General features: G+C 44.5%; 1 protein-coding gene across 1 annotated transcript; it reads left to right on the plus strand.

Moving 5' to 3' along the window:
* The first annotated feature begins 41,282 nt into the window (after nucleotides 1-41,282).
* Nucleotides 41,283-102,910, plus strand: LOC122926436 (START domain-containing protein 10-like). The gene is made up of 6 exons (XM_044277813.1): nucleotides 41,283-41,429; nucleotides 95,642-95,789; nucleotides 95,981-96,084; nucleotides 99,888-100,005; nucleotides 101,245-101,297; nucleotides 102,176-102,910. The coding sequence occupies exons 1-6, from the start codon at nucleotides 41,283-41,285 to the stop codon at nucleotides 102,404-102,406; spliced, it is 801 nt and encodes a 266-aa protein (XP_044133748.1). The 3' UTR covers nucleotides 102,407-102,910.
* Nucleotides 102,911-144,179: the final 41,269 nt, after the last annotated feature.

Genomic DNA, 144,179 nt, shown 5'->3' on the forward strand with positions numbered 1-144,179 from the left:
CACATATCCCTATCACTAACGATCCGTCTAACCCTCTGGTATTGCCGCCCTGCTTCTTACTAGAATTGTTCCAGTGGTGGGTGACGGGAAGCCAGATTCTCTGCTATGGAACCTCTCTCCAATTGATTTTGGTTAATTTTTATTTATTTAATTTTTATTTTAATTCATTTCCCTATCCACATTTGTTTGCAGGGGATTTACCTACATGTTGCTGCCTTTTGCAGCCCTCTAGCTCTTTCCTGGGCTGTTTTACAGCCTTTTTAGTGCCGAAAAGTTCGGGTCCCCATTGACTTCAATGGGGTTCGGGTTCGGGACGAAGTTCGGATCGGGTTCGGATCCCGAACCCGAACATTTCCGGGATGTTCGGCCGAACTTCTCGAACCCGAACATCCAGGTGTTCGCTCAACTCTACTCACCAGCAGGCCCTCGCCCATAATGTTTTAGAGGGTCAGCTCAGCAGCAGGCCCTCGCATATAATGTTTTACAGGGTCAACTCAACTGCAGGCCCTCGCATATAATGTTTTACAGGGTCAGCTCACCTGCAGACCCTCGCATATAATGTTTTAGAGCGTCAACTCACCAGCAGGCCCTTGCCCCTAATGTTTTAGATGGTCAGCTCAACTGCAGGCCCTCGCATATAATGTTTTACAGGGTCAGTTCACCTGCAGGCCCTCACCTAAAATCTTTTACAGGGTCAGCTCACCTTGTGATGACGACAGCGAAGTCTTGCCTGTTGGTACTCTGGCACACATGGCTGACTTGATGTTAGGCTGCCTTTTCCGCGACCCGCGCGTTATATGCATTTTAGACAACACAGATTACTGGTTGTTCACCCTTCTCAACCCCCGCAACAAAGAGAACTTCTCTCTCTAATTCCTCTGGTGGAGAGGACAAGCAAAACGGTGCTATACCAGAAGGTCCTTGTTAAAAATTGCTCCAAAGTTCATCCGAATGGATCGTCGCCGTCACAGGGAGGTGCGATTGCCAAGAAGTTATCTAGAGTCAACAAAGCGGCAGCAGGCCCTCACCTACAAGTCCAGTCTCAGTAGCCAACAGTCTGTCAACACAATCCTCACCATGATGGCACACTGGGTGAACGTTGTGGCGGTCGGGAGCAAGTTGGCTTCTGGCACCAGACTTGCTCTTCAATAGATCCTCATTAACTGGAAGTGTACTTATTCCAAAAACAGAACAGCTTAGGAGTGCTGTATTGTTATTTATCGTCACTACCTTCCCGAGTCGGAAGTGAGTAATTGCCACGCGCCTGCTGCCTTCCTTGGAATCTTGTGCTTTAATAACTTGACCCATCCTCTCTGGGTGGTTCACAATTAGGAAAAAAAAGTGGCCAGGCAACAACAGCCAATCAGATTTCAGCCATTGACCTCCCTTGGATGTGGTTTCCCTTTCTCAAGCCCCCTCTCCAACATGGAACCCTGATTCCCCGTTACCCATGATCACCATGGTAGGCGCAGAAAAGAACGTCGAAAGTTGATAGGGTAGACATCCAAATAGATCGTCGCCGTCATGGGGACGTGCAATCGCCCAGAGGTTATCTAGAGTCACCAATGCGGCCTCGTCCTTAAGGTTTTAGATGGTCAGATCAGCAGGCCCTTGCTCCAAATGTTTATGAAGGTCACCAGCATTCCATCAATCATAATTTTTCAAGGGTGTGTATGATGCCCTCCTTTATGTGTAACAAAGGGTGTTTTGGCGTGCCGGTTCCTTGTAATTTTTGGCAGCCCTTTAATTGTGGCAGTGCATAGGCTTTATGAGTGTAGGAGTTCCACTACCTGAACAATTGTACCACAATGTAAATGAGGCCCTCCTTTATGTGATATACAGGCTGTTTCAGAGTGCCTCTTGCTTGTAATTTTTTACAGCACTTGCACTTTAGATACAATTGAATATACAGGAAAGAATGTTTCCTAACAATTTTTCATGTAAAATAGATTTTTGGGGGGGCTTTGTGCGTATTTTTGTCAGTCTGTAAAAGTGACAGCAACCTGGGAGTCCAAGATGCATCCAGACATCGTCCATTTCAGTGGTGTTTCTGTCACTTTCTGACCTTTTCCAATGGACCAGCACCCTTCCCTCTTCAGAGCAGGGGGTGTCTGGTTGTCTCCCATTGACTTCCATTATACTCAGGTGCTCTGCCGAGCACACGACTATAGCAATGTCCCCGGCTGTTAACATACGATATGACCACAGTGGTGACCTACCTCACTTGTGTCACATCAGTTGATCACATGATGCAAGGGGGGCAGGTCACTGCTGAAGCTTTGTCAAATCAAATGTTGACAGTGGGGAACCTGAGCACTGTAGGGGCACGGAAGTGAAGGAGCAAGGGCAGTTAAGTATGCTCCCCTCCGCAGGTCCAGCCACGAGGACAGAGGTTTGCCAAAAGACCTCCAGAAGATGAAAAACCGCTTTAAGGAGATCAGCTATATAAACAAAGAGGGGAAAAAAATCATCCACTTTTTAAGGCCTCATGCACACAACTGTATTTTTGGTCCACGTCCAATCCAAATTTTTTGCAGATCGCACGCAAACCCATTTGTTTCTATGGGGCCGCAAAAATGTGGACAGCACATAAATGTCACCCTTGTGCCATCCGCAACCGTGCAGCCATTCCATAAATTATAGAACACATCCTACTCTTGTCTGTTTTGCAGGCAAGAATAGCCATTTCTATGATAGGGACAGAGGAAAGTACGGGATGCACACAGCTGGTATCCATATTTTTCCAATCTACGTTTGCGGACCGAAAATATATACAGTTGTGTTATGCGCGTAGCCTAATAGGAGGCACTAATGAGACAGGTCTCTTTCTCTGGGAGATACTTATTTGCATATTTTCACAATTTAAACACACTCTGGAGTCCGTGTATTTGCAGTAAAATCCAATGACCCTTGGATATCTGCCATGCTGCAGATCCAAGGGCTAATCTGTGTGTGACTACACAGCTACAGCTTCTGCTCGGATTTCATGTTAGGAAGTGACATTAACTTTTTTCCTATGATGCGGAATTCAAGTCCGAGGCAGAAAAAGTTTCCACTGATTTAAATTGCCATTGAAATCAAAGGGACACTGAATACACACAGATTTTATGACAGGAAAATCTGCTTTATGAGCAGTCCTAGGCAATGTTCACATGGAGTCTTTAGAGGGTGAACATGACAGATTAGTGACTCAGCTACTGTCCCCTCACACTGCAGTCTTAATGTTTTCCTATGTGATTTGCCTCAGCCTGTCTGCCATCTCTGCCTTGTCATCTCTCACCTCTGTCAGCTCTTACATTCAAGAGGCAGGGAGACCAGTGTGAAGCTACATCCCATATAACTATACTGGAGAGTCAGCACACACAGATAGTACAGGCAGACAGTGTGAGTTAGAAGGTTTATATAAATATATCTAAACTCTGTATATATTTATCTACTATATATCTGCACTCCTGGTCCTTTAGATAAGGCCGAATGCACACGGCCGTGTTCCGTGGCCGAGAGCGGTCCGTGGTATGCCGGGATAGATTCCTGTTCAGAGCAGGAGCGCACGGCGTCATTTGTTATTGGTAATACACTCGTATAGTGTATTACTGTAGTGCAGCGGCGACATGAAGCGCACGGCGTCATAGCAACCAATGAAGCCGTGCACTCCTGCTCTGAACAGGAATCCAGCCTGGCATACCACGGACCGCTCTCGGCCGCGGAACACGGCCGTGTGCATTCGGCCTAAAGGAAACGTTATATCTTCAACAGAATAAAGGGATATATAGAGGAGTGGGGGGGAAGGGACCGAGACCTGCCAGGGAAGAGTTGATTGGTGATGATGTCATAGAAAAACGCATGCAATGCAAAAACAATCCAGATGGAAAAAACACACACACTGAATGCAATTGCAAACTGACTGAACGTGCATGCAAAACCATCAGGTTTTTTTCTGAACAGATCCTGACACAATTAGTTTTGTTCATGTGAATGAGACCTTAAACTTGTAACATGCATGTAACCACCTCAGTGTGGTGGATGGAGAAATAAGAAAAAGAACAAACAGCAGGTGGTGCTATAAAGATTCACTTTATTGAATAACTCACTGCCTATACTACTTTTTTATTTGCATACAATTACAAATTTATTCAAATTCAGGTGCTGGATTGAAAAATTTACAATATTTTTCATGGCACACCCCTTTAACCACTGCACATCTGGGCCATTTGCCCCCTTCCTGACCAGGTCTAATTTCGCAAAAGTGATACCTCATAAAATATTTATTATTTAACATTTCCCATATGTCTACTTTATGTTGGAATCATTTTGGAAATGTCATTTTTTTTTTTAGGACGTTAGAAGACTTAGAAGTTTAGAAGCAATTCTTAAAATTAAGAAAATTGCCAAAACCCACTTTTAAAGGACCAGTTCAGGTCTAAAGTCACTTTGTGGGGCCTACATAGTGGAGACCCCCATAAATGACCCCATTGTAGAAACTACACCCCTCAAGTTGCTTAAAACCGATTTAAAAACTTTGTTAACCCTTTAGGCATTCCACAAGAATTAAAGGAAAATGGAGATCAAATTTTTAAATTTAACTTTTTTTTTTAACACATCGATGGTTAACAGCCAAACAAAACTAAATATTTATTACCCAGATTCTGCGGTTTACAGAAACACCCCACATGTGGTCATGAACTGCTATATAGCCACACGGCAGGGCGCAGAAGAAAAGGGGCGCCACATGGTTTTTAGATGCCATGTCCCATTTGAAGCCTCCGTGATGCACCCTTACAGTAGAAACTCCCAAGAACTGACCCCATTTTTGAAACTAGGGGATAAGGTGACAGTTTTATTGGTATTATTTTTGGATACATATGATTTTTTGATCATTCATTATAACACTTTTGTCACGGCTGGCGGTGGGGGAAACCCCCAGCCGTGCGGTGCCAGGAGATGGTAGGGTTACCCCTTGGCCGGGACCACAGAGTTAGGGAGCAGGTCACCTCCTATTGCGTCCCTAACGCTGACCCTGTCTCCTATCTGTATAAGCCGACCTTGGTGGTAGGAGGACTCATACGCCGGAACCTTAAAGTCCCTACGAGCCCTCAAGTCGGCCCTGTACTAGGGGACAGAGTGAGACGACCTGCTCCTCCTAGGCACGGGGGACCAGGAGTCTCAACGGCCAAGCAACACAGGGGAATACAATAACAGACTTATGGCAGTGACAGGCAAATGGGACCAACACATCACTCACCTGCCACAGAAAACAAACCCTGGATCCCATGTGCAGGTGCTGCGGTTCAGACACCAACGAACACAGCACACACCAGACATCCCACAGGAACCCAGGACCACTAACATAAAACCCCACACACACCAAAATAACACCGTGAAACATAGAAATTCCCGACAGAGGTTTTATGACCAGAAGGATGGTCCCCACTGGTAGATGGTGGAAACAGGCGGCTGCTCCAGCCAGCATGGCTGAGAGCAACCTACTGAACCAAGCCAGGAACTGAGGCTTTATAGGCCAAGTGGCCCCACCCACCGGTCAGACACACCCAGTGACTCACAGACACACTAGGAAGGGAATTAACCCTTCCAACACCACAGAAGGGAAGGGAAGACAGCAACTTAAAGGAACAGTGTCCACACACAACAAACACACTGTGCCCACCAATAAAAGGCACACCTAAAGGAGAGGTTGCCAGGTGCAACCGCATGCCTACCGCAGCAAGCTGCCTAACACCACTCAGGCAGCACTGCTGCCACATATCCAATGTTGCCAGCGGCAACCACACCTAGACCGCAGGCAACTGCATGCGGCCACAAGAAGTCACGACCATGACCAAGGGTCGTGACTAGAGTTGAGCGAACACCTGGATGTTCGGGTTCGAGAAGTTCGGCCGAACATCCCGGAAATGTTCGGGTTCGGGATCCGAACCCGATCCGAACTTCGTCCCGAACCCGAACCCCATTGAAGTCAATGGGGACCCGAACTTTTCGGCACTAAAAAGGCTGTAAAACAGCCCAGGAAAGAGCTAGAGGGCTGCAAAAGGCAGCAACATGTAGGTAAATCCCCTGCAAACAAATGTGGATAGGGAAATGAATTAAAATAAAAATTAAATAAATAAAAATTAACCAAAATCAATTGGAGAGAGGTTCCATAGCAGAGAATCTGGCTTCCCGTCACCCACCACTGGAACAGTCCATTCTCAGATATTTAGGCCCCGGCACCCAGGCAGAGGAGAGAGGTCCCGTAACAGAGAATCTGTCTTCATGTCAGCAGAGAATTAGTCTGCATGTCATAGCAGAGAATGAGGCTTCACGTCAGCCACCACTGCAACAGTCCATTGGCATATATTTAGGCCCAGCACCCAGGCAGAGGAGGGAGGTCCCGTAACAGAGAATCTGTCTTCATGTCAGCAGAGAATTAGTCTGCATGTCATAGCAGAGAATGAGGCTTCACGTCAGCCACCACTGCAACAGTCCATTGGCATATATTTAGGCCCAGCACACACACAGGCAGAGGAGAGAGGTCCCGTAACAGAGAATCTGGCTTCATGTCAGCAGAGAATCAGTCTGCATGTCATAGCAGAGAATGAGGCTTCACGTCAGCCACCACTGCAACAGTCCATTGGCATATATTTAGGCCCAGCACACACACAGGCAGAGGAGAGAGGTCCCGTAACAGAGAATCTGGCTTCATGTCAGCAGAGAATCAGTCTGCATGTCATAGCAGAGAATCAGGCTTCACGTCAGCCACCACTGCAACAGTCCATTGGCATATATTTAGGCCCAGCACCCAGGCAGAGGAGGGAGGTCCCGTAACAGAGAATCTGTCTTCATGTCAGCAGAGAATTAGTCTGCATGTCATAGCAGAGAATGAGGCTTCACGTCAGCCACCACTGCAACAGTCCATTGGCATATATTTAGGCCCAGCACACACACAGGCAGAGGAGAGAGGTCCCGTAACAGAGAATCTGGCTTCATGTCAGCAGAGAATCAGTCTGCATGTCATAGCAGAGAATGAGGCTTCACGTCACCCACCACTGCAACAGTCCATTGGCATATATTTAGGCCTAGCACACAGGCAGAGCAGAGAGGTCCCGTAACAGACAATCTGGCTTCATGTCAGCAGAGAATCAGTCTGCATGTCATAGCAGAGAATCAGGCTTCACGTCACCCACCACTGCAACAGTCCATTGGCATATATTTAGGCCTAGCACACAGGCAGAGCAGAGAGGTCCCGTAACAGACAATCTGGCTTCATGACAGCAGAGAATTAGTCTGCATGTCATAGCAGAGAATGAGGCTTCACGTCAGCCACCACTGCAACAGTCCATTGGCATATATTTAGGCCCAGCACCCAGGCAGAGGAGAGAGGTCCCGTAACAGACAATCTGGCTTCATGTCAGCAGAGAATTAGTCTGCATGTCATAGCAGAGAATGAGGCTTCACGTCAGCCACCACTGCAACAGTCCATTGGCATATATTTAGGCCCAGCACACACACAGGCAGAGGAGAGAGGTCCCGTAACAGAGAATCTGGCTTCATGTCAGCAGAGAATCAGTCTGCATGTCATAGCAGAGAATGAGGCTTCACGTCACCCACCACTGCAACAGTCCATTGGCATATATTTAGGCCTAGCACACAGGCAGAGCAGAGAGGTCCCGTAACAGACAATCTGGCTTCATGTCAGCAGAGAATCAGTCTGCATGTCATAGCAGAGAATCAGGCTTCACGTCACCCACCACTGCAACAGTCCATTGGCATATATTTAGGCCTAGCACACAGGCAGAGCAGAGAGGTCCCGTAACAGACAATCTGGCTTCATGACAGCAGAGAATTAGTCTGCATGTCATAGCAGAGAATGAGGCTTCACGTCAGCCACCACTGCAACAGTCCATTGGCATATATTTAGGCCCAGCACCCAGGCAGAGGAGAGAGGTCCCGTAACAGACAATCTGGCTTCATGTCAGCAGAGAATTAGTCTGCATGTCATAGCAGAGAATCAGGCTTCACGTCAGCCACCACTGCAACAGTCCATTGTCATAAATTTAGGCCCAGCACCCAGGCAGAGGAGAGAGGTCCCGTAACAGACAATCTGGCTTCATGTCAGCAGAGAATTAGTCTGCATGTCATAGCAGAGAATGAGGCTTCACGTCAGCCACCACTGCAACAGTCCATTGGCATATATTTAGGCCTAGCACACAGGCAGAGCAGAGAGGTCCCGTAACAGACAATCTGGCTTCATGACAGCAGAGAATCAGTCTGCATGTCATAGCAGAGAATCAGGCTTCACGTCAGCCACCACTGCAACAGTCCATTGTCATAAATTTAGGCCCAGCACCCAGGCAGAGGAGAGAGGTCCCGTAACAGAGAATCTGGCTTCATGTCAGCAGAGAATCAGTCTTCATATCATAGCAGAGAATCAGGCTTCACGTCACCCACCACTGTAAGAGTCAATTTTCATAAATTTAGGCCCAGAACCCAGGCAGAGGAGAAAGGTCCCGTAACAGACAATCTGGCTTCATGTCAGCAGAGAATCAGTCTTCATATCATAGCCTAGAATCAGGCTTCACGTCACCCACCACTGTAAGAGTCAATTTTCATAAATTTAGGCCCAGAACCCAGGCAGAGGAGAAAGGTCCCGTAACAGACAATCTGGCTTCATGTCAGCAGAGAATCAGTCTTCATATCATAGCAGAGAATCAGGCTTCACGTCACCCACCACTGCAACAGTCAATTGTCATAAATTTAGGCCCAGCACCCAGGCAGAGGAGAGAGCTCCCGTAACAGAGGATCTGGCTTCATGTCAGCAGAGAATCAGTCTGCATGTCATAGCAGAGAATGAGGCTTCACGTCACCCACCACTGCAACAGTCCATTGGCATATATTTAGGCCTAGCACACAGGCAGAGCAGAGAGGTCCCGTAACAGACAATCTGGCTTCATGTCAGCAGAGAATCAGTCTGCATGTCATAGCAGAGAATGAGGCTTCACGTCACCCACCACTGCAACAGTCCATTGGCATATATTTAGGCCTAGCACACAGGCAGAGCAGAGAGGTCCCGTAACAGACAATCTGGCTTCATGACAGCAGAGAATCAGTCTGCATGTCATAGCAGAGAATGAGGCTTCACGTCACCCACCACTGCAACAGTCCATTGGCATATATTTAGGCCTAGCACACAGGCAGAGCAGAGAGGTCCCGTAACAGACAATCTGGCTTCATGACAGCAGAGAATCAGTCTGCATGTCATAGCAGAGAATGAGGCTTCACGTCACCCACCACTGCAACAGTCCATTGGCATATATTTAGGCCTAGCACACAGGCAGAGCAGAGAGGTCCCGTAACAGACAATCTGGCTTCATGTCAGCAGAGAATCAGTCTGCATGTCATAGCAGAGAATGAGGCTTCACGTCACCCACCACTGCAACAGTCCATTGGCATATATTTAGGCCTAGCACACAGGCAGAGCAGAGAGGTCCCGTAACAGACAATCTGGCTTCATGACAGCAGAGAATCAGTCTGCATGTCATAGCAGAGAATGAGGCTTCACGTCACCCACCACTGCAACAGTCCATTGGCATATATTTAGGCCTAGCACACAGGCAGAGCAGAGAGGTCCCGTAACAGACAATCTGGCTTCATGACAGCAGAGAATCAGTCTGCATGTCATAGCAGAGAATGAGGCTTCACGTCACCCACCACTGCAACAGTCCATTGGCATATATTTAGGCCTAGCACACAGGCAGAGCAGAGAGGTCCCGTAACAGACAATCTGGCTTCATGTCAGCAGAGAATCAGTCTGCATGTCATAGCAGAGAATGAGGCTTCACGTCACCCACCACTGCAACAGTCCATTGGCATATATTTAGGCCTAGCACACAGGCAGAGCAGAGAGGTCCCGTAACAGACGATCTGGCTTCATGTCAGCAGAGAATCAGTCTGCATGTCATAGCAGAGAATCAGGCTTCACGTCAGCCACCACTGCAACAGTCCATGGTCATAAATTTAGGCCCAGCACCCAGGCAGAGGAGAGAGGTCCCGTAACAGACAATCTGGCTTCATGTCAGCAGAGAATTAGTCTGCATGTCATAGCAGAGAATCAGGCTTCATGTCAGCCACCACTGCAACAGTCCATTGGCATATATTTAGGCCTAGCACACAGGCAGAGGAGAGGTTCATTCAACTTTGGGTAGCATCGCAATATAATGGTAAAATGAAAATAAAAATAGGATTGAATGAGGAAGTGCCCTGGAGTCCAATAATATATGGTTATGGGGAGGTAGTTAATGTCTAATCTGGACAAGGGACGGACAGGTCCTGTGGGATCCATGCCTGGTTCATTTTTATGAACGTCAGCTTGTCCACATTGGCTGTAGACAGGCGGCTGCGTTTGTCTGTAATGACGCCCCCTGCCGTGCTGAATACACGTTCAGACAAAACGCTGGCTGCCGGGCAGGCCAGCACCTCCAAGGCATAAAAGGCTAGCTCTGGCCACGTGGACAATTTAGAGACCCAGAAGTTGAATGGGGCCGAACCATCAGTCAGTACGTGGAGGGGTGTGCACACGTACTGTTCCACCATGTTAGTGAAATGTTGCCTCCTGCTAACACGTTGCGTATCAGGTGGTGGTGCAGTTAGCTGTGGCGTGTTGACAAAAGTTTTCCACATCTCTGCCATGCTAACCCTGCCCTCAGAGGAGCTGGCCGTGACACAGCTGCCTTGGCGACCTCTTGCTCCTCCTCTGCCTTGGCCTTGGGCTTCCACTTGTTCCCCTGTGACATTTGGGAATGCTCTCAGTAGCGCGTCTACCAACGTGCGCTTGTACTCGCGCATCTTCCTATCACGCTCCAGTGCAGGAAGTAAGGTGGGCACATTGTCTTTGTAGCGTGGATCCAGCAGGGTGGCAACCCAGTAGTCCGCACAGGTTAAAATGTGGGCAACTCTGCTGTCGTTGCGCAGGCACTGCAGCATGTAGTCGCTCATGTGTGCCAGGCTGCCCAGGGGTAAGGACAAGCTGTCCTCTGTGGGAGGCGTATCGTCATCGTCCTGCCTTTCCCCCCAGCCACGCACCAGTGATGGACCCGAGCTGCGTTGGGTGCCACCCCGCTGTGACCATGCTTCATCCTCATCCTCCTCCACCTCCTCCTCATCCTCGTCCTCCTCGTCCTCCAGTAGTGGGCCCTGGCTGGCCACATTTGTACCTGGCCTCTGCTGTTGCAAAAAACCTCCCTCTGAGTCACTTCGAAGAGACTGGCCTGAAAGTGCTAAAAATGACCCCTCTTCCTCATCCTCCTCCTCCTCCTCCTGGGCCACCTCCTGTTCCATCATCGCCCTAAGTGTTTTCTCAAGGAGACATAGAAGTGGTATTGTAACGCTGATAACGGTGTCATCGCCACTGGCCATGTTGGTGGAGTACTCGAAACAGCGCAACAGGGCACACAGGTCTCGCATGGAGGCCCAGTCATTGGTGGTGAAGTGGTGCTGTTCTGTAGTGCGACTGACCCGTGCGTGCTGCAGCTGAAACTCCACTATGGCCTGCTGCTGCTCGCACAGTCTGTCCAGCATGTGCAAGGTGGAGTTCCACCTGGTGGGCACGTCGCATATGAGGCGGTGAGCGGGAAGGCCGAAGTTACGCTGTAGCGCAGACAGGCGAGCAGCGGCAGGATGTGAACGCCGGAAGCGCGAACAGACGGCCCGCACTTTATGCAGCAGCTCTGACATGTCGGGGTAGTTGTGAATGAACTTCTGCACCACCAAATTCAGCACATGCGCCAAGCAAGGGATGTGCGTCAAATTGGCTAGTCCCAGAGCTGCAACGAGATTTCGCCCATTATCACACACCACCAGGCCGGGCTTGAGGCTCACCGGCAGCAACCACTCGTCGGTCTGTTGTTCAATACCCCGCCACAACTCCTGTGCGGTGTGGGGCCTGTCCCCCAAACATATGAGTTTCAGAATGGCCTGCTGACGTTTACCCCGGGCTGTGCTGAAGTTGGTGGTGAAGGTGTGTGGCTGACTGGATGAGCAGGTGGAAGAAGAGGAGGAGGAAGCCGAGAAGGAGGAGGTGGCAACAGGAGGCAAAGAATGTTGCCCTGCGATCCTTGGCGGCGGCAGGACGTGCGCCAAACAGCTCTCCGCCTGGGGCCCAGCTGCCACTACATTTACCCAGTGTGCAGTTAGGGAGATATAGCGTCCCTGGCCGTGCTTACTGGTCCACGTATCTGTGGTTAGGTGGACCTTGCTACAGATGGCGTTGCGCAGTGCACACTTGATTTTATCGGATACTTGGTTGTGCAGGGAAGGCACGGCTCTCTTGGAGAAGTAGTGCCGGCTGGGAACAACATACTGTGGGACAGCAAGCGACATGAGCTGTTTGAAGCTGTCTGTGTCCACCAGCCTAAATGACAGCATTTCATAGGCCAGTAGTTTAGAAATGCTGGCATTCAGGGCCAGGGATCGAGGGTGGCTAGGTGGGAATTTACGCTTTCTATCAAATGTTTGTGAGATGGAGAGCTGAACGCTGGCGTGTGACATGGTTGAGACGCTTGGTGACGGAGGTGGTGGTGGTGGTGTTGGTGGTACATCCCCTGTTTGCTGGGCGGCAGGTGCCAACGTTCCTCCAGAGGCGGAGGAAGAGGCCGAGGCGGCAGCAGCAGAATAGGCCGAGGCGGCAGCAGCAGAAGAGGTAGCAGGGGGAGCCTGAGTGACTTCCTTGGTTTTAAGGTGTTTACTCCACTGCAGTTCATGCTTTGCATGCAGGTGCCTGGTCATGCAGGTTGTGCTCAGGTTCAGAACGTTAATGCCTCGCTTCAGGCTCTGATGGCACAGCGTGCAAACCACTCGGGTCTTGTCGTCAGCACATTGTTTGAAGAAGTGCCATGCCAGGGAACTCCTTGAAGCTGCCTTTGGGGTGCTCGGTCCCAGATGGCGGCGGTCAGTAGCAGGCGGAGTCTCTTGGCGGCGGGTGTTCTGCTTTTGCCCACTGCTCCCTCTTTTGCTACGCTGTTGGCTCGGTCTCACCACTGCCTCTTCCTCCGAACTGTGAAAGTCAGTGGCACGACCTTCATTCCATGTGGGGTCTAGGACCTCATCGTCCCCTGCATCGTCTTCCACCCAGTCTTGATCCCTGACCTCCTGTTCAGTCTGCACACTGCAGAAAGACGCAGCAGTTGGCACCTGTGTTTCGTCATCATCAGAGACATGCTGAGGTGGTATTCCCATGTCCTCATCATCAGGAAACATAAGTGGTTGTGCGTCAGTGCATTCTATGTCTTTCACCGCTGGGGAAGGGCTAGGTGGATGCCCTTGGGAAACCCTGCCAGCGGAGTCTTCAAACAGCATAAGAGACTGCTGCATAACTTGAGGCTGAGACAGTTTCCCTGGTATGCATGGGGGTGATGTGACAGACTGATGGGGTTGGTTTTCAGGCGCCATCTGTGCGCTTTCTGCAGAAGACTGGGTGGGAGATAATGTGAACGTGCTGGATCCACTGTCGGCCACCCAATTGACTAATGCCTGTACCTGCTCAGGCCTTACCATCCTTAGAACGGCATTGGGCCCCACCATATATCGCTGTAAATTCTGGCGGCTACTGGGACCTGAGGTAGTTGGTACACTAGGACGTGTGGATGTGGCAGAACGGCCACGTCCTCTCCCAGCACCAGAGGGTCCACTAACACCACCACGACCATGTCCACGTCCGCGTCCCTTACTAGATGTTTTTCTCATTGTTATGGTTCACCACAACAACAAATATATTATTTGGCCCAATGTATTGTATTCAAATTCAGCGGGATATAAATTTGAGGCCTAGTATTTAGGCGCTGGGTGACCGGTATGGATTTAGTGACAGAATTAGACTTGGAAATGCACAGAAGCGTGTGTGTGAAGTTATTCTGAATGACCCTATGTGCACCTTCAATATTATATACCCTTTTAGGGATAGATTTCAAATAGCTCTGATATAGCAGAAACCACTAAATTATGAAATTGCTAAATTGGGAATTGTACTTCAACCCAGAACAAAAAATGTGCTTTGACGGACACTAAATATCTTGCCCAGCAACAACAGTACACCGGTGGGTAACGAGAGATTTAGAGGGAATTAAATTTGAGGCCTAGTATTTAGGCGCTGGGTCACCGGTATGGATTTAGTGACAGAATTAGACTTGGAAATACACAGTAGCGGGTGTGTGTGAAGTTATTCTGAATGACCCTATGTGCACCTTCAATATTATATACCCTTTTAGGGATAGATTTCAAATAGCTCTGATATAGCAGAAACCACTAAATTATGAAATTGCTAAATTGGGAATTGTACTTCAACCCAGAACAAAAAATGTGCTTTGACGGACACTAAATATCTTGCCCAGCAACAACAGTACAGCGGTGGGTAACGAGAGATTTAGAGGGAATTAAATTTGAGGCCTAGTATTTAGGCGCTGGGTCACCGGTATGGATTTAGTGACAGAATTAGACTTGGAAATGCACAGAAGCGTGTGTGTGAAGTTATTCTGAATGACCCTATGTGCACCTTCAATATTATATACCCTTTTAGGGATAGATTTCAAATAGCTCTGATATAGCAGAAACCACTAAATTATGAAATTGCTAAATTGGGAATTGTACTTCAACCCAGAACAAAAAATGTGCTTTGACGGACACTAAATATCTTGCCCAGCAACAACAGTACAGCGGTGGGTAACGAGAGATTTAGAGGGATTTAAATTTGAGGCCTAGTATTTAGGCGCTGGGTCACCGGTATGGATTTAGTGACAGAATTAGACTTGGAAATGCACAGAAGCGTGTGTGTGAAGTTATTCTGAATGACCCTATGTGCACCTTCAATATTATATACCCTTTTAGGGATAGATTTCAAATAGCTCTGATATAGCAGAAACCACTAAATTATGAAATTGCTAAATTGGGAATTGTACTTCAACCCAGAACAAAAAATGTGCTTTGACGGACACTAAATATCTTGCCCAGCAACAACAGTACAGCGGTGGGTAACGAGAGATTTAGAGGGATTTAAATTTGAGGCCTAGTATTTAGGCGCTGGGTCACCGGTATGGATTTAGTGACAGAATTAGACTTGGAAATGCACAGAAGCGTGTGTGTGAAGTTATTCTGAATGACCCTATGTGCACCTTCAATATTATATACCCTTTTAGGGATAGATTTCAAATAGCTCTGATATAGCAGAAACCACTAAATTATGAAATTGCTAAATTGGGAATTGTACTTCAACCCAGAACAAAAAATGTGCTTTGACGGACACTAAATATCTTGCCCAGCAACAACAGTACAGTGGTGGGTAACGAGAGATTTAGAGGGATTTAAATTTGAGGCCTAGTATTTAGGCGCTGGGTCACCGGTATGGATTTAGTGACAGAATTAGACTTGGAAATGCACAGAAGCGTGTGTGTGAAGTTATTCTGAATGACCCTATGTGCACCTTCAATATTATATACCCTTTTAGGGATAGATTTCAAATAGCTCTGATATAGCAGAAACCACTAAATTATGAAATTGCTAAATTGGGAATTGTACTTCAACCCAGAACAAAAAATGTGCTTTGACGGACACTAAATATCTTGCCCAGCAACAACAGTACACCGGTGGGTAACGAGAGATTTAGAGGGAATTAAATTTGAGGCCTAGTATTTAGGCGCTGGGTCACCGGTATGGATTTAGTGACAGAATTAGACTTGGAAATACACAGTAGCGGGTGTGTGTGAAGTTATTCTGAATGACCCTATGTGCACCTTCAATATTATATACCCTTTTAGGGATAGATTTCAAATAGCTCTGATATAGCAGAAACCACTAAATTATGAAATTGCTAAATTGGGAATTGTACTTCAACCCAGAACAAAAAATGTGCTTTGACGGACACTAAATATCTTGCCCAGCAACAACAGTACAGCGGTGGGTAACGAGAGATTTAGAGGGATTTAAATTTGAGGCCTAGTATTTAGGCGCTGGGTCACCGGTATGGATTTAGTGACAGAATTAGACTTGGAAATGCACAGAAGCGTGTGTGTGAAGTTATTCTGAATGACCCTATGTGCACCTTCAATATTATATACCCTTTTAGGGATAGATTTCAAATAGCTCTGATATAGCAGAAACCACTAAATTATGAAATTGCTAAATTGGGAATTGTACTTCAACCCAGAACAAAAAATGTGCTTTGACGGACACTAAATATCTTGCCCAGCAACAACAGTACAGTGGTGGGTAACGAGAGATTTAGAGGGATTTAAATTTGAGGCCTAGTATTTAGGCGCTGGGTCACCGGTATGGATTTAGTGACAGAATTAGACTTGGAAATACACAGTAGCGGGTGTGTGTGAAGTTATTCTGAATGACCCTATGTGCACCTTCAATATTATATACCCTTTTTGGGATAGATTTCAAATAGCTCTGATATAGCAGGAACCACTAAATTATGAAATTGCTAAATTGGGAATTGTACTTCAACCCAGAACAAAAAATGTGCTTTGACGGACACTAAATATCTTGCCCAGCAACAACAGTACAGCGGTGGGTAACGAGAGATTTAGAGGGATTTAAATTTGAGGCCTAGTATTTAGGCGCTGGGTCACCGGTATGGATTTAGTGACAGAATTAGACTTGGAAATGCACAGAAGCGTGTGTGTGAAGTTATTCTGAATGACCCTATGTGCACCTTCAATATTATATACCCTTTTAGGGATAGATTTCAAATAGCTCTGATATAGCAGAAACCACTAAATTATGAAATTGCTAAATTGGGAATTGTACTTCAACCCAGAACAAAAAATGTGCTTTGACGGACACTAAATATCTTGCCCAGCAACAACAGTACAGTGGTGGGTAACGAGAGATTTAGAGGGATTTAAATTTGAGGCCTAGTATTTAGGCGCTGGGTCACCGGTATGGATTTAGTGACAGAATTAGACTTGGAAATGCACAGAAGCGTGTGTGTGAAGTTATTCTGAATGACCCTATGTGCACCTTCAATATTATATACCCTTTTAGGGATAGATTTCAAATAGCTCTGATATAGCAGAAACCACTAAATTATGAAATTGCTAAATTGGGAATTGTACTTCAACCCAGAACAAAAAATGTGCTTTGACGGACACTAAATATCTTGCCCAGCAACAACAGTACACCGGTGGGTAACGAGAGATTTAGAGGGAATTAAATTTGAGGCCTAGTATTTAGGCGCTGGGTCACCGGTATGGATTTAGTGACAGAATTAGACTTGGAAATACACAGTAGCGGGTGTGTGTGAAGTTATTCTGAATGACCCTATGTGCACCTTCAATATTATATACCCTTTTAGGGATAGATTTCAAATAGCTCTGATATAGCAGAAACCACTAAATTATGAAATTGCTAAATTGGGAATTGTACTTCAACCCAGAACAAAAAATGTGCTTTGACGGACACTAAATATCTTGCCCAGCAACAACAGTACAGCGGTGGGTAACGAGAGATTTAGAGGGAATTAAATTTGAGGCCTAGTATTTAGGCGCTGGGTCACCGGTATGGATTTAGTGACAGAATTAGACTTGGAAATACACAGTAGCGGGTGTGTGTGAAGTTATTCTGAATGACCCTATGTGCACCTTCAATATTATATACCCTTTTTGGGATAGATTTCAAATAGCTCTGATATAGCAGGAACCACTAAATTATGAAATTGCTAAATTGGGAATTGTACTTCAACCCAGAACAAAAAATGTGCTTTGACGGGCACTAAATAACTTTCCCAGCTACAACAGGACAACGGTAACGAGAGATTTAGAGGGATTTAAATTTGAGGCCTAGTATTTAGGCGCTGGGTGACAGGTATGGGTTTAGTGACAGAATTAGACTTGGAAATACACAGTAGCGGGTGTGTGTGAAGTTATTCTGAATGACCCTATGTGCACCTTCAATATTATATACCCTTTTTGGGATAGATTTCAAATAGCTCTGATATAGCAGAAACCACTAAATTATGAAATTGCTAAATTGGGAATTGTACTTCAACCCAGAACAAAAAATGTGCTTTGACGGACACTAAATATCTTGCCCAGCAACAACAGTACAGCGGTGGGTAACGAGAGATTTAGAGGGAATTAAATTTGAGGCCTAGTATTTAGGCGCTGGGTCACCGGTATGGATTTAGTGACAGAATTAGACTTGGAAATACACAGTAGCGGGTGTGTGTGAAGTTACTCTGAATGACCCTATGTGCACCTTCAATATTATATACCCTTTTTGGGATAGATTTCAAAGAGCTCTGATATAGCAGGAACCACTAAATTATGAAATTGCTAAATTGAGAATTGTATTTCAACCCAGAACAAGAAATGTGCTTGAACGGACACTAAATAACTCGCCCAGCTACAGCACTAGGGACAGATTTAGCTGGATATAAATTTGAGGCCTAGTATTTAGGCGCTGGGTGACCGGTATGGATTTAGTGACAGAATTAGACTGGGATATGGCCAAAAAATGAACAGACTATTGCTGGTTAAATGCACTTGGTGTGACAGCTTCACCCTGATGTAGGCTTTAGCCAAAAAACAACCACACCATTGAGGGTTAAATGCACTTGGTGACAGGCGCAGCTTGCCCCTGATTTTGTATATGGCCAAAAAATGAACAGACTATTGCTGGTTAAATGCACTTGGTGTGACAGCTTCACCCTGATGTAGGCTTTAGCCAAAAAACAACCACACCATTGAGGGTTAAATGCACTTGGTGACAGGCGCAGCTTGCCCCTGATTTTGTATATGGCCAAAAAATGAACAGACTATTGCTGGTTAAATGCACTTGGTGTGACAGCTTCACCCTGATGTAGGCTTTAGCCAAAAAACAACCACACCATTGAGGGTTAAATGCACTTGGTGACAGGCGCAGCTTGCCCCTGATTTTGTATATGGCCAAAAAATGAACAGACTATTGCTGGTTAAATGCACTTGGTGTCACAGCTTCACCCTGATGTAGGCTTTAGCCAAAAAACAACCACACCATTGAGGGTTAAATGCACTTGGTCGCAGCTTGTGCTGGCGCACCACAAGACACAAAATGGCCGCCGATCACCCCAGAAAAATGAGACTGACAAACGGTCTGTGCAGCCTAAAAACAGTGAGCAATTGAGGATCAGCAGCTCAATGATCCACAGCTGCAGATCGATCAGTTAATCAAGTCCTTTGGAGGAGTTAATCTGCCTAATCTCGCCCTACTGTCGCAGCCGCAACCTCTCCCTACGCTAATCAGAGCAGAGTGACGGGCGGCGCTATGTGACTCCAGCTTAAATAGAGGCTGGGTCACATGGTGCTCTGGCCAATCACAGCCATGCCAATAGTAGGCATGGCTGTGATGGCCTCTTGGGGCAAGTAGTATGACGCTTGTTGATTGGCTGCTTTGCAGCCTTTCAAAAAGCGCCAAGAAAGCGTCACAAAAGCGCCAAGAAAGCGACGAACACCGAACCCGAACCCGGACTTTTACGAAAATGTCCGGGTTCGGGTCCGTGTCACGGACACCCCAAAATTCGGTACGAACCCGAACTATACAGTTCGAGTTCGCTCATCCCTAGTCGTGACAACTTTATTGGGCAAGGTGACAAAAATTTTTTTGTTTTAGCACAGTTTTTATTTATTTATTTTTACAGCGTTCACCTGAGGGGTTTGCTCAAGTGACAGTTTTATAGAGCATATAGTTACGGATGTGGCAATACCTAATATGTATACTTTTTCTTATTTATTAAAGTTTTACACAATAATAGCCTTTTTGAAACAAAAAAATTATGTTTTAATTTGTCCATGTTCTGAGAGCTATATTTTTATTTTTTTTAGATTTTCTTATGATGGGGCTCATTTTTTGCGGGATGTGGTGATGGTTTTATTGGTACAATTTTGTGGGACATACGCCTTTTTGATCACTTGGTGTTGCACTTTTTGTGATGTAAGGTGACAAAAATGGCTTTTTTTTACACATTTTTTTTTTTTTTTTACGGTGTTCACCCGAGGGGTTAGGTCATGTGATATTTTTATAGAGCTGGTTGTTACGGACGTGGCGATAGCTAATATGTATACTTTTTTTTATTTATTTCACTTTAACACAATAATAGCATTTTTAAAACCAAAAAAATTATGTTTTAGTATCTCCATGTTCTGAGAGCTATATATTTTTTTTTATTTTGTAGAGATTTTTTTATATAGGGGCTCATTTTTTGCAGGATGAGGTGACGGTTTTTATTAGTACGATTTTGTTGGACATACGCCTTTTTGATCACTTGGTGTTGCACTTTTTGTGATATAAGGTGACAAAAATGGCTTTTTTGACACTGTTTTTTTTATGGTGTTTATCGGACTGGGTCGATCATGTGATATATTTATAGAGCCGAACGTCACGGACACGGCAATACCAAATATTCTATTTAAAAAAAATAATAATCATTCCTTGCTTGGGGAATTTATTTTTTACATGTGAAACCTTTTTTTTTAATTAATTTTTTTAACACTTTATTTTTTATTTAATTTTTTATTTATTTTTTACACTTTTCATCACCCATATGGTCATACAAGACCTCTGAGGGACATTTAACGTCACTTTTTTTTTAACTGTTGATTTCTCCTGTAATTGGGGCTGACATAGTAGTCCCAGTTACAGGAGAAATGCACCCACCAGAGAGGCGCTGTACAGCCTCAGTGCAGGGCTGATCGAGGTCTCTGAAAGACCTCACAGCTCCTGCAATGTATATGCAGCGATCTAAAAGGCAGGGACACCTGGCCACTGTCGCTGCCTTCTCTAAGGCCCCTTTTACACGGGCGAGTATTCCGCGCAGATGCAATGCGTGAGTTGAACGCATTGCACCCGCACTGAATCCCGACCCATTCATTTCTATGGGGCTGTTCACATGAGCGGTGATTTTCACGCATCACTTGTGCGTTGCGTGAAAATCGCAGCATGCTCTATATTCTGAGTTTTTCACGTAACGCAGGCCCCATAGAAGTGAATAGGATTTTCACGCACGGTTGCTAGGAGACGATCGGGATGGAGACCTGATCATTATTATTTTCCCTTATAACATGGTTATAAGGGAAAATAATAGCATTCTGAATACAGAATGCATAGTACAATAGCGCTGGAGGGGTTAAAAAAATTTTTAAAAAGAATTTAACTCACCTTAATCCACTTGCTCGTGCAGCCCGGCATCTCCTTCTGTCTTGATCTTTGCTCTGTGTAGCAACAAGGACCTTTGGTGACATAACAGTCATCACATGATCTTTTACCATGGTGACGTCACCACAGGTCCTGTTGCTACACAAAGCTAAGATGAAGACAGAAGGAGATGCCAGCTACGCGAGCAAGTGGACTAAGGTGAGTTAAATTATTTTTTATTTATTTTTAACCCCTCTAGCACTATCTACAGAACACCGATCCCAAGCCCGTACTTCTGTGAAGAAGTTCGGGTTTGGGCACCAAACATGCGTGATTTTTCTCACGCGCGTGCAAAACGCATTACAATGTTTTGCACTCGCGCAGAAAAATTGTGAGTGTTCCCGCAATGCACTCGCACATTTTCCCGCAACGCCCGTCTGAAAGAGGCCTAAGGCCCCTTTCACACGAGCGAATATTCCACGCGGGTGCGATGCGTGAGTTGAACGCATTGCACCCGCACTGAATCCTGACCCATTCATTTCAATGGGGATGTTCACATGAGCGGTGATTTTCACGCATCACTTATGCGTTGCGTGAAAATCGCAGCATGCTCTATTTTGTGCGTTTTTCACGCAACGCAGGCCCCATAGAAGTGAATGGGGCTGCGTGAAAATCGCAAGCATCTGCAAGCAAGTGCGGATGCGGTGCGATTTTCACGCATGGGTTCTAGGTGACAGTCTATTCACTGTATTATTTTCCCTTGAAGAAGTTCGGGTTTGGGTACCAAACATGCACGATTTTTCTCACGCTAGTGCAAAACGCATGACAATGTTTTGCACTCGCGCAGAAAAATTGGCATTTTCCCACAACGCACCCGCCTCTTATCCGGGCAAAAAACACGACACCCGTGTGAAAGAGGCCTAAGGGTTGACCTGCTGTCACTGACAGCGGGCAACCCGATCTGCAGCTGCACAATTAGCGTGCTGCTGCAGTTTCTGAATGGACGTTCAGGAATGTCCATTCAGAAATAGAGAACCACCTCCTAGACGTTTATAGTCTATGGGTGGACGGGAGGTGGTTAAGAAACATTTTGGAATTAAAAAATAATGTGAAAAACAGTTATATGATAAAAAGGATTAAAAATAATAATAATCTCTCTGCCAAATGCATTTCTCCTCACTAAGGCATGCTATATGTCAAAATATACGACACACAATAGCAGACACAAATATAATTTTTCAATATATACATTTTAGGGTCTATTTATGTGGTTAAATAAAAATTGGCTTGAAATATTTAAAAAAAATCTCTTTTTTATTTCAGATTTCTTATCATAGAGGATATTCATTGTGAATATTACACATCTACCACTAGAGGGAGCAATGTTCCCAAAATATAACTACTGTATATCAGCGTCAGTTGTCTACTTTCCTAAAAAGGTTGTTATTATACAACTTTATTTTTTTAAGTTACTGTCAAACATGCTTAGCGCAGTTTCGAATTTTGGCTGTGAAGTAAAAAAAAAAAAACTAAAGACCCAAAGACACAATGATTAAGGCATGTTGTTGTGTTAGAAAAAACTATTCATTGATGTGAAATTAACTATTAAAGTTTCTGCTTGTGCCATCAAAAATTTAATGCCATGTAAAGCCACACAGATAGTGTGCATGTGTAATGGCACATAGACACACACTAGACCGTCACTTTCTTAAACACTACTTTTTACTACCACCTGACCCCTCACGTGACCTCAACTCTGCCCATACACTCCAGTCTTTACTGCAGACTCACAGAGAAACATGGAGAAGAGAGGTGAACTGCAGTTGTGGAAAAGGAGGCCCACTATTGCAGGCTGCCTTGATTATATGCTCATGTAGCATTGCTTCTGATTGACTCTGTTCTGTTCATTCTCAACATTATATTTCTCAGTGTATTTACACCAGACAACTGGCATAGATGCATTGTTAAATCTCCTGCTTCTCTTCTATTACAAAGCTGGCTGCCTGCAGCCACCACTAGGTGGAGCTCAGATAATAGAAACTTATACAGTTACTATGGAATCTCTTTGCATTGTGCTACCCCTAGTGGCAGCTGCATGAAAATGCAATGTTTTCAAGTCAGACAGAAGAAGCTCAGTGTGGGCCTCATAGCAGTTGCATGGTCTGCCTACAACGAAGGTATACCTCTGTTTTCAAAAAAACCGAGTAGGACCTTTCCCTTTCCAGTCCCAGCACTGACATGGCTAAACCATCAAATGGACAGATTATGGCCACCTTGTTCCCCAGACTTAAAGGGGTTATCCCATCTTAGACAATGGGGGCATATCGCAAGGATATGCCCCCATTGTCTGATAGGTGTGGGTCCCACCGCTGGGACCCGCACCTATAAGGAGAACAGAGAAGAGAAAGTGGAGGAGGGCGCACTGCGCATGCGCAGCCGCCCTCCGTTCATTTCTATGGAGCCGCCGAAAATAGCCGAGCGCTGGCTCGGCTATTTCCGTCGGCCCCATAGAAATGAATGGGAGCTTTGGCCGCGCATGTGCGGTGCGCTCCCATTCACTTCAATGGGAGAGGCGGGGAGCTGCGCCTGGTGGTGGTCGGACCCTGGGAAACCCGGGGTCCTCCAGCCACAACTCTCCCCGGCTCCGTTCTCGTTATAGGTGCGGGTCCGAGAGGTGGGACCCGCACCTATCAGACAATGGGGGCATATCCTTGCGATATGCCCCCATTGTCTAAGATGGGATAACCCCTTTAACCACATGCGATTTTTATCAATGGGGAAATTGAAATACGGTAACCATTCACATACCCCAGATCAACTCAAGGAAAACATCACAAATACTATCCGCAGCGTCACTGTGGAAGAGCTGCAAGCAGTATCAGCCAACATAATGCAACGTGCCCAAATATGCAAAGACCTGAATGGGGACCATTTTCACCATCTTTTGTGACTTGTGGGTAAAAAACAATCCACTTACTCGTTCATCTTGTCATACTATCGCTGGAGGCTTTTTCGTGGGTGAGTGCAGGAGTATGTCAGGTCCCCGGCTGTCAGTTTATTACCGCTTCTGCCTTCTCCAGTGAGTGCTGTGCAGTAAATACAGAAAGCTGGGTGTTTTGAGGGCACAGCGGAGCTGCAGGTTCTTCGCAGATGATACCATGTATTTTTACTGAACTGAAGTGCTAAGTTATGCATATCTGTTTTTTTATGTGTTTGAAGTTGATAATATCTGTTGGTGCAGATATTACAGCCATAAAAAGGGTTAACAGGGTGTTGCAACAGTTAGGCCTCATACACAGGACCGTATGGTCACCATGCCCGTATTCCAGATCAAAACCGTGGGTCCACAAAACACACGCACCGATTGTGTACACTCTGCATCGCTGTGCGGACTCGTTGAGCCAGACACAGGGAAAGATAGGACATCTCCTATCTTTTGCTGGGCAAAAGTACGGACCCGGAAGCCCATGGAAACACACGGAAATCTCTCCATTGGCTTTTGAGTCCATACCTCCGCACCACGACAGATAAAACATGTCCTATCTTTCGCAGCATCTTGTGGATTGCAGACCCATTGAAGTCAGGTTTGCGGTCCTCAACACTGGCATGGCTGCCCCACAGTGGTGTGCATGAGGCCTTAATGTGGAAAGGTTCGGCCCACAAATCTGCATGTGACTTCGGCTTGAGTGTTTTCAAACTAATTACAGATGAAATTTGAAAAATTTGAATATTGTGCAAAGTTAATTTATTTCAGTAATGCAACTTAAAAGGTGAAACTAACATATGAGATAGACTCATTACATGCAAAGCGAGGTATTTCAAGCCTTTATTTGTTATAATTTGGATGATTATGGCTTACAGCTTATGAAACTCCAAAGTCACAATCTCAGGTACCCTTTGCTCAGGGGGGATGGATTAATTAGCTGACTAGAGTGTGACACTTTGAGCCTAGAATATTGATCCTTTTCACAAAAATTTTAAGTTTCATTAATGCAATTCCTTGTAAGTTGCATTACTGAAATAAACGGACTTTTGCACGATATTCTAATTTTTTGAGTTTCACCTGTACAGTATGTATCACTATTCTCTATGCCATGATTAAATATGGCAAGAGACTGTCCTAACGGGTTTTAATTTTTTGTATCTGTTGCTTTTACTATGACCAAATAAAACTTCTAAGGATTTTAGGCTGAGATGCTGGAATTTTTTACATTTAGGGTTTTTAGGCCCAACCGATACTGTCGCCATTATCGTCCTGATTCATGTGAAACTATAAATATTATAGATCAACCCAACCGATACAAAATACAGTAGGTACTCACGTTAGTCATTTATTTTGGTGTCAATTTGCATATTTAAAGACTAAGCAGCAATATTTTACAAAAACTTTTAAGAGCATTATTTTTTTTTCAGTTTTCCCCAATTAAAAGAAAAAAATGAAAGAAAAATGAAAAAAGATATATCAAAAGCCTTATGTGTTACGTAAAAAAAAGTAGCAAAAATTATTCTGGTAGTCAAAATATTTAAAGTGAGAACCGTAAAACGACCATATGCGTCAAATCGCAAAAATGCGTCAGGTCATTAAGGCCTTTTCAGGCCTGGTCATTAAAGGGTTAACCAATGAGCACTTTCTCCGCTAGTAAGGGAAATTGCTTACTAGTTATTGCTGGGCACCGGTCACATAAACATAACCTATAATTGTGGGACAGGAGGCGGTAATAACCTATGACCGCCATCCTCAAAAGTGAAGAAATGCGCTCATGTATGAATAGGAGGCAGGATGCAAGGAGATGTCTCTACTTTAACCCCTATTACACTGCACGATTTTCAGGCCAATGACTGGGAACAAGTGTTTATAGAAACACTCATTCCTAACTAAATGGACCATATAATCGCGATGCCGATCAGCCAATAAGCAAGCAATCATTTGTTTGTTGGTTGATTTGCATCTTTTATGAGGAAAGGATCATCAGTTTACGTCTGTGTGTAATCACGATGTCAATGACAGCAGGGGAGCCGAGGAGAAGACAGAAGCAGTTTATCAGCGCTTCTGCCTTCTCCTCAGATAGATGAGCACTGTGCAGTTTGGACCCGGCTTGGGGGCAGAGGAGCGCAGAGCTGCAGGGTCAGGAGACCCTGATTAGCTCTGCCTTGTACAAAGCCCCCACAGCAGGCTGGTTTCTCCTGTAACGATGGCCTCTTTAGAGGAAATAGTGCAAAAAAAAAAAAAAGTCTCCCAAAGGTCTTTCAGTGACCTCTTGGGGACGAATTATGTGAAAAAATATATAAAAGTTATAAAATGCAAAATAAAAATTGAAAACAAAATAAAATATATAATAAACACAACTAAAAGCAAAAAAAATGATGTATGAAAAAAAAATTAAAATGCAAAGAAAATTTAAAAAAATTTAAAGGAAAAAGTGCAAAAAAAAAAAGAGTGTTCATTGTCCCCCAACAGTCTTTTTATGACCTCTTGGGGCACATATATGGCAAATATATATTTAAAAAAAAAAGTAATAAACCAATATTACCCAGCTTTCTCCGTGTCAGAGATCCTAGTGTAGATCGCGAATATTCTAATCGTGAATTTTCCATTCAAAAGGCTACACTAATAAGCTTGTCATAAGAATCAGTCTAATATTCTTGTCAGAAGACTATGAAACCAATAGAGGGCGCTATTAAGCTATTAATAGTCTTCTGACAAGAATATTTGTCTTGTCATAAGACTGGGAAACCAATAGAGGGCGCTGTTCATAACTCAATAGCGCCTCTATTGGTTTCATAGTCTTCTGACAAGAATATTTGTCTTGTCATAAGACTGAAACCAATAGAGGGCGCTGTTCATAACTCAATAGCGCCTCTATTGGTTTTCATATTCTTATGACAGCTGAAAAACAAGGCAGATTCTGCTCATTTGCATGTCTTTCCTATATGCGCATGTTTATGCAAAGAAGTTTTTACATGACAAAACTGTATAGAAAGGTTAATGAATATTATGTTAGGACAATCGGAAAACTTTTTGTCGCCCTAATGATATTGATCTAGGTGTGCAGGTCCACCCAAGCCATCCAACAGTTGCAAAGTAGCTTAGAGGTTTACTAGTTCTCAGTCAGATGAGAGCTGGTTTGGCGCGTGAGGCTGCCATTGTAAGGTATGCTGGCTGTTATCTGTCTCATGGATAGATGGATGGCTTGTACATACCTGGCTTTTGGCATATAGTCTTTGTGTGGTTGTCTATTGTATGTCATAGATAATAGGAGTCCAAGATGCATCCAGCTATCCTCTTTATGCTGTTGCCAAACCATTTTGATGGGCAGGGGGTGCCTGTTGTCTCCCATTGACTTCCATTGTATTAAATTGTATTCGAGCACCCAAATTATTTGGCCGAACACTCGGATCTGCCAAGCATAGCGATTCTTGAGCAAAACAGGTATTTGGCCCGAGCATGATCGCTCATCACTAGAGGCAGGATGTAAGGAAATTCGCCACTTTTGCGGTAAAAATGATTTTTATCAAGTTCCTGCAGCATGGCCCCTGAAATAGAAGATTCATACTTACCTGATCCCCAGCATTCTGGTCCTCCACACTGCCTCTGCTGCCTCCATCTTAGGGTACCTGCGCTGTTTACACCATTCAGTGCTTTGGCTTGGTCACATATACCACTCCAGTCAATAATTGGCTTCAGCAGTGACATGATGCTTGTGGCCACATCACTGCAGAAGCCAATAATTGGCTGGAGCTGTGCATGTGACTATGCTCATGCACTGCAAGGTGAAAAAAGCGCAACAGTGACTGGAAGACGGAGGCAGCAGGGCAGCAATGGGCAGGTAAGTATAACTCTTTGGTTTCTTTGGCCTTGCTGCAGGAACTTGTTAAAAAAAAATGTTTTACCGGGCAATCCCTCTAAGCCCCTATTACACTGCACGATATCATTCCTGATAACTGGCCGGTATAATTATGGTGCCGATCAGAACAAGGAATCACTTGTTTGTCGGCTACTTCGCATATTTTGTCAGGATGACAGATGTACAATTATCATCAGCACATCGCTCTGTGTAATCAGGAATGTGCTTCCGATAATCAATAGAACTGAATGAGGGAGGAATGACTGATATCGATCATTCCTCCCCAGTCAATTTGCACAGGCTTGTGTAATAGGCCAATGCAAATAAGCGCAGATCAACAATTTTTTTTTTTATTTGCAGTCCCTTGAATTTAAGCGATGTGACAATGTGGTCCTCCGGACCAAAAAAAAAAAGGTTGTGCGTCCCTGCATTAGAGCCATGATTTTAATTTTTATCTCCCCATTCCCTTTGCATCAGCCTGTCTAATATACCGATGCAAATGGGCACCTATTGACAGCATCTGAGCAGGATATGATAGAGAGAGGAAAGCAGAGCTCTGTGAAATATAGGCTTAGGTCTCATGCACACGACCATATGTATTTTCGGTCCACAAAAAACGGATCCGCAAAAAATACGGATGAAGTCTGTGTGCATTCCGTATTTTGCGGAACAGAACAGCTGGCCCCTAATAGAACAGTACTATCCTTGTCTGTAATGTGGAGAATAATAGGACATGTTCTATTTTTGTGAGGAACGGAAATACGGACATACAAAACGGAATGCACACAGAGTAACTTCCGTTTTTTTGGGGGGACCCATTGAAATGAATGGTTCCGTATACGGTCCGCAAAAAATAAGGAACGGACACAGAAAAAAATACGTTCATGTGCATGAGGCAGAGTAAGGCCTCATGCACACAAACATATTTTCTTTCCGTGTCCGTTCCGGGTTTTTTTTGCGGACCGTTCATTTCAATAGGTCCGCAAACAAAAATGGAAGTTACTCCATGTGCCTTTAGTTTCTGTATTTCCGTTCCACAAAAAAATAGAACATGTCCTATTGTCCGCATTACAGACAAGGATTGAACTGTTCTATTAGAGGCCAGCAGTTCAGTTCCGCAAAATACGGAATGTAGGCGGACGTCATCTGTATTTTTAGCAGATCCATTTTTTGCAGACCGCAAAATACATACAGTCATGTGCATGAGGCCTAAAGCCTCATTCACATGTCAGTGTCCATGCTTAAATGCGTGAAAAGGTGGTCAGTGATGCCTCCGCGAAGCAGTCCGTGAAGGATCAGTGTATCCGTTTTTGTACGTTTCACTGACACTGAACAGCTGAAAAATAATTTTCAAAGCATCTATTCCTAATCATCCGTGAAACATGGATGGCATCCGTGTTGTAGCCATGGTTTTCATGGAACCATAGACTATAACGGCATGATGGATCCTTGAACATGTGCAACGGGCGGCTCACCCCAGGGCCCTCTATATCGCGCGTCCCAGGTGTAGGAAATGCTGAGTTGTGTAATGGTGTAGCCCAAATGTCTCTTTATGTATGTCACGGTGCTCCTACCTGGATAACGCTGGAACCCAGGCTTTGGCTCCGAAGCAATAAATAGGGGGAATAATTGCGGGATTATAGAATAACTTGAGTCCAGACCTTGTATGCAGTTAAACAGCAGCTTTAGGCCTCATGCACACAACGTTTTTTTTTAAGGTCCGCAAAAACGCGGTCCGTAGGTCTGTGATCCGTGTCCGTTTTTTTTTTCCGTGGGTCTTCCTTGATTTTTGGAGAATCCACGGACATGAAGAAAAAATCGTTTTGGTGTCCGCCTGGCCGTGCGGACCCAAACGGATCCGTCCTGACTTACAATGCAAGTCAATGGGGACGGATCTGTTTGACGTTGACACAATATGGTGCAATTGCGAACGGATCTGTCCCCCATTGACTTTCAATGTAAAGTCAGGAGTCCCTATCAGAGTTTTCTCCAATCCCATGGTATATTTTAACTTGAAGCGTCCCCATCACCATGGGAACGCCTCTATGTTAGAATATACTGTCGGATATGAGTTAGATTGTGAAACTCAGATCCGACAGTATATTCTAACACAGAGGCGTTCCCATGGTGATGGGGACGCTTCAAGTTAGAATATACTAAGAACTGTGTACATGACTGCCCCCTGCTGCCTGGCAGCACCCGATCTCTTACAGGGGGCTGTGATCAGCACAATTAACCCCTCAGGTGCCGCACCTGAGGGGGGTTAATTGTGTGTATCATAGTCCCCTGTAAGAGATCAGGGGCTGCCAGGCAGTAGGGGGCAGACCCCCCTCCCGCCCCAGTTTTAATTTCATTGGTGGCCAGTGCGGCCCCCCTGGCCCCCCATCCCTCCCTCTATTGTATTCATTTCATTGGTGGCCAGTGTGCGCCCCCCGGCCCCCCCTCACTTCCTCTATTGTATTAGTTTCATTGGTGGCCAGTGTGCGGGCCCCCCTCCCTCCCTCTATTGTATTAGTTTCATTGGTGGCCAGTGTGCGGCCCCCCCCCCCCTCCCTTTATTGTATTAGTTTCATTGGACCACCCAGTCCTCAATAGCCTTTTCATATTCCCACATGGTTATCGCGTGGGCTGTCACCTCTCTTGGGACCATCGGGTTCAGGTCAGCAAATGAACCACTCTTCCAGGGCAGCGGAGTAGACACTCCGGCCACCTCCACCGCACCAGCCGGTGCAGTGAATGCCCCAGATCCCTTCTCCGATCTCCACAGTTTTTGCGATAGGCATATTTCTTACAGGGCAGCCTGCATTTCGAGCTTGTTGTCTCCGTAGACCATCTCATTCCAGTTTGGCTTAGGTCGCGCCATGTTGCTCTTTTGCTGCAATACCAACTGGTGAAGGAGGAGGAGTTGTTTGGGTGGAGTCTTCACGTCCTTCTTCTACATTAGGCTGTTCCCTGTGGGCAGGGCTGTCTTTTCCCCCCTTAGGCTAGGCATTTCCCTGCTTTCCCGCTCTTGAGGTACAAGAAGACCATACGCCATCACTGGGAAAGATGGCGGATTAACCCCTCGGATGCCAGCATGCACTCTCCTGCGCCTGTCATTCCGCAATAAACGTAATAAAGTAATTTTTAGTGGGATGTCTGTCAAATCTGTAGGTCTTGTAGTATAAAGGCACGCAAGTAACTCCTGTTTGTGACTCCAATTGCAACGGGCGCCTCACCCTAGGGCGCTCTATATCGCGCGTCCCAGGTGTAGGAAATGCCGAGTGGTGTAATGGTGTGGCCCAAATGTCTCTTAATGTGTGTCACGGTGCTCCTACCTGGATACCACTGGAACCCAGGCTTTGGCTCCAAAGCAATAAATAGGGGGAATAATTGAGGGATTATAGAATAACTTGAGTCCAGACCTTGTATGTAGTTGAACAGCAGCTTTACTTGAATAAATGTTTCTCCATACAGTTTCAGTTTATGTCTTGGCTCCATCAGGCTTTAGCATTAAACTGGCAGGCTTCTTCAATAACTCTGCTTGCTTTCTCTCTCTCTCTCTCTCTGCAGTACTGATAAGCTGAATAGGTAACTTGGTTTCCACTGTAAGCTGCACTTTCTCTCTGTAGTCCAGGGTTTCTCAACTCCGGTCCTCGGGACCCACCTACCAGTCTGGATTTGAGACTATCCCACAGAATGAATACCTGTGGTAAGTCCTGATGCATTGACACTAATTATATCACCTGCTCAATACTAAGGAAATCCTGAAAACATGACTGGTAGGTGGGTCCCGAGGACCGGAGTTGAGAAACCCTGCTGTAGTCTGACTCTAAGTTATGCCAGGCAACTTTCCTCCTGGCTCCTGAGGCTTTAAGCTTTGGCTTCATGGCAGAGCTTAAGGTGCTCTGGCTGGTGTGGTCATGTCCAGTAGAGCCGTGCCCCGGCACACCTGTCCCCTAGCAGCGTGGTAAGGTTGACAAACTAGAACTGGTCCCTACCCTTCCTGCAGGAAGTAGGACTCGCCCACTTCTCTCCAGAGGGGCTTAGAATAGAACTTTCCATTCCATTCTATCTAACTGCAGCTCTGCCATGTTTGCTGCTACCTGCTGGTGAACCAGGCACATTACATGTAATAAACAGTTGCAAACATTAGAAATGCACAGTGTGGTGAATCTGGAACAGAATGCATAGATGACATTAATGTTAGCAGACACAGATAAAAGCCGAGTGCAGGAGTGGTAACACCACTCTGGGGTGTTACACATGGACAAAACAGAGCATTCGTGCTAAGAAAAACGTACCTACGGACCGTGCTAAAACACTGATGTGCGAATACACACATTGAAGTGAATGGGGACATGTGCTGTCCGTGAAGAAAACATACAGCACACGTCCGTGGAACAGTACGTGTGAATGAGGCTTAAATCCTGACAGAACTCCTAGGAGAGTCAGTGGGTGAGATTTATCAAAACCGATGTAAAGGAAAACTGGTTCAGTCACCCATAGCAACCAATCAGATCCCACCTTTCATTTTCCAAAGGAGCTCTGAAAAATGAAAGGTGGAATTTGATTGGTTGCTATGGGCAACTAAGCCAGTTCTGCTTTACACCAGTTTGATAAATCTCCCCGTGTGTCTTGGTAACCCCAACCACACAGGATGATTGACAGCTCTTTCTCTATAAGGCCTCATAGAAACGAACGTATTTTCTTTCTGTATCCATTCTTTTTTTTTGTGGACCTTATACGGAACCATTCTTTTCAATGGGTCTGCAAAAAAAACTGAAGTTACTCCATGTGCATTCCGTTTCCGTATGTCAGTATTACAGACAAGGATAGTGCTGTTCTATTAGGGGCTCACGTGGGTGAGTCCCCACAAGGTAGGTCCCTCAGTCAGAGCTGACCACCAGTTAAACACAAAATTGGGGTCTTTGGTGGGTGCCGTAGACCTAAAATGATGCCATAAGGCAAAATGAAGGGTAGATCTTACCGGGAGTGCCAGTCAGGACAGATGTACTCCAGTGCACAGGAGGTGGAGGAGCTGCTTGTGTTGTGAGACACGTCCTCTTGTCCGTGATACCAGGGTTCCAAGGGGCTACAGGGGAGAGTCTATCCCTGTTAGTGCCCTACTTGGCCTATGAGTCCCTATGGTATCCTCCTAACACGGGGTCCTGTCCCCGCAAGGGGTGGCCACGTCCGGAACCTAACCCTATTAAGTCGCCCTAGGTAGCCCTAAGGGGACAACAAATAGGTCCTGATGATAATAAGGGCTGCCAGAGTGAGATGGGGGAAATGGGTATGATATATGTATATAGGGTCCCGTCCCCCCCCTACGCGTTTCGTTATTACGGGAATATATCAAAGTATAGAGGGTGCCTCCACTTTACTACAAATAGACCCCTTAACTCTTCAGGGGACAGGGGTCAAAGAGTGGAGGATGGTATCCCAACTCCTACCACCCTATGATGTTATAACTAGATCTATAGGGCCTATTGGTTAAGAAACCTGACTCGACCGGTGTGGTCCAAATCAGCCCAGACACAGTTCTGTTCATAAGGCATAAGGCATAAGAGACAGCGCTCTCGGCCCAAGGTAGTGAATATCTAGGTTGGAAGGAGGTGTAAACAGGGGTAGCCCTGTGGGTTGCGCAGACCTAATTGGACTGGTATAGTCCAAAGCAGTCCAGATACAGTTTTCAACATGGAGCGCGTATGGCGAATGCCATGTGGAGCGGTAGTGCAGGTGGACTGACCGCTTCTGTATCGGCGTCTGTCCCCTGTTTACACCTCCTTCCAACCTAGATATTCACTACCTTGGGCCGAGAGCGCTGTCTCTTATGCCTTATGCCTTATGAACAGAACTGTGTCTGGGCTGATTTGGACCACACCGGTCGAGTCAGGTTTCTTAACCAATAGGCCCTATAGATCTAGTTATAGCATCATAGGGTGGTAGGAGTTGGGATACCATCCTCCACTCTTTGACCCCTGTCCCCTGAAGAGTTAAGGGGTCTATTTGTAGTAAAGTGGAGGCACCCTCTATACTTTGATATATTCCCGTAATAACGAAATGCGTAGGGGGGGGACGGGACCCTATATACATATATCATACCCATTTCCCCCATCTCACTCTGGCAGCCCTTATTATCATCAGGACCTATTTGTTGTCCCCTTAGGGCTACCTAGGGCGACTTAATAGGGTTAGGTTCCGGACGTGGCCACCCCTTGCGGGGACAGGACCCCGTGTTAGGAGGATACCATAGGGACTCATAGGCCAAGTAGGGCACTAACAGGGATAGACTCTCCCCTGTAGCCCCTTGGAACCCTGGTATCACGGACAAGAGGACGTGTCTCACAACACAAGCAGCTCCTCCACCTCCTGTGCACTGGAGTACATCTGTCCTGACTGGCACTCCCGGTAAGATCTACCCTTCATTTTGCCTTATGGCATCATTTTAGGTCTACGGCACCCGCCAAAGACCCCAATTTTGTGTTTAACTGGTGGTTAGCTCTGACTGAGGGACCTACCTTGTGGGGACTCACCCACGTGAGCCCCACACTGTTGTCTGTGTTGTTTCGTCTAGTAGGGGCTTGTTTTCCCAAGTCTGGGATCTTAATTAATCCTAATAAACCTTAGTTTTTTAATACGTTACTGCCCCTCATCTCTATTCACTTTCTCTGTTACAGAGCAGTACATCCCGGGAGAGTGTCTCCTCACTATCTCCCCTTAGGGACCACCCTCCATTTTTCTTGTTCTATTAGGGGCCAGCTGTTCTGTTCCGCAAAATACGCAATGCACACGGACGTCATCTGTATTTTTTGCTGGTACGTTTTTTGCGGACCGCAAAATGCATACGGTTGTGTGCATGAGGCCTTATGGAAAGTGATGCAAAAAAAATGAAAACACACCAAGATCTCCATCCTGAAGCGTTTTTGAAGAGAACTTATTTTTAATATAGTGTAGGGACAGGGATGTTACAAATTTTTGCATTGTACTTTATTAGGGAAAGAGGTTTCTTTCTAGCAGAAAACAGGGTATAAAGAGTCTTCTTGGCAATCCCTTAACAGCGCTGCTAAGGGGAGTCTATCTGACTGTCTAAGTCTGCAGAAGACATCTGTGTGTGACATATAGAAGCTTTCAACTGCCTTTTGTCATTACCCCAGTCCCTGACTATGAACATGTGGCCTATCACTGCCCATGACCCTGCTTATCGGACTCAGGGGCGGACATACCGCATGTGCAGCTGGTTCGGTTGCACAGGGGCCCAGAACAGGAGGGGGCCCCTTCTTACCGGCTGCAGGGGGAGATAAGCTACTCCCAGGGCCGTCTTTAAAGCAGGGCAAAGGCAGCTGCCCCGGGCCCAGTTGCTCCTGGGGGGCCCAAGCAGGGGTGTACGGGCCTGGCGGGGAGAGGGGGACCGCAGCACTCCCATGTAATGGGAGCGCTCTGACCGGGCCCATCATGATGTACAGTGAAAATGTCGGGCCCAGTCAGAGCGCTCTTCAAACAGGTGGCGCAGAGGCAAGAAGAAAGGAGGGGGGGAGCACTCACCCGGCCCGGCAGTTCTCGTCACTGCCGGGCTGTTCGTTTCTATAGTGAAGCAGTGAGACCAGCTTCACTCAACTCTAGTGGCCATCACCTCCCTCAGTGTTTTGCCTTTGCTGGCCCTGTCAATCAAAGCAGCTAGTGAGGGGCTGGCCACAGAAATGAGTGGCGCTTGGGTGAAACGAGTGCAATGGTGATGTCCTCAGTGCACCAAAGACCTATGGGGTCATTTATCAAACTGGTGTAAAGTAGAATTGGCTTAGTTGCCCATAGCAACCAATCAGATTCTACCTTTCATTTTTGACAGCTGCTTTGATAGGTGGAATTGCAGCGTGCCGGACCGCAGGGGAAAACACGTGAGGCTCACAGTGGGACGGCGGTCGCAATAGTTTATGTACTCACGGTTAGCAGATGCCTCCCTGGGCCAGCAGTGCAGTGAAGAGGAGAACAGCACTAGATTCTCCGGGGCACACTCTATTACAGGGGTCACCGGCCAGGTGGTGATTGAGGTGCCCTTGATGGTGATTGGATTTTAGCGTGCTTGTGCAGCTGGGCCCCTGAATTAGGTAAAATTGTGACGCCAGCACCTTGGTGGTGCAAAATGATGAGAGTGGTTGTAGTATGGCGATGGAAAAATAAGACAGCGTTCGAATCCAACTAAGAACTTTACTGTAAACAGGGTCTTGCCAGAAATTTACATCCAGATATAAACAGTCTCTCGTGTATATAGAGCTTGAACACTGTAACTCCCTTATAACAGGCTTTGTATGTGATCCTGTATCAGGCTGGAGTATGCAAGGTATCTTCTCACTGGAACTTAGCTCTTTGCCTTGTTCTAATCTCAGTAATGGTGGTTTAGGTCCTTATCTTCTACACACAAGTACTACAACAGATGGTCTGTCTTTCTTTGAAGTAACGGTGAGGCTGCTGGAAGCTAATAAACCTTCACCCTGGTACAAAGGCGCCTAAAGCCTAGTATAATGGCTATTGTCCTTTCTTTGTCTTTTACATAGAAATGATAAAGTCCACTTGGCACTCCAGAAGAGTAGACAGTAGAAGAAGAAGGTCTTACCTCTGCCTGTTTCTTGGCTTGACAACTGAGACAACCGAATTGGCTCCTCTGGGCCATGGAGCCCAAGAGAGTGCTGAGAAGAGGGGGTCCTCTCCTTCCCCCTGCTCCTTCCACTCAACAATCCCCACTAACTAGGCCTGAACGGTGGTATATATAGACTTTGGTGCTATCCCCATCTAGTGGTGGAATAAGTGTAATGCACCTGACAGCCTGTAAACAGGGATTTTACATAAGGTTTCAATACAGCATGATATAACATATAATATGACAAAATTTGCAGTGCCCACATATACGAGTGGGACGCTGCATAATCTGATAAGTTGCTATGGACAACTAAGCCAATTCTACTTTACACCAGTTTGATAAATGACCCCACTAATCTTAAGAAAAGATATCATGACTTGGAAACTGAGCCTTGGATCAACAAAAAAAACCTGCATTTTAATCAGGTGAACCACAGCTTTGTGTCTATGCAAACAGTTTATTAGGGAGGTCGCTGGTGACAGATTTCATTTAAAGTTATAGCACTCCAGAAGGTCCAATGAAAAACTCATGTTCAGTCATATTACTCATACTTTGCTCTCAGAAATCAGGTTCACCTTAAGGGCTCATGCACATGAACGTGTGCCGGCCGGGCCCGTGCCGCGGACTGCCACATGCGGATCGCGGTCCTATTCACTTGAATGGTCCTATTCACTTGAATGGAGAGCACGCACTACTTTTTTGCACGGCAGAGGCACGAAGAGAAAACCCACGGAAGCACTCCGTAGTGCTTCCGATCCGTGCCTCTGTTTTGCATCTGAATGGGTGATGCTGGGTGTACACGGCCAGAGCCCATGTTTTGCGGACCTGCTGTTTGCGGGCCGAAATACGTCCACAGCCGGGCAACAGCCGTGTGCATGAGCCCTTAGAGTGTATTCACATGCAGCTGATTTGTTGCAGATACTTTAGGGCAGTTTGCAGTGTTTGCCAGCGAACACATGCGGGCTGCCATCTTGACTCACAAGTCCGGCGATGCACAGGTAAGCCCTTACCTGTACCTGTGCCTCGAGCCGGTCTGAAACAAATGCGGTCACCGGGGGCAGGCAGTTCCGAGAACAGCCCGATGAAGGCCCCCGGCAGCTGTTCTCGGAACTGCCTGCCCCCGGTGACCGCATTTGTTTCAGACCGGCTCGAGGCACAGGCACAGATAAGGGCTTAGGCTACTTTCACACTTGCGTTAGGAGCGGATCCGTCTGGTGTCTGCACAGACGGATCCGCTCCTATAATGCAAACGCTTGCATCCGTTCAGAACGGATCCGTTTGCATAACTGTTTATTTCAGATCTGATTTTTCACTTCGGAAAACTCAGATCCGACAGTATATTCTAAACACAGAAGCGTTCCCATGGTGATGGGGACGCTTCATGTTAGAATATACTGAGAACTGTGTACACGACTGTGTACAGATGCTGCCAGGCAGCAGGGGGCAGACCCCCCCCCCCCCCCTCCTGTATTTAACTTATTGGTGGCCAGTGTGGCCCCCCCTCCCTCCCCAGTATTAAATATGACCAGTGCGGCCTCCCCCTCCCTCCCTCCCCAGTATTAAATATGACCAGTGCGGCCCCCTCCCTCTATATTTATTGGTGGCCGGGCCAGTGCGGATTCCAAGTATTGTGAGCAGTGCGGCCTCCCCTCTCCCCCCCTAATTAAAATCACCCCCCCCCCCCATCATTGGTGGCAGCGGAGAGTACCGATCGGAGTCCCAGTTTAAATCGCTGGGGCTCCGATCGGTTACCATGGCAACCAAGACGCTATTGCAGTCTTGGCTGCCATGGTTACTTGGCAATAAATACAAACATTATACTTACCTGAAGAGCTGCGATGTCTGACCGGCCGGGAGCTCCTCCTACTGGTAAGTGAAAGGTCTGTGCGGCGCATTGCCTATAGCACAGACCTGTCACTTACCAGTAGGAGGAGCGCCCGGCCGGTCAGACATCGCAGCTCTTCAGATAAGTATAATGCTTGTATTTATTGCTAAGTAACCATGGCAGCCAAGACTGCAATAGCGTCTTGGTTGCCATGGTAACCGATCGGAGCCCCAGCGATTTAAACTGGGACTCCGATCGGTACTCTCCGCTGCCACCAATGATGGGGGGGGGGGTGATTTTAATTAGGGGGAGAGAGGGGAGGCCGCACTGCTCACAATACTTGGAATCCGCACTGGCCCGGCCACCAATAAATATAGAGGGAGGGGGCCGCACTGTACTGGGGAGGGAGGGAGGGGGAGGCCGCACTGGTCATATTTAATACTGGGGAGGGAGGGAGGGAGGGAGGGGGAGGCCGCCGCACTGGTCATATTTAATACTGGGGAGGGAGGGAGGGAGGGAGGGGGAGGCCGCCGCACTGGTAATATTTAATACTGGGGAGGGAGGGGGAGGCCGCACTGGTCATATTTAATACTGGGGAGGGAGGGAGGGGGAGGCCGCCGCACTGGTAATATTTAATACTGGGGAGGGAGGGGGGCCCGCACTGGCCACCAATAAGTTAATTACAGGAGGAGGGGGGGGGTCTGCCCCCTGCTGCCTGGCAGCATCTGCCAGGCAGCAGGGGGCAGTCATGTACACAGTTCTCAGTATATTCTAACATGAAGCATCCCCATCACCATGGGAACGCCTCTGTGTTAGAATATACTGTCGGATCTGAGGTTTACGATGTAACTCAAATCCGATGGTATATTCTAACATAGAGGCGTTCCCATGGTGATGGGGACGCTTCAAGTTAAAATATACCATCGGATCGGAGAAAACTCCGATCTGATGGGGACTCCTGACTTTGCATTGAAAGTCAATGGGGGACGGATCCGTTTGAAATTGCACCATATTGTGTCATCGTCAAACGGATCCGTCCCCATTGACTTGCATTGTAAGTCTGGACGGATCCGTTTGGCTCCGCACGGCCAGGCGGACACGAAAACGCTGCAAGCAGCGTTCAGGTGTCCGCCTGCTGAGCGGATGCCAAACGCTGCCCGACTGATGCATTCTGAGCGGATCCGCATCCACTCAGAATGCATTGGGGCTGTACGGATCCGTTCGGGGCCGCTTGTGAGAGCCTTCAAACGGAACTCACAAGCGGAGCCCCGAACGCTAGTGTGAAAGTAGCCTTACCTGTGCATCGCCGGACAAGATGGCAGCCCGCATGTGTTCGCTGGCCATCACTGATGGCCAACCTGCAGCAATCCAGCTGTTGTAAAACTACAATTCCCACCATGCCCTGCTGTAGGCAGTCTGGGCATGCTGGGAGTTGTAGTTTTGCAACAGCTTTAGGGACTGAAAATAAGCTCCTTTCATATGCCTAAATTCAGGAGACAAAGGCCAAAAGATCTGTCTGGTTTTTGTTTTATTGTAAGTAGGGGTAATTTTGTTGCCATTGGTAATATGATATAAAGTACAGATGAGTATACACATAAAGTATAGAGAGTACACATGTAAAATAAACAGCTGAGCCTGTGAGGGTGACTAAACCTTTGTAAAAAATTAAAAATACACAAAAGGGCAGCAGTGCCACCCTGAGCATGTGAAGTATGGATCTGTTTGCCAAATGCTTGGACAGCTGAGCAGGGGTGATGCAGGCTGAAGGTGCAGAGCGCTCTGAACAATGCTGGTTCCCCTTTGTTTGATTTTTTTTTTAGGTGGTTGTATATTTTTTTTACAAAGGTTTAGTTGTACTTTAACTCTGGCTTATGACTGCATGTAAAGAACCCGAAGAATGAACCGTTTCAACTCTACTTTATCCGTATGTGCATAACATTATGTTCCTCCTGGAATCATCTAGTGCTCTCAGCTATCACAGTGCTGCTGGGATATCACAACACGGCTCTCTGCACCACTTGTATGCTGTGCACTGCAGAACGGATGATATAGTGGCTACATGCCAGGTAGATAATGCACAGCTCCAAGAGGCTAAAACTGCATTATCCTTTTTCATGGATCATGTCTTTTCCGACTCTGCCCATTCCTAAATCTCTATCTCTGGCTTTAACTCTGTTTCAGATCTGTCTCCATCCTCTGCAGTGTTAGTGCAGTAGAAGGCCACTTTGGAGATTGCTGCATTGCTCACATTTCTCATTGACTCAAGCCCTTTGTCATACCTACACCTAGACCTATTTTGCAGGCCTGTTTAATGGACTTGATGATGAAGCTGTCTGGAGATATCAGCTGAAACCGTAACTGCAGTCAAACAGATGGAGATTAGGCTCTCAGAGAGGGGAGGATGCTTGGGAATGAAGAGGAGGGAGCAATGGGCTGGGTGAGGAATCCAAGACACCTGTATGATGTTACCTGCTAAATAATATAGGACCTTAGGAGTATAGGTATAGGAAACCAGAGACAAGTAGCAGAGCTTATTGGACTTGGAGGTGTGCAGTTCAGTTTTGGGATCACTGAGCCTTGGAAAAAACACAGAGATACTGACGTTAACCTAAGAAATCCATTGCAAGACAGATAATAGGAGCAAGCGGTGAATAAATACGCATAAGTGGTACCGGAATATGGAAACACAGAGAATTATCTTCTACAAAGCTTAACACAAGACAAGTCTTCTCCACCCAACTGCAACTTCAAGGGAAGTCAGTAGTTTAATGTGCAGTGAACTGAGAGGTTAACCCCCTGCTTGGAGTACAGCTGCTGGAGAGGTGCTGGGAACAGTGAAAAGATGGTGCATATTCCGGACGATGCAGATTTTAACTCCTTCCGGGAGCAGTGCGAGAGTGCTGAAGGCTGGCAGTGCCAGTACAACAAAGGGGGAGTGACGGTTTGGAGCCAGGAGCAAGACAGCGGCAAGGCAGTAAAGAAACTCAAGGTAAAGTAACTAGGACCCTCTACTACCGTAATTTGCACTTTTGTCATATTATTCCTCCATGGTTTCTATGTGCATGATAAATGGAATCCTGAATACAATGGGTTAAAGTGATTTGTAATAGAGAAAATATAGTCACACGCTTTGTAATACTCTGTTAGGCTAGTTTCACACTAGTGGCAGGGGAGTCCGGCGGGTGAACAGCCTGTCGGATCCGTCCTGCCGCTAGTTCACGTGTGCCCCCGGACTGCCGCACCGTCCCCATTGACTATAATGGGGGCAGCGCACGGCGAGAGGCAGCCGGACTAAAAGTACAACATGCAGTACTTTTAGTCCGGCTGCCTCTCGCCGCACCTCCTCCAGAACTCTGCCCCCATTATAGTCAATGCGGGTGGAGCGGCAGTCCGGGGGCACACGTGAACTAGCGGCAGGATGGATCCGCCGGAACAGCCTGCCAGACTCCCCTGCCGCTAATGTGAAAGTACCCTTAGCGAGTGCTGCTAATTAGAGATGAGCGAACTTCTGTTTTAAGTTCGGCGTCTAAAGTTCGGGTTTGGATTAGCGGAGAATCCCGATCTGGAACCGGATATGGATTCCGACTTCCGTTGTGGTCCGTGGTAGCGGAACCGCTACCACGGACCACAACGGAAGTCGGAATCCATATCCGGTTCCAGATCGGGATTCTCCGCTAATCCAAACCCGAACTTTAGACGCCGAACTTAAAACAGAAGTTCGCTCATCTCTACTGCTAATCTTTGGAGTCAAAAACTGCAGGGGAGGTGACTATTTACTGATGCTTGCACATGCATAAAGATGAGACTAGTTAGTCTGCTTTCATACTCGTGTTTTGGCTTTCCGTTTATGAGATCCGTTCAGGGCTCTCACAAACGGATCAGTTTGCATTCTGAATGAAAAATAATCTGCATCAGTTTGCCTCCGTTCCATCTCCATTCCGCTTTGGAGACAGACACCAAAACGCTGCCTGCAGTGTTTTGGTGTCCGTCTGATGAAACTGAGCCAAACGGATCCGTCCTGGCGCACAATGTAAGTCAATGGGGACGGATCAGTTTTCACTGACAGTCTGGCACAATAGAAAGCGGATCCGTCCTCCATTGACTTTCAGTGGTGTTTAAGACGGATCTGTCTTGGCTATGTTAAAGATAATACAAATGGATCCGTTATGAACGGATGCAGACGGTTGTATTATCTAAACGGATCCGTCCATGACAGATCCGCACAAAACGCGAGTGTGAAAGTATCCAGTTGGAAACTACATAGAGCTGGACTGGTCATTTAATAGCTTTTGTTTGTTCCTTATGATAAGACATTGGGGGAGACTTATCAACATTGGTGTAAAGGAAAACTGGTTTAGTTGCCAATAGCAACCAATCAGATTCCTCCTTTAACTTTTCAGAGCTCCTTTGGAAAATGAAAGGTGGAATCTGGTTGCTATGGGCAACCAAGCCAGTTGTACTTTACACCAATTTTTTCATCGTTTCCCATTGAGTAATGTTAACTCTGTGCATCTGTCATACATGGTGTAAAAACGCCCACGCAACAAAATAGTCACATGGCCTTTTAAAATAGTTGTGAAAATGCAGTTTGCGACTATTTTTAGGCCAGATGATCTTTAATAAATGACCGCTAGTATTTTTGCCTTACTCCTGTGGAAAACTGCAGAGAATCCATTATTACATTAACAAGTTGTGGAGAAAGACAAGCTGAGCTCTGCTACATCTTTACATAGCCTACCCTCATGGATACATATTAACCTATACCCGCCACAACAAGTTGGAGAAAACAACTACCCTACAGCTGCCCTTCTTGGCACCATGAACATATAGTAATACAAGTTATGTTTATGATGTGCTTGGTGCAGGTCTGTTCCCTAATGTAATTCCCATCCCCATTACCTGAATTGCTCCCACTTGCATATATTGGGGAAATTTCTGATATTTCCATGCTAAATAAGCAAAGATGGACCTTCTCCTTAAAGGGGTTGAGAAAGACCTGCAAAGGAAGGATCACCTACGCGTGCTTCCCAGCGATGGCTCCCTGCTTGTTTGCCGTAGCAGAGACTGGATCCCCTTGCATCATGTGCCATTTGTCATGATGTAAAGAGAGCTGGTCTCTACCGTGGTGATGTCAAACTGGAGGTTTACAATGAAGTAGCCCAGCGGACCATCACAGGCATGGGGAAAAGAAGTGGGGAGCCAATGCCGGGAAAGCTTCCCTTTACAGACCCAGTAGAGTGGGGGGGGGGGGGGGGGGGGTGCCAAAAACCTACCGTTCTTGCACAACCCCTTTTAGGCCCCTTTCACACAGCTGAGTTTTCCGCGCGGGTGCAATGCGTGAGGTGAACGCATTGCACCCGCACTGAATACGGACCCGTTCATTTCTATGGGGCTGTTCACATGAGCGGTGATTTTCAGGCATCACTTGTGTGTTGCGTGAAAATCGCAGCATGCTCTATTTTGTGCGTTTTTCACGTAACGCAGGCCCCATAAAAGTGAATGGGACTGCGTGAAAATCGCAAGCATCCGCAAGCAAGTGCGGATGCGGTGTGATTTTCATGCGCGGTTGCTAGGAGACGATCGGGATGGAGACCCAATCATTATTTTCCCTTATAACATGGTTATAAGGGAAAATAATAGAATTCTTAATACAGAATGCATACATAGTACAATAGGGCTGGAGGGGTTAAAATAAATAAATAAATAAATAATTTAACTCTCCTAAATCCACTTGATCGCGCAGCCCGGCTTCTCTTCTGTCTTATTCTTTGCTGTGTGCAGGAAAAGGACCTGTGGTGATGTCACTGCGATCGTGACATGGTCCGTCACTGCGATCGTGACCTGGTCCGTCACATGATCCATCACCATGGTAAAAGATTATGTGATGGACCATGTGATGAGAGCAGTGATATCATCAAAGGTCCTATACCTCAAAGAAGAAGACCAAAGAGCTGCCGGCTGCGCGAACAAGTGGATTAAGGTGAGTTAATTATTTATTTTTATTTTTTTAACCCCTTCAGAATGCTATTATTTTCCCTTATAACCATGTCTCTGTGAAGAAGTTCGGGTCTGGGTACCACATTCAGTTTTTTACCACGCACGTGCAAAACACATTGCACCCGCGCGATAAAAACTGAATAACGGAACGCAATTGCAATCAAAACTGACTGCAATTGGGTACCTACTCGCGCGGGTTTGTCGCAACGCATCCGGACCTTATCTGGACACGCTCGCGTGAAAGAGGCCTTAAAGGGTTTCCAGATATTAAAGGGGTTATCTAGATATTTGATATTGATGTCCTATCCTCAGGATAATATCAGATCGGTGGGGGTGCTGGAATCAGCTATTTGAAGAAGCTGCTGGGCTCACTGGTCTCTTCAGTTTACGAAGTACAGGGCTGTGCACTGTATACTGGATGTGCTTGGCATTGCAGCTCGGCCCTCTAAACTTGAATGGGACTGAACTGTGTCTAGGCCACGTGACCAATGTTGGGTGACGTCTCTGGCCTAAAAGCTCATGGAGTGTCTCAGCCTCTTCAAACTTCCTGGATAACGCCTTTTCTCAGAATAGGTCATCAATATCAGATTGTGGCGGTCAAACAGCCATCACCTGCACCAATCTGCTAATACTTGAGTCCCAGATATATCCTTCTATTTCAGTGATCCATATGGCTTAACAGAAACGATCTTTTGTCTTAGAACTTGTCCACATATAGGTATATGTGTATCTGCATAGGAGAATACTGCAAAGCAGGAGCCACTACATCTTTTGGTCCACAATGGACATCACATACGACTTTTCTGTGGTTTTACAGCCATATCGCTGCTTTAAAATAGTCAAATCATAGTCAAGTTGCGGACAATGATTTGTGGCCTGACGGTGCAGCTGGCCATGTGGTCAAGCCGTGGCAACCAATAGCCACACAATTTTGTAGTAAAATCATGCAGCAGTCAGGTGGGTGTGGCCAGGGGTGTAGCCATTTTGCTGCCTGTGGTGAAAATTGAAACGGTGCAATAGTCCCCCATCTCCATGCCAAATTATCACCCTAACCTCTTCCCTCCTAACATTATATACAGCACTACAAAACATAGAGGGTAACACAGCCCCATATACCTCTTACATCCAGTGAGGTCTCCTCTGATGTAGACATTCTCTTTCCTCATTTTCTCCTTCAGACCAAATTGGACATGCACTACTTTTTTGCGGAACGGAAATACGGAAACGAAATGCACACTGAGTACCTTCCATTGTTTTTGCGGTCCCTTTACATTGAATGGTTCCGCATACGGTCTGCAAAAAAAACAGAATGGAAGCGGAAAGAAAATACGTTTGTGTGCATGAGCCCTAAGAGTTAAGATATTCATGGCCCACATTGATGATACAAGCTCTTGTTTACAAGTTAGCTGAATGTCAGCAGCAAGTCCATGACGTTACTTTCATCTGCAACTCTGATACTTGAAACGCGTGGTTTTCAGGGTATTTCTGGGAGATCAAATACTCTTGTTAAGTGTCGGTGTCAGTTTGCTGGCGGTAAACAGTGCCGAGGAGGCTTAGTGAATACAAGTACTACAACTGTATCAGGAAGGAAATCATGACATTGCTTTTAAACGTACTTCAGGTTTGACAAATCTAGGGCACCCTGTGTCTGGGATATGCATGAGCCAAGTCCCATCATTTCCACACAACAGATAAGACTCTTCAAGATGTGTGATGCATGTACGGTACTCCTCCCGGAATCTAATTGCTTCTCTATTACCATGGAGCACACAGGATCTTCCGGGGCACCGTGTCTACATTGCTGCAGGCAAGCAGTGAAGTGCTGGTTTCTTACCTAGCAAATGACTCGATCTGCACAGAGGTTTGCAAGAATCTTTGGCAGTGAATGGCAGAAATATAAAAAGAGATGTTACAAGATTCTTTATTTAATGTTAGGCCACCAGGGTATCTGGAACTTTTGAAGATTTTCTTTAAAAAAAGACCAGAATATAGCAAATAAAATACCATTTCTTTTTTATCGAAGTAATGCGATCTAAGTTTAGCAATAATATTCATTAAATGTCAATGTGTTATGACGGCCTTACTAGAAAACTTTCCTGAGGGAAAATCTACAGCGAGATGAGAAAATGCCAGACTCAGTTCTCTGGGAATATAAACCTGGTGAAATCTCAGACCATCACTAGGTTAAGAGCTACAGACATCTGTCTTATAGATCAATTTCAATCTATGCATCTTCATCAGCACCAAGAAGAATATTTTTCTCACCTTAAAGATGCACCTAGATTTTAGAGGAGGAACACGAGGAGAAACATTTTTCCGCAGATCAGACTACCAATGTTAATAAGACATCAGATCAGACTACCAATGTTAATAAGAAACTCCACTATGCCTCTCCTATTCTGGATACTGCTGCTCCTGAGATCCAGCACTCTTCCATCGCACAGCGTGAGGTCACAGAGCGCGCCTACGCCCTCATGCTATTCGCAGGTCACAGCAAAGCTTGCAGCACTGGCAGACAAGGACCAGGAAACCATGAGTCAGCACAAGGGAGCGCTGCTTTCACTGCTCCCCGATTCTACTGCACTAACAAATGCTTCCAAAATGGAAACGCTCATTAATATTCGCCCTATAAGACGCAATGACCTTTTTCCCTAACTTTTGGGGGGGAAATAAGGCGTCATATAGGGTGAAAAATATGGTAGTTCTTTGAAATTGTAATTTCTTTTCAAATTATACTGCCAAAGTGTCCATGCATTCAAGGCCATATAATACTACATTATAGTATCTAAAATTACTTGCATAAAGTGGTTCCATAATATGAACATACAGTGCACATTGTAAGCATGAAATAAAGCACCGCTACAGGTTTCACATAGTATTCCATATAGTGCTATAAGCATGTAACTAACCATACACAACCCAAATTTGCCAGTACATGATACTGGGTGTTTTTAAGATTAATATTTGTATTTATTTATTTTATAATCTTCCAGTACTGTAACTTTGAGATGGATAGTGTGTGTGTGTGTGTGTGTGTGTGTATATGTGTGTGTATATGTATATATATATTACACAGTACAGACCAAAAGTTTGGACACACCTTCTCATTCAGAGTTTTCTTTATTTTCATGACTATGAAAATTGTAGATTCACACTGAAGGCATCAAAACTATGAATTAACACATGTGGAATTATATACATAACAAAAAAGTGTGAAACAACTGAAAATATGTCATATTCTAGGTTCTTCAAAGTAGCCACCCTTTTGCTTTGATTACTGCTTTGCACACTCTTGGCATTCTCTTGATGAGCTTCAAGAGGTAGTTACCTGAAATGGTTTTTACTTCACAGGTGTGCCCTGTCGGGTTTAATAAGTGGGATTTCTTGCCTTATAAATGGGGTTGGGACCATCAGTTGTGTTGTGGAGAAGTCAGGTGGATACACAGCTGATAGTCCTACTGAATAGACTGTTAGAATTTGTATTATAGCAAGAAAAAAGCAGCTAAGTAAAGAAAAACGAGTGGCCATCATTACTTTAAGAAATGAAGGTCAGTCAGTCCGAAAAATTGGGAAAACTTTGAAAGTGTCCCCAAGTGCAGTCACAAAAACCATCAAGTGCTACAAAGAAACTGGCTCACATGCGGACCGCCCCAGGAAAGGAAGACCAAGAGTCACCTCTGCTGCGGAGGATAAGTTCATCCCAGTCACCAGCCTCAGAAATCGCAGGTGAACAGCAGCTCAGATTAGGGACCAGGTCAATGCCACACAGAGTTCTAGCAGCAGACACATCTCTAGAACAACTGTTAAGAGGAGACTGTGTGAATCAGGCCTTCATGGTAGAATATCTGCTAGGAAACCACTGCTAAGGACAGGCAACAAGCAGAAGAGACGACTGAGGGGAGATCTAATTACTATGTATAAATATATCAGGGGTCAGTACAGAGATCTATCCCATCATCTGTTTATCCCCAGGACTGTGACGAGGGAACATCCTCTGCGTCTAGAGGGAAAAAAGGTTTGTACACAAACATAGAAGAGGATTCTTTACGGTAAGAGCAGTGAGACTATGGAACTCTCTGCCTGAGGAGGTGGTGATGGTGAGTACAATAAAGGAATTCAAGAGGGGCCTGGATGTATTTCTGGAGTGTAATAATAATATTATAAGATATAGCTACTAGAGAGGGATCGTTGATCCAGGGAGTTATTCTGATTGCCTGATTGGAGTCGGGAAGGAATTTTTTATTCCGCTAAAGTGAGGAAAAATGGCTTCTACCTCACAGTTTTTTTTTGTTTTTTTTTTGCCTTCCTCTGGATCAACTTGCAGTTTGACAAGCCGATCTGGATGGACAAATGTCTTTTTTCGGCCTTATGTACTATGTTACTTGTTTGGGCTAAAGAACACAAGGAATGGACATTAGACCAGTGGAAATCTGTGCTTTGGTCTGATGAGTCCAAATTTGAGATCTTTGGTTCCAACCACCGTGTCTTTGTGCGACGCAGAAAAGGTGAACGGATGGACTCTACATGCCTGGTTTCCACCGTGAAGCATGGAGGTGTGATGGTGTGGGGGTGCTTTGCTGGTGACACTGTTGGGAAATTATTCAAAATTGAAGGCATACTGAACCAGCATGGCTACCACAGCATCTTGCAGCGGCATGCTATTCCATCCGGTTTGCGTTTAGTTGGACAATCATTTATTTTTCAACAGGACAATGACCCCAAACACACCTCCAGGCTGTGTAAGGGCTATTTGACCATGAAGGAGAGTGATGGGGTGCTGCGCCAGATGACCTGGCCTCCACAGTCACCGGACCTGAACCCAATCGAGATGGTTTGGGGTGAGCAGGACCGCAGAGTGAAGGCAAAAGGGCCAACAAGTGCTAAGCATCTCTGGGAACTCCTTCAAGACTGTTGGAAGACCATTTAAGGTAACTACCTCTTGAAGCTCATCAAGAGTGTGCAAAGCGGTAATCAAAGCAAAAGGTGGCTACTTTGAAGAACCTAGAATATGACATATTTTCTGTTTCACACTTTTTTGTTATGAATATAATTCCACATGTGTTAATTCATAGTTTTGATGCCTTCAGTGTGAATCTACAATTTTCATAGTCATGAAAATAAAGAAAACTCTTAGAATGAGAAGGTGTGTCCAAACTTTTGGTCTGTACTGTATCGCACTCACCGTCTCTCCATAAGCTCTATGCTGCACCTTGCTATAGAATTGATGTATGTCAGTGGAGCTCTTTGAGGGTTTCTTTTGCAGGATAAGCTGTGTTTACTGGTAACAGTGGCGTACATAAAGATGTAAGGTCCCCATAGCAAGGATTAATCCAGGCCCCCACACGCAAGACAGAAGGGTTTCCACCTAAAACCCTTTCAATGACCATTGGTCCATTTTTTTCCACTGCCTCGTGCAACCACAGGGAAGAATGCGTGAGGTTCACATTGAGCCGACGGTCGCAACAGTTCATCGGTAATCGCGGTTAGCAGATGCTTCCCTGGGCCAGCACCAAATTCTCCAGGGCACGCTCTATTACAGGGGACACTGGCCAGGTGGTGATCGAGGTGCCCTTGATGGTGGTTGGATTTTGTGGGTGCTTGTGCGACTGGGCCCCTGTATTAGGTAATGTCAGCACCTTGGTGGTGCAAAATGAGTGGTTGTCGTATGGAGATAGAAGAATGAGACAGGGTTTGAATCCAACTAAGAACTTTACTGTAAACAGGGTCTTGACAGCAATTTACATCTAGATATAAACACTCTTATGAATATGAAGGTTGGATGTGGTAAAGGTAACAGGCTGTATATGTGGCTATATCTCAGGCTATAATAGGAGATTGTGTACTCACTGGTAGTCAGCTCTTTGCCTTGTTCTAATCTCAGTAAAGGTGGTTCATGTCCTTATCTTCTACACACAAGTGCTACAACAGATGGCCTGTCTGTCCTTGAAGTAACGGTGAGGCTGCCGGAAGCTAATAAATCCTTCACCTTAATACAAAGGCGCCTAAAGCCTAAAATAATGGCTATTGTCCTTCCTTTGTCTTCCCACATAGAAAATGATAAAAATCCACTTGGCACTCCGGAAGAGTAGACGGTAGAATAAAGGTTTCACCTCTGCATGTTTTCCTAGCTTGAAACTGAGACAAACAAATTGGCTCCTCTGGCCTGTGGAGCCCAAGAGAGCAGAGAGGAGGGGGTCCTCTCTTTCCCCCTTGCTTCTCACTCATCTCCTCCAACTTCCAAACTCTAACTCCCTCTAAGGCTACTTTCACACTTGCGTTCGGGGTTCCGCTTGTGAGTTCCGTTTGAAGGCTCTCACAAGTGGCCCCGAACGCATCCGTACGGCCCCAATGCATTCTGAGTGGATGCGGATCCGCTCAGAATGCCTCAGTCTGGCACCGTTTGGCCTCCGCTCAGCAGGCGGACACCGAACGCTGTTTGCAGTGTTCGGGTGTCCGCCTGGCCGTGCGGAGCCAAACGGATCCGTCCAGACTTACAATGTAAGTCAATGGGGATGGATCCGTTTGAAGTTGACACAATATGGCTCAATTTCCAACGGATCCGTCCCCCATTGACTTTCAATGTAAAGTCTGGACGGATCCCATCGTCTGCATTATAGGAGCAGATCCGTCTGTGCAGACACCAGACTGATCCGCTCTGAATGCAAATGTAAAAGTAGCCTAACTAGGCCTAAACTGAGCTATATATAGACTATGGTGCTATCCCCATCTATTGGTGGAATGCGTGAATTACACTTAAGGGTGCAATACAGCATGATACAACATATAATATAACAAGATTTGCAGTGCCCACGTACATGAGTGGGATGCTGCACTCGTTTGCTAAAAGTTGTTTCTTTAGAGGGAAGAGTCCTGACCAAGTTCTCACTCCCAGTAGAAGAGGAGATGATCCCAACTGGGCCCCCTCTTGCCCTAGGCCCCATAGCAGTTGCATGGTCTGCAGCTATGGTAGTTACGCCCCTTGGTACCAATTTTTGTAACAAACAAAGGACTGGTAATATTGCAGGACTGGAGGTACCATTAAGAGGCACTCTGTATCCCTAAATTGTGTTCTGGGAGAGGGGAAGGAGATCAGGTGACAGAGGGAGCCACTTCCACTATAGAGTTTGCACCATGCAGTCCTCTGGTAGGAGAACTGGTGTAAATGATATAACAGATGTACACCAGCTCATAGCTAGTGTAGATTTGCACTACTGAAGCAGAGACTCCCTATGGAGGTGCCTGAAGTTCTTAATAACTTTGGTGACTCTTACTTCAGCACGTTTCTGATTATGGCCTCTTTCACCCGGTCAATATACAGTATTTTTGCATCAGCATTTGTGAGCCAAAAAACAGAAGAGGCACCAATATTTATATTCTACCTTTTTGTTTCTGTAGGTTCCACTATGGGTTTTACTTTACTGACTGTGTGAAAGAGGCCTAAGAATAGTGTATGAAACGCCAGTTTTATACGCGTCTTTGTTTTTAAACTATTGAAATTCCTGTGTGGTAACATAAACTGAATTGGTATCCTATGTGTAATCGTTTCTTCTGCTTATACAGGACCTTAGCTATTTTCCTACAAACAGTAACTCCTGGTCTCCGTAAAATGACCAGTTACAACAGTGCCGTGTCTGTGTTATAGGTACGGGTTACTTTAATGATACATTGTGTGGAACTGGTTATTATTATGTTTTGCATGTTTATTAAACATTCACTGGCTCATGGCGGATTGTAATGGTACATTTCTGGAGACGGCATGTGACCGTGCAGTGGGCGGCCGAGACACACAAGATACATTTTGGGAAGCATGACAGGATAGGGAGTTGAAACTTTATAGGTTGTCATAACTTGGAACAATTCCTTTTCATTTGGAAAATTGCTAATCTTATAGACGGTGTAAACATGGACAGACTGTCTCGACATGCACCAAACCATCACAGTAGCTGGGTGGTAAAGTTATTTTATAGATCCTCTGATTTGCAATTTACATTAAGGTCTAGGTGCACTCACGTTAGTAAGTGTGGGGCAATGTTTCCTGCAGCTGGGACCAGTTTCAGAAAAGTGTGTTCGTTCTGTTTGACTGCATTTCCTTGACCAAACGTGGCTTGTGTGGCCCATACTCACTATATCATAGTGACACATTATGCTGTGAATTTTCATCGGACTTGTCTCCCTTGCATTCATTGGGCAACATGCCATGTCAGTGCTATAAAAATACTGATTGGTGGCTCAAAAGTGACAGACCATACGTGAGGGCAGCATAGTACTGGTGACAAGTTCCCTGAGGAATTGGAGAAAAATAAATTGCATAACTTTTCATTATCCACTGAATTTGTTAAAACGGTACTTCTCAACATTAAAGGGGCTTCCTTAGAGTTTTTTTATCATAAAAGACCTACTTCACTGATATCTTCACTAAAGTTGAGTGAAGCGAGCTTCAGATGCTTAATCCAAAGTTGCTTCCTTCAAAACTTCGGAATAATACTGTACAGAGATTCGTCTCCGTACATATTAGAATGTATGGGGTCCGATTAGCGACTTCATTGAATATCTTCGGTAATTGATTTTTAAAGTGGAAAACCACTTTAAAACTTGAAACTGAACAGCAGCTGCTGATGAATCAATGCGGACTCCTGAGCGGTTTACAGAGGAGGAGGGCTCCCTCTCTCACCCAATCGGCTTACCTGATGAGACCATGGGGAGCTGATTGCTATGGCAGCTGTAAGCCTTACAAAGTTCTCCGGGTCTGCCAGATACAGAATCCTATTGGGCAGGGTCTGATAGGGGTAGTGTCTGTTAGAGATGGCCTTGCAGTTTGCCCGGTGGTCATTTTGTGGTAAACAATGCTCGTTTGCAATTCGCCGAACATGCGAACATATGGCGATATTTGCACACACCATTTTTTTGCATAGTGCCGAACTTTGACCCATGACACATGCATCAGGTGGGACACAGCCAATTGAGACATTTCAGCACATGGACACCCCCCCCCCCCCCCCCTATAACAGAACCCGATCTGGCAGCCATTTTACATTGTGTTTTGCCAGTGTAGGAAGAGGTTGCATTTTGGAGCAGGGACAGTTAAGGACACCAAACGCTAGCTAATAGGGCTACAAAAGTCGTTTTTAAGGACTGGTATAGGTGTACTATCGATAGGTGTGATATACTTTCTAAGAGAAATTATATTATAGTGTATTTGTATTGTGCAGCAGTAGTGTGCGATACCGCAGGTAGATAGAGGGACAAACTCCTCCCATTTGTCCTCTACTCCACTTTCCACCATGCCATCGTCGTGTTCATCTGGCACAAGGCAGGCTTCCGTGGCCCAAATGTTTGAGCGTAAAAAAATGATGACGCCGGATAATCCTCTTGCCAAACGGCTGACCGCTGGCTTGTCGGAACTGCTAGCACACCAATTACTGCCATATAAATTGGTGGACTTGGAGGCCTTTAGAAAATTTGTGGCCATTGACACACTGCATTGGAAGGTCCCTGGAAGGAAATATTTCTTCCAGAAGGGCATCCCTGAATTATATGGCCATGTTCAGCAGCAAGTTAATATATCTCTGGCACAGTGTTGGTGCCAAGATACCTCGGACCACTTACACATGGACTAGCAAACAAGGACATGGAAGGTACATAACTTTTACTGCCCACTGGGTGAACCTTCTGACGGCCCTCAAGCATGTAACCCATGGCACCTGTGTGGATTTGGTGTTATCGCCACAATTTCTTTTTTTTCTCCTCCTTTTCCACTGCTACCGCCTCTTCCACTGCACCCCCCCCCCCCCCCTTAAGCTCCCCAGAACCTAGTCGACATGCCAGGTGAGACGTTGCCATGCTGTGCTGTGGCTGTTGTGCTGGGAAGCCAAGAGCCACACCGGTCCTGCACTCCTTTCAGCTCTGCGGTCACAGGCGGATCAGTGGCTAACCCTGCTCCATTTGAGAGTTGGTAAAGTGGTGTGCCAATCTGCTAAGCAAGCTGAAAAGGGCAAAAATTACACACGTGCCGTGCATGGCACATGTCCTGAACTTGGTCATGCAGCGATTCGTTGACAAATGACCCGGGGTCCAGGACTTTTTGCGGCAGGCCATTTTGGAGGCCGTCTTGGCTGCCACGGTAACCTATTGGAACTGCTGCTGCCACCAATGATGTGGGGGGGGAAGGCTGCCCCTGCCACCAATGATCAATACTGGGGAGGGGGGCGCACTGCCCACTCCCACCTATGATGGGGGGAGGATGGGGACCCTGTGGCCACTGCCACCAATGATTAATACTGGAGAGGGAGGGGGGGTGGGTTTGAGTTACCAGAGGGGGCACATGAGAGGCTGGCTGCCATGGTCAGCTCCCTGCTGTTGTGTGCACAAAGCACAGGGCAGCAGGGAGAGTGTAAAGTCCTGTTCACCCTAATAGAGCTCTATTAGGGTGAATATGACAAAGGTTCTAGCCCTTAAGGGGGCTAATAGTTATTCAATAAAAAGTTAAAAAAAAAGTTTAAACCCCCCCCCCCCAAATATAGAAAACAATATATTGCGATATATCGCAATATAGATTTTAGGCCATATCTCCCACCCCTAATTTCCATATTTCTTTTCACTAGACAAGCCGCAACGTTTCGACTGAGTCTTTCTCAAGCTTTCTCATTAAGCTTGAGAGACTTGCAGAGTACAAACGTTGCTGCTGCTTGTCTGGTGAAAATTAAATATGGAAATCATTTGAAGACTTGGAGCGCCGCGGTACCTTCTACTGGTTTGCTACTTTAGGGGTCCAACAGGCTACGACCCAACACTGCAGAATGGACATACAGATCAAGCAGTCGGAAGCAGGAGCTTGAAGATGAGGAAGTTGCAATGCAGAATGAATTCCGAACGGGGGCTACTCTATCTGAGCCGAGTCAGAGGAGGATGGTGGTTGGGTGGAGAAGGAGGAGCAAGAAGAGCAGCTTTTAAACTTTTCTGGGATCCCTGGTGTTTTCCATGGCTGGGGGGGAGGAGACAGAGGACGACATTCTCCTGGGCAATGAGCAGGAGCCAGAGCGCTCCACCACTTCCAATTTACTGCATAAAGAGCATAAAGGTCTAGGACCTGTACTGGGTGGCAACGTACTTAGACCCCCGGTACAAACATAAAATGGCGAACATGTTACCAGCATCATAGAGGGCTGTCAGAATGCAGCATTTCCAGGCCTTGCTGTAAGAGATGCTGCACTCTGCTGTTGCAGGCACTGGTAGAGGAATTTCCACCCACAGCGAAACGGGTGCGGGTACCAATCCTACCGTACCTGCAAAAAGAGGGTGGTTTGAAAATGTGTTGATCACTTCGGATATGAGATCATTCTTGCAGCCAACCCATCAGCAGCCGCCCTCCGGATCCAGCCTCTGGGAACGCCTAGACCGACAGGTGTCTGACTACATCGGGTTAACGGCCGATGTGGACGCTCTGAGGAACCCCTTGACTATTGGGTGTGCAGGCTTTACCTGTGGCCAGAGCTGGCACAATTTGCCATGGAACCCTTGGCTTGGCCCTCGTCGAGTGTCCTGTCCAAAAGGACCTTTAGCGCAGCAGGGGGAATCGTGACCGATAAGCACACTCGCTTAGCTTACGACAGTGTGGACTACCTCACATTTTTTTATTTTTTTTTTTTATGAATGAGGCATGGATCTTGGAGGAATTAAACTCCTGTGATGACCACATGTAATTGAATTTCATCATGCCAGCCCACACATCCGCCACCACCCAGAACAATGAATGGTCCTTGCCTTATGTATATAAAGCGGCATAAAGGGCCTTTTATGTCAATTGAATGCCTAATTTTTGGGGACTGGCCGACAGTTACATATTTATCCTGTGACCGCCTAATGCACCTCCAGCCACAGAATCCAAAGTTCTTTTCTATCAGGTGAAATTCCTATTGCCTAATTTTTGGGACCTGTACTGGCCGACTGTTTTTATTATTTTTTTATCTCTTACCATATAATCGCACCCCTGTCTCACTCCTCTAATAATGGTGGTATATGAACCGCATTCACCATAAGGACCTTCTAATGTCACAGGGTCATGTGATTGTGCCCCTCACCCTGTATTGTGCCCCTTATACCCTGCATTGTGCCCTTTTACTACACCCTGTGCTGTGCCCCTAGTCATTCCCTGTACTGTGTCTGTTCACCATACAGTTCCATGGTAGAAAAAAAAAATGTTGTTAACATATGCATTTTTCTAATGGGCTCTGCAGGATAGAAAAACGTGGAGTGCTGCACATTTTGTATACATCAAACCGATGGGAAATAAGACCCCTCTAGGCTCCCGCAGGGCACTTTTTTTAGAGTTTCCCTTTAAGATGCATAAAATGGCCCCTGATTTAAAATACATATTTTTTTTGTGGGAGTTTTTGCCAATGATCCCCCTCTGGTATATCACTGTCCATGTTGTGGGACAATTTGTGCACTCAGTTTGTATTTGGTGGCTGCAAATATGACCTGAAGGTTTTTCAGGTTCGCCTACTATTTAAAGTCAATTGGAGCGATGCAAATATGCGGTTCGCAATCAAATGTTCGCGAACGTGCGTTTGTGAATCGTCCCGGCAGATGTTCGTCCATCACTAATGTCGGTGTGATGCTACCAGTGAGACTTGGATGGCACAAGCTGAGCACAGCATGCCTGGCACTAAAATGCCATATCTGTGTGTAAAACTCATTAATTTCTGCAAAATACCTATTGTCAAGATGCTCACTCTACCCATTATTAAATGCCATGACGGATGTTGTTTCCAAAATGGGTTCACTTGGGTTTCCACTGTATAGGTACCTTGGGATCTATGCAAATGTGTTGTATCAACAAAAACTGTCACTCCTTCCCTTTTTGAACTCTGCTGTGCACCCATACATCAGTTTATGACCACATATTAGGGAGAAAATGGGTAGCAAATTATGAGTGATTTTTCTCCTGTTGGCCCTTGTGAAAATGACCCTAGTATTTCTAAATTCTATTATATGCCTGTGGAGGTCAAAGCGCTCAATCCACCCCTCAATAAACTCTTTGAGGGGTGTTGTTAACAAAATGAGGTTACATATGGAGGTTTCCACTGTAGGAGTATCTATAGAGCTCTTACAAATGAGACGTGGTGCCCCTGAAAACCATTCAAACATAATAAAAGCACTCCACACATTACAAGTCCCATTTGTAAAATTAGGAAGGTGAAAACTGACTGTGTCTGGAAGTGGTTAAATGATATTGATGCTAACCGAAAAACCCCTTTAAACATATACAGTAGATTCTTACAGTGGCAATATTCATCCTAAAATACTATTATATTTTACAGTTCCTTAACTGCCTGATCAGGCATTAAATATTAATCTGTATCCTGTATATTATGATCTCAAGTATTGGTGTGGAGAGCTCATGATCTAGTCAGCTTGGAGTGTTTTACAAGCAGCAGTCATCTGATTATACACAGGAGATGGCTCCTATGTCCAAGTGACGTCTATTTGTAATATTTAACAATGGTGCAGGAGTACCTTGTTGCTGATGAGACATCATGTATCTCATCTGTCCATAGAGCTCCTGGGGAGGCTGATCACGCATGCGCATGGCCGCTCCATTAATTTCTAAGGGAGTTTCCGAGATGGCAGAGTAGAGCACGCCCTGTGTCCTTAAGTACCTGGACATCAGGGTGTACCTGTATGCACTGTGTTCATAAGATGTTAAAGGGTTACCCCACTTTGCATTTTCATACTTACCTGCTGCCTGCGCGCCGTTTACTTCCTGGAATCTGGCTGGGGGGAGCTTCATCTTGATTGAAGTCTTCTCCCGGCCGCGCGCTGGACTGAATGTGCATGCGCGATGGTGACCTATTCCTGGCCAGTATAGTACAGAGCCAGCGTGCGCGTTCGCGGCTCTGTACTATTCTGGCCAGGAATAAGTCCCCATCGCGCATGCGCGGTGGCATGCACGTTCAGTCCAGCGCGCGGCCCGGCCGGAAGAAAAGGAGTCTTCTGCGCAAGCGCGACCACCTGGATTCCGGAGAAGAGCGGTGGCTGTAACCAGGGGAGACCGAATGACAACAATGAGGTAAGTGGGGATGAATTTTCACGTTAACTGTGGGAATTGGTTAATCAAATATATTTACAAAAATGATCACTGTCAAATCATTAACAGATTTAACAGTGATCATTATGATGGGACAACCCCTTTAAGGCCTTATTCACACCGTTTTTGTTAAGTGATTGTTAGACAAAAGCAGGTGCAGCGCTAAACACAGAACAGTAGCAGACCTTTCCGTTATACCTTATGTCTGTGGAGGCTCCACTCCTGGTTCTGGCTCACAATCACTGATGGAAATTACTGACCTAAATAGAGTTTATCAGATGATTAAGGAAATTGGCACTAATAACTGCAAGCTATCTGAAAGTGTTCTCTAAGGCCCCTTGCAGACGAGCGTGTCTGGATGCGTTCAGTGAAAACAGCGTGATTTCACAAGCAAGTCCATTCAGTTTTTATTGCACAAGTGCAATGCGATTTTAATGCGTTTTGCACGTGCACGATTAAAAAACAGAATGTTTACAAACAACATCTCTTTGCAACCATATCTGAAAAATTTTTTTTTTTTTTTTTTTTTTTTTTTTTTTTACGCAGCCCCATTCACTTCTATAGAGCCAGCGTTGCATGAAAATTGCTGAATATAGAACATGCTGCGTTTTTCACACAATGCACAAGTGATGCGTGAAAACCAACGCTCATGTACACGGACCCATTGAAATGAATGGGTCCGGATTCTGTGCGGGGCAATGTGTTCGCATTGCACCTGTGCGGATACTCTCTCATGGTAAAGAGGCCTTATTTGATCAATGTTTGTTTTCAAATATCTCATTGACATTCTTTATACTGTGCTTCAGAATATATTTAACTCATGAAATATGCTTAAAACACTGCATACTCCTATTTGAAATTAGCCAAACGGCAAGTAAAAGAGCAGTTACCTTGAAATTTAGGAAGTTGTATGTTCTCTAATTTAGATCTCCAGTGTGTTGTTTTTCACTGTATAATCCCAAATGGTTGTCTATAGAAACATAGAATGTGTCGGCAGATAAGAACCATTTGGCCCATCTAGTCTGCCCAATATACTGAATACTATGAATAGCCCCTGGCCCTATCTTATATGAAGGATGGCCTTATGCCTATCCCATGCATGCTTAAACTCCTTCACTGCATTTGCAGCTACCACTTCTGCAGGAAGGCTATTCCATGCATCCACTACTCTCTCAGTAAAGTAATACTTCCTGATATTACTTTTAAACCTTTGCCCCGCTAATTTAAAACTATGTTCTCTTGTAGCAGTTTTTCTCCTTTTTAAATATTCTCTCCTCTTTTTTACCTTGTTGATTCCCTTTATGTATTTAAAAGTTTCTATCATATCCCCTCTGTCTCGTCTTTCTTCCAAGCTATACATGTTAAGGTCCTTTTAATCTTTCCTGGTAAGTTTTATCCTGCAATCCATGTACTAGTTTAGTAGCTCTTCTCTGAACTCTCTCCAAAGTATCAATATCCTTCTGGAGATATGGTCTCCAGTACTGAGCACAATACTCCAAATGAGGTCTCACTAGTGTTCTGTAGAGCGGCATGAGCACCTCCCTCTTTCTACTAGTAATGCCTCTTCCTATACACCCAAGCATTCTGCTAGCATTTCCTGCTGCTCTATGACATTGTCTGCCTACCTTTTGAAGTATTCTGAAATAATGATCCCTAAATCCCTTTACTCAGAAACTGAGTTTAGGACTGTATCACTGATTTTATATTCTGCTCTTGGGTTTTTACGCCCCAGGTGCATTATCTTGCACTTATCAACATTAAATTTTAGTTGCCAGATTTTTGACCATTCCTCTAGTTTCCCTAAATCCTTTTCCATTTGGTGTATCCCTCCAGGAACATCAACCCTGTTACAAATCTTTGTGTCATCAGCAAAAAGACACACCTTACCATTGAGGCCTTCTGCAATTTCGCTGATAAAGATATTAAACAATATGGGTCCCAGAACAGATCCCTGAGGTACCCCACTGGTAAGACCTTGGTCTGAATATACTCCATTGACTACAACCCTCTGTTGCCTGTCCCTCGGCCACTGCCTAATCCATTCAACAATATCTGAGTCCAAGCCCAAAGACTGCACTTTGTTGATAAGCCTTCTATGTGGGACAGTATCAAAAGCCTTACCAAAGTCTAGATAAGCAATGTCTACTGCACCTCCTCCATCTATTATTTTAGTCACCCAATCAAAAAAAATCAATAAGATTAGTTTGACATGATCTCCCTGAAGTAAACCCATGCTGTTTTTCATCTTTCAATCCATGGGATTTTAGATGTTCCACAATCCTCTGCTTAAGTATGGTTTCCATTAATTTCCCCACTACTGATGTCAGGCTTACTGGCCTATAGTTGCCCGATTCCTCCCTACTACCACTACCTTTCTTGTGAATGGGCACAACGTTTGCTAATTTCCAATCTTCTGGGACGACTCCTGTTGCCAGTGATTGGTTAAATAAATCTGTTAATGGTTTTGCTAGTTCACCGCTGAGCTCTTTTAATAGCTTTTGGGTGTATCCCATCAGGCCCCTGTGACTTATTTGTATTAATTTTAGACAGTTGACTTAGAACCTCTTCCTCTGTAAAGACACATGCATCAAAAGATTCATTAGTCTTCTTTCCTGAGGTCCTTCTCCTTCATTTTCCTTTGTAAAAACTGAACAGAAGTATTCATTGAGGAAGTCAGCTAGTTCTTTATCTTCTTCCATATACCTTCCTCCTTTTGTTTTTAATTTGGTAATTCCTTGTTTTAGTTTCCTTTTTTTTTTCATTTATGTATCTGAAGAATGTCTTATCACCTTTTTTCCCTGACTGAGCTAATTTCTCTTCTGCCTGTGCTTTAGAAGCTCTTATAACTTGTTTGGCCTCTCTCTGACTAATCTTATAAATCTCTGTCATCCTCCTCTTCTTCTTTTTTTTTTTTTTTTTTTTTTATATAAACTTCTGTAGAAATGTCCTATCCTTGTCTGCAAAATGGACAATAGAGTGCGTATATAATTTTTTCTGGGGCACAATGTGCTGTCCACATCTTTTGCATCTGATCCACAATAAATGCATATTGGATGTGGACAAACTACGGTTGCATGCATGAGCCCTTAGCAGAACCCCCTGAGAGAAGGAGAATGAACATCTGTAGACTGTTTAGAATCCCAAGAGACTGTGCATGATGGCGAAGATAACACTCATTTGTGGCTATGGACTTTGCTACTTGTAGACAGGGGATATTGCCTCTGGTGCTCACCACACTTCTCTAATGGATTAGCTACACATTGAAGATCTGCACCCTCCTGTGGGAACTGCTGTACTGGTGAGAAATATGCGCACCTGTGGTCAATATGGAAGATTGCTAGATCCTATTGAGAGATTCTCGGGGACTATTACGGCCCGTCCTCGGGGATAACCTGGCCACTAGAGCCTCTCGCACTATGGCGCAGGCATACTTCACATTCCCTAACTTTGGGACGTAGCTTTCAACTTCCTCTTTCCAATCAGGGAACCCCACCATGGTCTAGAATTGAAGCGCCTCTTCACTCCCTATGTAATGTGGTGCTGGCTAATCTACTTTCACTCAAGCCAGCGTCCACATATTAGGCACACAAATTGGTAAGTCCCATGTATCCATTTATAAAGGGGGTTATCTCTAAACCATTTTGCTACAGCTATGCTAATATCTTTTTCCTGCCTATTTATTCTTTCCCCACATTGTCACTCTTGTCACTTGTTTTTGTTTATTACCCTTCAGCCTGTTGCACAGTTGCCTAATTACTTCATGGGAGAGAAGTATTCCTTATTACGCTATGACCTATGTTGATGCAAATTGATCTAATTTATGATTACTTGATGAAATGTGCTGACACAGGCAGTATTTACCTTGGGATGTATGAATTCGGGACATATACAGACACTGTAGTCTGTCATGTCATTTTACTTGATCAGGCATCAAATATATGAATCATGTGGCAACTGCTTTACTCTGTATATTTAATGCTTTAGGACAGGCATGGCCAACCTGAGGCTCTCCAGCTGTTGTAAAACTACAACTCCCACCATGCCCTGCTGTAAGCTGATAACTGTAGGTAGCCTGGGCATGCTGGGAGTTGTAGTTTTGTAAAAGCTGGAGAGCCTCAGGTTGGCCATCCCTGCTTTAGGAAATACAATAGTGTCTTATGTATTTATTGAAGACACAATCCTGTTTTGCAGCAAATCCTCAGCTACCGATCACCTTTTAGGGAGTGATTTATTATTTGTTCTTTTCGATCTCACTCTCTATCTCGTCCGGGTGGAAGCTTGGTGACCCATGGTCTGTGGCTCAGCATCCTCATCTTTGCATCTTCTGGTCACTCATGCAGACTGGCAGAGTCTTCCCCTCTAAGCACTGATCCCTAACTGCAGAACACTGACTGCTCTCTTTTATATACCATTTCTAGCTAAACTAGAGCCTTCTAGTGGGAGGGGTGGAGTGGAGAAACTCAGCACAAACGGATACATTGTTACACTTTCCGTCACTCATAGACTTGCATTAGAGCTTCAATGATACTCCATGGCAGTGACACAGCAGTTTTCCCAGATGAAAACAAGTTTTTGGACATGCCAATAGAGCTAAACCAGACGTTCAAATGGTCAGTTTGTCTGGTTTTGCTGGTAAACAAGTCTGGCTTTTTCCCTCCAAAACATGCTCTCTGGTAGCTGTGGAATATTACTAGCATCTCATGAAAGTCTCAGTATTCATTTAAGCCTGTTATGCGCTACTGACTGGCTATGCTCTGGAGGGATGTAACTAAGCAACTGGCTGGTCTCCACTAGAGCCTCTGATGGTGAGGATAGGCTTGAGCCATTGGGGTAGTTGCCAGGTGCCACTCCAGAGCAGTCCCTGAGATACCGGTGCAAGCACCTAGGGGACATATGTGGTCAGGAAGTCTGGGGTCAGGGCAGGCAGCAATCAAGCAAGGTCTGTAAACTAAGTCCAAGGTCAGGGCAGGCGGTAAACGAGCAAAATCTGATAAATCCAAAAGCAGGGTCCGGTCCACAGCAAAGCAGAACTTGAAAAAAACCTTCACACAATGAACTAGACAAGCTAGTGACCATGAGTTGCTCAGGCACCTTTTTAAATACTTCCTGCAATCCAGCCATAGGCTGGGAAGACAGAGGGTGTGTGCGTGCTGCCTCACAAGGGAGGAGAGACACACCGAGGCAAGCCATAACAAACAGTACAGGTTTCCAGCAGAAAGTAAACTCTGGCATGAAGCACAGATGCAACAGTTAAGCTACCTGCTGCCTGCACTTGTCAGCACGGCGCATGGCAGCAGAAGGAGAAATAGGAAGCCTGGCACCCATGCCCGCAGGTAGGGGCAGCAGCACCGACACTGACTGTTGGGCTAACAAAGCCTTTCCACAGAGCCTTGAAAATACAGTGCAAATAAACAGGATATATATCGCAACATACCGTATTTTTCACTTTATAAGAAACACTTTTTTCCCCCAAAAGTGGGAGGTCTTATAAAGCGAATATTAGTGAGCGCTTCGAAGCGCTCACTAGTATGCTTTAGGCGCCGGGAATAGGGAGTGAAGCGCTGCAAGCGCTTGTAATACTCACCCTTCCTTGGTACACACTATGACCTGACGCTGCACGCAGTCAGTTGACAGAGCAGTGAAGGCAGGGAAGACAGTGGATCGCGACTTCTGCCGGCGGTGAGGAGGAGCCGCGGCGCAGGACAGGTAAGAGATGGTTTTTATTTCATTCTGATCTGAGGTCTGATGGGGGTCTCACTATGTGGGCTGATCTGAGGGCTGATGGGGTTCTGATATGAAGGGCTGATGTGATGTCCTGATATTTATGGAGGTATGATCTGAGATCTGATATGAGGTCTCAGGAAAAATATTTTATTTCTTATTTTCCTCCTCTTAAACCTGGGGTGCGTCTCATCAGTGGGTGCGTCTTTTATAAAGCAAAAATGTGGGCATAATAAATGTGGCTACACAGTATTATACAGTGCAAATTAACCCTTTCAAGTGAAATAAAGTAAGATGTTTATAACTTTGCATAGGAATAATAGACTTCAGTCCAGACTTCAAAATACCCCTGCACTTTATTGCACGTAAAGTCTACGGCCATTTTCGTGCATTACCTTTACTGTCTTTCTCCAAGCACTGTCCCTTTATGGTCCCCTTGCAGAAATCAATGCTTCTTTCCCTCATTCTTATTTAGAAAAGTTTGCTTTTCCTAGAGCTTTTCTCACATGAATGGTCTTTCTTTGGTGAAGATTTATTTTCTACTGCTTTTGCTTATCTAGTTTAGGTTACCTGCACACGTTGGGGATTATGTGCATTTATTTTATTTTTTTCCCCCCACATGGATTTTCATGCAGAAAAACTGCAGCTTTACAGCACAAGTAAAGCATAGGAGATTAAACAAATCTTGTTTACACATTCCTTTTTTTTTTTTCATAATTTTCAGTGGGTGAGATCTGCAGCAAAACCACATCAAATACTGCAAGTAGTGTTTTTGGTGCAGAAATGCACAGAAATCCACATGAAAATTATGTGGATCATCTGCATGTTTAATAACACCTCAGGTTGCCTTGTACACCAGCAGCAGCATACATGTCCTCACTCTAGGCTAACTTGCCAGTAGCTCTCTAGCCAGGGGGAAGTGGGGCACTATTCAACATTGATCTACCATGGACACCATACTCTCTTAACCCCTTCAGGACCCTGCCATTTTTCACCTTAAAGGGAACCTGTCACCGGGATTTTGTGTATAGAGCTGAGGACAGGGGTTGCTAGAACGCCGCTAGCACATCCAAAATACCCAGTCCCCATAGCTCTTTGTGCTTTTATTGTGTAAAAAAAAACGATTTGATACATATGCAAATTAACCTGAGATGAGTCCTGTCCCTGACTCATCTTAGGGACAGGACTCATCTCAGGTTAATTTGCATATGTATCAAATCGGTTTTTTTACACAATAAAAGCACACAGAGCTATGGGGACTGGATATTCCGGATCTGCTAGCGGCCATATAGCAACCCCTGTCCTTAGCTCTATACCCAAAATCCCGGTGACAGGTTCCCTTTAAGGACCAGGCATTTTTTTGCAAATCTGACGTTTCACTTTTGTGGTGATGACTTTAAAACGCTTTTAATTATCCAAGCCTTTCCGAGATTGTTTTCTTGTCACATATTGTACTTCATGACTGTGGTAAAATTTGAGTCAAATATTCAGTTCAGGTCTGTAGTCCCTTTGTGGGGCTTACATAATAGAAACTGTGACAGACTGAACCGTCACTGAGGCTGCTGGAGAAGCCTGAGAGCCAGCCTCCTTCCTACAGCCTATGGACCCAGAACTATGGAGACCCCCTCAGACCTCTTGGGGTTACAAGGAACTATTAACCCTGATTTAGGTGTAGAGTTATGCAGCACGCCAGACCTGCAGGGTATTGCGATTGTGGGGTCACGGTTTATGGGCAAGCGAGGGTTACTCACAGTTTTGTGGGAAAACCCTGGGCAGGCGTGTGACAGTGAAGGAGAGGCTGGCACAGGAGTCCTCTGGGGCACACTCTGTATATAGGGACCAGGCCTGATGGTGGATAAGGTGCCCTGGATGTTGCAGGTGTTTAATGTGCCTGGGGCAAGGTCCCTTTAAGAATCGTGACGCCAGTGCCTGTAACGGTGGCACACCGATTTATAGTTGCAGTAATTGAGGAACACGGTTGTATGGTGAACCAAACTTTGCTTTACTAAAGAAACGGTTCAACTTTGTACAATAAGATGGCAATACAGTCCCTTGCATCAAGTTCTTCACAAGCAGGCTTATTTCAATACTGGCAGGTATAATCTTGCAAGATACTCGGAGGGCAATAATATACACTCAGACCAGGCTGTACCTTCTCCTCAGAAATAGTGTACACTGTTCCTAGAACTCCTGTCAGGTTTTCTATCCCAAGGCCCGGATGCCCAAATGCTGGCTTTTATCCTTGGCAAATAATCTTCCTCCCGTATTTATCCTTGCTCTATATTTATAATTCTTCTGCCCTTCAGCTTACTTGAGTTTAGCTGGATACACTGGCTCTGCTTGGCTGGTGGGTACTGCAGGTTTCTCCCAGGAGGCACATCTCTTCTACTGGGGTTTATTCTTCTGAGCTAACTGGACTCGGGATACTTCAGGCAGGCTATGATTCTTCACTAGCCTCCTGGTGGCAACTAGAAGCCTGGACTATCCAGCTGCATGTCAGGAGGAGGCCCTCAGCATATCTCTGGCTGGTGCCTTCTCACTTCTGTCTCCACAGACTCCTGACTACAGACTAACTCCTCCCTGTCTGGGCCTGAACATTTATACTAGGGGCTTTCTATCTCCCTCTAGTGTCTAGGATGCTACACTACACCCCAATAGGCCTGCTATACATGTCACAGGGGAACAATACATATCAAAACACACAGAAAATACATTAAAATGCATAGTTAAATATATTGCCACTGTCCCTTCGGAGTAGGAGTAAAACGTGACCCAATTGACCCTTGTGTAGTGCCCACTCCTAGCTAGTGGGACACTACAGTTATAGGCCACATCTTTTCTATTGCCCATTAAAGGTGCAGGGTGTGAATCCCACAACACAAAAAGGGGTTAACTCTGCACTGAGACTCCCAATGAATGTGTTAGTTTATTTGTCCCTTGGTTCTATTCCGTTACTGATGGGATTAAGATAGCTGACTCTAGGCGTAGCCGACTCCAGTGTGGAGGAGTAGATCACCCTATGATACACTCAGGTGATAATCCCATCACATGTGTCTTCTCTCTCCCTATTCTTTCATTGAGACACTGGGGAGAGGATGTCTGTTTGCATGCTGTTCATGATTGAGTTATGTTATACTTCTTGAACTGTATATATACTGAGTTGGTCTTCAATAAAGTCAGTTCTTGATTTACTCTTCAACATTAGTGTTGCCTGATGGAGGAGTTTAGCGATCTGCCCTCATATATCTGCTCTGTCCAATTATTAGGCCGGTTTGGGCTGAGGACACTGGAATTCTGGTTTCAGTGGAGGGGAAGCTGTTTTCTGACAGAGGTACCCAGTCTGGGTACCAGGCGGTCCATCACAGATACCACCCATAAATGACCCCATTTTAGAAACTAGATCCCTCAAGGTATTCAAAACTGATTTTACAAACCTTAACCCTTTAGGTGTTCCACAAGAATTAAAGGAAAATTTCAGAATGTCATTTATTTTTAATTTTTTAGCAGATTTTCAATTTTAACCCCATATGTGGTCGTAAACTGCTGTACAGGCACACGCCAAGGCGCAGAAGAAAAGGAGCGCCATAAGGTTTTTGAAGGGCAGATTTCACTGGGATAATTTTAAATTGCCATGTCACATTTGAAGCACTACAACCACCCACATGGCCACTGCCACACCACTACTCCCATCCTCACCAACTCCCTCCACCATCAGGCTGCTGCACTACACTGGCTGTTGGTCTCACAAGAAATCAGACATTAACCCCTTTTATATGTTAAAGAGGTTGTTTTCCTACAGTGACTGGTCAAACCTTACATGATCTGGTCTAGTAGCCATCAGAAGATCCACTACTACAGTATATGAAAAGAACTTCTAAACAGGCACAGACAGTAAGTATGGACAAACACATACGATACAAAACAAAAGCGCCACAAATGTTTAAAATTATTCGAGAGCTGACAGATGCACACCTAGGCATAGAAACTCCAAAAAAGTGACCCCATTTCGGGAACTACAGGTGGCAGTTTTGTTAGTACTATTTTAGGGTACATATGAGTTTTGGTTGCTCTATATCACACTTTTTGTGTGGTAAGGTAATAAAAAAAAAAGCTGTTTTAGCACAGTTTTTATTTTTTGTTTTTTACAATGTTCATCTAACAGGTTAGATTATGTGCTATTTTTATAGAGCAGGTTGTTACGGATGCGAAAATGCCAAATATTACAACTTTTTTTTTTGTTTTACATAAAGCATTTTTGAAGAAAAATGCTTTAATTTTTACATTCTCCATATTCTGAAAGCCATTGTGCATGTGTGGTGTGTGGTGTTTTTTTTTTTTTGTTTTTTTTGGGAGGGGGGGCATATGTAGGGGCTTATTTTTTTTCGGTATGAGAACTGTTTAATTGGTACTATTTTTGGGGGCATACACCTCTCAGGATCGCCTCTGGTTGGTGGGCGGGCTGGCGGAAGATTCAAATGTTGCCAGTGCTCCTCTCCTCCTCCTTTTGTGTCCCGGAGCCGGAGAAGACAGCAGCGCTGCCTGCACGTCGTCGTCAATCTGTGCCAGCATCACCTCATCTGTGCCCCTTGCCCACCAGGACCCGATTTGTGCCCCAGCATCCCCCATCTGATTAGCAGGTAATTAGGGAAAGGTTGGGCTAGTCAGGGATAATAAAAGGAAAGTTAGTTTGAAAAAAACTTTTATTGCATCACCCAGCTGTGTGACCCTAGACCCCCCCCCCCCCCCCCCAGGGGTGCTGCCGCTTAGGCCAAATTTGTATAGGCTTATGTACCTGGAAGGGAGGTCGCGGTTGATGAGTCTCTCATTGCATTCAAGGGGAGACTCATTTTCCGCCAGTTGGTTCCCTCAAAGCGGGCGAGGTATGGCGTGAAGCTATACAAACTTTGTGAGAGTACCTCAGGTTACACTTACACTTACAAGTTTCGTGTATACGAGGGGTAAGATTCCCGTATTCAACCCCCAGAATTTCCCCCCACTCCGGGTGTTAGCGGGAAACTTGTGTGGGACCTTATGCACCCACTGCTAGATAAGGGTTACCACCTTTACGTGGATAACTTTTTTATACTAGTATCCCCTTGTTCCAGTCCCTTGCCGCCAGTCCACGTCCGCTTGTAGGACCGTGCGGAAAAATCAATGCAGCCTCCCTACCCTCCCCCTCCAGGTACCTATCCCCAGGGGTGAGACCCGTTCCCTTACCACTGGAAACCTGTTGCTAGTCAGATATAAGGACAAGAGTGATGTCCTTGTACTGTCCTCAAATTATGGTAATGGCATCACTCCTGTCTCTGTGCGAGGTACCGCGGTAACAGTCCTCAAGCCCGATTGTATCGTCGACTACAATCTGTATATGGGAGGAGTTCATCTCTCTGATCAAGTCCTCAAGCCATATAATGCCATGCGCAAAACCCGGGCATGGTACAAAAAAGTTGTGGTCTACTTGGTGCAGGTTGCCATGTACAACTCTTTTGTGCTGTCCCGGAGCGCTGGCAACACAGGGACATTCCTTCAGTTCTATGAGGCAGTCCTCAAGGCCCTGATCTTTTCGGACCGGGAAAGAGCAGGCCAGAGTACCTCGGGAACTGGAGGCGCCAGGATCGTCCCTGGCCAACACTTTCCAGGTGTGGTCCCCCATACTGGAAAGAAGGGACGAACCCCAAAAAGGTGCAGAGTGTGTCACAGGAGGGGGATACAGAAGGACACCACTACTCAATGTGACACGTGCCACGATCATCCGGGCCTCTGCATTATTGGTTGCTTCAGGGAGTACCACACTTCCATGGAGTACTAAATTTATATCCCAATTTAGCCACTGACATCGGATAAAAAAAACTGGTTCTCAGACTTGAGACACCCAAAAAAAATTGTAAAAACTAAAAAAATGTATTAAAGTATACAAAATAGGTATCTCAGCGTCGATAATAATCTCCTCTATAAAAATACCCCATGACCCAACCCCCAAGATTAACACTTGCATAACAAAAAGTTTCATAGCAAGCGATCAAAGTCATATAGCCCCCAAAATAGTGCCAATAAAACCGTCCTCTCATCCCGCAAAAAATGAGCCCCCACATAAGATAATCGGCTAAAAAAAAATGACTCTTAGACTTTAGAGAAATTGTATCAAAAATAAGTCTTAAACCTAAATAATTGTAAAAAAAGTTGACTTATTAGGTATCGCCACACCCGTAAGAATCTCCTCTATAAAAAATACCCCATGACCTAACCCCCCCAGATTAACACCGTAAAAAAAAAAATTAACATTTAAACTGTGCCAAAACATTTTCACTTTTTTCCATTTCAATCAGTTTTTTCCGGTAACAAAGCAAGGGTTAACAACCAAACAAAACATTAATATTTATTACCCTGATACTGCATTTTACAGAAACGCCACATTTGTGGTCATAAACTGCTGTATCGCTAAAAGGCAGGGCGAAAAAGGAAAGGACCGACATGGTTTCTGGAAGGCCGATTTTGATGGCCTTTTTTATTGACACCATGTCCCTTTTTGAAGCCCCCCTGATGCCCCCCTAGAGTGAAAACTCCATAAAAGTGACCCCATCTAAGAAACTACAGCCCTCAAGGTATTCAAAACTGATTTTACAAACTTTATTAACCCTTTAGGTGTTCCTCAACAGTTAATATCAAATGGAGATGAAATTTCAGAATTTCATTTTTTGGTAACCTTGCCTCACAAAAATGTAATATAGAGCAACCAAAAATCATATGTACCCTAAAAATAGTCCCCAACTGGGGTCACTTATAGGGAGCTTCTACTCCAGGGGTGCATCAGGGGGTTGAAACAGGATACGGTGTAAATAAACCGGTCCGTAAAAATCAGCCCTTCAAAAACCACACGGCGCTCCGTTCCCTCTACGCCCCGCCGTGTGGCCGTACGGTAGTGTACGACCACATATGGGGTGTTTCTGTACAGCAGAGTCAGGGCAATAAAGATTCAGTCTTGTTTGGCTGTTAACCCTTGCTTTGTTAGTGGAAAAAATGGGTTAAAATGGAACATTTGGCAAAAAAATTCAATTCTCAAATTTCATCCCCATTTGCCAATAACTCTTGTGCAACACCTAAAGGGTTAACAAAGTTTGTAAAATCAGTTTTGAATACCTTAAGGGGTGTCGTTTCTAGATTGGGGTCATTTTTGGGTGGTTTCTATTATGTAAGCCTCGCAAAGTGACTTCAGACCTGAACTGGTCCCTAAAAATGTTTTTTTTGAAAATTTCAAGATTTTGCTTTTTAACTTCTAAGCCTTGTAACATCCCCAAAAAATAAAATATCATTCCCAAAATGATACAAACATGAAGTAGACATATGGGGAATGTAAAGTAATAACTATTTTTGGAGGTATTACTATGTATTATAGAAGTAGAGAAATTGAAACTTGGAAATTTGCTAATTTTTTAAAAATCTTTGGTAAATTTGCAATTTGCATTTTTTTAAATAAAAATGATTTTTTTTGTCACTTCATTTTACCAGTGTCAGGAAGTACAATATGTGATGAAAAAACTATTTCAGAACGGTCTGGATAAGTCAAAGCGTTTTAAAGTTATCAGCACTTAAAGTGACACTGGTCAGATTTGCAAAAAATGGCCTGGTCCTTTAAGGTGAAATAAGGCTGTGTCCCAAAGGGGTTAAAGTGATAGAAATCATTACATTCAGCTGAGCTAGCTCCTGCATTGTGCCTGGGTAAATACTGAATTTCCTGGTGACAGATTCCTGTCAATGGGCAGAAGTAATCAGCAGATCTTTTATCCATGTTGTTTCCAGATGTCTGCCCCCATCCCTCAGATCTAGAGTCTCAAGCTCCTACATCCCCCAAACCATAACAGCAGTTCTCCAACCGCTATGATTATGCCATTGGTTGTTCAGCAAACAGCAGGGTAGCACCCATGGTATTCTGTGAGTACAGTACACCTGTGGTTAGGTGGAAATTCACAGAATCATGAATCAATATGATGCTGAGAGTTTGGTTAGAGGAGATTATTTGGTCTGGCAAAATGCAGCCATCACACAAAGCATGTTTCCCGGATAGAACACTGGCTTTAAGGTGAATTAAAATTGTAACATTTTCAGTATACATTCCTCAACATTGAAATTGCAACACCAAGAGTTACAAGCTATAAGGATATGTATATTGAGGAAGTAGCTGGCGTCACTAAGATCTGCAGATGATCACATTTTCAAGCACCTAGCTCCAACCTTTGGTATGTGGAAGGGGCATAGAAGCCAGATCGAAAGCAAAAATTTGTTGCCCCATGAAAACTCAAATCGGATCAAGTCATGTGGGACGATCGTGCGATAACTCACTTAGTTCAAGGATTCTGTCAGTTTGCAACGAGAGACCCTGGCCTAACATTTTGCTAATTTGCTACTTGCCTAGGCTGCGATTTCAGCATTGTTCAAAGTTGTGCTTCCCGGTGGTTGTGAGAATGATGAACTGGAATGACAGCAAAGCAAACTCCTGCATGGATGGATTGTCTGATTATTAGAATGGCATGTAGTCATCCATTCTGTACTACAAATGAAATTGGACGTCTCATCCCAAGTCAAGAGATGTAAACAGTGTCTACACAAACCAACAGAAGGCATTTGCACAACATTGTTCCTGGAGCAAGATAACCAGTTACAGGTGTTCCATTGACCTCACACCATTGTTCTCAATGGCTATCCTGGTGCACAGCAAAGCTGGAATAGAGGTCTATCCTTCTCAGCGAGGCGTTCTGCTTTTGTCCCTGATGCAGTGATGGCTGGAGATTGATCTGGAGACCACATGGGCAATGCCATGAAGAGGCCTTCACAAGGGAACATAACACTAGTCATACTCTAGAGATTATGGTGTGAGGTGGCATAAAGTATGGTGCCAGACCCCTCTAGCCTTCATTAAAGGTACACTAACAGCTCAGTGTTAAACGTATCTGTTTGTAGAACCAGTGGTACGATCATATATCCAAAGTGTCACAGAAGCCATTTTTCAACTGGACAAAGCTAGGCCGCATGTTTCTTGTGCCTATGGTAAACGGCCAGTGTGGCCTAAGGGCTCTTTCATGCGAGTGGATGCCGCGCGGGTAATCCGCTGTGTGAAAGAGTGTCAAGCCCCGCTCCGGACAGCAGAGACACTGAGCATTGACATGATTAATAATGCTCTGATCTTTTTACTACAAAGTCACAGTGCCAACTTTATCTCAAGTTTCAAAACCTTTTTATCTGATTGTCAGTCACTTGTGGTCTTGTCCAAAATAATAAGTTGCTCCAGCAAAAAGGATTAGGATAGCAGTTGTTAGTACCGACCCTGTGCCTGCCCAAATTCAGGGTCATGACATTTATATCTTTATACCAACAGTGCTGAACTATATACCTTTTTGATATGAGCGATTCAAACTTGCCAACCTTATAATGCTCTTTCTGAATTTTCCTGGCACAGGAAAGCCTACAATAGAGCCACCTCTATGCACATTGTATCATATATCTCTCATAAGAACTCTACATTGAAAATATGCATTTCTGAATCATTTCTTTTATCTTTCAAAATAAAGATGAATTTTGAACCAGTGAATTGCTAACCGGCTTTAACTTGGCCACAATGTTCAGTTTCTGGTCAATACAATATTCCTTATAGATTACCCTGAAATTCTAGGAGTTCTTCAAGTAGAAATTGGTGATTAGCTGGTGGTGATATGCAGAAAATACATTGTTCTAGAAGATTTTATGAAGGTTATAACAGTATTAATAACTTCTTGGATTATACAGAAGTTCTGAACTGTTTGAGCACCAAACTCCAATATTTATTCTGTACACTTCTGCTGCATGTTTCACATAGCTTCATATTACCATTTAGCATATCATTGAGAACAGAATGTAAATAGTCATTAGAGTCCTGAATTTAAACTATTTTTCTATGGTATTGTCCTGAGAGCAAAGAGGATTAAGCATTAGACCTGGCAGAATCTGTATCCGCAACCTAGAGCAGTTTGAGAACATGTTGACAATGTCTAATACTTTGCTTATGGGTAAGAGCTTAGAAAGCAAGAGAAAAATCCTAATTGGAAATGTTTCCTATGTTTTCATTGCGCTGGTGCTTGTGACTATGAAAAGATTAAGCATTTGTCATAAATCCTAGGATTATACATTTAGTTACTATGAGTACCATGATCTAATGATGCCTGCTGATGTTAGACATGCTAATTTGTATATATTTTCCCCAGAAACCAAAAAGTCATCATGTATATTAATGGGTCTCCTAATAAAAATAGTACCCACCCAGAGGTCACCCCTCCCCAAGCCTCTCAACTAGAAAAGCTGAGTTCTGTTCTCTCACTCACTCGCCCTTCTTCCGCTTTGCATTTTTTTTCCTCTCTCAAACATGTATTTAAATCTGTGTGTCTTTTACATGACTGATACCTGATAAAAGTGCCAGTTCAGGGCCGTTTGGGATACAGTGAAGGACACAATACTTCACCCCTCCATGTACCTGTCTGTGTGTTCCTATCCATTTATTCCAATGGAACATCATTCATATTCTTTTCTGCACAACAGCCAAATGACCATATAAAATCAATTTTACATAATGCAGTAGAGAACGTGAGTTTTTTTTTTTCAATATGATGTCTATCGATTCTGGCACATGCATTTCAGGCAGCCCATTCGGTGACCACCACTTATTAAAATTTGTCTATCTTGGTCAGAGATTCCCAATTGTAGTTGGCCAGGTATGAGGAAAAAATATAATTATGATTTTTACCTAATAAAGTTCCTTTGACAAATGTTGGTAGTGATGATCTTAAGGAGTCTCGGCACTAACCCTTCTTAAAGTCACAGCAAAAGCTAAATGTGATTCTGATGCAGCTGCCATTGTATAATAACATATCGCTATTTATGGTCTTTATGCCAATTTTTCCCATTCTAGCCCATAAGGGTTAAATTGTTAAAAAAAAAAACTATTGTGCTCTATTTATTGAGTGGAATCCAGTGCTCAACTTGGTCAGTTTCAAGTAAGCGACCTAGAGGTTTGCTGAAGGTCTCTATCACCAGCTTATGCTGTTCTCAGATAGTGAGGCATAAAACTGGTCACAGATCATCAAAGATGAGGCAAAGAACAAATTGTTGTCATGAAATATTAAATTTCTTCAGAATTTCTACATGGAAACTGTCTAGGAGCCAACTGCTTTTCCAGCTGCAACGCTTGATCTGGGAGGTTTTAGGAGCTGGACTTAATTTCCAGGTCTAAATGTGAACCATGTTTTTCCCCCTCCAATAATCCTCTATACCAGTGGTGGCGACCCTATAGCACGGGTGCCAGAGGCGGCACTCTGAGTCCTCTCTGTGGGCATCCGCACCCTGGAAAAAGTCTATGGCATACTAATATGCCTTAGACCATGGATGTCAAACTCTTGGCCCTCCAGATGTTGCAAAACTACAACTCCCATCATTCCCTGATAGCTGTAGTATGCCCAGGCATGATGGGAGTTGTAGTTTTGCAACAGCTGGAGGGCCACGAGTTTGACATCCCTGCCTTAGACTATTCCTGCCATTCATCTGCGCACTATGAACGGCACAGGCAGCGCACTGAATGCAGGCAGCCTATTATAGCTAAGTGATAAAGTACATGGAAGATATACTGGACTGTAGTATTCAGGGTAAATTGCCGTGTTGGCACTTTGTGATTAAATAAGTGAGTTTTGGGTTGCAGTTTGGGCAGTCAGTCTGTAAAAGGTTTGCCATCACTGCTCTATAGCTACAATATAGAGTTTCTGAAGCAGTTTTTTATGCCTGTAAGAACATACCCTATAGAGCATGTTGTTATCAACAAATGTCTTTATTTATTTATTTATTTTGCTTTGGGCACTTAGATTATTCCAGAATAGAAGAAAACATTTTCCCTAAAGGCTAATTCTGTATGTGTCGAGGAGAGAGATTCCAAGGTTTGCACTTGCCAGCAAAATAACTGCAGCACTGGCAGAAAATCTTCAAACCTAATTAAAAGAAGGTTTAGTAATTTTTTCTTTCCATTTTTATATAAAAAGTGGCTGCTCAGCTAAGAACATTATTGAAGTGTAAAATGAAAGGAGCAATATTGTAATATTTTTATTTTTTTTTGGGTAATTGGAGACTGCATAGATTCACCTTCAAACACCATTTAAGATGCTGGCATTTGCCTTTTACTGATCCCGAGTTGGTGTGTATTTTAGTGTGGAGATACATTCACTATTCTGCAGGCTTCACAGCTCAGGTATATTAGTTCCCTTGCTGTCTCTACCCTCATAGTTTGTGTTGGTGATTTTGTTTTCTGAGAACCGCAGATCTGACCCCAAGTAATTAAAATCGGGAAAGCAAAAGCTGACTATACGTAGAAGTCGGTTACAGTATGTGAAACAAACATGACTGGTTGGATGATCGGAACGTGTGTGCTTACTGCCCAGACCAGTGTTTCCCCGCCAGCGACTGCCTCACATCCTCAATCTGTAGCAGTGCAGCCATTGGAATGAATGGGTTTGCAGTGTCGGCATCAGGATCCCAGAGTTGCACTGCGCCTCCATTCAGTTCAATGGCTGCACTGCCATCCAGCAATCTTTAGATCACTGTGTAGTCCCAGTCTTAAACATGACAGCTCAAGGACAATCAATCATTTACAATAATTTCCCTCTTGTTCCAATAATGGGAAGCTCCCATCAGACCTCGGCCTCTACAACTTTGTCACAGTGTCTAATTGGTTGTAAAAAATAAAAGCAACTTAAAGGGCCTCTGTCAGCAGCAGATTTGTACCTATGACACTGGCTGACCTGTTACATGTGTGCTTGGATGCTGGAGGCATCTGTGTTGGTCATTGCTGAGAAACATGATGTTGTAATATATGCAAATGAGCCTCAATGAGCTCAGCTCTCTCTGCAATGGCAATGCCCCGTTGCTCTGAGAGGCTAATTTGCGTACATTGTAACTTCATTTTTCTCCGTAATGGGGGCACATATTGACATGGGACCAACACAGGTGGCTTCAGCTGCCAAGAGCACATGTAACAGGTCAGACAGTTTTATAGGCACTAATCTGCTGACAGATGCCCTTTAATTGCATTTTTGGTGCACCTATTCGACCAACCCTTTATCAGATGACCTGACCAGTTGTGGATAGACTAAGAGGTGATATGAGCCCCTCTTCACTTAATATAGACATGATCCACATTTTAATAGATTGTATTTGGTGAACACTTGCATTCTTAGGCCTGCAAAAATGTGCACTAACTGACGAAAAGGCTGTGCCCCTCTCTGGCTATGAGCCTGTGGCCACTGTGATATTACTCAAATCATTTTAGTTTGCCCCTGTTTCAGCACTGGCAAACAGCACCAGGGTAAGCGCGACAGTACCATGGTTGTCAGTTTTTGAGCTATTTGTTTAGCAAATCATGCCAACCATTATTATGTTGTCACATTGTACTTTGTAAGGACTGCCGTGCTTGGCCAGTAAGGGGTTAATGGTTTTCTAGTGAACACCTAGTCGCTGTATCTCTGAACAGCTCCGGTTTGATTTCTCTTGGCTGTGAATAGCCTCTCAAGATGCTGCCAGTGGTTTCAAAGGACTCGTTCGTTTCCTGTTCCTATTAATTATAAATGAAAGATAATGAGATGACAAGACTTGGTTCCCCCATTGATGTAACAACAAAGGGGCTTCTCTCAAGGAGATGGGAAAATTGTAATTAACCTGTTCATTTCCAAAACTTTACTACTATTCTAATGGTTAAAATGTATATTTAGTTTGAGATACTATTAACATTCTCTTTTTTTATGTATTGTACCTATCATGAGGTGCAGATTAAAGCAATACCATAGACTGATGATATCTTATATTCTAGAATTGTGTTCTCTCTTCCATGTTCAGGTCTGTACTCTGATACGGGATGGCAGTTGTGTGCACACAGTCCCTACTCCTATAAGCCATGCAGTGGTAACTTCTAACCATCACAGATATAGCGGACAGTCCTGGGATTTGGGCACCACTTCAACTTTATCTGTGTCTTAAGGATGCAAACAGGCACTGCTACTGTGCAGGGCACTAATAGGGTACCATTACTGTGTGTTATACCAAGGAGGGGGCACAAAGGGAACTGGCAGGATTGGGCAAGTTAGAGGTATGGCCTAAAGGGGTTTTCCAACTACACCAAAAATAAGTAACAAGTATTCAACTTTACTGCACTATATAAGTCAGATGGTGACGTTCTTCATGCATTTTGAGCCCTCCAGCTTAATTGTGATCTGTGACCCGCACTCTGTGTTCACATCCTGGCGCAAGACTCACGGAGTGTCCATAACATTAGATCTCTGCTTCTCCCTCTTCTCCCAGCTCGAATGTCACAGATCCAAGCCTACATGAAACCCTGCTGAAAAACCCTAAGGGCTCAATCAGACGACCGTGTATTTGTGTCCGAATCAGTTTTTTGTGGACAAGAAAAGGCATTTCTATCATAGGGCTTGCCGTTCCATTCCGCAAAAATGTGGAATACACAATGCTGGTATCCATGTTTTGCGGACAGCAAAACGGATATGGTCGTCTAAATGAGTCCTAAAACATAACCTCAAACAATTCTGGAGTCTAAATAATTTGTTTAATTGGCCTCCCAAAAATGGAATGTAAAACGATCAAAAGGTCATATGTATCCCAAAATGGTACGAGTAAAAATGGCAACTCGTTATGCAAAAAAGTCTCAATGGAAAGACAGAAAATGCCATGACATTGTATATTATAACCCCCCTTATAAATAATCAATCAGATATATGCAGTTTTTTGGCATATATCTGGCCCAGATTATGTGCGACTTTTCTCCGCTCAAGCCAGGTCTCAAGATTTCGGCAGATCCACCACCGGTGTCTAAAATGCCAGTCTTAATAAATGACCCCCTAAGTTTTTAGCAAATGGGCTAGCACATTTTGATCAGAACGTATGCTAACTTCACAGCAACTTGTTCCAAGAGTCGTCTTATGTAAAGTGTTTTTAGCAAAAGTAGCTAAACATAAAAAATTAAATAAAAACTAAACCTATCGATCCATAGAATAAAGATCGGTTTTTATGTTGCACTGTGAATGGCATAACACTTAAGATTTAACCCCTTAAGGACTCAGCCCTATTTCACCTTAAGGACTTGGCCATTTTTTGCAAATCTGACCAGTGTCCCTTTAAGTGCTGATAACTTTAAAACACTTTGACTTATCCAGGCCATTCTGAGATCTTGTTTTCGTCACTGACACTAGTAAAATGAAGTCAAAAAAAATATTTTTTTTACATAATAAAATACCTAATTTACCAAAAATGTTGAAAAATTTGCAAATTTCAAAGTTTCAGTTTCTCTACTTCTGTAATACATAGTAATACCCCCAAAAATTGTGATGACTTAACATTCCCCATATGTCTACTTCATGTTTGAATTATTTTGGGAATGATATTTTATTTTTGGGGATTTTACAAGGCTTAGAAGTTTAGAAGCAAATCTTGAAATTTTTCAGAAATTTACAAAAACCCAATTTTTAGGGACCACTACAGGTCTGAAGTCACTTTGCGAGGCTTACATAATAGAAACCGCCCAAAAATGACCCCATTCTATAAACTACACCCCTCAAGGTATTAAAAACTGATTTTACAAACTTCGTTAACCCTTTAGGTGTTGCACAAGAGTTATTGGCAAATGGGGATGAAATTTGAGAATTTCATTTTTTTGCCTAATTTTCCATTTTAACCCTTTTTTTTTTGCACTAAAAAAGCAAGGGTTAACAGCCAAACAAGACTGTATCTGTATTGCCCTGACTCTGCCGTGTACAGAAACACCCCATATGTGGCCGTAAACTACTGTACAGCCACACAGCGGGCCGTAGAGTGAAAGGTGCGCCGTATGGTTTTTGGAAGCCAGATTTTGCTGGACTGTTTGAAGCCCCCTGATGCACCCCTAGAGTAGAAACTCCATCTGGACCAGATCTGGACCCATTCATTTTTAATGGGTCCTGGAAAAAATCGGACAGCACAATGTGTCTGATTTTTTTTTTTTCCAGGACCCATTGAAAATGAATGGGTCCAGATCTGTTCCGCAAAAAAACGGAACAGATCAGGAAAGAAACAACGGACGTGTGAATGGACCCTAAAAGTGACCCCATCTAAGAAACTACACCCCTCAAGGTATTCAAAACTGATTTTACAAACTTTGTTAACCGTTTAGGTGTTGCACAAGATTTAATGGAAAATAGATACAATTTCAAAATTTCACTTTTTTGGCAGATTTTCCATTTTAATATTTTTTTTCCAGTTACAAAGCAAGGGTTAACAGCCAAACAAAACTCATGATTTATGGCCCTGATTCTGTAGTTTACAGAAACACCCTATATGTTGTCGTAAACTGCTGTACGGGCACACGGCAGGGCGCAGAAGGAAAAGAATGCCATGCGGTTTTTGGAAGGCAGATTTTGCTGGACTGGTTTTTTTGACACCATGTCCCATTTGAAGCCCCCCTGTTGCACCCCTAGAGTAGAAACTCCAAAAAAGTGACCCCATTTTAGAAAGTACGGAATAGGGTGGCAGTATTGTTGGTACTAGTTTAGGGTACATATGAGTTTTGGTTGCTCTATATTACACTTTTTGTGCAGCAAGGTAACAAGAAATAGCTTTTTTGGCACTTTTTATTTTTTTTATTTTATTTTTTACAACATTCATCTGACAGGTTAGATCATGTGGTAATTTTATAGAGCAGGTTGTCACAGACGCGGCGATACCTAATATGTATACAATTTTTTTTTACTTATGTAAGTTTTATACAATAACTTTCTACATTTTTAAAACCCAAAAAATGTTTGTGTCTCCATAGTCTAAGACCCATAGTTTTTACAGTTTTTGGGCGATTTTATCTTGAGTAGGGTCTCATTTTTTGTGGGATGAGATGACTGTCTGATTGGTACTATTTTGGCGTACATGCAACTTTTTTGATCACTTTTATTACCTTTTTTGGGAAGTAAGGTGGGCAAAATTTCTATTTTCTCATATTTTTTTATTTTTATGGCGTTCACCGTGCAGGGAAAGTAACATGACCGTTTTATAGATCAGGTCGTTACGGACGCGGCGATACCTAATATGTGTAGTGTATTTATTTTTATTTTTTTTATTCAGTGATAAATGTTTTTTTTATCTTAACTTTTTTCACTTTTTTTTTTTTACTTTGACCCAGACCCACTTGGTTCTTGAAGATCCAGTGGGCCTGATGTCTGTATAATACAGAACAGTACAATATATTAAACTGTATTTTACTTACACTTTGTCTGAACAGATCTTTAGCATAGATCTGTTCAGCACCATGGACAGCAGGACGCCTGAGAAGGTGTCCTGTTGCCATGGGAACCTTCCCCGTCTGCCACAACTTCGCAGACTGGGAAGGGTGAGCACGGGGCTGCGGGGGGGGGGGCTGTCGGGGGGGCTCTCTCCCTCTCCATCAGGAGGCTGCAAAGGCACAGCAGCCCCCCGATGGGAGAGGGAGGGAGCCCCTTGACCCTGACAGTTAACCTTTTCCATACCGCGGTCTGTACGGACCGCGGTATGGAAAGGGTTAAACTGCTGACATCTGCACAGATGTCAACCGTTTATACCAAAGTGTCAGCAATGTGCTGACACTCTGGTATACCACTGTACACAAACGAATTTTCAAGGGGAGGCGAGCGGGGGATCGCGATCCCGCCTGCCACACCGCCCGCCTCCCGCAACGCCCCCACCACCCACAATACCCCCCCCCCCCCCGCACCACCCACCAGGATAAAATCGTGCAGGAGGGGTTCAAAATCTTTATTTTAGGCACTCTAAAGTTTCTGATCCCTGACCTCGGGGATCAGAAACTGCAGAAAGCACTGCAAACCGCAGGTCTGAATTGACCTGCGGTTTGCTGCGATCGCCGACACGGGGGGGGGGTCACATGACACCCCCCCCCCCCCCCCCCCCCCCCCCCCGGCGTTGTGACAGGATGCCAGCTGAATGATTTCAGCCGGCCTCCTGTTCAGATTAACCCCTGGGGCGCCGCAATCACTATTTAAACTTAGGACGTACCGGTACGTCCTGAGTCCTTAAGAACTCGGGAAATAGGGCGTACCGGCCTAAGTTCTTAAGGGGTTAAAAAACTGTGGCAGAATTGCATTTTTATCTTTTATTTTTCTATCCTACTAAAGAGTTAACAAAAGTTAATACATTATTTGTACCTCAAAATGTGGCCAGTAAACAATTCAACTCCTACCACAAAAAATCTTCATGCAGCTTTACATTGATGGAAAAATAAAAAGTTCTGGCACTTATAATGTGACAATTAGAGTTGAGCGAACACCTGGATGTTCGGGTTCGAGAAGTTCGGCCGAACATCCCGGAAATGTTCGGGTTCGGGATCCGAACCCGATCCGAACTTCGTCCCGAACCCGAACCCCATTGAAGTCAATGGGGACCCGAACTTTTCGGCACTAAAACGGCTGTAAAACAGCCCAGGAAAGGGCTAGAGGGCTGCAAAAGGCAGCAACATGTAGGTAAATCCCCTGCAAACAAATGTGGATAGGGAAATTAATTAAAATAAAAATTAAATAAATAAAAATTAACCAAAATCAATTGGAGAGAGGTTCCATAGCAGAGAATCTGGCTTCCCGTCACCCACCACTGGAACAGTCCATTCTCAGATATTTAGGCCCCGGCACCCAGGCAGAGGAGAGAGGTCCCGTAACAGACAATCTGGCTTCATGTCAGCAGAGAATCAGTCTTCATATCATAGCAGAGAATCAGGCTTCACGTCACCCACCACTGTAAGAGTCCATTTTCATAAATTTAGGCCCAGCACCCAGGCAGAGGAGAGAGGTCCCGTAACAGACAATCTGGCTTCATGTCAGCAGAGAATCAGTCTTCATATCATAGCAGAGAATCTGGCTTCCCGTTACCCACCACTGGAACAGTCCATTCTCAGATATTTAGGCCCCGGCACCCAGGCAGAGGAGAGAGGTCCCGTAACAGACAATCTGGCTTCATGTCAGCAGAGAATCAGTCTGCATGTCATAGCAGAGAATCAGGCTTCACGTCAGCCACCACTGCAACAGTCCATTTTCATAAATTTAGGCCCAGCACCCAGGCAGAGGAGAGAGGTCCCGTAACAGAGGATCTGGCTTCATGTCACCAGAGAATCAGTCTGCATGTCATAGCAGAGAATCAGGCTTCACGTCACCCACCACTGCAACAGTCCATTTTCATAAATTTAGGCCCAGCACCCAGGCAGAGGAGAGAGGTCCCGTAACAGAGGATCTGGCTTCATGTCACCAGAGAATCAGTCTGCATGTCATAGCAGAGAATCAGGCTTCACGTCAGCCACCACTGCAACAATCCATTGGCATATATTTAGGCCTAGCACACAGGCAGAGGAGAGAGGTCCCGTAACAGACAATCTGGCTTCATGTCAGCAGAGAATCAGTCTTCATATCATAGCAGAGAATCAGGCTTCACGTCAGCCACCAATGCAACAGTCCATTGTCAGATATTTAGGCCCAGCACCCAGGCAGAGGAGAGAGGTCCCGTAACAGACAATCTGGCTTCATGTCACCAGAGAATCAGTCTGCATGTCATAGCAGAGAATGAGGCTTCACGTCAGCCACCACTGCAACAATCCATTGGCATATATTTAGGCCTAGCACACAGGCAGAGGAGAGGTTCATTCAACTTTGGGTAGCATCGCAATATAATGGTAAAATGAAAATAAAAATAGGATTGAATGAGGAAGTGCCCTGGAGTCCAATAATATATGGTTATGGGGAGGTAGTTAATGTCTAATCTGGACAAGGGACGGACAGGTCCTGTGGGATCCATGCCTGGTTCATTTTTATGAACGTCAGCTTGTCCACATTGGCTGTAGACAGGCGGCTGCGTTTGTCTGTAATGACGCCCCCTGCCGTGCTGAATACACGTTCAGACAAAACGCTGGCTGCCGGGCAGGCCAGCACCTCCAAGGCATAAAAGGCTAGCTCTGGCCACGTGGACAATTTAGAGACCCAGAAGTTGAATGGGGCCGAACCATCAGTCAGTACGTGGAGGGGTGTGCACACGTACTGTTCCACCATGTTAGTGAAATGTTGCCTCCTGCTAACACGTTGCGTATCAGGTGGTGGTGCAGTTAGCTGTGGCGTGTTGACAAAAGTTTTCCACATCTCTGCCATGCTAACCCTGCCCTCAGAGGAGCTGGCCGTGACACAGCTGCCTTGGCGACCTCTTGCTCCTCCTCTGCCTTGGCCTTGGGCTTCCACTTGTTCCCCTGTGACATTTGGGAATGCTCTCAGTAGCGCGTCTACCAACGTGCGCTTGTACTCGCGCATCTTCCTATCACGCTCCAGTGCAGGAAGTAAGGTGGGCACATTGTCTTTGTAGCGTGGATCCAGCAGGGTGGCAACCCAGTAGTCCGCACAGGTTAAAATGTGGGCAACTCTGCTGTCGTTGCGCAGGCACTGCAGCATGTAGTCGCTCATGTGTGCCAGGCTGCCCAGGGGTAAGGACAAGCTGTCCTCTGTGGGAGGCGTATCGTCATCGTCCTGCCTTTCCCCCCAGCCACGCACCAGTGATGGACCCGAGCTGCGTTGGGTGCCACCCCGCTGTGACCATGCTTCATCCTCATCCTCCTCCACCTCCTCCTCATCCTCGTCCTCCTCGTCCTCCAGTAGTGGGCCCTGGCTGGCCACATTTGTACCTGGCCTCTGCTGTTGCCAAAAACCTCCCTCTGAGTCACTTCGAAGAGACTGGCCTGAAAGTGCTAAAAATGACCCCTCTTCCTCCTCCTCCTCCTCCTCCTCCTCCTGGGCCACCTCCTCTTCCATCATCGCCCTAAGTGTTTTCTCAAGGAGACATAGAAGTGGTATTGTAACGCTGATAACGGTGTCATCGCCACTGGCCATGTTGGTGGAGTACTCGAAACAGCGCAACAGGGCACACAGGTCTCGCATGGAGGCCCAGTCATTGGTGGTGAAGTGGTGCTGTTCTGTAGTGCGACTGACCCGTGCGTGCTGCAGCTGAAACTCCACTATGGCCTGCTGCTGCTCGCACAGTCTGTCCAGCATGTGCAAGGTGGAGTTCCACCTGGTGGGCACGTCGCATATGAGGCGGTGAGCGGGAAGGCCGAAGTTACGCTGTAGCGCAGACAGGCGAGCAGCGGCAGGATGTGAACGCCGGAAGCGCGAACAGACGGCCCGCACTTTATGCAGCAGCTCTGACATGTCGGGGTAGTTGTGAATGAACTTCTGCACCACCAAATTCAGCACATGCGCCAAGCAAGGGATGTGCGTCAAATTGGCTAGTCCCAGAGCTGCAACGAGATTTCGCCCATTATCACACACCACCAGGCCGGGCTTGAGGCTCACCGGCAGCAACCACTCGTCGGTCTGTTGTTCAATACCCCGCCACAACTCCTGTGCGGTGTGGGGCCTGTCCCCCAAACATATGAGTTTCAGAATGGCCTGCTGACGTTTACCCCGGGCTGTGCTGAAGTTGGTGGTGAAGGTGTGTGGCTGACTGGATGAGCAGGTGGAAGAAGAGGAGGAGGAAGCCGAGAAGGAGGAGGTGGCAACAGGAGGCAAAGAATGTTGCCCTGCGATCCTTGGCGGCGGAAGGACGTGCGCCAAACAGCTCTCCGCCTGGGGCCCAGCTGCCACTACATTTACCCAGTGTGCAGTTAGGGAGATATAGCGTCCCTGGCCGTGCTTACTGGTCCACGTATCTGTGGTTAGGTGGACCTTGCTACAGATGGCGTTGCGCAGTGCACACTTGATTTTATCGGATACTTGGTTGTGCAGGGAAGGCACGGCTCTCTTGGAGAAGTAGTGCCGGCTGGGAACAACATACTGTGGGACAGCAAGCGACATGAGCTGTTTGAAGCTGTCTGTGTCCACCAGCCTAAATGACAGCATTTCATAGGCCAGTAGTTTAGAAATGCTGGCATTCAGGGCCAGGGATCGAGGGTGGCTAGGTGGGAATTTACGCTTTCTATCAAATGTTTGTGAGATGGAGAGCTGAACGCTGGCGTGTGACATGGTTGAGACGCTTGGTGACGGAGGTGGTGGTGGTGGTGTTGGTGGTACATCCCCTGTTTGCTGGGCGGCAGGTGCCAACGTTCCTCCAGAGGCGGAGGAAGAGGCCGAGGCGGCAGCAGCAGAATAGGCCGAGGCGGCAGCAGCAGAAGAGGTAGCAGGGGGAGCCTGAGTGACTTCCTTGGTTTTAAGGTGTTTACTCCACTGCAGTTCATGCTTTGCATGCAGGTGCCTGGTCATGCAGGTTGTGCTCAGGTTCAGAACGTTAATGCCTCGCTTCAGGCTCTGATGGCACAGCGTGCAAACCACTCGGGTCTTGTCGTCAGCACATTGTTTGAAGAAGTGCCATGCCAGGGAACTCCTTGAAGCTGCCTTTGGGGTGCTCGGTCCCAGATGGCGGCGGTCAGTAGCAGGCGGAGTCTCTTGGCGGCGGGTGTTCTGCTTTTGCCCACTGCTCCCTCTTTTGCTACGCTGTTGGCTCGGTCTCACCACTGCCTCTTCCTCCGAACTGTGAAAGTCAGTGGCACGACCTTCATTCCATGTGGGGTCTAGGACCTCATCGTCCCCTGCATCGTCTTCCACCCAGTCTTGATCCCTGACCTCCTGTTCAGTCTGCACACTGCAGAAAGACGCAGCAGTTGGCACCTGTGTTTCGTCATCATCAGAGACATGCTGAGGTGGTATTCCCATGTCCTCATCATCAGGAAACATAAGTGGTTGTGCGTCAGTGCATTCTATGTCTTTCACCGCTGGGGAAGGGCTAGGTGGATGCCCTTGGGAAACCCTGCCAGCGGAGTCTTCAAACAGCATAAGAGACTGCTGCATAACTTGAGGCTGAGACAGTTTCCCTGGTATGCATGGGGGTGATGTGACAGACTGATGGGGTTGGTTTTCAGGCGCCATCTGTGCGCTTTCTGCAGAAGACTGGGTGGGAGATAATGTGAACGTGCTGGATCCACTGTCGGCCACCCAATTGACTAATGCCTGTACCTGCTCAGGCCTTACCATCCTTAGAACGGCATTGGGCCCCACCATATATCGCTGTAAATTCTGGCGGCTACTGGGACCTGAGGTAGTTGGTACACTAGGACGTGTGGATGTGGCAGAACGGCCACGTCCTCTCCCAGCACCAGAGGGTCCACTAACACCACCACGACCATGTCCACGTCCGCGTCCCTTACTAGATGTTTTTCTCATTGTTATGGTTCACCACAACAACAAATATATTATTTGGCCCAATGTATTGTATTCAAATTCAGCGGGATATAAATTTGAGGCCTAGTATTTAGGCGCTGGGTGACCGGTATGGATTTAGTGACAGAATTAGACTTGGAAATGCACAGAAGCGTGTGTGTGAAGTTATTCTGAATGACCCTATGTGCACCTTGAATATTATATACCCTTTTTGGGATAGATTTCAAATAGCTCTGATATAGCAGGAACCACTAAATTATGAAATTGCTAAATTGGGAATTGTATTTCAACCCAGAACAAAAAATGTGCTTTGACGGACACTAAATATCTTGCCCAGCAACAACAGTACAGCGGTAACGAGAGATTTAGCAGGATATAAATTTGAGGCCTAGTATTTAGGCGCTGGGTGACAGGTATGGGTTTAGTGACAGAATTAGACTTGGAAATACACAGTAGCGGGTGTGTGTGAAGTTATTCTGAATGACCCTATGTGCACCTTGAATATTATATACCCTTTTTGGGATAGATTTCAAATAGCTCTGATATAGCAGGAACCACTAAATTATGAAATTGCTAAATTGGGAATTGTATTTCAACCCAGAACAAAAAATGTGCTTTGACGGACACTAAATATCTTTCCAAGCAACAACAGTACAGCGGTAACGAGAGATTTAGCAGGATATAAATTTGAGGCCTAGTATTTAGGCGCTGGGTGACAGGTATGGGTTTAGTGACAGAATTAGACTTGGAAATACACAGTAGCGGGTGTGTGTGAAGTTATTCTGAATGACCCAATGTGCACCTTGAATATTATATACCCTTTTAGGGATAGATTTCAAATAGCTCTGATATAGCAGAAACCACTAAATTATGAAATTGCTAAATTGGGAATTGTACTTCAACCCAGAACAAAAAATGTGCTTTGACGGACACTAAATATCTTTCCAAGCAACAACAGTACAGCGGTAACGAGAGATTTAGCAGGATATAAATTTGAGGCCTAGTATTTAGGCGCTGGGTGACAGGTATGGGTTTAGTGACAGAATTAGACTTGGAAATACACAGTAGCGGGTGTGTGTGAAGTTATTCTGAATGACCCAATGTGCACCTTGAATATTATATACCCTTTTAGGGATAGATTTCAAATAGCTCTGATATAGCAGAAACCACTAAATTATGAAATTGCTAAATTGGGAATTGTACTTCAACCCAGAACAAAAAATGTGCTTTGACGGACACTAAATAACTTTCCCAGCTACAACAGGACAGCGGTAACGAGAGATTTAGCGGGATATAAATTTGAGGCCTAGTATTTAGGCGCTGGGTGACAGGTATGGGTTTAGTGACAGAATTAGACTTGGAAATACACAGTAGCGGGTGTGTGTGAAGTTATTCTGAATGACCCTATGTGCACCTTCAATATGATCTACCCTTTTAGGGATAGATTTCAAATAGCTCTGATATAGCAGAAACCACTAAATTATGAAATTGCTAAATTGGGAATTGTATTTCAACCCAGAACAAAAAATGTGCTTTGACGGACACTAAATAACTTTCCCAGCTACAACAGGACAGCGGTAACGAGAGATTTAGCAGGATATAAATTTGAGGCCTAGTATTTAGGCGCTGGGTGACAGGTATGGGTTTAGTGACAGAATTAGACTTGAAAATACACAGTAGCGGGTGTGTGTGAAGTTATTCTGAATGACCCAATGTGCACCTTGAATATTATATACCCTTTTTAGGGATAGATTTCAAATAGCTCTGATATAGCAGAAACCACTAAATTATGAAATTGCTAAATTGGGAATTGTACTTCAACCCAGAACAAAAAATGTGCTTTGACGGACACTAAATAACTTTCCCAGCTACAACAGGACAGCGGTAACGAGAGATTTAGCGGGATATAAATTTGAGGCCTAGTATTTAGGCGCTGGGTGACCGGTATGGATTTAGTGACAGAATTAGACTGGGATATGGCCAAAAAATAACCACACTATTGCTGGTTAAATGCACTTGGTGACGGGCGCAGCTTGCCCCTGATGTAGTATATGGCCAAAAAATTAACAGACTATTGCTGGTTAAATGCACTTGGTGTGACAGCTTCACCCTGATGTAGGCTTTAGCCAGAAAACAACCACACCATTGAGGGTTAAATGCACTTGGTGACAGGCGCAGCTTGCCCCTGATTTTGTATATGGCCAAAAAATGAACAGACTATTGCTGGTTAAATGCACTTGGTGTGACAGCTTCACCCTGATGTAGGCTTTAGCCAAAAAACAACCACACCATTGAGGGTTAAATGCACTTGGTCGCAGCTTGTGCTGGCGCACCACAAGACACAAAATGGCCGCCGATCACCCCAGAAAAATGTGACTGACAAACGGTCTGGGCAGCCTAAAAACAGTGAGCAATTGAGGATCAGCAGCTCAATGATCCACAGCTGCAGATCGATCAGTTAATCAAGTCCTTTGGAGGAGTTAATCTGCCTAATCTCGCCCTACTGTCGCAGCCGCAACCTCTCCCTACGCTAATCAGAGCAGAGTGACGGGCGGCGCTATGTGACTCCAGCTTAAATAGAGGCTGGGTCACATGGTGCTCTGGCCAATCACAGCCATGCCAATAGTAGGCATGGCTGTGATGGCCTCTTGGGGCAAGTAGTATGACGCTTGTTGATTGGCTGCTTTGCAGCCTTTCAAAAAGCGCCAAGAAAGCGTCACAAAAGCGCCAAGAAAGCGACGAACACCGAACCCGAACCCGGACTTTTACGAAAATGTCCGGGTTCGGGTCCGTGTCACGGACACCCCAAAATTCGGTACGAACCCGAACTATACAGTTCGAGTTCGCTCATCCCTAGTGACAATGAAAAAATACATGGTTTCTTTTAAGGCTCGGATAAGCAAAAGTGACTGCTTGCAAACAAACTGATTTCTTAACCCTTGAATCTCTTCCTGCTGCTACTCCTACTGCAGTGCCTGTTTATTATGGGGTCCCAGCAAATGCGTGAGTTGCACTGCTGTGCAAGAAAACTGTACACCTATATAAGGCTACTTTCACACCTGCGTTAGGTGCAGATCCATCTGATAATCTGCACAGACGGATCCGCACCTATAATGCAAACGCTTGTATCCGTTCAGAACGGATCCGTTTGCGTTACTCAATTTTTAAAAAAAGTCTACGTTGAAATGGATCCGTCCTGACTTGCAATGAAAGTCAATGGGGGACGGATCAGTTTTCAATTGCACCATATTGTGTCAGTGAAAACGGATCCGCTCCTATTGACTTGCATTGTAAGTCAGGATGGATCTGTTTGGCTCCGCATCGCCAGGCGCACACCAAAACGCTGCAAGTAGCGTTTTGTTGTCTGCATCCAGAGCGGCAAACTGATGCATTCTGAACTGATCCTTATCCATTCAGAATGCATTGGAGCTAAACTGATCCTGAACGGATCTCACAAATGGAATTCAAAACACCAGTGTGAAAGTAGCCTTACTTGTCAACTGAAGCTCTTTAGGGATCTCAAATAATTGTGCCTGGAAATATAAAAACACATTTCTATTAATAATCCTTCTTTTAGACTTTTTTTTTTTCACTTTTCTTATTAAATCCTTTCATTAGTTAGGCTACTTTCACACTAGCATTTTTCTTTTCCGGCATTGAGTTCTGTCCTAGGGGCTCTATCGGAAAAGAACTGACAAATGCTTTCTGTCAGCGGCGGATCCGGCGGGCAGTTTCGACTATGGAACTGCCCGCCAGATCACACTGCCGCAAGTGTGAAAGTAGCCTTACCTGCAAAGTTCATTCCACTGAGAAGCGTCATAATGATCAAATTGTAGAGATGTTGTACAAAAGTCGCAAACCAAGTGAGCTAAGTGAATAATTGAGAGATTGGATTGGGCCTTTTATCTGGCAGCCATGAGTAGGATGTTCCTTCCAACTAGCTTCACTGAAAGCTCATTAGACCTTGCTGGATTACATACATTTACAATGCTGTCCATCTGGCCAAAGAAAACTTGCTCTGAACAGAAATTCATCTCCCAATTTAAAAGTTCTTGAACAACTCTGCACTTTGTATCACATCAAGCAAAGAAACTATTCAGAACGAGGAAGGAAATGGCAAAAATGTCTATATAAATGGAACAAAAGATGAAAAATCGTTGAGAATAATGTCCCTAACTGCATATGTAACTTTATATGTTGATGTTGTCTACTGAAGTTTCAATATGCCACAAGCCTGTTAGATTATGGGTCATGCTATAGACCATTATATGGACTATATTGGACTGAAAGAACCTCTCTGATTTTTGAAACTGAGCATTGTGCCCTCTCTGAACGATCGCAATAATTTAGCCAAGTGCCCAATATTTCGATAATCATCAACCATATGTGCCCTCTGTGTTTGAGAGACTGTATAGATATGTGCCCCTGCTGGAGAAAATAGAAAGTGTCTCTCTGCCTATCTTTTTACGCACCATTAAAACAACCTGCTGTCATGGAACCATGAACCAGACGTACAACAAGAGATGAGTGGAAATAAGAGGGCTTTATTGAAAATAAAGCTGTAAGGCAAAAGTCCAAACGGATGGCTAAACCGAAGCAGGGTCTTGCGAAACCAGAGATCAGGAACCAGAAGGGTAGTCAGATGAAGCCAGGATCAGGAACCAACAGGGTAGTCAGACGAAGCCAGGATCAGGAATCAGCAGGGTAGTCAGACGAAGCCAGGATCAGGAACCAGAAGCAGCAGCAGTCTTAGAAGCATGTGAGCACAGGAGGACCAAGCAGGGAACTGAAGCCACAGACCTCCTATATATATGAGCTAGGCATCCAGCTCCTCCCAGTGGGAAGGAGGAGCCGCAGGGTGGGAGGCTACAAGAAACCCAGAAACCAAGATGGCCGCCAGCACATGTCAAACGAAGGAGAACAGCAAGGAGGTAAGACCATGACACCTGCATTCCCCAGCCTCTTCATTGTGTGCATTAGTTTATCTAGTCTGGCTATATTTATAGGGTCTGTACTAGTTGAGGGTGTCTCTATTTAGGGGGTCCTGTCTGGAGTCTAGCTTAGGCTGATGGTCTGAAGTCTGTATTTGTTACAGGATTATCTATGAGGGGAACAAAGGTAGTTGAAATCAAACATACCAAACCTTCTTTCTTCTATCATCTGCTGTTGGAGGAGAGACAATAGACCTTAATTTACATTTGTCATCCTATCTCAACAAACTCATGCATGTTAGATAAATGTCAGTCAATCACACTGGACAGCGTTAGAGCCATGTGCTGACATTCTTCCTACATCTGTGTAGTCACTATATCCAACTTATGAAGGCTTTCGTCCCCCCCCCCCCCCCCCCCCAAAAAAAAAAACGCTACACACAGCTTTTTATTTTTGTTTTTTTGTCCAACAGAAAGCAGCATATATGCCGGAAAGTGGCCGGATCCCTGTTGAATCCCATTACAGTGAACGGGGATCTGGCGATGCATGGTGGTATCCGGCTATGGTGGATACAGTGAACTCCAGCAGTCTGTTCCTCCTCCTCCACAGCTCATATGTGAATGTGGCCTAAGATAAGGCTAGGTTCAGACAACTATGCAACAACTCTGACTCAAAATCAAAGTGTTACCCAGATTGCAAAGGATGAAGTCTGAGGGAAAATCAACCGCTTTTCTGCATAAGTATGAGCAGATCAAAAAGTATGAAGAATGGTCTGATTTGTGTGGACATTTTCCGCTACATATGGATAGGCCAGCCATGAGCCTCAGGAATGATATTCTTTGAGCACTCCACAGGCACCTGTTATTCCAAGCATTTCCTCAGCTGCTCACCCACTGAGATTAAACTGCTGCATTAATATGAGCGAGAAATGATCAAAACAAAGTGGGCGCAGGCAAAATAAAGGGCAGCTCTCTAATTACTCAACATCAGAGTCGGGGGCTCATTAAATATTCAGGTGACCCTAATGAAGGCCACTGACATTACATTCATTGTGCAAACAATCACTTCCTGCTCCGAGGGATACAGAGACACAGTGGAGGAGGTCTTCATGAATTATTTACATCCTCTCTGAAGACTTGATATCATGGATCAGTTTGGGTTACTAGGTAATGGTTTCTCATTACCTCAGAGCTCAAGTCTTGCTGTGATGACTACATCATGAAAAGCAGCCCCGGAAAGGCAAATGACCGGAGTATGACCCACCCAATGAGTTCTTCTATAAGATCTGACAGGTCTTTTATTTTTGTTGACTTCTATATATCCCAGTGCTAGTCATTATGTTCGTTTCATATGTTAGTTTAAATTGGAGGTTTGCCAATCTTGGTAGGTACGAGAAGCTCTGATATGCCTGATTTAAGAGATCACTAAATGTTTAAATGGACTACTGAACATCACGCAGCCACAGAAAGCAAGTTTTAACAAGACCTTTATGAAGTTGTAACCCCAAAGTGCCACCTAAGAAAGCATGTAAATGTCACATGGTAGATGGAGGGCCTTGTTATAAAATGAATGCTGGAGCCCAGGAGATGAAGTGAATGTAGGGGACATCAAATTGTGCTGCTAATGTAGCTGTGGATCTGTAGGACTGGGGGTGGTCAGGGTAACCAGCCAATGTTGTTCAAGGGCTCCTTTCCAACCAGCATAGATATAATGCACTTGAGCCACATTAATGTTTTGAAAACTAGTGCAAAAGGGGAACGGTTTCAATCTCTTTTTCTCAGAAGACCTTTTTAAAGACACGTGGTTGGTCTTTGTAGAACTAATTGATTGTGAAAATTAAGCTATAGCTGCAGTCTGAAGGCATACACTGAATTGTATGCAATGGACTGCAGCTATCATTTAATGTCATTGCAGTCTTAACGGAAGCCACAAAACACTACTGCAGATCCTAATGTCACCTGATGGACCTCACTGACCTACAATAGATAAAATATGCAAAATTTTAAGGGGTAAAATGTGTACTTTTTCTAACTGCCTGCTGGAAAGCAGGCATAGTTTCTAAAGAACACATACTTTAGGCGAGATTTATTATAGCAAGAGTAGATATTCTCTCCTGGTTGTCAGACAGGTAGAGGTATGGAACTTTTAATACTTTCGGGGAAAATCACTCCAACTGCCTTTTTTTTTTTTTTTTTTTTTTTTTCACTCCAACCAGAAACGATGTCCTTGCCTGTTTAGTAACTGTTTTCAGACCATCCAACAATAATTAGACCACTTAGCTAACAGCTCTTCAATTATTCTAATATATGTTTTCATACCTTCATCAGAGATATTTAAAAGCCTGAACATTGACTTGCCACATTCTACATTGACTGGAACATTTGTGGCTCCAGAGACACAGCTTTATTTTTGGAAAAAGAGCTAACTTGCACATCAGCTAAACCTGTGGGCACACACACTACTCTGACTCAATCGCATAAAGAAACAACAGATTTCCTCCTTCGTCTTCCCATCTTTCTTGGTTTTCTAATGTTCTTCACTGGATTGATGTAGTAAAAGGTTTACTTTTGTCTTCCTAGTGTGAGGGCTAAATTGACAATTCCACCTTTCATTTTCCAAAGGAGCTGTGAAAAATGAAAGGTGGAATCTGATTAATTGCTATGGGCAACGGATAACTAAGCCAGTTCTACTTTTCACCAGTTTAATAAATCTCCCCCTATGTGCTTACCTTGCATACTCTTCTTTTTTTTTTTTTTTTTTTTTTTTTTTTTTGTGGAATACTTTTCTTCAATAAAATTTGTGCTTAAAGGTAAATCCAGTAAAATTTTTATTCCTTTAGAAAGATATTTCCATCTTGGACATTAATGACAGGTGCCAAGTCCTAGCGATATATCTCCAGATCCGCCCACCTCCCAGTAAAGGAGAGAGTACTGAGCAAGCAAGGTCACCCGCTATGGGTGTTCCAAAAATAGTTGAAAGCACCATAGCAGTGAATGGAGAGCACCCAAGCATGTGCAGTCTGTTCTCCTTCACTTTGGTGAGTCCATTCTAGAGAGAGGCATGTTTCCCACCTCTAAGACCTACTCCTATCTGATTTTGATGGAATATCCTAGCAAAAGGCAAAGTCTGAGATGTACAAAACCATTTAATTCTATATAACGCATAACTGGTTTCTTTTTTTTGTCTTGTGTGCTTTGACAGATGCGTATTATTTGCAAAGATGTCTCTGCGGAGGTTCTGTATGATGTGCTCCATGATACCAGCTACCGCAAAAAGTGGGATTCTAACATGATCGATACCTACGATATTGGAAGACTCACTGTCAATGTCGATGTTGGGTACTACTCATGTAAGGATTTATTATGGCCATTGATGTCTATGTTCCCCATCTTTCTATCGGTCTGTGCCTGTACAAATGGCTTTCTATGGCATACATATAAAAATAGTGTATAATATTAAGGTTTTGGCTTTTACCATAGAATTTTGAGTCACAATTTATCATACTCTTTTGTTCTGTCAACTTATTTCCCTTCATTACAGGGAAATGTCCAAGTCCACTAAAGAACAGAGATTTTGTGACGCTGAGGTCCTGGCTGCCACTTGGGAATGATTATATGATAATCAATTACTCGGTGAAGCACCCGGTAAGCTTTAATTTCTTGCAGTAATGAATAAAAATATTTCTGTAGGGTCCAAACAAAACTCATTATCAAATCATAAGATATCAATATTGCTTCAAATGGTAACTATTCAGGCTCCTTTCTAGTATAGTTTAAATTTTAGTTTGTTATTAGTGTTGGGCGCAAATATTCGAATCGCGAATGTCGGCACTTCGAGAATTTGCAAATATTTAGAATATAGTGATATATATTCGTATTTTCAGATATTCTAGATTTTTTTAAATTATTATTATTTTCATCTGAACCCATGATCCCTCCCTGCTTCTTGCTTGTGGGCCAATAAGAAGGCTGCAATATCTGTCTGAGCTTAGCAACATCCCCAGCAACCAATAAGAAAGTTTCCTGCACCTTACGATATAAGAACCTCCCCGGCAGCCATTTTCTGTAGTTTTATGGAGTTCTGAGAGAGATAGCAGTGTCATTGCTGTGCTCTGTGCTTTGCTGTGCTTAGTTAGTGTGTGTGTGTGTGTGTGTGTGTATATATGTATATGTGTGTGTATATGTGTGTATATATGTATATATATATATATATATATATATATATGTGTGTATATATATATATATATATATATATATATATATACAGATAGTTAGGGGGAGATAGTCAGTCAGTGTAGGTTAGATCCTGATATAGTGTGGTTCCAGTGCAGGGTGTTAGGTAGTGTGATAGGTTCTGACAGACAGACATACATAGTGCTGTGATGTCACAAGTTCACAACCAATCACTAATATGTAGTCAGACCTGCTAAAATGTGAAGTATCATGTAATTCTCGAATTCGCAAATATATGATGAATATTCTACAAAGTATTCGCGAAATCCAAACGAAAGGCAAAATCCAGCTCAGTCTCGCAGAGGTAAAATCAATAAAAATACATCCAGGAAAAAACATCTTAGTCTACATATTTTGGGCTACTTAGAATGTGAGCCCTTACTCATGACAAAGTATTCGCGAAATATCGTGAATTTGAATGTTACCCCTGCCGCTCATCACTATTTGTTATAAATGCTATAGCCAAAACAATATAGATAGACCCTGTCAGGGGAGGGCAAAACTCATTAGAGACATTGCTTGCCATTTGGCTACCTTGCCCAACTTGCCCCCAACCTTTACAGTAATAAAAAAAAAAATCAACCTTTATTACAATAATACTAAAACGTGGTTATACTGAAAGTGCATTCAGAAAAATCGCTCATTAGCATATCAATATAAGTTCTTTTTTTAGCGAAACGGCTGCCCCAAAAGCTATTATATTAGGATTGTTTGGCAGAGCAGACACTAGCGGATCGCTAGTGTCTGAAAGCTAATTATGTGAAAACTAAGTGGTAGAAACCCTTTAACTGGCTAGATAAATATGTAGCTAGCATCAGCATGGCACCTAAAACCTAACCACTGCCCCCAACATTTTTCGCCAGCTACACTTCATCAGGAGTAACGGTCAGAAATAGTAAGGGCGCCGTGGAACTAACTTATAAAGCCCACTATTCTCCTCCCTATTAACTGAGTAACCTATAGGAATGGAGCATCGTCTGATTGGCAGACTACGATGTCCCTTGTGTTGTGCTTGTCCAATGATGACCAGTATGGACCCACCTGAGCTAATGATGCTGCGGGGAGGTACCGAGTGACAGCGTGCGTGGAGAATGCCTGCTCTTCAGCTTACAATAGTGAGCAAGGCTCTTCTACAGTGCGGCTGGAGGGGAGGGGGTGCTTTTTACGATGGGCAGGGAGGCAAATCCAAATTCATGCAGCAAGCCCCTGAGGAGCCAATGTAGAGAATAGGAGTGGTAGTGTCCCTGATGAAGTGTTGTGTCAGTGTATTCCCTCAGTCCCTGGGGATTGGTGTAGTGGAAATGTTGTACCAGAATCAAACGTAACACAGTCCTTTTTACTGCAGTGAAGAATTTCAAATGCATTCAGTACCAGCAGGCTTTAAATCTTCTCTGGCACCAGTAAAGATATGGAGGCAGGTTGGATGGTGGCAGTTCCGCACTTAGGTGATATTTTGGCTGCAATCCCTCACCTTGCAGCAGTGTCTTCAATGCTGGTGGTAGTAGCATTTCACTCTGCTGTCTTGCTTCTCATGACTTTGCTTGAGAAAGGTTTGAGTAGGTCTCTCTGAAGAATCTGTAACAGGTCAGGAGCACTGTAATGTGCTGCCTCTCCCTTCTGTCTCTGGACATGAATGCCCCGTCTTGGTAGGAAGCGGGACTAGCCTACTCCTACTAAGAGGGGAGAAACAGGGTGGTTAACTATTGCCATTTATTCCTTGCTGGGTAGTATGACCAGAAACAAACAAAGTACATAATGCAAACTACCGTATTTTTCGCCCTATAAAACACACCTGCCCATAAGACGCACTTCGATTTTTGAGGAGGAAAATAAGAAAAAAAATATTTTAAACCAAAAGGTGTGCTTATGGTGGGTTTTGAACTAATGGTGGTCTGTGGATGACACATACCGTATATAGCATCTTATGCTATATATGTTGCATCCACAGATATCCCCCTTAAGTGTCCCTGTGTATGGTAAATAGTGACCCCAATACAGGGGGAAGAGGCTGGCAACTGGTGTTGAAATCTCGGCGGGGCCCGGTGCAGTCGCTGTACTCTAATACACCGGGCCCCGCGCACACTTATTCATATGTAAACTGTATGCAATCCATATGTAAACTGCAAGGTAGCGCAATCCACATAGTACTCACTATGAAACTCCCGTACTAGCAGGCACTGCAGGCTGGCCGTTCACTCACTTCCTCATGCACCTGCTTCATTAATAAAGTGGGAGGAGCATGCGCATGAGGAAGTGAGTGACTGGCCAGCCTGCCCGCTAGTATGGGCGTTTCGTAGTGAGTACTATGTGGATTGCACTACCTTGCAATTTACATTTGGATTGCCTACAGTTTACATATGAATACTGGTGTGTGCTGGGCCCGGTGTATTAGCGTACAGTGACTGCAACGGGCCCCGCCGCAAGTTGCCAGCCTCCAGCCGGCGATTGTATCGGTGTTAGCGGAGTAAACATTTCAGCATTTTTGGGGGTGGAAAGTGCGTCTTATGGGGCAACAAATACGGTATATACAAATTGGAGTACACCCAGCTCTGGGGAACTACTGTCCATATACACACTGGCAGGTGTTTGCCACCAAAAAGCTAAACTTTGTTTGGACCATTTAAGAAAAAAAAGAGGATGTTTGTCACCACAAGCAGTCGTGTATTTTCCCTGCAGTCATAGGGAAGCCCAGAGTATCATCCACAGCTATTCAGGGCAATTGAAGCACTTACGATTGGACCCAAGTTTATTCAGCTCTAAATTGAATTGCCAATTCAGCCAAAAGACTCCAAATCAAATTTCAAGAAATTCACTCCTCACTACTGATGGCTTTTACCAAAGTCCGTATATTACGTGTTCAATAACAGCCTAGTAGTTAGAACTAAAGTGGCCAATTGCTTCACCCCCAAAAGCTGGACATTATGGCCACATCCCTGAGCCCCTCGTTGCCAGCAAAAGAAAAAGCATGTGAAGACCTGAAGGTGAGCTGTGAGCAGGGCCTGGAGTGCTTCTCTCACCCTTAGTCATATAGTGACATGTCCGTCAGCACTACTGACTGACTAGGGAAGCCTCAGTCAGCGAGTGCCAAACGGAGGACAGGGTGCCATGAAACCCAACTGTCCGGCCACCCTAGTTGGGGTTCATATTGTGCGTATGTGTACACACTGACTGTCATAGGATCTGCTCTTTTCACAATGTCTTCTGCTGTATTTCAGAAACATCCTCCTAGAAAGGATTATGTTAGAGCAGTTTCCTTGCAGACTGGATACCTAATTAAAGCCAATGGAGACAAAAGCTGTATTCTCTACTACCTTACGCAAGTTGACCCGAAAGGTAATAAGACCATACGTCCGTTTTAATTGTTTAGTGCTCCCTACTAGTTCTTGGAAAGAATTAAAATTCTCAATCTTGCATTTTATTGTAATGTTGGCAAATAACCTGTAGGTTCTACATCACATATTCTATTAAAATGTATCTAAACCTTTCTATATACTTTATTATAGTGCATCTGTCAGATAATTTGTACCTATGACACTGGCTGACCTGTTACATGAGCACTTGGCAGCTGAGGACATCTGTGTCTGTCCCAAGTTCATATGTGCCTGCATTGCTGAAAAAAATTACTTTTAATATATGCAAATTAGCCTCTAGGAGCAATGGGGGAGTTGCCATTACACCTAGAGGCTCTACTCTCTATGCAACTGCCACATGGTCATGCCAGCCCCTGTCAATTAAAGTGCAGAGGAAGCGGCAGTTAGAGTACAGAGCCTCTAGGTGTGACGACAACACCTCTATTTGCATATAATAAAATATATATTATATTATATTATATTACACTCTCCCAGCAAAATAGGCACCTGAAGTTCTGGTGCCTATTGAGCTTTAGAATCTGTTCTCCTATACAAATCTGTGTAAGGGAGTATGGATTCCCCTGCATTCCCAGTGAGCGCTGTACAGGCAGGAGCGTCACTGCTCTTACCTGTACCAACGTTGCTCTCCTAAAGTCTGGCAAGAATTGGTTATGTCAGACTTTAGCAAACAGGCACAGGTAGAGGAGCAATGCCTTATGTGAGCTCCTGCGCTGAACTTGCTCCGCTCTGCTAATAGCCTGCTTACCACATCGGTACTTGAACTTCAGGTGACTATTTTGCCTACGCTGAGGATAGGTCAACAATATTAAATCCTGGAATACCCCTTTAAATGCATCTATAAACTGTCAATGCATAAACGGTTACATATAACTTATCTGCCAACCTTACATCAGTAGAAATGTTATCATTCCTTTAGAAAAATAACTAAAGATAAATGCATACAGTTCTGTTACAAAACACTTAATAGAACTTGAAAATCATGAACAAGTAGCCATCATTATGCATAGTTTATTACGAGGATGCAGCTTGACTACTTGACCATTAGATGGCGCTGTTGACTTTGTAGAAATACATATCCCTTGGAAACGCAGTGCAGTAAGTTTTCATGCTTGGGTAACCCCAAGTAGTTGGACTGGCCTCTGACTCTTACAAATATGCAGCTAACATTGTGGTTTTTTTTTTGTGTTTTTTTACACTGAAGGCTCATTACCAAAGTGGGTGGTAAATAAAGTTTCTCAATTTGTGGCTCCAAAGGTAAGAACATTCATTATTAACTATATATCTACAGCAGTAGATGGAACTTTACACAGGACCTACAGTAAAAAAACAACATAAACTCAAACTCGGTCCAGGGTAGCAATGAACAATGTTAAGTGAAGGCTATAGTGAAGTAGGAACTACAACCACTCCACAAAGGAGGAACTGCTGATGCAACCTTCAGCAACCTGAAAACTGGGGGAGGGGGGGGGGGCTTGTATAGCAGACAGTCCTTAAAACTATTGTCCAGCTGATTGGATTTGGTCCAACGCCCAGCATTGATCAGCTCTGCTATGTAGCTCAATTGCCAAAAGTGGGCACCAGAACTACGCTGCACAGGTAACATTGTAGTGGACAGGGCCTGTAACTGCAGTGCAGCTCCCACTGAAGTCATCTAGGACACCCATACCTTAAAGGCTGGGCAACCAGAATATCAGAAAACCCACTTTATAGCAAAAAGCCAATGTTCTTGCAATGTCTCGGACTCCCAGCATGCTCCATTCATTTCTGTGGAGTTCTCAGAACAGCCAAACAAGTGTGCACGGTTGGGAGTTGTAGTTTAACCATCACAGCTATAGGGGGTGCAGAGGTAGCAGTTGTTCCCGAGCCTGTGTACCTGGAGGTGTCCAAAAGACATCTGCCGTATATAAAAAAAAAATCACTAGTATTATAAATGGCACATGTTAGGTGGGGTCTTCTTACAGATTTTGCATTACGACAAGAAGGTTTAAGTTACCTGAACTTTCATATCCAATCCAAAGAGTCAGCAGGTCTCCACCGCACCATGTGAATACCCCCCTAAATCGGCGTATGTGCTAGAGTATGATTACAAGACACGGTAACCTTTTCATATTGATATAACTGATTCTGTACAGGCAATGAAGAAGATTTACAAAGCGGGTTTAAAGTATCCAGAATGGAAGAAAAAGCATGACCCTCATTTCAAGCCTTGGGTTTATCCAGAGCAGAACACACTACCTACTGTGAACCTGGAAGATCTGGCAATCCAGCGAGCAGATGAGCTGGAAAACATAGATGAAAGTGGAGTGGTGGAAGACAGGATGCCCATCAGTGATGATGAGGATGGGCTCGCCAAGGATTCTTAGACAATTTTACAATTATCTAAACATTAGGATGGTTTTCTAATTTTTGTGTTCAGCTACCAGATATAGTTCAGTACGTATAATTAACCCTTGATGACTTCTGGTCCTGCTCTAACCTTTTTCACTTTACTTTTCACATACTGCTAGTGACAATAGGACCAGAATGAACACCACACATATATTCTCCCTTTTGGGAAACAATTATGTGTTTCATTTGATATTCTTGTCAATAGTCCAATTTTGACCTTGATGACCCTAAAAGGGTTTTCTCATCTTGCCATTTCCACAAGATGGAACTAAATGCAGGCCCACTCAGCAGTTTCCATAGGTCTGGCCACCTGGAGCTGGTGCATAGTCTCATCTCATTATGGGAAAGGCAAGATGGGACAACACCTATGAGTCTACTAGAAGCTGTAACTAGTAGGACATGAGGAGATTGCAAATGTTGAAAGCTTCTTTCCTTCATCCCTGGCATGAAAGAGTACATTGTTTAAGGTGTTCCTAAACTGGGAGACTTTCTAAGAAGTTCTTTTTAGAAGAACTGTGATCACGAACACAAGATGTAATGGAGAGTTGCATTGCAGTTGCTTTCGACAGAATGCAAGTCCAACTTTGATCAACTGAGTCCCACTTTGGCCATGTATCCATAATAATGACCAAACTGTCTCAACAGCTACAATCTCTAACACAGGGTTGTCAAGCAGCAAGTCCCTAAAGCCTCATGCAGAGATACCTGACTGGCATTGCAGGAGCGCACAGATTTACAGCAACCAAAGACACCGTGCGCGCCTGCTATGCCAGTCCGGTATCTCACGGACAGTGTTCCACAGATGTCTGCATGAGGCTTAACAAGGAGTCTGTCGGACATTTACATCCGTGAAAAACAGTTTTATTTCTAAATGGCTCTAAAATGCTGTGCTCTAAATGGCTCTAAAATGGGTCGGAAGTTTATTTTCTTTATGCACAGACTTCTAGTTATAGCATACCTCTAATTATACTAAAACATAGACACATAATTTTTTTTTTCAGTGGTGGAGGTTATCTCCTATCATGCACACAGATGACTGTTCCTCTTTAGCTCATGGAAACAGTGTTTTAAAAAAGTGCTTGTGTATTGTTCCAAAGTTTATTAAAGTTTATAAATATCAATATTTTTCCAAAAATAAAATTAGCTGAGGCGCTGTTGCTTTGGTTTTCAATAAAACATTCTGTAAGCAGCAAGGTGGTGGAAAGTTACTCTTGCCTATTAATATTTTTATAGAACTGAAAAGCCATAATGGGAAAGGGCGTCTTTCATCAACTTTACATGTGTTAAACTTCTCACGCCGCTATGTGGAACACACACAGAAATCAGATGCTACTTTTTCTTGGCTTTTCAGAATCTGTAGAGCTCCAAAAACAAACTTTGATGTATATGCAAATGAGTATCACAAGTGCCCAGGGGTGGAGCCTATGCTGAAAGTGCCAAGGCCCCCTGGCGTTACTAGTGTATAACTCCTCTCCCGTTTAGCGGTGATGTGTGCAGGATTTCAGACGTAAAAACAGTGACATCAAAAGGATACAGGGCTGGCTGAGTGCTAAATAGGGGAGGCACCACTCCTGGGCACTTGTGATCCTCATTTGTATATACTTTAAAGTCAGTTTTTGGAGCATTATAGACTTGTAAAAGCCAAGTAAAGGTATCATCTGTTTTCTGTATAGGTCTCCCACCAAGCGGTGTGAACAGTTTAAAACATGGAAAGTTGCTGACTGCCTCTTTTTAAAGGGGCAGGTCCGATTTAAATACAGTCATACATGTATATAAGAACTGATTCCAGATCTGTAACTTGTATGTCTATATTTACCCCATCTTCCCACTATGTGCTCACAAACCAGCCATGGAATTCATAGAGGAGACGTCTCCTATAGTCTTCTACGTTTTCTGCGCATGCACAGGAGTCCTCTCTCCATGGCTGGTTTGTGGACACACTGCAGGGTATGAATACGGACATACAAATTACTGATCTGGAGTCGCTGAAAGGTCTTCTATACATGTATTATTGTACTTATTAGGGCGACCGGTTCCCTTTTAATAAAGTAAAGCAATGTAGAAAGCATCCAGCTATGTTTTTAAGGTGCTGATACTTCCCCTTAAAAAAAAAAAAGTAGATTTATGGAGGAGCTGAGTTTTTAAAATTTAAATCCAATTTACAAATGCAGGAATGTTTATTTTTAATAAATTGCATTTAGCATTTGTTAAATCATCTGAATGATCTCTTCTGTAAAATCCCGTTGTGATCTGATAGAAGGTGTGCTTATATATATATTTTCTTGATCAATAAAACTGTGTGAAACCATGATTTGTGTTTGTCTCCTTTTAGCTTGTGATCGCCGCCGGCATTCTGGGGTCAGATCTATCATGTGAGTTTGGGTCAGTAGAATCAAGGAGGGTCTGACTTTTGCAATTTGAAACCACACTGGTCTGTAAATGTCCTGTACCCACATCATAAAATAACCCAGATATGGCTAGGGCCCCATGGTGTTAAGTCACGTTAAAATTGCAAGATCACCATGAAATCAGTGTTTTAGAATGGAAACAAAACCTTGCAATTAGGGCAAAAAATCCTAGACAAACATGCCAAGAGGCGGCCGGAATAAAACTGCAACATGTCATCTTTATATTCCGGCCGCCTCTCGTCATGTTTGCCGTGCTGTGGCCGGACCTCCGGCCCACCCCCAACGTAGTGAATGGGGCCAAAGCGGCCCTATGGCGGCATGGTGCACTAGCAGCAGCACAGATCCAGCAGGCTGTTCCTCCGCCAGAGAAGGCTGCCGCTAATGTAAAAGTAGCCTAAGGATCTTGGATCCGAACAACGATTCGCTCGACCCTAGTCATCAATATCAGGTCGGTGGGGTTCCAGCTCTCGCCATCTCCACCGATCAGCTGTTCAAAGAGATTGTGGTGCTCGCATGAATGCTGCATTCTCTTCTTTACCTGCTCGCCATAGACATTTCAGCATGGCCAGTGCAATTACAGATCCTCCATCCCATTCACTTAAGGCTACTTTCACACTAGCGTTCATGGGTCCGTTCGTGAGCTCCGTTTGAAGGTGCTCACGAGCGGACCCAAACGCCTCCGTCCAGCCCTGATGCAGTCTGAATGGAGCGGATCCGCTCAGACTGCATCAGTCTGGCGGCGTTCAGCCTCCGCTCCGCTCGCCTCCGCACGGACAGGCGGACAGCTGAACGCTGCTTGCAGCGTTCAGCTGTCCGCCTGGCCGTGCGGAGGCGAGCGGATCCGTTCAGACTTACAATGTAAGTCAATGGGAACGGATCCGCTTGAAGATGTCACCATATGGCTCAATCTTCAAGCGGATCCGTCCCCCATTGACTTTACATTGAAAGTCTGAACGGATCCGATCAGGCTGCTTTCACACTTAGAATTTTTTCTAAGTTATTAATGCAGACGGATCCGTACTGAACGGAGCCTCCGTCTGCATTAATATGATCGGATCCGTTCAGAACGGATCCGATCAAGCGCAAGTGTGAAAGTAGCCTAAGGCCTCTTTCACACTACCGTATGGCTATTTCAGTGTTTTGCAGTCCGTTTTTCACTGATCCGTTGTTCCTTTTTTTGTTTCCGTTCCGTTTTTCCATATGGCATAGAAAAAATTGGGCTGGGTATAACATTTTCAATAGATGGTTCCGCAAAAACGGAATGGATACGGAAGACATACGGATGCATTTCCGTATGTGTTCCTTTTTTTTTTCGGACCCATTGACTTGAATGGAGCCACTGAATGTGATTTTCGGGCAATAATAGTTCATGTTCTATCTTTCAACAGAACGGAAATTCGGAAACTGAGTGCATACGGAGTACATCGACCTCCTCAGCGATCTGATATTGATGACCTATCCTTAGGATAGGTCATCAATATTGGAAACCAGAGAACCCAAACTTTGTCATGCAAGCATGCATGTATGTCCAGGAGAGGAATAGCTGTCAGCAGTTCAGCAAACATCTACCTCAAATGTATGGGCAGCTTTACTATTCATCGGGGTCCAACTGCTGCTCTAGTACTTGTTCTTAGGGCTCATGCACACAACCATCGGCTGTTTTGTGGTCCACAAATCGCGGATCCACAAAACATAGATACCGGCTGTTTGCGTTCTACATTTTGGTGAATGGCCGGCCTCTATCGTTGTCTGTAAAATGGACAAGAATAAGACATGTTCTATTTTTTGCAGGGCAGCAGAACGGACATACGGGTGTGCTGTCTGCATCTTTTGCCACCCCATTAAAGTGGATGGGTCCACATCCGACCCACAAAAATTGTGGATCTGGTGCGGACTAAAAGAACATTTGTCTGCATGAGCTCTTAGGACATTTTTACATGGTCAATATTTATAAGCCAAAACCAATAGTGGATCCTACAGAAGAACATCTAGTGGGAATATGTGCCTGTGTTTTTGTCTACAAATACTAATGCAAAATACTGACTTTTTGAAGAGGCATGCTCAATCTGCGGCCCTCCAGCAGTTGCAAAACTACAGCCCTCAGCATGCCCAAACAGCCTACAGCAGGGAATAGTGGGAGTTGTAGTTTTACAACAGCTGGAAGGCCGCAGGTTGGGCATCCCTGCCTTAGACAAATCAGATGGACAGCAAGGAGCACACCTACTTGCCTTCCACAGGGACCTTCTTCTGTCTATATCGGGCCCCGTGGCTTTACTGCAATGAAGCAAATAACACGTTATATTATACTTTTCACATCTTGCCCTCCTTTACACATTTCAGACATATCCAGCTGCATTATTTCACACCCCTGGTAAAAATAGAAAATTGTGCATTAAAATAGACAGGAAATTGATCTCCTGCCCACACCCACTTCCCCAAACAATGTACTACTGTGTGTGTGTGTGTGTGTGTGTGTGTATATGTGTGTATGTATGTGTATATATATATATTTATTATATAATATATTTTTTTTATTTTTTTTTACATATTACATTGTGGCTGCTGTCCTTCACCCTGTTAAACTACTAAACCTAAGTATCTGGTTATAGTACATCTAAAATGTATTAGCAAACATTCAGACTGCAGAATCTGCACACAAAAAATCTAAATTTACAATACAATGTAAGTGAATGGAGTTTCACAGAACACCATTTGCATACAGCAGATTTTAATGATGCAGATTTGAGGACGTTCCAATAAACAGCATGTCTAGTAACACATTTTTACTGCAATTATCCCTTTTGAAATGGGTGGAAAGTGCATCAAAATTTGCCACAAACCAGTTGTTTGGGCTTCAAGGAAAGATCAACGAGCAGTATACGTCCCAATATTACACAGGGGTGGCAACGTGACAGTCATATTACATTCTGCCATAGAGTACATTATGGTTGAAAAAAAAGTTTCTTATTGGGATTAACAAACAAAATTTAAATATCTTTAACCCCTCTCAGAGATTTTTTTATTTATTTTAGATTTACGTTTTTCACTCCCAGCCTTTCTGGGGCCATAACTTGGAGGGCTTGTTTTTTGCATGACAAGTTGCGTTTTCTAATTCCACCATTTAATATTGCATACGATATAGTGGAGAGATGGAAAATAATTGCAAATAGGGTGAAATTGGAAAAAAATGCCATTCTGAAACAGTTTTATGGGTTTTGCTTCTATGGCGTTCCCTATATGGTAAACTTGACCAGTTACTTTTATTCTAAAGGTCAGTATGACTGCGGTGATACCACATATATAGTTTTTCTTGTGTTTTTATACTGCAAAAAAAATAAAAACCTTGAAAAAAAAAAGTTTTCTTCTCGTCACTATATTCTGACCTAACTTTTTTGTACTTATGTGTATGGAGCTGTGTGGAGGCTCATTTTTTGCTGGGCAATCTGTACTTTTCATTGACACCATCTTGGGGTGTGTATGACTTTCTGATCACTTTTTATTATATTTTTTGTTTGAGGAGAGGAGAAGAGGCCAAAAAAAAGGTGAATCAGCCATTTTTTTTTCCGTTTTCCATATGAGATAAATATTTTAATTGCATGGGCGTTTTTGCACATGGCGATGCCCATAATGTGTTTTTTTTTTTCTTTCAGTTTTTTTTTATTCTATAACAGTCATTAGCTTGCTTCTCTCATACACTCCAATACATTAGCATTGGAGTATATGAGAAATACACTGTATTCCTATGGAGCCCAGAGGCAGGGGCCCCATGGGAACAAATGTGAGGCCGATTCAGTTCATTCCAGAGAACTGAAGCTGTCGCATAATGTATCCAGCTCTCCCAGTCTCTACCGGCAGGAGCCAGTGCACACCCAGAAGCGTGCGCTTCCAGTTTTTAGCGCTCTCAGATGCCATGGTCATGTTTGACCACAGCATCTGAAGGATTAAATGTCAGCTGTATGAAACGGCAGGCACCTGGAGGCTATGGTGCCTGCCACGCTCGTGAGCAGATGCTATCTTTAAAGTCCTGGCCAGCGCCGTACATGTACGCCACTGGTCGGGAAGGGGTTAAAAGTACATCCACACAGGGCAAAAAACAGGATTTGCTAACAAAGACTTGCTTTGAGTAAATCCGCAGAGTTTTACAGAACCAAAAATCCATGGATAGGGATGAGCAAACTTCTGTTTTCAAGTTCAGCGTCCAAGGTTCGGGTTATTTAAGAATTCTGTTAAGTTATGGTCCGTGGTAGCGGAATCCATAATTGAATTCTTAGATAAAACAAACCCGAACCTGAACCTTAGATGCCGAACTTGAAAACAGAAGGTCCCTCAACACTATCCACAGAATTTAGATCTGAAGGATGTCCGTTTATTCTGCAGATTTCACACTTTGCAAGTTGTGGTAAATGCCTTCCAAATCTAGACCAGAAAATCTTCCCCAGCATTTTGATGTGATGACCTTTGCAGTATGGGAAAATGCACTACCCCATTGAAATCCAGGAGAAGAACAGGGCACATCATTAGGAACAGAATTTTGTGGGCCCACTGTCACTGTGGGGGACATTAAGTTTAATAAGGATCACTATAGACATTATTTAGAATGGAGGCTGCTGTGGGTGTCATTATAACTATAATGTCTGATAGGCCTAGTCCTGAGCTGAGTTATATTACCCTGCCCATGCCGTGTATAATAATGTATCCATTCCTGATACCCCTTAGTTACTAAGGGGTATTGGGGTACATTATTATACAGGGCAGGGTAATATAACTCAGGACTAGGCCTATCGGACATTATACAGTTATAATGACACCCACAGCAGCCTCCATTCTAAATAATGTCCATAGTGATCCTTATTAAAAATAACGTCCCCCCACAGGCAGGCTCTGCGGGCAGCGGCGCTCACTCACTGTACGTCACGCGCCGCGGGGAAGGGGGGGAGTTTTTTTGACACTCGCCCTGAGAGAAATTTTACCTAGAAACTGCACTGATGAGAGCAATGCTACATCCAGCAGTAGTTTGTACACTGGGCAAAGGTATGGTGGCTGACAATGGCACTCTGAGTATAGCCAGCAAATGTCTCTCTATTGATTCTCTTGCTAACAGCAATACATTGGCACTTGTGGCTCTAGGTGTCCACTTGTGAAATGCAGGCTTTTGAGTGCACATGTTCTGAACTGTGGTGATGGATATCTTTACATGTTTTCCCTCACCTGCAGTAGAGTCTGTATAGCTGTAGGGCTGATCACTCTGCTGACTGCAAATGCCGTAGCTTGCAGAAATTCTTGTGACCTGGCAACCTGCAGTCTCCTGGAGTAGTGGTCCTCAGAGATTAGCTCGACCTCTAGTCCAAAAGTCCCTTTGAGAGGGAACAGATGGACATGCTGCCTCACGCCAGGCTTCCCAAACTTACTCTCCCTCCTGACAGGAAGTTGAACCAGCACACACTTAGGCCTCTTTCACACTACAGTTTTTTTTTTCCGTTTTGCGGTCCGTTTTTTGCGCTCCGTATACGGTCCGTATACGGAACCATTCATTTCAATGCTTCCGCAAAAAAAATGGAATGTGTTCCGTATGCATTCCGTTTCCGTATTTCCGTTTTTCCGTTTCCGTTGAAAGATAGAACATGTCCTATTATTGCCCGCAAATCATGGTCCGTGGCTCCATTCAAGTCAATGGGTCCGCAACAAAAACGGAACACATACGGAAATGCATCCGTATGTCTTCCGTTTCTGTTCCGTTTTTTCTGAACCATCTATTGAAAATGCTATGCCCAGACCAATTTTTTCTATGTAATTACTGTATACTGTATATGCCATATGGAAAAACGGAACAGAACAACAAAACGGAAACGGAACCACAACAGAAGCAAAAAAACTGAACAACGGATCCGTGAAAAACTGACCGAAAAACACTGAAATGGACATACTGTAGTGTGAAAGAGGCCTTATCAAGATAAAGGTGGGGATGGAGTGGTTAGCTCCATTCCCAGTGCCACCCAAGGTTTCTGGGGTACTGCAGGTGCGCTTTAGAAACATTGCTTCTAGGTGTGAATACTGTACTTAAAGGGGTTGTCCACCTTATATAATAACCTTCCCAGACCCCCAAATGTGATAAAATAATAAAAGAACATATACCCACCACCTATTTAACTGCTGTTTCCAGTGCTATTGCTCCAGTCTGTACCTCAGTCGGTGGTGACATAGCGGTATACTGTATGTGACCACTGCAGCCAATCACTGACCTCAGCAGTCCAGTGCTGTATATGGCTACATCACTACTGCTGGCGTTAAACTGAAACTGGAGGTGAGGAAAGGAGCAGCAGCAATGGAAGTGGTGGAGACTAAGTGGTAAGTTCATATTTTTTTTTTTATTATTTCATCACATTTCAGGTCCCTGGTGAGGTTTACATATAAGTCGGACAACCCCTTAAAGGCAACAGTTCCTACATTGGTTGGTCTGGCCCTGGTAGATTAGTTAGTAGCCCCAGTGTGGACAAAATCTTCTCTACACATAACAAAGTACTCTACAGGGGTATGTTGCACTTCATTGAGCAGGCCACCAGGAGGCGTTGTGTAAGTCAAAGCATTTCATGTACTATGTATCTTTCAGCATATTGTTCCTTGGATGAGTTCTATTCTCCCAGACAAAAATCATATTACAGAAAATTATGGAAGTGACTACTATTCTAATGTTCACACTTCAATGATGAATTCCCTAATTTTTCCAAGTTGCACGACTACATATGATGAATACACAACACAGAGATCATGAATTGTATCACTAGACAAAGAAGCGAGTTCATAAATCATATGGCTGCATTCTGACTCAACAGAGTAGCTCATTGACTTCCTGCCACTGATTGAGTCCTGACGTCTGTCTTCCGGACACTGTATAGTCCAGGAAATGGGAAGTTCTGTTTGACCTGAGATAAGTAGGCAGCTGTGAGCCAGTAGCCAGCATATTAGCTAACAAAGAACCTGCAACCGATTTGATTTTCCTTTGTTTAGATGGCGGAGAATATACAGCACAGACTACAAGGGTGACGGTCTATATACAATGACTAGAGTCAGTGTCAGTTCACAGGTCCACTTTGTATAAAGCAAAATTTCAAGTGAAATGAGGTAGGAACTTGCAAAGTGATGGCTAAGAGTTAGAGGGAGCTCCTGTATCACATAAATAATGGGTCTACATATTCTCATAAGTTTTACTGAACATTTACAGAAATAGAGTAGGTGATATGTCTCAAAAATAAAACTGATGTTGAAGGAAGTACCTGTCAATTGCAATATTTTTGCAGCATTTCTTAACAGGTAATATATGTATTTATATAAAATACTAGCAGAAGGAACCGGCTTCGCACAGGTATATTTCATCTATTTCATTTCATTTTTGTGTGTGTCTTAAAAGATATTGACAGTATCCCCCATAACAGTGTCATCCACAACGCCCTGCCCCTATAAAGCTGACCTACAGCAGTAAAGAAAAATGGCTGGGTTGTTATGGAAACCTGGTGTAAAACTGTGTGCATATGGGACTAAGGGCCTGCGAGCTTCTATTGGCTGATAAGGGTCATGTGACCAGGCTTCTATTGACTAGTGCATTTTTTGGGAAAATCTCATGCAGGGATGTCCTTTTGAACAGCTCACTCTCAGACAACAGCACTGTGATGTCTGAGCGTGAGCTGCAGGGAGAAAGTCACCATCTCTCCGACCCCTGAAGCGGACAGAAGTTGATTTTTACCTTCATTTTTTCAATCCCTGTTGGCTGAGGAGTAGGAGGGGGCATGGCCAAACCAGATTGAGGTATGACTTAGTGGCTCCTACCTGCCCCCTGAACTGTCACCTCCACAGCATTCCGCTCCCTTGACAGTGTCATCCACAGCGCCCTGCCCCTTTTCAAGCTGACCTGCAGCAGTGAAGAAAAATAGCTGGGTTGTAATGGAAACCTGGTGTAAAACTTTGTGTATGTGGAGACTAAGGGCCTGTGAGCTTCTATTGGCTGATAAGGGACATGTGACCGTGTGTATGGCAGTTGGAATATGAAGATAAAGACCTGCAGGCTTCTATTGGCTAATGTAGGTCATGAGATTTGCCATATTAGCATTTTTGGGGAATCTCAGTAACGGTATGTGCTAGAGAGCTGTGACCCTCACAAAATTTATTTTCAGGTATCAAGGGATGTGTATACCAAGTTTATTTTAAACCAATGGTTGCGTTTTTTGAGTGATCTCAGAACATACATACATATATACGTTCTTCTTTTTATATATATATATATATATATATATATATAGATTATTATATGATGGTATCTATGCTTTGTGAATGTGGTGGACACAGCAGAGGGCCCATGTACAAAAATGATATAGGAGCCCACTGCTTTAAATGGGTTGGCCACATTTTGGGTGGTGGGGTTAGCAAACCAGCCTAGCTCCTAGACAGACATGCAAAAGGAAGCATACTTACCTGCTCCCCACTGCTGGGTTCTAGGTAATTTCATCCCAGGCCTCGGCTGCCATGCTCAGGACCCCCGCTGTCAACAGTGAACTGCTCCTCTTGCATCATGCCAACTGGTCACATGAAGGAAAGGTAAGCACTGCAGCCAGCAATTGGCTGCAGCAGTGTCAAATTGGATGTTGACAGCGGGGAATCTGAGCAAGTCGAGGCCGGGGACCAAAGAAGCCAGGACCCAAGAGCAGGGAGCAGGTTAGTATACTTTCCTTTGCAGGTCTGCCTAGGAGAGGATGTTGCTCAAAACCCCTCAAAAGGTGGCCAACCCCTTTAAGATGGCTGTGGGTCCCCTTATCTACTGGGCCCCTGAGCAGTTGCTCAGATTGCACATATGTCTGTCCATAAACAGTTTACAGCATAATTGTTATCAATAGCTGCCTGGGGCTCTATTACTGAGCTCTTGTTCAACTGTTCTCACTGTCTAAGGCCTCATGCACATGGCCATATTTTTGGTCTGTGACCGATATACATTTTTTTGCTGTTTGGACGCAGACCCATTAATTTCTATGGGGCCGCAAAAAATGTGAATAGCACTTTGATGTCATTCGTGTGTTGTCCACATCCATGAGGCTCTTCCACAAATTATAGAACACATCCCCTTCTGTTTTATGAACAAGAATAGGCACTTCTATAACAGGTAATGAGAAAAGTGCTCACTGCAAAATATATATGGTCATGTGCATGAAGCCTAACTTAAACAAAATCTGTCAGTAGGGTCAAACCTATTAAACCAGACATAAGGCCTAGTAGGGTTGATCCTACTGAGTATTCACGTGGAACAATTTTCAAGATATAGCCATTTTTATTTATAAAGAAATCAGTTTATTGGTGCATCGGGAAGTAGGGGGGCTTATTGAGCAACACGACACAACACATCTTTACCTCCCTGCAACTCCTGACACCCATTTCCCTTGATTGACTGGGCCAGACTCTGTAATCCTGTGCCTGTACTTTATGGTTCCATTTTTAATAATTTTCAAGAGCTCTACTTGTTGTTAGTCAATGACAATATTTAAAAGGGTTTTCTGAGACTTTTATACTAATGACCTAGCCTTTTGATAGACCATCAGTATCTGATTAATTGGGGTCTGACACCTGGGACCCCCGCCAATCAGCTGCTTGAGAAGGTACTGGGCTGCGGTCTTCTCTCAGCTCACCAAGCACAGCGCCGTACATTGACCGTCAGCGCACAGGCCACCATGTGACCAATGAATGCGATGTGATGACCTTAGAACATGCAGATATAGATATCAAACAAAACCAGACATACAGGTTACAGGGTAGCAGGCATACTCATTGCTGTTGTTTCCATATTGATGGTGGAGAAAAACATATTGAGGGGCATTGGAAAATACAATTCAAATTCCTTGGAGCTGAAGGAGATGAGGAAAAAGGGACATCTCGTGCCATTTCTTGTGTGTCAAGCCCAGACACCAACAGCTGGTCCCTAGGGGATCGGTAAGGATGAGTATTGATTGTTTTATTTTCATTTTTTTACATTGTTCTGTGCACTTTGCAAAAAATTTGGCCCAACCTCTTGAGGTTGTACCTCAAATTACAGTTGCAAGAAAAAGTATGTCAACCCTTTGGAATGATATGGATTTCTACACAAATTGGTCATAAAATGTGATCTGACCTTCATCTAAGTCACAACAATAGACGATCACAGTCTGCTTAAACTAATAACACACAAAGAATTAAATGTTACCATGTTTTTATTAAACACACCATGTAAATATTCACAGTGCAGGTGGAAAAAGTATGTGAACCCCTAGACAAATGACATCTCCAAGAGCTAATTAGAGTGAGGTGTCAGCCAACTGGAGTCCAATCAATGAGATGAGTTTGGAGGTGTTGGTTACAGCTGCCCTGCCCTATTAAAAACACACACCAGTTCTGGGTTTGCTTTTCACAAGAAGCATTGCCTGATGTGAATGATGCCTCGCACAAAAGAGCTTTCAGAAGACCTACGAATAAGAATTGTTGACTTGCATAAAGCTGGAAAGGGTTATAAAAGTATCTCCAAAAGCCTTGCTGTTCATCAGTCCATGGTAAGACAAATTGTCTATAAATGGAGAAAGTTCAGCACTGCTGCTACTCTCCCTAGGAGTGGCCGTCCTGTAAAGATGACTGCAAAAGCACAGCGCAGACTGCTCAATGAGGTGAAGAAGAATCCTAGTGTCAGCTAAAGACTTACAAAAGTCTCTGGCATATGCTAACATCCCTGTTAGCAAATCGATGATACATAAAACACTAAACAAGAATGGATTTCATGGGAGGATACCACAGAGGAAGCCACTGCTGTCCAAAAAAACATTGCTGCACGTTTACTGTTTGCACAAGAGCATCTGGATGTTCCACAGCAGTACTGGCAAAATATTCTGTGGACAGATGAAGCCAAAGTTGTTTGGAAGAAACACACAACACTATGTGTGGAGAAAAAGAGGCACAGCACAAGTATGGTGGTGGGGGCATCATGGTTTGGGGCTAGTTTGCTGCGTCAGGGCCTGGACGGATTGCTATCATTGAAGGAAAAATGAATTCCCAAGTTTATCAAGACATTTTGCAGGAGAACTTAAGGCCATCTGTCCACCAGCTGAAGCTCAACAGGAGATGGGTGTTGCAACAGTACAACGACCCAAAGCATAGAAGTAAATCAACAACAGAATGGCTTAAACAGAAGAAAATACGCCTTCTGGAGTTGCCCAGTCAGAGTCCTGACCTCAACCCAATTGAGGTTCTGTGGCATGACCTCAAGAAAGCGATTCACAGCAGACATCCCAAGAATATTGCTGAACTGAAACAGTTCTGTAAAGAGGAATGGTCAAGAATTACTCCTGACCGTTGTGCACGTCTGATCTGCAACTACATGAAACATTTGGTTGAAGTTATTGCTGCCAAAGGAGGTTCAACCAGTTATTAAATCCAAGGGTTCGCATACTTTTTCCACCTGCACTGTGAATGTTTACATGGTGTGTTCAATAAAAACATGGTAACATTTAATTCTTTGTGTGTTATTAGTTTAAGCAGACTGTGATTGTCTATCGTTGTGACTTAGATGAAGATCAGATCACATTTTATGACCAATTTGTGCAGAAATCCATATCATTCCAAAGGGTTCACATACTTTTTCTTGCAACTGTATATACAAAAATTGCCAAATGTCCATGCTGAAAAAAATACAGTTTGGAAAGCAGGGGGTAGGTACTATATCCTTGGATCAACATCCAAATACCTGTGGACATATAGTACCTTCTGTGCGTCCTTTTGGAATAATGGAAACAGAGACTAATTTAGAAAAAAACTGACTGCAGGTGAAAGATCGGGGACTGGTGTTCCTTGGTCCCACCAGAAGAGATAATGCCACACTCCACAAGACCACAATGACTTTTAATTGCATTTTATCCTTTGCTATGTTTGCACACACAGGACATATTGTGTTTCCCCCGAAAATAAGCCCTACCTCGATAATAAGCCCTAGTGCTATTTTGCAAGGTTTTTGGAGTAGGCTTAAAATATAAGCCCTACTCCAAAAATGAGGCCTAGATACAGCCGTATGTTATTTTATATAAAGGGAAGGTGGGGGAAATGTATGGGCTGCAGCAGCTTAGGAGCGCTCACTAATGGCTCCTGAGCTGCCATGAATCTGTGGGCGGGCGGACGTTCAGAGCAGGCTTCAGTGAATTAGCCTTCAGTGAAGCATCCAGCACGCGCATACATCGTGGCACTAAGCAGCACCCGGGCGGACTGGCAGCTTCACTAAATGCTAAATTATGCCGGCAGCCCGCGCTTCCCTTCAGTTTCACGTTGGGCGGGCTGGCGGCTTCTTTGTATGCCCTGTACTGCCGCCAGCCCGCACGTTCTTACTTACATGAAGGAGGCAGCAGAAGCATCTCCTTCTCCTCTCTGCTGCCTGGAGGAGCTCCCTACATCTCTCCCGTGCCGTATCTGCTCTCCCTGGTACCGTAGATTGCTGCCTAGGTCCCTTGGGTAAGGACAGCTCAGGAGCAATATACGGTACCAGAATGAAAAATGTGTTTGCAAATATGACTATAACTGCAGTATATGAGTGCATTCCTATGGATGACGGGGGTTATAGTCATATTTAATATAAACACTTTCCAGGGACTGTTCTGTAATTGGCATGTGTCTATATAAAATATGTTCATGGAGCCAAAATATGCCCTACCCCAATAATAAGCCCTAACCCTTTTTTTAGAGAAAAAAATAATATAAGACTCTGTCTTATTTTTGGAGAAACACAGTATCAATATAGTTGCCATAGCCTGGAAATATAAATATCTTGGCCAGTTCAGATGGGCTTGTTGGCACCACCCCAGGCACCATGGCACATGCTCCACTATTTCAATTAGCTGTATTACCTATATAACTTCACTCAAACTTTTTTTGCACTTCTAAGATCCTACAATAGCTCACAAACAGAGGTTCCTCCAAGGTCATCATGTATCTGGGCCTAATGGTTTATATTTTACTTGAACAAGATAACCTAGGAGTCAGACATGGAGAATAGACTCAAAGGTCATTCAATGTTCAGCATCTTTGATGTCTGTGTTATTTCAGTTTGTACTGGGAATTCCTGACCACAGAGCCTATCTCTTCGGGACTCATTGCAAATTAAAACAAAACTCTGTGGTGGGAGAAGTCATCTTCTGGTTACCATTATCTGTTCTTATCTAGGTTCCTCCACTCCCCCTAGGCAGAGGAAAACACAGACTGCAGGAAGTTCTCTGTGCCTAAACTAAGGTGACATACAGGTGAATGATGTGCGCCTTGTAGTTTCCAAACTAATGTAATTGTATTTATGTAATTAATTTATTGCCTGTGCTTATTTAGCGCTGATAAATTGGAGATTGATATACAGAGATTGCGATCACTCACATTAGTCCCTATCTTCAGAGGGGTTCCCAATCTGAACGCCCATTTTACACAGGCAAACACACAAGCCAATGATTAGGAACAAACCATTTGTTTGTACAGTACTGTACTACAATCATTAATCCCCATATAGATCCATTGATGGTTGGCAGAACATTACAGTTTAAACAGGGTGAAATGCTACTAACAAAAGGTGATTTTAGGTGCCTCATGAAAAATGCAATAGTTTGCTCGTTTGTCTGGCGATTGGTGGCAACTTCCTATGGATCCAATCGTTGGATCATAAAAAGGGCCCTAATTTTCCTATTGCAGACACATATGCACACTAAGGTCAATTTCACAGAAAGCCAGTTAAGCTTCATATGTATGTTTTGTGGAATATGGAAGGAAACTGTCACGGCTTGAGGTGGGGGAAACCCCCAGCCGTGCGGTGCCAGGAGATGATAGGGTTACCACTTGGCCAAACAACACAGAATTAGGGAGCAGGTCACCTCCTGTTGCGTCCCTAACTCTGACCCTGTCTCCTACCTGCATGGGCCGACCTTGATGGTAGGAGGGCCCATACTCAGGAACCTCGGATCCCTGCTGACCCTCCGCAGATCCCTGACCTAGGAGCTGGGTGAGACGACCTACTCCTCCTTGGCACGGAGGAGCAGGAGTCTCAATGGCCAAGCAACAAGGGGAAACAGAAAACACCTTATGGCAGTGACAGGCAACCGCAATCAACACAACACTCACCTGCCACAGAACAACACAACCAGGAACTCATGTGCAGGTGCTGTTTGTTCAGGACACCAACAATGACAGCACACACAGACATCACACAGGGACCCGGACCATAAGCTGCAATGATACAGAACCCCACACACACCTTCATAACACCGTGAAACATAGTTTTATGACCAGAAGGGAGGCCCCCACTGGTAGATGGTAATATACAGGAGGCTGCTCCAGCTATGCCTGGTTGAGAGCAACCTACTGAGCCAAGCCAGAGACAGAGGCTTTATAGGCCTGAGTGGCCACACCCACCGGTCAGAACACACCCAGTGACATCACACACACTGGGAAGGGAGTTAACCCTTCCTACACCACAGAAGAGAAGGGAAAACACCAACTTAAAGGGAAATAGCACACACACTCACTCACCTGTTACCACTGGCAACGGCATGCGTGGCAACCGTGTCCTGAAGAACAACCAGCAGGCCGAGACCCTGCCACCACATGCACACAACACCAGACATTGCCGCGGACAACCGCAGGTGAAGGGAGGTGTCCAAGTGCATACAACCAACACAACCTCGTGCACAACAAACACACAAAGGGAGTGCACATAAAACACGTTGCCAAGGGCAACCGCACGCATGCCTGTTATCCGCGGCAACCGCACCTGAGGCAAACCACTAAGTGCCCCCAGCTGCGGTTGACACAACACCAAAACCGCGGGTAACTGCATGCGGCTCCCAAGGAGTCACGACCATGACCAAGGGTCGTGACAGAAACTGGAGGAAATCCTATGCAAACATAGAATATACTTTTTTTCTGTTAAAGGGCTTTTCTGGGCTTGTGTGTTGCGCTGTGGAGGGAAGATACCCTACTTAATATTTACCTCTTCATCACACCGTAGATTCCACCATCTTCTGCTGTGGATTGGCTGCAGGTGTGCCAACTAGCACATGAGGAGTGGAGAAGAGGGTGGTAGTGATAGTGGCTCTAGCTGCAATACCTACTGTGGGGTTTCGCTCTGGTAGACAGGATTAGCGGGCGCAGTATAGAGGCAACAAAAAGTTATTTGGATCAAACTGTTCAGTGTTTTATTCACACTTTAGGCAAGTGACAAAACAAGCAGTCAAAATCAAACAAAAAGTCACCTTGCAGTGTTGGTGATAATTCACACCATGCAGCAATTCTGCCTCAAAGAGTTCTTGACCATAGCACAAACCTGTTTTCACGCCGCAAGTCTTCATCCAGACAGAAGACTCTCAGATCCCAACACAGAGACATGGCTTCTGAGCCCAGCTGCCTATTTAAGGACAGCAAGGTGCTGCAAAAATCCAGACCAGCACTTAAAATCCGGTCCAGTATTTGACTTCACCTGGCTGTAAGTCAGCCCAGCAGCACATGCTAGGAGGAAAATACCTGTTTTCACAGACCAAACCTCTCACTTTGTCACATACTCCCCCCCCCCCCCCCCTTTGTTCAACCCTGACATACCAGATGTATTATTCAAATTTGCAACCTCCATTCATAATTTTTTTAAATGCGAAATATCGGTAACACAATTTTCGCGTACGCGCATGCGCACACCAGTTATAATTATTTTTTCCAATACCGTTTGTCACTGTGTGTAGCAGAGGGACCGCAGCAAAACAGCAAACAAATGCTGCAGTACTCAAATGCACTATATAGAAAGTATATTATTGGTATATAACACCCCGCTTCTATAATTTTTTTTGGGGGGGCGACTATTTTATCACACCAGTTATAATTATTTGTTCTAATTGCGTTTGTCACTCTGTGTAGCTGCAGTATCGCTGCAGAACCGCTCACCACTGCTGCACAATACAAATCCACTATAATATGCTTTCTATGTTAGAAAGTATATTATAAGTGTATTACACCGCTATGTACTGCACACCTATCAATAGTACACCTATACCAGTCCTTAAAATGACTTTTGTGGCCCTATTAGCTAGCGTTTGGTGTCCCTAACAGTCTGTCCCTGCTCCACACAGCAACCGTTCCCTACACTGACAAAAGACTGAATGGCGGCCAGATCAGGTTTATTTATAAGGTAGGGGGTATGTCCATGTGCTGAAATGTCTAAAATTGGCTGTCCTGTACCACTTGATGGATGTTTCATGGGTCAAGGTTCTTCACAATGTAAAAGAATATGGCAGGCGCGAATATCGCCATATGTTCGCATGTTCGGCAAATTGCGAACTAGCAAAGTTTGCTGCAAACCGACCGCCGGGCGAACCGCAAGGCCATCTCTAGTTATGGGATTGTTTTCTGTGAATGCCAGTAATGTGATTACTATGTGACATGTACCTTGTGTAAATGTGCAGGACTTTGATACATCATGTTATGTGATACACCATGGTATGTGCCCTATTCTGCTGTGAGGTACCAGCATGGGACATGAGTAATTTGCGGATCATTGTGGGTTCAACACCCTCAGTACTTATGCTATGTTTACTGTGAGTGGTGATGGCACAAGTGGCAAATGGGTGCTGCAATTATGTACTGTGGGAGTCACGTCATGGGCACCCCTGAGCTACTGAGCAAGTTCCTAGTGTTTATAAATAAATATGCCTTAGAGCAGGCATGTCCAAACTGCGGCCCTCCAGCTGTTGCAAAACTACAACTCCGAGCATGCCCTAATAGCTGTAAGCTATCCAGGCATGCTGGGAGTTGTAGTTTTGCAACAGCTGGAGGGCCGCAGTTTGGACATGCCTGCCTTAGAGGACTGCAGCAGTGAGAGTGCTGGTAGATGCCATGGCTGCTGGTGGAGCCTAGACCATCTGCATGCTATTTAATACTTAGCTAGCTAATGAGATGAATAGCATTTGCAAATTGGCACTAAACCGCAGGGCCTAGAGGGCTCAGAGTTGCCATAACACTTGCATCAGACCTTGGTGCGGGTAGACGGGCACAGATGTGTTTAATGAAAATATATTGGCTGAGAGTCTCGGATTTTATCACATCAGAGCGAGGGCTTAGTCCATATATAATGTTTGCATCTATTGTGTTAGTGCTTTATTTTCTGTCATTTTTGCCACATAAATGTTGCCATAGACAGGGGTGCCCGTTGTCCCCTTTACTTTATGTCTTAGTGATGGAACATCTGGCCAACGCACTTCGCACGAACCTGTCAGTTCACGGTATCATGGTCAGGAGCTCCCAGTATAAAACAGATGACCTTTTGCTTTATGTCACCCAACCTCCCGTATCTCTCTCATCAATCTTGAAGGAATTTGAACGCTTCGGCCAGCTAAGTAACTTCAAGGTTAACTATACAAAATCTGAAATTCTGAATATATAAATCCCCCAGGGGGAGTTTGCCACTCTTACCTCATTCCGATTTAGGCATCAACCTTCATCAATTAAATACTTAGGGGTGCAGATTCCAGTGGACCCGGATCACTTGTTTAACCCCTTAGGGACCCATGACGTACCGGTACGGCATGGATCCCGAGTCCTTAAGGACCCATGACGTGCCGGAACATCATGTGTTGTTCCGATCACCGCCGCCCTGCGGATGGTGATCGGAACAAGGTGCTTGCTCAAATCATTGAGCAGGCACCTCGGCTAAGTGCGCGGGGAGATCCCGTGACCCCCCATGTTGGTGATCGCCGCAAACCGCAGGTCCATTCAGACCTGCGGTTTGCGGCTTTTACCTGGTGCGGCGGTGGTGCCATCGGGTCCCCATGGGGCTGTGGGGGGGACCCGATGGTATGGAAGGCAGCGCAATGCCTTTCTGAGGCATCTGTGCTGCCTTCCGGGGAAGAGCCTGTGAGATCCAGCCCCCTGGATCTCACAGGCCCCGGAAGCTGTATGAGTAATACACACAGTATTACTCATACAGCCAATGCATTCCAATACAGAAGTAAAAAAAAAGTTTTCCCCCCCAAAAAATAAAGTGTTAAGTAAAAATAAGCAAAAATGTCATTTCACCAAATAAAATTAAAAAAATTGGTAAAAAATAGATAAAAAAGAAAAGTATGCATATTAGGAATCGCCACGTCCGTATCGACCGGCTCTATAAACATATCACATGACCTAACCCCTCAGATGAACACCGTAAAAAATAAAAACTGTGCTAAATAAACCATTTTTTTGTCACCTTACATCACAAAAATTGCAACAGGAAGCGATCAAATAAGCGTTTGCCCACCAAAATAGTACCAATCAAACCGTCACCTCGTCCCGCAAAAAATGAGCCCCTACCTGAGACAATCGCCCAAAAAATAAAAAAAACTATGGCTCAGAATATGGAGACATTAAAACATCGTTTTTTTTTTGTTTTAAAAAAGCTGCTATTGTGTAAAACTTACATAAATAAAAAAATATACACATATTTGGTATCACCGCATTCGTATCGACAGGCTCTATAAAAATAACACATGACCTAACCCCTCAGATGAACACTGTAAAAAATAAAAAATAAAAACTGTGCTAAATAAACCATTTTTTGTCACCTTACATCACAAAAAGTGTAATAGCAAGTGATCCAAAAGTCATATGCACCCCAAAATAGTGCCAATCAAACCGTCGTCTCCTCCCGCAAAAAATAAGACCCTACCTAAGATAATCGCCCAAAAACTAAAAAAAAAACTATGGCTCTCAGAATATGGAGACACTAAAACATGTTTTGTTTTATTTTTCAAAAATGATATTATTGTGTAAAACTTACATAAATAAAAAAAAAGTGTACATATTAGGTATCGCCGCGTCTGTATCGACCGACTCTATAAAAATATCACATGACCTAACCCCTCAGATGAACATTGTAACAAATTTTAAATAAAAACTGTGCTAAATAAACAATTTTTTGTCACCTTACATCACAAAAAGTGTAATAGCAAGCGATCAAAAAGTAACACGCACCCCAAAATAGTGTGAATAAAACCGTCATCTCATCCCGCAAAAATCATACCCTACCCAATGTAATCGCCCCAAAACTGAAAAAATTATGGCTCTCAGACTATGGAAACACAAAAACTTGGATTTTTTTTGCTTCAAAAATGAAATCATTGTGTAAAACTTACATAAATAAAAAAAAGTATACATATTAGGTATCGCCGCATCCGTGACAACCTGGTCTATAAAAATATCACATGATCTAACCTGTCAGATGAATGTTGTAAATAACAAAAAAAAACGGTGCCAAAATAGCTATTTCATGTTATCTTGCCTCACAAAAAGTGTAATATAGAGCAACCAAAAATCATATGTACCCCAAACTAGTACTGTTTTGAATACCGTGAGGGGTCACTTTTATGTAGTTTCTACTCTAGGGGTGCATCAGGGGGGCTTCAAATGGGACATGGTGTCAAAAAAAAACAGAACAGCAAAATCTGCCTTCCAAAAACCATATGGCATTCCTTTCCTTCTGCGCCCTGCCGTGTGCCCGTACAGTAGTTTACGACCACATATGGGGTATTTCTGTAAACTACAGAATCGGGGCCTTCCATTGTATTAAATTGCATTCAAGCACTCGGATCTGCCGAGCATTGAGCCGAACAGTAGTTTGGCCGAGTATGCTCGCTCATCACTATTCAATAACTCATGAAAAAAGGCAGGTGTTCCACCTCACATGCGTATAGACATAGACAGTTATGTATATTTAGTATCTGCATAATGTGATAGATACCTATTAGGGTTGAGCGAACCCGAACTGCAAAGTTCGGGTTCATACCGAACTTTACGGTGTTCGGCACCCGAACCAGAACATTTCAGTAAAAGTTTGGGTTTGGGTTCGGTGTTCGGGTAATATTAATATACCATCAGATCGGAGTTTTCTCCAATCCGATGGTATATTTTAACTTGAAGCATCCCCATCACCATGGGAACGCCTCTATGTTAGCATATACCATCGGATTTGAGTTAGATCGTGAAAACTTAGATCCGACAGTATATTCTAACATAGTGATGGGGACGCTTCAAGTTAGAATATACTGAGAACTGTGGACATAACATCCTGGCTGCAGCACCTGAGGTGTTAATTGTGCGGATCACAGCCCCCTGTAAAAGATCAGGTGCTGCCAGGCAGCAGGGGGCCAGACCCCCCTCCCTCCTCAGTATCAAAATCATTGGTGGCTAGTGCGGCCCCCCCACAACCCCAACCCCAACCCCCTATTAAAATCATTGGTGTCGAGTGCGGCCTCTCCCCCTAATTAAAATCATTGGTTAACAACCCCCCCATCATTGGTGGCAGCGAAGCGGCAGTTCCGATCGGAGTCCCAGCTTAATCGCTGGTGCTACGATCGGTTACCATGGCAGCCAGGATGCTACTGCAGTCCTGGCTGCCATGGTTACTTAGCACTTTTAGCAGTATAATACTTACATGTGCTGTCTGTGGCTGGCCGGCCCTCCTCCTACTGGTAAGTGCGGCGCATTGCTTATAGTCGTGAAAACTCAGATCTGAAAAAGCTAATACTGTTATTTTCCGTTATAACCATGTTATAACGGAAAATAATAAAGTGAAGTTCGGCTCACCATTGACTTCAATGGGGTTCGGGCCCAAGTTCGGATCAAGTTCGGGTTCCGAACCCGAGCTTTTTTTTAAAGTTCGGCCGAACTACCCGAACATCTAGGTGTTCGCTCAACTCTAATACCTATGCTTATATGTCTGAACAGCTTTGGAATCTTATGTTATATAATGATGTTATACATAAAAATGTTTAATAAAAAAAAATGTTGCCATGTACATCCACATATTCAGTTATCATATCGTGCAGGATGTTTTGTATCTTTTTCTGTGATTTTGATGCATTTATTCTCTCACCTAGTTAAGCCAGTACTCTGTGCTCTGCAGTGATGAGGGGCAATCACCCTGAAACAGCTGTCTGCAGATGAGGTGCTGGCTTATTTATTATCCAAGTCATGTCTCAAGGACTATTTAAAGGGTCAAACACTGACTTATAGGATATCTGCCTTACATCTGGTGGCATCAGAGGCAGAGCTTGCTAAGAGATCATTTACATCCCTTTCTTCCAATAAAAATAAATAAACACTTGAAATAGATCAAATAGTGTGTAATGAATTTATATAATATATCAGTTTCACTTTGTGACTTCAATTACTGAAATGCATTAACATTTTGATCAGGGGAGTAACTACCATAGTGGCAGACCATGCGACTGCTATGGGGCCCAGGGCAAGAGGGGGCCCAGTCTTAGTTGGGATTATCTCCTCTTCTACTGGAGGTGAAAACTTGGTCAGCACTCTGCCCTCTAAACAACTTTAAGCAAATGAGGCAGTCAAAAAATGGCCCAAGAGTCATTAAAAAGGGTTTAGGCAGAAACCCTTCTGTCCTGTGTGGGGGGCCTGGTTTGATCCTTGCTATGGGGCCCTTACTTCTCTATGTATGCCACTGATTTTGATGATATTCTTCAAATGATGGGCTTCTCTGTGTTACCTTGCATTCTATGTGTCTCCCCAGATGGGGTCATCGTGTTTTACAGAAAGTGTTTCAAGAGGAAGAGCGTCAGCGGACACACACACACACACTCCGATTGGTACTCTGCAGTCTGGTCTGTCCTGCTGGGGGCGAGCCCTGCTTTATTTAAACTTCTGGTGGCCATTACTGGGCTGGGAGGCTATGTGGGCACTAAAAGAGCATGACTTCTGTGTGGGGGCACTAAGGGGGCAAAACTACTGTGGGGGGAAATTAAGGGGGAATAAAAGGCCTGGGTGTGTAAACACTTGACTCCCCTTCCTTTCCAGCATGGGAATAGCCTAGGGAGGGAGGTTGTAGGGAAATTGCCCCAGAGAGGCATTTCAAAATGGGAAACAGCCTTTTCTAGTTACACCCCTGGTGTAGATCATGTCAACAGGAAAGGTACTGCAACTTGTGTAGATGGCTGTGCAAAGTGTGCTTCAATGTGCCATATGGAGGATTGCCAAGGCCTGTAACATGCAGTATCAGCCATTACTGAGATGACAACTCTGACAGGTTGTGGTCACCCATTGAAGCTAGGCAGGGCCGTTTCTAGGGGCGGGCGGGGCGGGCGGCCGCCCGGGGCGCTGCCAGAAGCAGGGGGCGCCCGTTGAGGTACAAAAAAAAAAAAAAATAAAAAAAATTTGTTAAAGGATCGGGCGGCCGGCCGGCGGCGGCGCCCCTCATGCTGAGCCTCCTGAGCGGCCGGCTCAGTGCTGCGCAGCCTGCCTGCGCTGCAGACTGCTGAGTTGTTAGTGTAGCGTGGCCGAGCTCTGTTCGGTCCGGCCCGGGGTACAGGAGCTTTTGTTTCTTGTACCCGGCCGGACTGAAAGGAAGTGCACACTAAGTGAGCACTTCCTGTCAGCCGGGTACAGGAAACAAAAGCTCCTGTACCGCGGAGCGAACAGAGCTCGGCCACGCTACACTAGAGGTGACATTGACAAGGGGGAGGAAATGAGAGGAGGGGGGGGGGGAGTAGAATGAGACTGAGAGTGACAAGGGAGGGGGAGTAGTAGAATGAGAGTGACAAGGGGGGGGGGGAGTAGTAGAATGAGAGTGACAAGGGGGGGGGGAGTAGTAGAATGAGAGTGACAAGGGAGGGGGGGTAGAATGAGAGTGACAAGGGAGGGGGGGGAGAAGAGAGTGACAAGGGAGGGGGGGAGAAGAGAGTGACAAGGGAGGGGGGGGAGAAGAGAGTGACAAGGGAGGGGGGGGAGAAGAGAGTGACAAGGGAGGGGGGGGAGAAGAGAGTGACAAGGGAGGGGGGGGAGAAGAGAGTGACAAGGGAGGGGGGGGAGAAGAGAGTGACAAGGGAGGGGGGGAGAAGAGAGTAACAAGGGGGGGGGGAGAAGAGAGTGACAAGGGGGGGGGGGAGAAGAGAGTGACAAGGGAGGGGGGGGAGAAGAGAGTGACAAGGGAGGGGGGGAGAAGAGAGTGACAAGGGAGGGGGGGAGAAGAGAGTGACAAGGGAGGGGGGGGAGAAGAGAGTGACAAGGGAGGGGGGGAGAAGAGAGTGACAGGGAGGGAGGGGGGGAGAAGAGAGTGACAAGGGAGGGGGGGGAGAAGAGAGTGACAAGGGAGGGGGGGGGGGAGAAGAGAGTGACAAGGGAGGGGGGGGGAGAAGAGAGTGACAAGGGAGGGGGGAGAAGAGAGTGACAAGGGAGGGGGGGAGAAGAGAGTGACAAGGGAGGGGGGGGAGAAGAGAGTAAGGCTACTTTCACACTAGCGTTCAGTACGGATCCGTCTGCATTATTTTAGCATATAACAGCTAAGTGTGAAAATAGCCTCGGACGGATCCGTCCAGACTTTCAATGTAAAGTCAATGGGGGACAGATCCGCCTGAAGATTGAGCCATATTGTGGCATCTTCAAACGGATCCGTCCCCATTGACTTACATTGTAAGTCTGGACGGATCCGCACGCCTCCGCACGGCCAGGCGGACACCCGAACGCTGCAAGCAGCGTTCAGCTGTCCGCCTGTCCCTGCGGAGGCGAGCGGAGCGGAGGCTGAACGCCGCCAGACTGATGCAGTCTGAGCGGATCCGCTCCATTCAGACTGCATCAGGGCTGGACGGCTGCGTTCGGGTCCGCTCGTGAGCCCCTTCAAACGGAGCTCACGAGCGCACCGACGAACGCTAGTGTGAAAGTAGCCTGACAAGGGAGGGGGGGGGAGAAGAGTGACAAGGGAGGGGGGAGAAGAGAGTGACAAGGGAGTCCGCAGAGCCAGACTGCAGCCAGAGACCAGATCATCTAATTGTCCTGGTGGTAAGTAGACAATGCAATATGTGTATTATTTAATTGTTTAGTTATTAATACTACATTTTGCGGACCGCACATTGCCGGCACTAAGAGAATATGCCTATTCTTGTCCGTTATTGGGGACAAGAATAGGACATGTACTATTTTTTTTCAGGTTCGGAATTGCGGATCCGGGTCCGCAATTCCGGATCTGATAAGGGGGGGGGCGGGGGTGCCAATTTTTATCTTGCCTAGGGCGGCAAAAATCCTTGCACCAGCCCTGGTCAGACTTACTGACGTCACGCGCCTGATCCTCCCACTAGGCGGCGCAGGCGCGTGACATACAGTGACTGAGTGAGCGCCGCACTGCCTGCCTGTTACCGCCCGCCCTGAGCCCCTGAGCAGTGCTGATGCCTGCTGTGAGGCGAGTGATGGTCTGGGGGGGCATTAATTACAATGGGGGGATGGGGGTTATTACAATGGGGGGGGGGCATTAATTACAATGGGGGGGAATTAATTACAATGGGGGGGCCACTGTGGGAGACATGAAAATGGGGGCCACTGTCACTGTGGGGGACATTAAGTTTAATAAGGATCACTATGGACATTATTTAGAATGGAGGCTGCTGTTGGTGTCATTACTCATTATAACTGTATAATGTCTGATAGGCCTAGTCCTGAGCTGAGTTATATTACCCTGCCCATGCCCTGTATAATAATGTACCCATCCCTGATACCCCTTAGTTATATTACCCCGCTGGAGTAATATAACTAAGGGGTATCAGGGTACATTATTATACAGGGCAGGGTAATATAACTCAGGACTAGGCCTATCAGACATTATACAGTTATAATGACATCCACAGCAGCCTCCATTCTAAATAATGTCCATAGTGATCCTTATTAAAAATAATGTCCCCCCACAGGCAGGCAGTGCGGGCGGCGGCGCTCACTCACTGTACCTCACGGGGGGGGGGGGGGGGAGTTTTTTTGACACTCGCCCTGAGAGAAATTTTACCTAGAAACTGCACTGAAGCTAGGTGCAAAGTCTGAAGCTTGTTGCCAGAGGAGAGTGAAAGCCTGATATAGAAACTGAGAGAAACACCAGAGGAGATTTATCATGAGGCAAATTTTTTTAATCAGTTTTGCAGGAGTCTATGCTGTGGTAATTTGCATCAAAATTATCAATTGTCACGCAATATTTAATAGAGTTGATGCATCTAACATTAACACTTCTCTATTGATGTTCCTCCACGTGAACCCTAAGAAAAAGAAACACCAGTCACCCGTTCACAGTCAAGCCATTCCAGCACTGGGGCTCCGTCCCAGCCGCTCCAGGTACTTGCTGTACCAGAAATGGTAAGATACCTTAAAGGATAACTGTCACACTTAGACCCTAATTTCAATTTTCCTATATGTGGTTACTAATAACATAATATTCCAGAATCAGTTACTATTAGACTGACTTACCCCATATTTAATAAGATTCAGCCCTTAGCAACCAGTCTGCATAAAACTGCCATTTCACTATTCAGTTAAGATGGCCGCCACTGCCCACACCCTGAGGCTAATCCCGCCTGCCCTCACTAGCCAGTAACAATAGCCCCCCAAAAGTGTCAGTAACCAGAGCCCTCCCCCTAAAGGGTTAATCTCCTGCAGCACAAAGGGGTCCTCTTACCACATGTTGCTTTCATTTATACACCGAGCAGATGGCAGATCTCCCTTCCCTGGTCTGCGCTGCTTCCACTCTGCAATGTCCCAGTCTGCTGAGTGAGGGAGCATCTGACAAGCGCAGGGACAGGGAGAAGTGCACACAGCCCAGGCACTGTTACCAGCTGCTGGGGAGGACCTGGCTTTAATCATTTACTTACAGTACCCTGGCTGTCAGGAATGTGATCCTGTACACTGCGCTTCTGCGTCCTCCGTCCTTCAATACATAGACAGACCATGTCTAGCAACCTGATTTTAAGCACAGGTAAAAGCAGGCAGTACAGGTAACTAAACTGTGGAATTAAGGGGTAATTGAATACACAGTGAAAAGCTGAAATAGGGCCACCAAGGAGATATTAATCACCACAATCCAATACTCAAAAAAATAAATAAAAATACGACAGTTATACTTTAAAGACCACTGCCAATCAATGGCTTCATTGGTCATGTGATAGAATGGCATGTCACTGCTAGTAACTAGTTTTCTTGCATTTTGATATCAAAGGGGTTGTTTGGGACCAACATATTGATGACCTATCCTGATGATATTGGATTGAGGGGGTCTGACATCCAGGGCCCAATCAGCTGTTAGGGGCTGCCATGGTTCAAAATGTAACTAGTGTACAGAGCCAAAATGCTACAACTATTACACCATGTAGTGGCCAGTCTCTGGTACTGCAGGTGATGCTCCTATTCAAGTGAATAGGTCATTTAGTATGGATAGTTCATTATGTTAGTCCCCTTTAAGAAGAACATTTGCAGCATGGAGACTCAGTGTTTAGTATAGCCCTGTATCTGTCAGGAACTTACCCAACCACGTTCCAGCACTAGCTGCTTCTGTGCACAGCCATCACCAGCAAGAATGATAGAGTAACAACTGTGGTAGCAATCATTCCTCCCAAATTCAGTATGCATCAGCCTGTGTAATGTGTTTAAGATCAGGCAGTGTAATACCATCCTGAGTCCTCCACCCACAAGCTCTCCCACAAGGCAAATACAGTACTTCAAATTTAGGGATGGTCTATTAGATTGTATGGGGGAGGCATGGCACCAGAACACCACAGCTCTGTACATTGTGTAATGCCTGTGCCAGGTTACTGCAGTGCTGCTCCCATTCGCTTGACTGAGTGGGCGTTCCTGTGTTTTAAGAGGCACCAGAGACTGTCAGGGAACAGCCATGGCAGGGTACTGATATGGTGATCTGGTGATATGCTTTTTTTTAAAGACTTTTGTAAAAAGTTTGTATTGCCTGAACAACCCCTTTAAGTACATTATTTGATAGCACACTGCAATTGTAATGCAATAAAATGTAGTATTACATGGCACTTCCTCATTAATACATGGACAGTTTGAGTCCTCTTTGCAGTGGCTTTCTTCTCATAGAGGAGGATGCCTAGTGATGATCCCTGCTCATGCCCGCACACTGTGTGTCTCCATATGTCTTAGTAGGAAGGATTGGTTTAGGTGAAGGCAAATTGGTCAATTACCCAGGGTCCTCATTTCCTTGGACCCTCTTTCCCCAAAGACAACATCCACAGGAACAACTTGAATTTACCATTGACCCCTTCCTTGACCTAAACCACTAGGGAATGCAACAAGAACCCCCAGTTGTGCTGTTGAATTTCATGTCACCATGTGCCAGTTGCATAGTGTACCCTGATAGCTTCTGTAGAGTTATTGTAGAGGTCATTCTTGTATCGCTTCTACATATTCCAATAACATAATTATCTGGAAAATAGAGGGAAGAAAATGTTTTGTTTAGTGCCGTGATCCCCAACCTGTGGCCCTCCAGCCATTAAAAAACTTCAACTCTCGACTGTTTGAGATTTGATATTGATAGATATTGGTTTAGTGTAAATCTTGCAGTGACTGATATTAGATATCTCTTGCCAGGCTTCCAGTCATTTATTTTACACACCGGTTTTATTGGTTGCATCATTCAATAAGCTCCTGCACAGTGTGGGTCAAGTGTAAGGGTATGTGGACACAGCTTATGTGTCAATTGCTTTTAATGCTTCCTCTTTGACATTGGCAAAGTCTTCAAGAGGAACTTAAACAAGACCTTATCAGCACTTAGCAAAGAAGCAAAAAAACAAAAGAAACAATGTATTTTTCTAAATATCCAACTCTAGATGGAAAATGTAAGGGTTCTCAGTTTCATATGCTGGCTACAAATTAGCAAGCAGCTACCATGTGGTAGACCAAGGGTGACTGTGACTGACTACACACCTTAGAGGCCAACATAATAGCTGGTCATATCACTAGAGAAAATTAACCACAACTGCAGAACCAAACCTATTTAGGACATTAAAGGGGTTGTTTAACTTTAGGGGCCCTTTCTGCCATAACCCCCATCCTCCCTTTGCCAGACCTGCAGAGGGAAGCATACTTATTTGTTCTTCATCAGTCCACTGTGGCTGCAGCCAATGACTTGCCGCAGTGGTGTTTTGTCCTCCATGCATTGCCTGACCTAGTGATGTGATACACGGGGGACACATCACTGCTAGGGCCAGACATTTGCATCAGCACCACTTGACCCTCTTCAGAAAGGTGGAGTGGGGAGTCTGGCAAAAATGACACCTTAAAGTCAACAACCCCTTTAAAGTATACCTCTACTTTAAAAAAAACTTTTTAAAGGTTTGAAACTTTTTTGAAGGTTTTGATCTTTGGGTTGGTGCTAAGACCCCATGAAGTTTTAAAATAAGGAAAAAGAAGTCTGTCTTCCCTAGCTGCTAAGAGCAGAGGGCATTGTACTTCACAATAAAGTCCCCAGTGAAATTGCTTAAGCGGAATCTGGTCCCACTTCTGAAAGGAGTACAAAATATCACAAAAGGTATGTTTGTACTGCTCTACCCAGATCCTAACTAGTGCTATTAGTAGTTTAGCACTGCTGACAGTGACCCATCGATGCAGCATTCCCTTTTCTTCTCATATAGGGCCCAGACTGCAATGAAGACACCTTCAAGCCAAAACTCTCTGCACACAAATTCACCATTCTGCTGCTCCCTCCAATGCCCATTTCAGTGCCCCATACACACTACTAGTATTCACTTCTGTGCTACAAAAAGTAATAGTGCCCCAACACAGTAATAAGCCCCCCACAAAATAATAATATGCTTTTGCCCTCAACTGATAGCTGTCCCAACTGTGTCTTACACAATAAACATACGGTACCCCCTTTCTTTTCCCACAAATAAATAATATTACATTTGTGTCCACTGTAATAGTGCCCGTCTTTGTGCTTCCTCACAGTAATAGTACCTACATTTTACATGTAATAATACCTACCCCTCCCAAGTACGGTAAGTATGCATTTCCTGACTGTATTTCTTTAATACTCTGACCCAGTAGGCAGCAGCGTGTATATCCAGAATTTTCTATCCCTGTCTCTTCTACCCGGGCACCAAAGAGAAGTACACAAGGATGAGGATTTGGGATGCACACTTTTGGCACTCACTACAATAGATAAGTCTTAAAGAAGCAAGAGACCATTATTGTGATGGTCGGGGCGGACATACCGACTGTGCAGCTGGTTCAGCTGCACAGGGGTCTGGAGAGGGAGGGGGCCCTTCCCAGTGACAGCTGAGGTGTTTTTTATTTATTTATTATTTTTTTCCCTCATTTTCTCTGCCAGGGTAACCTGGTCATCTTGGGGTGGAGGGGGGTGCTTGGCGGGGCCCCGATTAGGACTGTGTCTGCTCTCGGTTCTGCCTACACTCCATAGCTGAAGGACCTGCGATGACATCATAGTCATGTGATCTTTTCAACACTGGAAGTGGTGGTAGGACCTATGATGAGGCCACCATCATGTGACCAGTGCAGAAAAAGGCAGCGCTCAGCAGTGGAGACCTGTGATGCTATGGCATGAATGTAAGTGTCAGAGAAATGCTGGGAGATGTGGTTCTCCCTTATTAAACTTCCCCCTGCTTAGTGGGAGGGAAATATGCTATTAACTGGGGGTGAAGTGAGGGGATTGGTGTTAGTTACATGGGACTGTATGTTACAGAAGATTGGGGGGAGATGACTGGTGTTATTTACATGGGACTGGATATTATAGATGACTGGAGTAAGTAGTAATGTTATTTATATGGGACTATGTATTGGAGGGGGTAAAGGAGGGGATTTAAGTTATTTACATGGGACTGTATGTTATAGAAGACTGTAAGGAAATGAGGTTATTTACATGGGACTGGAGGGAGATGACTGGTGTTATTTACATGGGTTTGTATGTTATAAAAGACTGTAAGGAAGCGAGGTTATTTACATGGGACTGTATCATATAGAAGATTGGTGGAAGAGGACTGGTGTTATTTACATAGGACTGCATGGTATGGAAGACTGGAGGAAGAGGAGTGATGTTATTTACATGGGACTGTATTGTATAGAAGACTGTAGCTAAGGAAAGGCATTATAATTTATGGGGGCACTACAAAGAACATTATAACTCCAGGGGGTACGGCAGGAGGCATAATTACAGGGGGCACTGCAGGAAAACATTATAAATACTGTGGGCAGTGGTGGCGGACATTAGTACTGAGGGCTCCCTAGAAGTGCCTTATAGATTGGCCTTATTTCTATTAGGGGTGCCTTATTAGTAGTGAGGGCACTGTAGGGGTTCTATGGTGGGGGGGGGGGGGTGCTTCCACCTAGTAGTCATGACCGGCAGGGGCTATATTCAAATTTGCAATATTTCATATTTGCGCGAATATTCGTCATATATTTGCGAATTTGCTATTTTCGCAAAAAAAAAAATTCTATGCGAAAATCGCTATGTAAAAAGGGGGCGTGTCCCAGTTTTCAAACTACCCAAAGTTTGAGGAGATTGGAAAATATGGTTGGCAGCAATTGTGGCGACGGTGAGGAAGAACTCCTGATCACTGTAAGTAATTTGACAGTACAGCAGTGTATATCACATGTATGTCAGAATAATCGCTTTATATGCAGAAAATCACCACTTATGATGCAAATGTTTTTTCGCAATACATACAACTTCACATTTTATCATCAGGTCTACGTAGATATTACTGATTTGTGCACTAAGTATTGTTGTGACATCACAGCACTATGTCTGTAGCATGTATGTATGGACAGCATATAAATATCTCTCACATGCACATTGCACATCCATTTTCCTGCCGCACACTATATACCCCACACACAAACACAGTCTATAGATTAGAGTTTGTGTCCTGTTGGTCAGGACTCAGGAGAAGCTTTCTTTGTCTTACCACCAGTATTTGCTGGTTCATTTAGAGTTACCCAGGGTGCACCATGGGGAGGCGAACCAGTTTTACACCCCATACAGTACCGTCACTTCACTAAACAGGTACATCTTTGCTCAGCTGGCCAATATCCGATTGCTCAGACACCACACACATACAATCCGATCTTATAAGGATAACATATAAGTATTTCATCCCTTTACAAATAATTACTTAGTACCAGGTGTGACACGTAGCAAATCAGCAGGTTACATCATACATCTCTACCTCGCCATGAGTATATATACATATATATATATATATATATATATATATGTATATACATATACATACATACACACACAGCGAGGTACAGATATATGACATAACCGGCTGATTTCGTGCATTTTGCACACACATAAATATATATATATATATATATATATATATATATATATATGTATATACATAAACTGCAATAATCATTCTGCATTCCAGTAAAAGGCCCCATCCATCATTACATTACATACATCCCACACTTAATTAGCATTTGTTATGAGTTTTGAGTTGTTTGTCTAAATTCTGAACATTGTGTGATTACACAGGTTCCTGTTACCTCTGTCTCCCGCAGGCCTTCGACGGAGGATCTGGAGGTGGTCATGTTGTCCGCCAAGGAGGAGGAGGGAGAGCAGGCTGGACCCTCCCAGCAGCAGCAGCATGAGGCGCCAACGCCACCTGATGTGGGCGAAGAGGTGGAGGTGGAGAAGGCTGGACCCTCCCAGCAGCCAGATTCCCCCCCCCCCCTCCAGCTCCTGATGATGATGAAGAGGAGGAGGATGTCAGGAGGAGCATAATTCTGTATCCATGCCACTTAATCTGAATTGCAAGTAATTTTCATTTTTTTTTTATCCTAACAGTACTGATTAATAAAAAAAAAAAATGTAGCAGGAGCATGAAGCTGGCATGCACGAGATGCGGAAGCTGATGTCCAAGCAGATCCGAAGATGGAGGTGCTGCACCTTAAACGGATTTAAGGAGATGTTGGAACTTCATAACCAACTGAAAAAGTTGCCATGCAGGCATGTTTGTAAATAAAAAAAAATTCTGTTGTAACGTGTGCTTCAGTCTTTTAATATTGTTTTGTTTTTGCGTAATTTTGAACAATAAGGTTGCAGTAAGGCCCCTTCAGTCCAGGGTCAAACTCATCAGGATCAGGACAGACAGTAGCAGCAGTAGGTAAATGGCAATGGTGTACTATAAGGCCTACACATAGCTGGGCCAAAATCATCAGGACAGACAGCAACAGCATTTAAATATTAACAAGGTAGTATAGGGCCTACGCATAGCTCAGCCAAAATCATCAGGACAGACAGCAGCAGCAGCATATAACTGGTAATGGGGTAGTATAAGGCCTACACATACCTTGGCCAAAATCATCAGGACAGACAGCAGCAGCATGTAAATAGTAACGGAGTAGCATAATGCCTACACATAGCTCGGCCTAATGCATCAGGACAGACAGCAGCAGCATGTAAATGTTAACTGGGTAGTATAAGGCCTACACATAGTGTGGCCAAACTCATCAGGACAGCCAGAACCAGCAGCATGTAAATGGTAACAGGGTAGTATAAGGCCTACACATAGCTGGACCAAACTCAGTCATAGCAGACAGGAGCCGATTCTTTGTTTTTAGCAGGAATATGTTCACAGGAATGGGCCCCCGCCAGAATGGGGCAATGCCAAAAATAAATTTATACACCTCTGACAGCAGCAGGTTCTTTGTCTACAGCAGGAATGTGTTCCCATGCATACAAATTGCAATACATTCCTTTGACAATTTAAATTTCAAAGGAATTTTAAGATTGTAAAGCCCACAATTATATTTTTTTTTAATCAAAAAATATATATATATAAAACACATGACATGGCACAGCCTTCAGAAAATGTGCGTTTATTCACCCCAACGCAACGTTTCGGTCCATACAATGGGACCTTTCTCAAGCAGTGTCAAAATTGAATGATTGTTGGATTAGTATTGTGTCTAAAAATTGTGTCTAAAAATAAAAAATCCAGTTTAATTTTTTTTTTTACATAATATACAAGTATACATACTGTGAAGAGATTAATAACTTCATGTGAATTCCAAAAATGTGCTTAATTCATCAAAATTACATTTTAAAAAATTATGTCCAAAACCAATTGTGTCATTACAATATCAGGTGTACCGATTAAAAACATAATGGAGGGGGCCAAGAACTAACCAGCATGGATCCAATATAGCGTCCCATTTCTATAACAGCGCATGTCGGCGCATTGCTTCCGCATTACACAAAGGCCTCATGCACACGGCCGTTTTTTGGGTCCGCATCTGAGCCGCCGTTTTGACAGCTTGGATGCGGACCCATTCATTTCAATGGGGCCGCAAAAGATGCGAACAGCACTCCATGTGCTGTCCGCATCCGTTGCTCCGTTCCGTGGCCCCGCTAAAAAAATATAACATGTCCTATTCTTGTGGGGTGCTTTGCGGACAAGAATAGGCATTTATATTTAAGGCTGTCCGTGCAGTTCCGCAAATTGCGGAACGCGCAAGGACCCAGCCGTTTTTTGCGGATCTGCGATTTGCGGAATGCAAAACACACCATGGACGTGTGCATGAGGCCAAAGAAACATGTGATCGCATCGAAGGAGGAACACACACAGGCCGCGAGTGTCCAGGCGTTCATATAACAGATCACATGTTTGCACCAGAAAATGAATGCAAGCCGAGCCACAAAAGCATCCTGTCTATGCTGTGTGGGGATTCGCTCTGGTAGGCAGGTGAGCGGAGGCAGTATAGAGGCAAAGGACCAGGTTGCAAATTACTCTTCAGTGTTTATTCACACTTATAACATAACACAACAGTGACTTTTCAGGCTTGGTGCTTGTTCACAGACAGAAAAACAAAATAAAGTTCACCTGGTATCCTGGGTGTCAGTTCACACCCGGCTAAATGCTCAGCCTCAGAAAGTCCACTTGCAGGCTTTAAGGCGACCTGCTCGCATGACACATGGCCTTCACACCTCAGCACAGAGATCTCCAGAGCTCCACTGTCAGAGGGAGGAAATTCACACCACCTGACAGTGCTGGCTGTTTTTTATAAGCCTGCCAAGAACCGGCTTGGCAAGTGACACATGAAAATACAGGCTCTTACTTCACCGAAGCCAGGAACCTCAGTGACACATATCTCCCCTCAATGACGACCCCTTGTACCTTCCAACATATCTGCCCCCTTTGTTCAACCCTGAGTGGGTGAACACACAATATACAGTGTACCCAGGACAGGGCATCCGCATTTCCCTGTAAATGGCATGCCATGCGTTCCACCGAAAATGTAAAGTTCTGTAAAGAGAGAAACCATCAGGTGACCCGGGCATTTCTGTCCTTGGCCTGGCTCATCCATTTTTCAGAGGGGAGTGGTCGGTCACCAGACTTCGGAGGCATCGGTCTGTACTATAAACTCTCTTTTGAAGTCGGGCGTCACCAAAACCGGGGACCCACACAGGGCCAACTTCAAAGCGGAGAAAGCCTCTTCTGCCTGATCATCCCAGTGGACCATAGCAGCTGGTTGGTTTCCTGCTGCTGCTTATTAGCCTCCCGCTGCTGCAAGTTAGCCTCCACGAGGGCTTTCACGACAGCTTCCATTTTGTCATGGGTCACGGGATGTAATCTCACTGGTTTGATGTAAGACATACAACCGTGCCCAGGAAATACAAAAAAATTTCAGCCTTCAGGCCAGCCTATTATAACTGGGGATGTAGCTGTGTTCAGAATTAAGCAATCACATTCAAAATCGTGTTAAATAGGAGTCAGCATACACCTGCCATCATTTAAAGTGCCTCTGATTAACCCCAAGTTCAGCTGCTCTAGTTGGTCTTTCCTGAAATTTTCTTAGTCGCATCACACAGTAAAAGCCATAGTCCACAGAGAGCTTCCAAAGCATCAGAGAGATCTCATTATTAAAAGGTATCAGTCAGGAGAAGGGTACAAAAGAATTTCCAAGGCATTAGATATACGATGGAACACAGTGAAGACAGTCATCACCAAGTGGAGAAAATATGGCACAACAGTGATATTACCAAGAACCAAAATTGATTAAAAGATGAGAAGAAAACTGGTCTGGTAGGCTACCAAGATGCCTACAGCAACATTAAAGGAGCTGTAGGAATATCTGGCAAGTACTGACTGTGTGGTACATGTGACAACAATCTACCGTATTCTTCATATGTCTGGGCTATGGGGTAGAGTGGCAAGAAGAAAGCCTTTTCTTATGAAGAAAAACATCCAAGCAAGGCTACATTTTGCAAAAACACATCTGAAGTCTCCCAAAAGCATGTGGGTAAAGGTGTTATGGTCTGATAAAACCAAGGTTGAACTTTTGGGCCATAATTCCAAAAGATATGTTTGGTGCAAAAACAACACTGCACATCACCAATAGAACACCATACCCACAGTGAAGCAAGGTGGTGGCAGCATCATGTTTTGGGGCAGTTTTTCTTCAGCTGGAACTGGGGCCTTAGTTAAGCTAGAGGGAATTATGAACAGTTCTAAATACCAGTCAATATTGACACAAAACCTTCAGGCTTCTGCTAGAAAACTGAACATGAAGAGGAACTTCATCTTTCCGCATGATAATGACCCAAAGCATACATCCAAATCAACAAAGGAATGGCTTCACCAGAAGAAGATTAAAGTTTTGGAATGGCCCAGCCAGAGCCCAGACCTGAATCCGATTGAAAATCTGTGGGGTGATCTGAAGAGGGCTGTGCAAAGGAGATGCCCTCGCAATCTGACAGATTTGGAGTGTTTTTTCAAAGAAGAGTGGGCAAATCTTGCCAAGTCAAAATGTGCTGTGATGATAGACTCATACCCAAAAAGACTGAGTGCTGTAATAAAATCAAAAGGTGCTTCAACAAAGTATTAGTTTAAGGGTGTGCACACTTATGCAACCATATTATTTTATTTTTATATTTTTTCTTTCCTCTACCTAAAAGATTTCAGTTTGTTTTTCAATTGAATTGTAAAGTTTACAGGTCACATTAAAGGTGGAAAAAGTTCTGAAATTATTTATTACATCACAGGAATCTGACATTTTAACAGGGGTGTGTAGACTTTTTATATCCATTGTATATATATATACAGTACAGACCAAAAGTTTGGACACACCTTCTCATTCAAAGAGTTTTCTTTTTTTCATGACTATGAAAATTGTAGATTCACACTGAAGGCATCAAAACTATGAATTAACACATGTGGAATTATATACATAACAAAAAAGTGTGAAACAACTGAAAATATGTCATATTCTAGGTTCTTCAAAGTAGCCACCTTTTGCTTTGATTATTGCTTTGCACACTCTTGGCATTCTCTTGATGAGCTTCAAGAGGTAGTCACCTGAAATGGTCTTCCAACAGTCTTGAAGGAGTTCCCAGAGATGCTTAGCACTTGTTGGCCCTTTTGCCTTCACTCTGCGGTCCAGCTCACCCCAAACCACCTCGATTGGGTTCAGGTCCGGTGACTGTGGAGGCCAGGTCATCTAGACACGGGAGAGACCTTTAATATAAAGCACTATCTCACCTGTGACTCGTCATGGGTGATATATGTATTGTGGTGCCCTTGCAAAAGGCTCTATGTTGGTGAAACGACATGTGATTTGAAGACCAGGTTGAACAACCATAGACAGTCCATTAGGAGTAAAAGAAGTGATTTGCCCGTGTCGAAACATTTTGTGGAAAAAAATCACAAGGAAAGTGACCTGAGATTCCTGGTCATTGATCATGTCAAACCTTTGGTTAGAGGAGGGGATCGATTAAATATATTAAAGAAAACTGAGCTTAGGTGGATTTTTCGGCTAGATACTTTGAAACCAAAAGGGTTAAATGTCGAATTCAGGGTGACAGGAGAAATGGTCAGTTAGTCTCATGTTCACAGGGCCTGTGATTTGTTGTATATCGCATACTGTATATGGTGGATTTTATAGAAGCTACGGGGATATGTTCATGCTAAATACGTGGCTTAACTGCTTGTAGGTACTGTTTAAATTGTTATCTTGACTGTTGCCCATGTCGGACAATAAGTATGGAGATGAATTATAGGAAAAACAGAGGTGTAATATTGTGCCCAAATGAGTGCCCTAATTTAAAATGGCGGTTATAGACCGGTGATGGGGCGCGGACGACTAACGCAGCACACTGTCGCATGCATGATGTGCGGGGTGAGCGCTGACGCGGTCGATCGGGCGTCATCACGTTGGGACTCCGCCCAGGGGTGACGCAGGGTGGTTATGTACGGCGTCACAAGGGAAGAAGGATTGACACATGCGCACTGGGGAGTAGCAGAGGCGGAAGAGTGGCGCGAGCCTCCATACAAGTGAAGACGCCTTCTCCCTATACTTCTCTCCATAATTTGTCCTGATAAGGTATTATAGTCATGTTTTTTAATCGCACTATTCACTTTATTATATGCACTTGTGCACATTGATGACGATTTCAATCAATCACTAGTTTTGGAAGTCTCACCTATATGCAGTTAGGATTGATTGGTACCCATGTTAACATTTGGAATTGATTACATGAATTGTAGCTTACCCTTAAGGGGAGTGCACTGCTATTGTATTGGCTGATGAATTAACTGGTCACGATGTGATGATGTATTTATATATGCACTTATGCACTTTGTTTCACCTGACTTGAAAAAGGTTCTGTGAGAGAACCGAAACGTTGTCTTTTCTGACATGTGTGAATAAATTGCACACTTTTTTTACTTCAAGGAGTGCCGCGGATTTTCTGTGTTGTTATATATATATATATATATATATATATACAATACAGTACTGTCAAGATGGTACTATGTTCCCACCCGTTTCCAGAGAATGTTTCCGACAGCATCCCCTTTGTGCGAAACGTCTCAGGGTTCGCTTCTCCATATTTTCTGGCAATGTGACAGAATCGGGCATTTTTGGGACTCAATTCATAGGGCATTGACATCCATTTTCTCTTTCTCCATACCAAACACGCCAGGATTTTTCTTATTGTTTCACTCGGATTTACCACTGAGTTTATTCCGACGCTCCTGTTTGCGCCATCTGATCACTGCGGCTAGATCTGCATCCCGGTGAAGTGGAAATCCTCTACTCCACCATCCACTGAGCTGTGGATTCAAAAAGTGGAAGAGAACCGGAGAATGGAGGAACTAACAGCGTCCTTGAAGAGCAACAACAAAGCTTTTGTTACTACTTGGACCCCCTGGTTTATCTTTCAGGATTCAACCGAGTACCAATCCTTACTGACCTGATGATGTCCTCTCCGCCTAACCTTCCTCTTGGGTCTTCTTTAACCGTATATGTCCTTCCCTTCCTTTTGTGGTGTGTCCTGTCCCTTCACCTGTTATATTTGGTCCTATTAGTATTATGCTGAGACTACACTGTGATGTGCCACTTTTAGAGGGTGTTTTTTTTTGGTGTTTTTCCCTTATTTTTATGTTACTCAGTTACTATCATGGCTATCATATGCTATATATATTCAGATTTTATTGTCCGAATATCAATATGTTACTCATGACTGTTTGCCGCACTGGTTTCGGTTTTGCCTTTTTTGTTATATGTGATTTAACATATTACAAGTTTCGGCATATTCTTGAAACTTATAAATAAAGAATAAAAAAAAAAAAGAAAATGGTAACGCTGTAGTATAAGGCATACACATAGCTGGGCCTAACTCAGCAGGAACAGAACAGACAGCAGCAGAGAAATGGTAAAGCTATAGTATAAGGCATACACATAGCTGGGCCTAACTAAGCAGGACCAGAACAGACAGCACCTGGGAAATGGTAATGCTTCAGTATAAGGCCGACACATAACTCACCAACTGATCCTTTAGGTTCATGAAAAACATACAGTAATCCGGTCCTATACAATGCAGATGTCTGGAGGGGGAGAAGAATGCAGGGCTTCCAGGGAGAGATGGGGTAGATATATATATATATGTTGTCCATCATGCTATAATCTATCTATCTACCCTATCTCTCCCAGGAAGCCCTGAAATATTCTCCCCCTCCAGACATCTGCATTGTATAGGACAGGATTACTGTACGTTTTTCTTGAACCTACAGGGTCTGATTTTCTATGTCAAGTCCACAAAGATGAAGCACAGCTGCATTAGTTTTGTGGGGTAAGTTTACCGGCAGTTCTATGTAACTGGAGAACACATGTTGCCTTCAGACTACAAACTCCGCTCTGCTGGATGACAGTGTAGGTGTTCCCTGGTGCCTGTCACCCCCTCAATGGTGAAGTCTGCCCCGGGCTTTGTTACACTACCCCCGTGTGTAGCCAAGCCTTGCAGCTAAAGGCTTATCCAGCAGCCTGACCTGCGATCGATGATCTGGGCTGCGTACTTGAGGCAGCAGCCGGGGACCGTGACTGAGTCATCACCGAGGGAAGAGGAACTGATCCAAGTGGCAGATCTGGGTAAACTTCCACTCCCGGGCCAAGGCAAGCTGGTTCCTCACTGGCTTCAGTGCACAGACAGGCAGAGGACAGCTGGGTGCTGCCGATGGCTGGAGCCCGGCGTGTGTGTGGAGCTGATCATGTATCG

Source organism: Bufo gargarizans, chromosome 2 (genome assembly GCF_014858855.1).
Source record: "Bufo gargarizans isolate SCDJY-AF-19 chromosome 2, ASM1485885v1, whole genome shotgun sequence".
Taxonomy (NCBI): Eukaryota; Metazoa; Chordata; class Amphibia; order Anura; family Bufonidae; genus Bufo; species Bufo gargarizans.

Bases quoted from the DNA above. Each gene is read 5' to 3' on its own strand.
- LOC122926436 (XM_044277813.1), top strand. From the start codon at position 41,283: ATGGTGCATATTCCGGACGATGCAGATTTTAACTCCTTCCGGGAGCAG. The intron at 41,430-95,641 runs GTAAAGTAACTA...GTGCTTTGACAG, and splicing joins AGGCAGTAAAGAAACTCAAG to ATGCGTATTATTTGCAAAGA. The intron at 100,006-101,244 runs GTAATAAGACCA...TTTACACTGAAG, and splicing joins TACGCAAGTTGACCCGAAAG to GCTCATTACCAAAGTGGGTG.